This window comes from Armigeres subalbatus, chromosome 2 (genome assembly GCF_024139115.2).
Source record: "Armigeres subalbatus isolate Guangzhou_Male chromosome 2, GZ_Asu_2, whole genome shotgun sequence".
Taxonomy (NCBI): domain Eukaryota; kingdom Metazoa; phylum Arthropoda; class Insecta; order Diptera; family Culicidae; genus Armigeres; species Armigeres subalbatus.
Window position 1 is genome coordinate 218,982,595 of NC_085140.1, and position 110,536 is coordinate 219,093,130.

A 110,536-nucleotide genomic window follows, 5' to 3' on the forward strand; every position below is an offset into this window, starting at 1 on the left:
AATTCCATGCACGCGCGCCTTAATATATGTAATGATAAACGACATCATCCACTCACGGTTTATAGCCGCATAAAAAGCATCCGCAGCATAGCCGTTATTATAACAAACAAGCAAAGCTTATAGTCGTCTCACGAAGAGCAGAAAAGCTCAGAATGGCTTAATAATCGTCATCAGCCTGATCAAATGAAAACTTCATCATAAGTCGTCAGTTTTAACTCTGCGCTCACCAGATATCGTCACGTTTTGTTGTATTCGCGGCGGACTCGTTTTTTTTTCTGTCTTTTAATAAGTACTGTTAGCGGTTTGGTCTGTTCCATTCTAGTGAAGAGCACACAAGCTGAGACAAAATTGACGCTGCAACAACTGTGGAATGATGGCGAACTAGTGTTTGTTTGGTTGGTGTTTTCAATTAGGCCAATTCAATAAAGTGCTTGCGATTTTCCCGTGTCAAGATTATATTTACAAAGTGATTAATGCAATTATAAAATGTTTAAATTGATGCGGTGATTGGGTGCTGAAATGCAGTGACAGGCCAAAACCTGTGAGATCTACAGTAAGCTCACGCGAGAAATAGCGAATATAGTTCTTCAGACATGATATGTGCTTACATCATGCACTGTGCACATAGCTCGGCGACTTACTCCATCAAATTCCAAAGTATTGAGCAAAGATGAGGAAAACATGTATTGCGACGATATTGAGACCTTCAAGCCCAGACGATCAGTCGTGTTAACTCGGCTGCACTCCTTTATCTTTTTCCTTGAACTACTGAGTGCTGACCAGATCGAGTAGTGTAATCATCCCATTTCCAATTCATTAAGCAATTAATAATTTTATGCTACGGACTAACAAGAAGCTCGAACATGAAAACAACCCACTAGCGATTATACAATTCGCAAGGGAGCATTCTTTGCATCCATATTCGTTACTCGAGTACGGTTAAAGTTGTATTAGCCTGTTGGATATTCATAAGCATGCACTCAGCTCTCTGTTGTTAGATAGAGAGCCCCATTCCGGATCAGTTGGAACGTAGAATAACCACCATCACAGATTCGTACCATTTCACTCGTATACGGCAATGATGGGGAAAACACGCTGAGGGACCATGAGATTCAATGCAATGGTGGTAGAGAAAACACTAAAATGTGACTTAAGTACTTCGACGGCACAACTCTGTGTGTAGGTATGTGTTTGCGTGAACCAATAAAGACTATTGGTATAAGTGAAAAATGAATTGAGAAATACTCTAGCTAGCATGTGTTTTTCACTAGCTGTGGCTTTTCTCCACAAAGACAAAGTGGTAATGCGAAAAGTTGTAAATAAAGAGATGACAGCGCAACTCAGCAAAGAATTCAATAAGCGACGAACTCGTTGAACTGAATGCTCCGGAAAGTTTCTGCCCACAACAAAGCGGTTGGAGTACATAATGTACCAAAATAATTTTTATTTACTCTCCGATCGTGTACTATTTGTCAAACTCATTAGTTTCAAATGGTAATTGTTAACATAGAAACACGTGTCATATAACATATTTTATTATTTACACAGTGTTCATCATTCAAACCGTGCTGTTTTCCAGCATCAATTATCAATTAGTGATTGTGACTAATCGATTTTATTTTTCGTTTTTAAAAATTTTCAACCGTAAAGGCTCAAAAGCTCCGAAAGAAGGTTCTGTTATCTCAACATTTGTTATAATGTACCCTACGGATCAACAGAAATTTGATTTTTCTTCAAATGGTGTCTACATGTAGCATTAAACATAATTAATCGTCTTTGTAAATACCTATAAGATCAATTTAAGAAGAAAATTATATTTTGATGCTTTTAACCCTTTATAAGGCAGTGGCAACTATATTGCCACCAACAAATTATATGTTTTTCTATTTATTAACAAGAGCTCTACTTATTCTTTCCCATGTAGTGGCTTTATTTGCTTCCTAGTAACACCCCAGATGAATTTGAGCCATAAAAAAATTGAAATGTCAATTTGAGAACAATTTATTTTCGAACAGATTGCAAGTTTCCAGTGGAAGAAGGATTTTCAGTTATAATTCGTTAAAAAACAACAAAGATATATTTTTTCCCGTTGGTATTAATTATTTTGAATCTCCTGTGTTAGATTATTACGCGGTTAGCGTGAAAAAAGCTTTGCCTTTCTGTATATTTGGTTTTTGGATTTTTGACGAAATTGTGTTTTTTTCCCAAGGGTCCCCCCTTGGGAACAAAAGCGAAAAAAAAATGTTTCCACTTATAATGCGTTTTCCGACTAGGACTCTTCACCAAAAAATGTAACGTGCCTTGATTTGACTGGTTTTACGTAAAACCTAATTTTTAAAAATCTTTTATTTATTTTTGTTGTTGCCTGTTTTCCCGCTTGCGGGCAGTGGCAACTATCTTCTTCTCCTTCTTCTTCTTCATTGGCATTACATCCCCCACTGAGACATTGCCGCCTCGCAGCTTAGTGTTCATTAGGCACTTCCACAGTTATTAACTGTAAGGTTTCTAAGCCAAGCTACCATTTCTGCATTTGTATATTATGAGGCTAACACGATGATACTTTTATGCCCAGGGAAGTCGAGACAATTTCCAATCCGAAAATTGTCTAAACCGGCACCGGGAATCGAACCCAGCCACCCTCAGCATGGCCTTGCTTCGTAGCCGCGCGTCTTACCGCACGGCCAAGGAGGGCCCCAATGTATATTGCCACCAATGTTTTCCCGCTTACCGGGCAGTGGCAACTATATTGCCACCAATGTTGTCCCGCTTAACGGGCAGTGGCAACAATTTATTTATTTATTATCAGGCTAAGGCCGGAGTGGCCTGTGCTGCACATAAAAGTCTTCTCCATTCAGCTCGGTCCAAGGCTGCACGTCGCCAACCACGCAGCCTGCGGAGGGTCCGCAAATCGTCCTCCACCTGATCGATCCACCTTGCCCGCTGTGCACCTCGCCTTCTTGTTCCCGTCGGATCGTTGTCGAGAACCATTTTCTCCGGATTACTGTCCGACATTCTGGCTACGTGCCTGGCCCACCGCAGTCTTCTGATTTTCGCGGTGAGAACGATGGATGGTTCTCCCAACAGCTGATGCAACTCGTGGTTCATTCGCCTCCTCCACGTACCGTCCACCATCTGCACCCCACCATAGATGGTACGCAGCACTTTCCTTTCGAAAACTCTCAGTGCGCGTTGGTCCTCCACCAGCATGGTCCAGGTCTCGTGTCCGTAGAGGACTACCGGTCTAATGAGCGTTTTGTAAATTGTCAGTTTGCTACGGCGGTGAAATCTATTCGATTGGAGCGTTTTTCGGAGTCCAAAGTACGTACGATTTCCTGGCATGATGCGTCTCCGAATTTCTCTGCTGGTATCGTTATCGGAGGTCAACCGTGAACCCAAGTACACGAATTCTTCAACCACCATGATTTCGTCACCACCGATAGAAACTCGTGATGGGTGGATTGCATTGACCTCTCTTGAGCCTCTTCCTATCATGTACTTCATTTTCGACGTGTTGATGACTAGTCCAATCCGTTTAGCTTCGCTTTTCAGTCTGATGTAGGCTTCCTCCATCTTCTCAAAGTTACGTGCCATGATATCAATGTCGTCGGCGAAACCATATAACTGGACGGACTTCGTGAAAATCGTACCACTCGTGTCAATCCCTGTCCTTCGTATTACTCCCTCCTAAGCGATGACACGAAAGACCATCACCTTGCCGTAACCCTCTATGCGTTTCGAAGGGACTCGAGAATGCCCCTGAAACTCGAACTACGCACATCACCCGATCCATCGTCGCCTTGATCAACCGTATCAGTTTATCCGGAAATCCGTTTTCGTGCATTAGCTGCCATAGCTGGTCCCGATGGCTCCACCCCACTACCCCGAATGCCAGTACCCAAATGCCATTACCCCGAAGGCTACTACCCCGAATGTAACAGTACTCCGAAAACCATCACCCCGAATGGAACACTACCCCGAAAACATTTAGAATCTGTAGTATTCTATTATTATGTTTAACACTAACAGATATCGGTGAGTCGCAACAGTTTTTGAACCAACCAGTTTAACCAACAGTTTTGATTTTTCTTCTTAATAACTTTAACTGTCATCCCTGTCATTATGACCTAGTAAAAGACTTTTCTACAAAATGAAGTAAGTCTACCGTCTTGTAGCCGTCCAATGTTAAGCCGCGGCGTTCGACTTCGACGCATGTTGTACACCGTCGAGATTTGAGCGCAGGCATACTGCAACGAGGTAGTGGTCGGATTCAATATTCACACTGCGGTAAGTGCGGACGTTCGTGATGTCGGAGACGAATTTCCCCTTTGATTAGAACGTGGTCGATTTGGTTTTCCGTTTCTTGGTTAGGTGATTTCCATGTAGCCTTGTGGATATTCTTGCGGATAAAAAAGGTGCTTCGGACTACCATTCCGCGGGAGACTGCTAAGTTTATGCATCGTTGGCCGTTATTATTCGATATGGTGTGCAGAATATCCGGTCCGATGACCGGTCTATACATTTCTTCCCTTCCTTCTGCGTTCATGTCGCCGATGACGATTTTGACGTCCCGCAGTGGACATCCGTCGTATGTCTGCTCTAGGGTGATTCAACTATGGCGTCTACTATTTTTTGAGATTTCTAGAACTCCCTTCCCCCTCTGTCACGGTTTTTTGTATACCTAGTATAGATACTGTCACAAAATATTGAACCCCTCCTCCCCTAAAACCTGTGTCGTCATTGTTGAACGACCCCTAGCTGTGCGTAGAACGATTCTTTCTCGTCGTCGGGTCTCCCTTTGTGTGGGCAGTGCACGTTGATGATGCTATAGTTGAAGAAACGGCCTTTCATCCTCAGCTTGCACATCCTAGCGTTGATTGGCTGCCACCCAATCACACGTTGCGTTGGCGAACTATGAAGCCGGTTCCCAGCTCATTGGTGGTGCCACAGCTTTGACAGAAGGTAGCTGCTCGATGCCACACTTTTTGTCCTGTCCAGCAAATCTCCACGACGTCGAAGTTGCGGGAATGTAATTCATCGTAGATCATCCTGTCGGAACCTGCGAAACCTAGGGAAACCTAGCGAAACCAGTTCCATGTTCCAAGCTTCTAATCGTGATCCTTTATTCGCCGCCTAGGCCGATTATATCGAGTCGTGTTATCTCTTATATTGCTCAAATGTCAAATTTAAAGATAAACGATGCGTGCGCCTCTAGGTCTGAAACGAGTAATCGGATTAATTTAAAACGACTTTTTAAAGCATTGATGATGGGAATTCCATCAGTGTTACGTATGTTTGTCTGGGGATCAAGTATCCACATATCGACGGAACAACTTAAATTCCAAAAACACTGGATTCTGTTTTTCCACGATTAACATTTTCTCAATTTTGTACTCATCCTAAATGTTTAACGTACATATATTAAATATTATGTGATTTTTCTTTGATTTATTTAGGATTTTTAAAACATGTTTCAAAGATTTTGATGGTAAATTGAAGTCACACGATTAGAAATAATACGAGTGTAAAAATAGATTCATGTGTATTAGGGTGGCTCAAATTAGTATGGGAAAAACTTTTTCCAATTTTTTCGATGGGCCGCCCTCTTATTCGGTTCTATTTGGTGCCCTGATGTTCTGGACAGAATTTCAGCTAAATCGATCAACGTTTGGGCGGTGCTAAACTCGTTGGAAGTTTATATGGAAAAATGTATGCAGAAACATCCAAAAACAGTAAATTGCAGCTGGACTACTCAACTTTCGATGAAGAACTATGATACTTATTCAGATTTTGGAGAATTTAATACAGAATGTTATACAGAAAACCGCGAGAAGATTAGAGTTTTCCCGGCTAAGTTATTAACATTTCTCTGTAATGGGGTTTGAGCAAATTTCGTTTCTTTTACATCTGAAAAGAAATAAATTCACCCCTACAACGCTCTAATCTTCTAGCGGTTTTCAGCATAACATTCTGTATTTAATTCTCCAAGAACTGAATGAGTATCATGGTTCTTGATAGTAAATTGTGTCGTCCAACTGCAAATCACTGTTTTTGGATGTTTCTGCATACATTTTTTCATATAAACTTCCAACGAGTTTAGCACCGCCCAAACGTTGACCGATTTGGCTGAAATTTTGTCCAGAGCATCAGGGCATCAAATAGAACCGAATAAGAGATAATTTGACCAGTACAGATTATTTAGCATATTTATGGCTTTGTGCTTAGCTTAGCTTGATTGACTGTACCCATCGTAGTTGCTAGTCGTATTTGACCGAGAAACAACAAATAATGCACAGCTCACCAATTGAATAGTTTTCTCGGGACTAGAAAGCTATTCTCACTGTACATGCTTCGAAGTTTCTTTAATTCAAGACCAATAACGATGCCGTCCACGTCCTAACAGTCAATAAGGATAAGGGGAGGAAAATTAGTTCGACACTCATCGCTCTGCATCTCCATGAGCGCACTGGAAAGGAATAATATGCTAGTTGGGAAGGAAATATATTAGAAATCGCCTTGGTAAGCGACTAATTATTTTATTTGAAAGACGCCATATTCATGATGATACAAAAACGGAAAAGCAACGCGTGTCTTACGTATTTTCCCGAAAACTGATTCGATATCTTAACTACTACGCGACGACTAAAACACGCACTGCACAACGCTACTCCGAAAAAACACACACTGAACTGATTAACTTTATTACCGGCCGCGCAATGCAGAACACAATATTTCGGCAGATCACGCGATCGTTCTGCTGTCCGAAACAAGAGAGAACACGCACTCTTTAGCATATTTATGGCTTTGTGCTGTGAAAAAATATAGCATTTGTCATTGTTAGGTGAAATTATTCAAATTGTGCGTGGCCACTATAAAATCTTTGGGATTGTCAAAATAAGCAAACCATCCTGCAGAATCAATACGGTTGTCAATCTAAAATATAAATCACCACATAACGATCATTTCTCTAGAGGATGTATTCTAAAAAATACGCTAGTGCAACTGAACAGAAATGAACTTTGCACAGATCGAGGGTTCACCAAGTCCATTCCACTTTTTTTTATAAAAGGCGAGCCTGGGATTGCATACACGACATCTTGCTATCATAAATTTCGTAAATTTACAATTGCAATACACAATCCAGAAAAAAAATAACAACAACAAATTTTCAGTGAAAGTTGCTGCTACTCTTCTCTAAGTACCCTAAGACGCATATCATGGAAAGGTTAATCACCTTCACGTTCAGGGTCCATGCCTACAAATCTCTACTAACTACCATGTTGCAGTACTCACTCGTGCAGAACAGGAAACATGAAACAAGACTAATCCTACAACTCAATTTCTCCAATGTTTGATAATGAAAAGCTTTATGTACGCAGCATACTATTTGCCTCAAGGTTACGCCTGCGATATGAGATTGTTGGCCTCTATGAACGTGCGCCAATCCACTACGCGTAGAAGATTTTCTGTTCAATAAGTTTTCCTACATTACACATAGTGGTACAATAAAATCACCCCCGGTTTCACCTATTCTGCAGGCCACTGACTGACGCCAATCGGTGACTAGCCCCCGTATGTTCCGAACCCACCACAGTCATTCATTCATAATAAAATTCGATTAATTGCACAATGTAGGTGTAGTTTACCGTCTCTGAAAAGGTGAATGAATAGACGCGACATCACATGGCGACGGTCGATGCGAAGGCGTTAGCGGGAGCGTTTAGCTAACATTCTCGTATGTAGATCTACCGCCATCCAGCATCCCACCTTTACCGGACCAAATTTCCGTGGCGCTGACGCTATGCCGTTACGAATCCAACTCGCTTTCGTTCTATTCAACCCCTAACTGACCCATTGCCGACTCGTCGCTTGATACTCATCAAGCACTTTCGTAGTAATCAACCATGAACTGATCTTGATCTACTCATGTTACCATTTATGCATTCGCCCAGTTATGGGGAAGTAGAAACCAATGTCTCATATGAAAACCAGAAATCGAATCCAAACACCAACAGCGTGGTGTTCTTTGTAGCTGTTTGTTTTACTGTTGAGTTAGGGGAGGTCCCAGATCCGTCCATATCCGATATTAAATAATTCGGATGGAGCGAACTTGTTTACCGACTTGTGAACAGCTAAGGGTGGTGTGCTCATATGAATATGTACAATCCATTTTATTGTAATCTGATTTCTTTTAAATATGTTATTCAATTTGGAAAATAGAATTGCCATTCTTATAGATTGGCACAAAAAGTTGGTAAATGTTGAAGTGATATAATATTTTTTTACCACCCCTACACAGTCGTGATCAGTTTCGGTCAAAAGTGTAAATCCACTCATCGAACTGTTTTTATCCCATCAATAATGCTTTACGATGTAGATTGGTGTTTGGTGGATCAAAACTAAAATAGCGGGAAATGAATAGCGACATTATTTGGCGGCGCTTGTGGAGGCGCGAAACGCGGTAATTTATCCAAAATACATTTATCTACATATCTTTTCAATGCCAAAATTTTTGATTAATTCTTATTCAATCTAATCATGACGTCATTATCCAAAAATATGGATCTTCAACTCAACTTCTTAAATTAGATAATCCAGACCGGTATAGGAGAGCATATTTTTTAATAATTGGTGTCTTAGGAAAGTGAGACTGAAAAGGCTAGATCGAAATAATGCAATCTGAGGCGTGAGAAGCAAAATGTCATCACGATTAATTTTCTTGCCTCAGATTTTTATATTCAGAGTAATGTACTTTTGGACGAAGATATAGGACCACTAAAGCGTTATGGATTCATCACAAAGCATAAAGTAAATTATGTTAGTTAGAAAAGTTTTGAACAAATCACGGATCATCGATATGCTTTTGAGAAGAATAAAAATTACCTTATATCAGTATTCCTGAAACACTCACCTAGTAAAACCCTATGCTTTTTCTCTTCAAGTCATGGTTGAAAGAGAATACTTCATTTTTCGTTTCGCTATTTTTAATATACATTCCATACAAACCTGAAAACCGTGCATGTTGCGCAATTATATACCTAAAATGAAGTAATGTAAGTACCAATTCACATTCAGGAACTTTGCCATCCTAATGGATAACTTATTTTAATGAATGCTATGAACTGTAACAATAGCTTTCTTCAATTTTCCGTCATCATACGGAAAACCAATCAATCCAATTTCCTCAATACAAATCAACGTTCCGTGTCATGTGCAACCATCGATACCACCCTATCATGGTTTATTACCCCCGGGTTTTATATCGTTACGAATATTGAAAGTGAATTTCGAGATGGAAATGAGTTTGCTTATTTTTAATGAAAAAACGATTATTGGATGGACACCGAGGAACAAAAATACACCAGCACCCGAAAAGCCGACATAAAATACCTACGACTCATGTAGCAATGGCTGGCGCGGTGCGGTTATAACATTTTTGCTGTACCAAACAGCAACAGGTGAAAGTAAATTCCTGTTATGATGTTATTTCGCGAATCGAGAAAAATTAAATTGATTTGCCTTTCAACTGTTACGACAACCGGTCCAAATTAGATAAAGTTTGCTGCCGCTGTAAAATTGCTCGTGTAACACAGATGAATGAGCATATGTAATTCCCAACGCAAAATATACTCAGATTGATCGATCAATGACATCAGCAACAGTTGCTTGGGCCCGTGCAGCACAACAGATTGGATTATCTTTCCTCGCTCAACACGAAATCATTCTTCTTGCCAATATTGTGCACAGCTGATGTCAAAACGGTGATGTCACGCTCAACACCACCTACCACACTCTGATGCGAAGTGGAATTTCGACTGACGATCTTTTTGGCAAAACCAAATTTTATTTTCAACTTTGAAACACTCTTTGATTTGAGCGAAAAAGTTCAATTACTTCCAGTGACACAATTAATCCTACCTTTGTGGAGTGTGAATTGTGTCTATGAAGTTTCTCATACGGGCATAACTTCGAGGCATATATCTCCGCATGCGGAAGAAATGATGCATTTATTGATGTCTACCAGCTTTTTAAGGTGCATTCGATGGAACAAGAAAAACCAGCACCGTATTGCAACGCATTTTCCTTCGTTTCGTTTCGACTTCGAAATAGCTTTCCACAGAAAAGATTTGTTATCGAAGCCGTTTTTTGCTGTGGTTTTTGTTGCGGTAGTATTCGCGCTCGCGTGCCGCTCGTAGGCAGTAGTAAATTCGTACCCGTTCTTCCTCTGAAATGTGTCCATATTTATTTTTGTAAGCAAACAAAACAGATTCAATGAGGTTTAGTTTCTACTAAATTATACAGATAATGGAACTTATATAAATGTCTAATGGCTACCGTTTTGCCTCATATGAAAACGGTTTTTGGTTCAATCCCAGGCTCATCTCAAATTAAATGGTTATACATTTTCTCATCGCAATTGTGTCATTCAATGGTTCACTCATGTTTCCTGAGCACCCCTAGGGCCAACGTAAAAGATCTCTATTCTGGTCGGCTACTCGGATTAGCCTTGACATGGACCAGATTCCTATCGACTTTCATTTCTTTGTAGAGGCTTCGTTGTCATGTACCCCTGGTTCTGCTTCTGCTGCGACATCCTGCCGGATTCTAGTCCAGCCCTTGCTCGCAGATTTCGGTTCCGCTCTATTGATATCGGTTTTCAATTGCAATGTTGATGGAGCTTGGAATTTGAGATCCAGTTGTAAGGTTACCGAATTATAGAACATGAACATTGATTTCTTGGTGATCTCTACTGATACATATCAAGTCGCACATGTGTATAACAACACAGATTTCACGTTGGAGTTAAACATTCGAAATTTAATAATCTGATTAGATCTCAATTTATTCCATAAACTCGCAAAAACAGCCCTTTTTTTAGGTTACTTGAGTTACCCTCTCTACTAATACCTCCAACAGCAAACGAGCACCCAAAAAAATCTGCACGTTGTTTCCACCTGAAAAAGTACGTAGATTTTTTTCCACCTGAAATTCACGTAACCTTTACCTGATTTGTCGATAGAATTTTCATTCTACGTGAAAATCAGGTAAGTTCTACCTGAGTTTTGGATAGAATTCACCGGACACGTAAGTTTCACCTGAATTTTCTGAAGCATTTGCAGCTACGTGTGCACGTAAAATGTACCTGAAAATTCAGGTGGAAACAACGTTTAGATTATTTGGAGTGAGGGATGCAGGACTACATCCCCGACCCGCTAAACCATCTCCATTGCCGCCAAGCCCATAGTCCCTTCGGTACAACCAGGGCCCTGTAGCATAATCAGACTAATAATATTAGCTACAAGTTACAAGTTACAAGTCGAAAAATTACAAGTACTTGTAATTTGTGTTGCATAAAAGTAATTCGCCAACTAATAATATTAGTACTTGTATTATTAGTAAGGTTGAAATGACAAGTCTGTCAGGTTCATTTACCTGTCAAAATTCATCCGATAGTTCATTGTCAATGCGGAGATAAATGATTTGTTTATGTTTTTCTGCAAGTTTGTGCATGGAATACTGCGATAGGTTTACACGGAACACGAATTTATTATCCTTCTCTCTTTAATTTAGTGATTTTATTTGTTTTGTGGTTTTGGCATTTTTTACAAAGAAAAAGTAATGCACACTGGAGTGATTTTTTATGTGGTTTTTATATGCGGATTTTGAGATGGACATGGGTTTTAATTATTGCGATTTGTACTTGCGGGTTTCAATTTACGTGTTTTGCGGAACTTTTGCGGTTTTGGCTTGACATCAACTTTAGGTAAACTAAAGTTACTATACTTTTCTTTGGGTAATAAGTTTTAACGTGGATTAATGTAAACTACGTGGTGTTAGAAAAGTTATTTTACACAAAAATGGGTTATTGGGCCAAAGTTATTTAAGCGAAAACAACCCACTTTTAAGTTAGCACCCCACCATTTGAATACTTGATTTTCAGTTTTGTATTGGAACGAGACACTTATTCTTAGTCCATAGTATTTCACTGTATGGTAATTTAAAGCACTTTGAATAATTATTTCTTTCTCTGTTAAGTCATTTAAAATAATATAACGATGTATATTTACTTTGCACAGCTGAAATAATAATATAAAAGCTACTTATAAATTAAATTACAGCACCATTCATGCTTGTAAAAGAAACTACAAGCCGATGCTAATAATTTGTATTTGTAATTTCTTTATGCAACAGTTACTTGTAAATTCTGCTAATATTATTAGTGCGCTTTACTTGTAATATTAGACTTGTAAATTGATACTTGTAGATTCATTATGCAACAGAAAAATACAAGTTACAAGCTACTCTACTAATATTATTAGTAAAATTTCGATTATGGCACAGGCCCCAGAAAGAAATGCTTCAAAGGGGGGCACCTCGAGGTTAGCTGTGTGTCCTTGCAGCATCGAACATCGTGACTCACTTTTTAAGAAGAACACCATGGTATCGTGCCAGGGCATTGCCGGCTTTCCAGGTGGCCTTACCACGCCCTATGTCCTCGGAAGGTGGGCAGGATCGACTTCACGCCTGTTCCCCTCTGCACGGCTGGTATCAAAAATGAAGATGCCGCGTGCACCCCAGCTTGTCGTCTATTACGACCCAAAGGAGCTTCAAACTCCGCTATAATGCGATCGCGACTTCACCCACGTGAATCACTGCATGTTGAACAGACTTGCGGTTGTTGACGATAACCACCTCCGTCTTATGTTGAGCAAGCTACAGGCATCTATCGCTCATCCAATACTCCACCGTGGTGATAGCGTGTGCTGCGGTCAGTGCTACCTCGGGAGTTGACTCCCCGTAGACCTCGAAGGTAACGTCAACGGCGAAGCCGACGATCTCAACACCAGGAGGGAACTTCAGCTTCAGAACCCCGTCATAAATAAGGTTCCATAATACCGGGCCCAGTATTGAACCTTGCAAAACTCCTGCGGTAATACGAACGCTTCTCTGACCGGCATCGGTCTCGTATACCCGGGCAGAAGCCTTGAACAGAATAACAAAACATGATATGGACTTGATTGATATAAGAGATAAAAGAACAAGCAACAATATCAAAAAATTGCACCGAAATATCATTTAAATATCAAGATATGCTATGGATAAGAACAAACTAATGACACTTGATATCGATCACTTATTACAAATAACATATCTTGATATCCTTATGATATTTTAGTGCAAAATATTGATATTGTCGTCTGATCTTTTATCTCTTATATCAATCATGTTCATACCTCATTTTGCTATCTTATCAACATTTGATATTATTTACCTATTTTCGTCTACTCGGGTAATAGTACACGATTCTGGAAATAGCTTTCCAAAATCCGGTACAGGCCCACCGGCAGGCTAAGCCGGTGTAGCGAGAGCGCGATGGCGTCCCAGCTTGCGCTGTTGAATGCGTTCTTCACTTTAAGTGTCACTAACGCACAGTATCGAATTCCTCGCCTTTTTTGTTGGATTTGTTTGGTCTTGGCCATCACTATCCTGCCATCACTATCTCCACGGATTCGCGTTGGCTCCTTCGCATAGGTTGTCGAAACACGCTCTCTTACTGCCTTGTTAAAGGCTAGTTTCGCAGCTCGAGACACTTTACGGTCCGCTCTTTCATCCTCAGTGCGGGCACGTTGCATCCTTCGTCTAGCCTTGGGGCAGGTTGATCGAAGAGCTGCAATCTCGGGACTTCACCAGTATACCGGGCGTCTGCCATTTCTCGGCAGGGCTTTCCTCGGCATAGTGGCGTCACACGCGCGTGATAGGACAACTACCAATGCATCCCTGTTTAGACTTGCCGTGTAGGCTTCCTGTCTCAGGGCCACAGTGAAAGCTTCGCAGTCGAAGTGATTGGTTCTCCGGACCTGACAGGGATCCCCGGACCTCGGATGTTGCACGCCATAGCTGATTTTAAAGCGAATTGCTAGATGATCACTATGGATGTAACCCTCATCCACCCTCCAGTCCAAGTCTGGTGCCAGACCAGGACTGACAAACGTTACGTCCATCCATGACTCGACCCCGTTCCATCTGAACGTGCTAGCGGAACCATCATTGACTAGCACTGTGTCGAGCTTAGCTAGCGCCTCTAGTAACGCTTGACCCCTTCGACTGGTGCAGCGGCTGCCCCACTCCACTGCCCAAGCGGTTAAATCTCCCGCTATGACGACCGGCTTACGACCCACTAGGTCAGATGATAGCATATCGATCATCTGGTTGAACTGTTCTAATTGCCACCTTGGTGGGGCATAGCAGCTACAATAGAACACACCATTGATCTTGGCTATCGCGACACCCTCAGCAGAGGAGTGTACTACCTCTCTGATCGGGTATGTTCCGTCGTGCAAATAGCCGCTATCCTATACCCGTCCGCCACCCAATTGTCGTTATCGACAGGGATGTTGTACGGGTCGGATAGGAGGGCGACATCGGTCCTCCACTCCGAGACCGACTGCCACAGCAGCTGCTGGGCAGTTGCACAGTGGTTAAGATTCAGCTGTGTTACTTGCACGGCTTATTCTATATTATCACCACAACGACGACACAGGTTGCTACGGTCTGGGCCTTTACAGTTGTAGGACTTGTGTTCCAACTCTAAGCACCGATAGCACCTGTCCACTGAAGGTGGCTGGAGTTTGCTTACTGGGCATATTGACCAGCCGATCTGCAACTTCCCTCGCTCCATTACCTTTTTGGCTTCCGCAACCGGTAACCTAAGGTAGGCTACCTGCATGTCAAAGGGACCGCTCCTTATACGTACAGATGTCTTCTCGACCTCTGTACCGCACTGGTCTCTGACGGCAGAGACGACGTCGTCCGCGTTCGTGACCTCGTCCAGTTGCTTGCACTGGAGGGTCACTTCCGCCCCCAACGACCTCACCTCGGCGTCGTCACCCAAGACCTCTTGGGCCAGCTTCCTGTAGTCAGTCCCACTAGCCTGCGCTCCGCGTTTCAGAATCAAGATCATTTCACTGGTCTTGGTGCGTCTGACGCTTCGCACGTCCTGACCCAGCGCCTAAAGCTTTTAGGTCGCCCACATCGATTTAAGGACTTCAGCATACTTTGCCTTATCAGTTTTGTCCTTAGCTTTGTTTGCTGGTCAAGATGCATTCGATTTCCGCTTTGCCATACTGACCAGCTGCCAGAGACTGAGACTTTCGGTCCCTTGTGTTGATGGCACAGGCTGGCTGGTACCCTCTTGCGGCCCAGCGACTCTCGCCCGGTTGGTGCATTTCGCCTTTTTGGGCCGAGAAGTCACCTTCTCGGGTCGACGCCCTTCCGGCTCCTCTGCACCCCGATCTGCTCCGTCCAGACGACGTTTGGCCTTTATGGTCGCACGACGTTTGGCTTTGCTCTGAGCGCCTTCGCCGGATTGCTGCCTGAGCCGTTTCGGGTTAGGCGTAGTCTTTTCTTCCTTGGCCGTCAGGGCGAAATCAAACGCCTCTTGGGCCATGGTTGCTCCTCCAAGGAAGTTGAAGGCGTCGGTTTGAGCACCTTTATCGGCCTTCTCTCTTCCCACCAGCAGCCGCCTGATAAACGCATCTTGTTCTTGTCTTCCGACTCGAACAGCCTGGCGGAGCATCCGAAGGTTCTGTTTCAGTTCCTTACTTATGTTCTGCCTTGCGTTCGTGGACTCGATGATATCATCGAGTTGCTCGGCGACCACCCCCATCCCGGGTAGTGGCCCGCCGAGCTTGTTGATAGGGCTATACCCCGTCACTCCTGGGGAGACTCCGGTGCTGCTAGTTGCAGTCTTCGTCACTCCGCTCTCCGCCTCCCTGGGAGGAGACCTCACCAAACCCCCCTTGGCCACCTCCATGCATAACGCATCGTCAAAAGAATTATGTTTTGCTTCACTCATTGTAATTGGGTCCCCCTTGTGGCTGCCGTCGAATCCTACTGGAGTAGTCGCCTTTAATGATTCCATGTTTATCTTTGCATGCTTTACGGCATGCAGAGAGACCACACTTACGTGTTCAGAGCCAGATCAGCGCAAGTCAGGACAGGGCATCTGAGCCTACTTCCACCCAGCAGGCAAAGCTTGGTAGCAGGATTGGACAGCGTGCTACAAGGTCCGCCACGGTTTTAGGGGACGGAAGACAGCCTAGCTATTAGTCCACTCGCCGTTTCAATTCAGCGTTACCCGGCTCTACCAAGAGAGTAGAATGTCAAACTGCCAGCCCTTGCTTTCACAATATTAAGATATCCAAAACAAGGTCCGTTAACACGCGGCCAGAATGTCATAATCAGGATCTCCCTGGCATTGATCCTGATGTGCCAATAGGCCTTGGACTCCTGTGCGCTTTGAACGGGGCACGGTCGCTTTGATAGGGCTGCTTGCGGACTGCAGCTTTTTGTAGAGGTTTGAAAGAGCCCGCTGCTAAGCCTCACCACGTCGTAGGCAGGCCCCTTAACTCGCAGAGGCCGTGGGGAGGGGTCGTTAAGCCCTTGGACATAGTCCTGGGCTTAACGTTTTTAGCCACACTCATAAGGTTTTATTCGATGGTGCAGTTTTCAGTTCATCATCGTAACAGCTACCGAGAAACGTCCTTCACGGTATTCTACCTATCAAGAGTGTATACAGACATGATAAGTGAGAGATTTTCTCATTCTCCTTGGGATTCAAACCCTGCTCACTGTTTCTTCGAAGCCAGCTCGTTCTCCAACACCTTAAAACTTTCACGGAGTCTAGCCTTTATGATGGCCTGATACTTTTCAAATATACGATGTTCCAAAAACTTCGATGAATTTGAGAACATCCTTCTTGTACAAACAACAGCAGTGTTATCTAACAACTAGTCTAACAAACTTATGCAAAGTCAAAACAGCGTCACACTTCCGTAAAACCACAGGAAAGGCGAAATCAGGAATAGCCAATCATGTGGCAACGTAAAACTCGTACACAGTCGCCTGTAACCTGTGTCCGCTTTAGTCCGTTTTGTCGTCAATCACGATGCACCTCGAGTTCATCAGCCGCCCGTATAGTCGCCCATATAGCTTCCTGGCGTAGGTTTTCGTTTCCGTGATTTGCGAGGCAGGCGCGTTTATTTTCGGAAAGACCAGAGAAAACATAATTTCCTGGTCTTCATCGAGTTTACTGTAAACGGTTTTCTAACAGTCAGTGCTTTTCTTCACTGAGTAGTCTGGGTTTGATTGGATGACATCATTGGGTACTCGGAACATCGTCTAATATTCGGTTCTCTGGTGATTTTCTTGTCCATCTTTGGGGCGCAGTCGAATTTTCCACGACGGTACCTCCAGATATTCCTCTAAGAATTCCTCCGGAAGCTCTTTCTTGGATTCCTCCGGGAGTTCCAGCAGAAATTCCTCCGGAAGTTGCTACAGGAGTTCCACCGCGAGTTTTTCTATTTTTTTCTAATTCATTTGCAATATTATTATTATTTATTCAGACTAAGGCCGAAGTGGCCTGTGCGGTATGTAAGAGTCTTCTCCATTCGGCTCGGTCCATGGCAACACGTCGCCAGCCACGCAGTCTACGGAGGGTCCGCAAGTCATCTTCCACCTGATCGATCCACCTTGCCCGCTGCGCACCTCGCCTTCTTGTGCCCGTCGGATCGTTGTCGAGAACCATTTTCACCGGGTTATTGTCCGGCATTCTGGCTACGTGCCCGGCCCACCGCAGTCGTCCGATTTTCGCGGTGTGAACAATGGATGGTTCTCCCAACAGCTGATGCAACTCGTGGTTCATTCGCCATCTGCACCCCACCATAGATGGTACGCAGCACTCCGAGTGCGCATTGGTCCTCCACGAGCATCGTCCAGGTCTCGTGTCCGTAGAGGACTACCGGTCTAATGAGCGTTTTGTAGATGGTCAGTAGGGTGGCTCAAAAAACACTTTTTCAAAAATGTTGATGGGCCGCTCTCTTATTCGGTTCTATTTGATGCCCTGATGCTCTGGACAAAATTTCAGCCAAATCGGTCAACGTTTGGGCGGTGCTAAACTCGTCGGAAGTTCATATGGAAAAATGTATGCAGAAACATCCAAAAACCGTGATTTGCAGTTGGACGGCACATGTTACGATCAAGAACAATGATACTCATTCGGTTCTTGTAGAATTAAATACAGAATGTAATGCTGAAAACCGCGAGAAGATTAGAGTTTATTAGGCAAAGATATTAGCATATTACTGGAGTGTTGTAGGGGTGAATTTATTTCTTTTCAAAGGTAAAAGAAACGAAATTTGCTCAAACCCCACTACAGAGAAATGCTAATAACTTAGCCGGGCAAACTCTAATCTTCTCGCAGTTTTCTGCATAACATTCTGTATTAAATTCTGCAAGATCTGGATGAGTATCATAGTTCTTCTTGTTAAGTTGTACCGTCCAACTGCAATTCACTGTTTTTGGATGTTTCTGCATACAATTTTGCATATAAACTTCCAACGAGTTTAGCACCCCCCAAACGTTGACCGATTTGGCTGAAATTTTGTCCAGAGCACCTGGGCATCAAATAGAACCGAACAAGAGGGCGGCCCATCAAAAAAATTGAAAAAAGTTTCTCCCATACTAATTTGAGCCACTCTAATGGTCAGTTTGGTACGGCGGCGAACTCTATTCGATCGAAGCGTCTTGCGGAGTCCAAAGTATGCACGATTTCCAGCCACTATACGCCTCCGAATTTCTCTGCTGGTATCATTTTCGGCAGTCACCAGTGAGCCCAAGTACACAAATTCTTCTACCACCTCGATTTCATCACCACCGATGCCAACTCGCGGTGGGTGGCTCACATTGTCTTCTCTTGAATCTCTTCCTATCATGTACTTCGTCTTCGACGTGTTGATGACTAGTCCGATCCGCTTGGCTTCCCTCTTCAGTCTGATGTAGGCTTCCTCCATCTTCTCAAAGTTACGTGCCATAATATCTATGTCGTCACCCAACCAGTTACTGTTAGATTTTCAAGCAATTCTGTATAAGAACCTACCAAAACCTGTATAAAAACTAAGAATATGCTAAATTCTTAGATTCTTATACAAAACCTCTAAGCTCACAAACAAATATTGTAAAAAAGCTAGCAAAATTAAAGAGTCTCATACACTTGTTGTAGAACCTCTGGTAGACATCTGTATTTTTTTACTGTGTGAGTATGGAACCTGACCATTTGCACTCAAATCTTTCATTGGTGTATTGAGCGACTACTAGACGCTATATTTATTGGCTCAAGACTACGGCTAGCAGCGTGAAGTGGCACATCCAGCGGAAGAGCAGCTAGGTACAGGCCACATGGATATCAATCTGACTTGATACATAATTAACGTTATGACAAAGAGTGTACTACTAGCTTTAGAGACAGTACCGCCAAGTGGCAAAGTTAGAACAGATTTCATCTATCTGTTTTATACCAATTTTCGTTGAGTACATTCAGTTAACCCTAAGGTACATAGTGTCACTGCTCTTATAGGACACTAGATAACACCATTTCACAATTTCGTTGCAACGGTGCAATCTGAAAAATACCCAGAGAAATACGCAGAGAGAAAAGCAACATACCGCGAGATAGTTTACGTTAGGCGGCGAGCGAAATGAAAAACTGCTTCAAATCAGCACACCATCTTGCCATTGGACCGGCACTCGACGGTAGTAACAAATCGTCAGTCGAAGCGATGCAAACGTTTGTGTCAGCCATAAGCAGCAAACCGTCCGCGAAAAACAACTCTTTGCTCGGTCTCATGAAAAATGGAATGGAGTGAAACGAGTTTTTCGAAAAAATAAAGCCACATATTGCAGTTGAAGAAGCAATTTGGCCACACAGCAGCAGCGCGGAGGTAAAAGTGAATGAAATAAAATTAATAACCAGAAGTAAAATCGGATATGACCGCCGCGACAACGACAGTTGAAGTGAAATTTTTACCCATTTTCTCCAGGCGAATTTATGGCTTTTGAAACAGGAATTAATAGAATATTCAGACATTCGCACGTGTGTTACGTTAACGAGTCTTGCTTTCGCGAACCTGTTCAAAGCTGGTGTAGATTGACAGCACTCATGATGGTGCCAGTTTGCGGATGAAAATGTGCAAGAAAAAGGCGTGAGGTGCCGAAAAGTTGACTGATTATAACCAAGCGATACAATCACCGCCCTGGATGCAGTTTGACGATGCTGAATAGTTTTCGCCTATCATCAGGTGCTTTCCAATTTGCCGCATTTGAAAGGATTTCAGTATTTTTACTAGCAAACAAGAAAAATAGGGAGCTGCAAGTACTGTCAAGTGAAGCAATGCCTTTATCTGAATATACATTTAAACAAAGTTATTTGAAAATGAGTAAGCCATTAAAAGCTCTCGAGTACTGCACGCATATATTGTGTAAGACCCGATGTTTTACCAGCAGAAGTTTCGAGTACAGCATTCATCTGAAGTGGCCTGCCCTCACCTGTATTAAACGACCCAAGGCAAACAAACATGCCTACTGACCAACTAAAGACTCATCACCACTAGCAACATCGCCACCGTAATCAACGCGGTGGAATGCAGATGGCACATTTCATTAAAAAAGTACATTTTCCCATCTTTCAAATCAAGGTTCATCGCTTAACATTGCCACTCGGCGTTAAAGTCTTTTGATTGTTTCTCGTCTTTCGTCATTACTCATTTCTCTGCGCGTGTTGTCTGCTCATATTTGGATATGCGTATTTCTTGTTTCACTCAAAGCGAAGAGCGTGCATTTTCGTGCTGTGTATGACTTGAGCTCTGACCCAAGATGGGTATTTTTGTTTGCAGTTGAGAAAAAGATTTTATACGCTTGATTTTGATGTTAATAGACTTCTTTTCTTCTGAATAACACAGGGCTTGGAAACGGTTCACGGTTTTATGTACAAAATTTCTATTGTGAAATGAATATTACTTAATACCTGATGCAGGATTGCAATTTCAAAGTCCCTCGTTTCAGTGCATAGCTTTGCAGAAATTTGCTTGACCTGATTTTGTATATAAACGATTGCTGTTCCGTGTTTGATTAGGACTGGCGTTGAAACTACATATGGGTGGAATGGAATGTTCTTCTTCTTTATTGGCATTACATTCCCCACTGGGACATTGCCGCCTCTCAGCTTAGTGTTCATTAGGCTCTTCCACAGTTATCAACCGCGAGGTTTCTAAGCCACCATTTTTTCTTCATAAGGCGAACATGATGATACTTTCATGCCCAGGAAAGTCGAGAAAATGTCCTAGACTGAACCGGGAATCGCGCATCTTACCGCATGGCTAAGGAGGGCTAATGAATGGAACGTTAGTGTGTGGTTATTGTGTTGATACTGGAGTTTGGAAACAGGAATGTTTGTTAGTAAAAATAATAATGTATTAAAGAAAGCTACGTGTGGGCACAAAAAAGGCATATTTAGGGATTTATTTTTCGCTAAACAAAAAGAGCTGAGACCCAGTCTCCGAATAAGAGTAATGAAATGCAAAAAAAAACAATCAAGTTGGACAAATCGAAAACAAAATGCCGGCTCTGCAGCATTTCTCCGCTTTTACGTTTTTTTGCTGACCGGAAACAAATGCTTACCGATCGACTCCAAAACTTCACAGAATAAAAATCGAGCAAAGGGTAGAATGGTGTGAAATTTGCCCATGATACAAAATAAGCAAACACATAAAATCATTCGTAAAATTATATATTTAAAATAAATATGTTCATTATTTCCTATAATTCATAGTGGAAAATCTCATAGTTCCAGTCTCTTGCCGGAACTGATGAGTACGGCTTTTCGAATTTCGCTTATCAGATTTCGTCGAACAGTGTTATTCGTAATTCTTAATTTGCACAATTGAGCACATAATGCATTATCCAATCACCAAGACATCAACAAATATATGTAACTGTAAAACCGGAAAATCGCAAGTGCGCAATGTCCTGCATTCATACCAGGTTTACCATCATATGCATAATGTCCATTATATTTCTTTATGGTGATATATCATCACTTTTGTAGGTAAACACCAATAGAAAGCAAAATTGTGATAATGTTTTAATTTCATTAAAATGAAATAAAGATATTGGAAATATATTGCCTGCGTAATCGACGCAATTTGCCGAGCAACGAATAAAAAAAACGAAAAACTCTGACAACAGATACCGGAATGGAATCATAGAAGAAGAACATGAAACGGAAAATCAATGATTGAGTGAACATGTAAAACGTAACGCCGGTGGGAAATTCAGAACCAATTGATTTGAACACCGTACCGCCGTACCAAAAGTGCAAGTGAGCCGCGAAAGTGAAACTTCAAAAATGATTTTTTGATCACCGTTGGCGGCTGTTGAGTGATGTGATAATACGCCTGCGAGGTGTGGGGTGAAGCAACAAAGTGGAAACTTCAACACGTCATAGCGAAGATAAAAAAAAGTGTCTGGAAAATAGAAGTGTAGGCTAACATTCGGCGAATATTGCAGTTCAAGCGCCATTCACCAAAGTGAATAAACATGTATCGACCAAATTTCTACGAGTCAACGTGTTTACGGTGCAATGAGATCGTCTACCAAGTGGACCGCGTGGGGCCGCTCAAGGATTTTACCTTCTTCCACTCCGGCTGCTTTAAGTGTAAGAAATGCGGAACCAAGCTCACGCTGAAAACCTACTACAACAACCAACACAACCACGATGATAAAGAGGTAGGTGTCAAAAATACTACTGCTGTTCGTTTATATATTCTTGAATCACTCATGTTGATTTACCCATAGGAAAACAAACAATTTGCGATTGGCTTTTTTAATTGCAAAAGCAAATTTCAAAGGTGCTATCATTATATTATCGTCCTATCTAAAGAGAGGTGAATCAGAGTTTTATCTCAAAACTATACCGTTTTGTCTCAAATCCAAAATACTCATACTCAGAATTCTCGCTTTCAAATGGCCATTTCCACTTTATTCACGTATTTTTTTCCATAGGGTCTAGGATTTATTTGTATTCTTAATCCTTCGTTCAGAATCTTAGTAGTGTTCGGGAGACAAAACGGCATGAATGTATTATGAAATCAGTGTTTATGAATTTACACGCATTTTAAATAACAACACAGAAAGAAATTTATTTAAACTTTTGTTAATTTTCTCAGAAATCTGGAAACAACTGAATAGGGTTAACTGTTAAGATATTTAAACGGCAAAGAAAAGCCGGAAACACTGTTTCTGATTTTCAACATTCTCACTAAATAAAACATTAGTTTTACATTGTTTTGTTCTTAAGTAATTATGAGCATATTTCAAGAACGAAGAAAAAGCACAAGCGTTAGAATTGGAAAGTTTTGAAATTATTAAATACTTATTTCAAAAATCTGTAGACGATTCAATCAAATTTGCAACACACATTCTTTATCATAAGGAGACGACGATAGGTGTGGGCTTCGTGGCCGTGCTGTTAGCGACGCACATTGGAACAACTCAGAAAAAAGACGATCAAAACCTCATTGTGGCGTTTAATACAGATTTAGATCCATGATTAGTTCATAGAATGTGTTCAAAAAGCTGCCCTACAAAATCTAGACCGTGAAATCCACTATTATGTTTTAATGCGATACCCGAGCAAAAAAACATTTTGTTTCTACAATTTTTTTTTTGTTCGGGTTTTTGACAATGTTTTAGAATATTGTGTTTTGAGAAACTTTGCTGAAGATATTGTTTTTCGATATTGCAGTCTTAAACTAATATAAAAATCGATTTTCAATATTTCGATACTAAATATACAACGTTTTGACCCGTTTTGTATCACAAAACATTGAATAGCACTGACATACGTTAATCTGAAGATAATATGGCATTTATTATTTAGCCAAATTTACTTCTAAAACCAATCGATTTTGTTTGAAAACAATGTTTTTCAAAAGTTGGCTAAATTAGGCACTGAATTATAAGCAAAGGGTACGCTAACCCTACTTATAGAAATAATAAATAGATCCACAATAAGGCCGATGAAATAAGTATATGATCAGAAAGAGAAATATTTATCGAGAAATACACTATAAAATTTTTAACAAAAATCAGTGAGCCTCATCAGACCCAACTGAGCTTTTGCCACTGGCTTCTTTTATACAAAATCAGCTTTTAGAATAACGGAAATCTAGCTGCCAAAATGGGCCAATAAGGTTGATATTTAATCAAGAAATTAACCTTTTTTTTTTCAATAAAACCGTTCTATTTGACTGAAATTCCAATCAGAAAGACCATATTATCTAAAAACGATCGTATATAAGTGCCATTTTTTTATTTTGTCATATAAAACGTGTTGATATGTTGTATATTTATTTTAAAAATACTGAAAATCGATTTTTATATGAGTTTTGGACAGCAGTATCGAAAAACAACGATTCAACCTTTAAAATTAGGAAGAAAACATACAGTATCTTTAGCAAAATTTCTCAAAACACAATATTCTAAAACATTGTCAAAATCCCGAACAAAAAAAATGTTGCTCGGGTATCGCATTAAAACAAAATAGTGGATTTCACGGTCTAGATTTTGTAGGACAGCTTTTTGAACACATTCTATGAAAAAATCATGGATCTAAATCTGTATTAAACGCCACAATGAGGTTTTGACCGTCTTTTTTCTGAGTTGTTCCAATGTGCGACGTCAATCGTCTAAACAGAGCATTAGTGATTAATCATGATTAATGAATATTAATCGTTAATCATAGAATTTTACATTTAATCATTAATCACTAATCATATTCATAATTGTCTTATCATGAGTTTATTCATTAATCATCAATAGTAATCATTGCATACATCGCTTTTATTCATTAATCTTTAATCATAATCATATACTTTTTATACCTTTTAATAACCCAATTTGGAAGAAAGGTTACTTGATTATTGATCACTATGCAAATCATTCAATTCGATTATTCATAATCATTTATCATTAATCATATCGATCGTTAATCACTAATCATACACATATTGTGTAGACATTTAATCACGACCAGTAATCGTTAATCATACTCCAAACGTTTTATTCATTTGTCATAATCGTTAATCATTGTCAAAAATAAATTTAATCGTTAATCATAATCATTAATCATTGTTAAAAACGAATAAATCATTATTCATAATCTTTAATCATAGAGTTGAATGATTTAATCATAACAAATTTATTCATTCATTGGTAGCTTTATTAATTAATGCTCTGCGTCTAAACGTATGTACTATGAAATGTGGATTCGATTCTCACCACGGTATAGAGAATACTTTTTGTGATTCGAAACATTCCCCACTGGTCTACTGAGTTTGGTGTAAAGGCCCTGTCCGTTGTCTTCTGCTAGATTTTGAGTATTCAGTCTGTAGGACCTCTGGTCGAAGACCGTAATTTTGTCTTCTCTTTATTCAAGAATAAAAATAGTCCTAAACATTTTAGAGATAAAGTTCATATTTAAAGGTATTTCTCATGCAGTATGTCTCCAAAACCGTACATAATCGTTACAGCTTATGAAAAACATTTCACACGATATGCCATATATCTTTATTGGTTTAATGAAGGGACAGGAGGGCAAGGGGTCATGGCCTTACACAAACTGACATGTGCCCCCCTCAAGAAAAACTGAATACAAAATACCTACCTAGTTAATCAGAAGTCTTCTGTGCGTGTCTAACTATCTTCAGGAATCTTCATCTTACTATCACTTGCATCGACACTAAGTAGGCAGCTTCATCAGTGATTCGTGTTTGGTTTGATCAGACGGACTGCAATGCGAACACGAAAACCTACCTACCTATCTCGCAGAATGCTGTCAAACTTCCAAACAAAATTTGCTGCCAGATACTCAACAGCTGATTGATAACAATAAATTTAATAAGAATAATTTATTTAATATTTTACATGCATCAGTTATAGACTGTTCCATAAATTATAAACAAACTTAGTTTTTTTAAATAGAGGAACGGTTTGGCATTTCATCTCATAGCTCCTATTTCCATCCCATCAAAAACAAAGCAATGAAAAGGAATTTGTTTTGTTTTTTATTTTTATGATTTTTTTTCAGCAGTGAGCACTTATGTTAGCAAAAAGAAGCATCAAGATTGGTGCTGTATTTCTTTGTTTTGCGATGAGATGAATATATGTACAGTGAGATAGAAAACGGAACAGCTCCCCTATTTCGAACTTTTTTCAATTTTTACAAGATTTTGGCTGCGTATAGTATAGCGCGTGTTCGAAATATGAATGGGTCTCCAGTTAGCCTTGCGAGCAAAAAGATGTAGGATTGGAGCAATTCTCTGTGAAATCATGATTTTTTTTTCGAGATTTCAATTTTGTATTTATTGATCTGAAATTTTGCATATACATTCTTGGTGATCAAAAAACATAATTTGCATCATTGGTTTTGTTTTTTTTCTACGTAAGGTATTTTTTCCACAACCTTATACCATAGAATCTAAAAAAAATCGAAAATGACCGCAAATTAAAAAAAATCGGTATATTTTATCTTATAACTGCTGTATCTCAGAAACGGTAGCAGTTAGAAAAAAAAATTTCCCTTTTCCGTTGGAAATTCAACGCACTTTCATAAAATCGGGTGGCTAAAAACGTAAAAAAATATGTCCACCATTTTTGAAAAACCAACTAGTAAAACAAAAATATAACTTTTTTGTCCATCATTTCTCCATTATGACTCATAGTGCAAAAAATACATATATTATCTGCTACACCATATAAAAAAAAATATTGAAAAATTCGTTTTTGAGAAAATCGATTTTTATGTTTTATTTGCAATGTTTGAACATTTTTTTTTTTCGCAGTGTATATTTTTTTCACAGTGTATATTTTTTTCGCATAGCCCCATTGATTACCTAAAACTTTGATTACCTAGAGGACATCAAAACGATCGGACAAGCCGTTTTCAAGTTATTTTTTTTAAGTGTTCGGGTTTTATTTTGCTTAGGCCCTTGTCAAAAGTTGGGCTAGAGTCAAAATGGCAAACTAATGATGCAAATTATGTTTTTTCATCACAAAGATTGTATATGCAAAATTTCAGAGAAATCAAAAAATACAAAAATAAATCAACTTTCGATTTCACAGAGAATTGCTCTAATCCGGAAATGGCGAGTTCGATTCTCGGTCCGGTTTAAGATGTTATCACATTTAACCCAACTGAGTGTTCCAGTGCAAGTTTTGCGGACAGTATGCTGGCGTCGCTCCAGAATATTTAGCAAACAAACATTAAAAGTTACATCAAAACTGTAACTTTTTGTATTTTGCTATTATTTTCAGTATATTAGTGATACAAAGATACTTCCACATTCACATAGTATGACAGTTTTAAAAATATTTAAAGGTATCAAATGATTCTTACCCTTAGTTAGTATAGTTTTCTAGAAATCAAAGGGTGGCGTTTTGGCCAGGTGGGGCGCATTATACCGTCGTACCCTAAATGTTAGAATTCAAAATGATCGAAAATCAGTGTTGGGAAATGAGTGAGCATGGTTCGTTCCATCCTCACTCACTCACTCATATGAGTTGAACCAGTTCTACTCACGCGTGAGTACTCACAGGTATGGTGAGCACTCACGCGTGAGTAAACTCACGCCTGAGTGAGTAAAATTACTCATTCGATTTTTTTGGTGAGTAAGTGAGGAAATAGGTGTATTAAAAAATATACTGTAAGGTTAGCAATAATTGAAAATACGAATTTCCTAAGTCAATTGAAGATCATGAAATATACGTGTACAGGTTTGTGTTGAGGTGCGTGTTTGTGTTTAGTTGCGTGTTTGTATTTAGGTGCGTGTTTGTGTTTAGTTGCGTGTTTGTATTTTGGTGCGTGTTTGTGTTTTGGGTGCGTGTTTCTATTTAGGCGCGTGTTTGTATTTAGATGTGTTTAGTTGCGTGTTTGTATTTAGGTGCGTGTTTGTGTTTAGTTTTGTGTTTATTTTTTGGGTGCGTGTTTGTGTTTAGTTGCGTGTTTATGTTTTGGGTGCGCGTTTGTGTTTAGTTGTGTTTTTGTATGTTGGTGCGTCTTTGTGTTTATGTTTTGGGTGTGTGTTTGTGTTGAGTTGTGTGTTTATGTTTTAGGTGCGTGTCAATTGAAGATCATGAAATATACGTGTACAGGTTTGTGTTGAGGTGCGTGTTTGTGTTTAGTTGTGTGTTTATGTTTTGGGTGCGTGTTTGTGCTTAGGTGCGTGTTTGTATTTTGGTGCGTGTTTGTATTTAGGTGCGTGCTTGTCTTTAGTTGCGTGTTTGTGTTTAGTTGTGTGTTTATATTTTGGGTGCGTGTTTGTGTTTAGGTGCGTGCTTGTGTTTAGTTGCGTGTTTATGTTTTGGGTGCGTGTTTGTGTTTAGTTGCGTGGTTGTTTTTTGGTGCGTGTTTGTGTTTATGTCTTGGGTGTGTGTTTGTGTTGAGTTGTGTGTTAATGTTTTGGGTGCGTGTTTGTGTTCAGTTGCGTGTTTATGTTAAGTTGCGTGTTTCTATTCAGGCGCGTGTTTGTATTTAGGTGCGTGTTTGTGTTTAGTTGCGTGTTCATGTTTTTGGTGCGTGTTTGTGTTTAGTTGTGTGTTTGTATTTTGGTGTGTGTTTGTGTTTGGGGTGCGTAGACTACGAATATAAAAATAGCTAGAAGGGACATGCGTTATAGTCAAAGCCTTCAATATTATTTAAATTTTCCAATAAATTTCCGTACCACCAGACGTGGTTCGACCATTTAGTTCAAGCACAGACAAACAGACATAACACTCGACAAATTTCCATCGTTCACTGATTTACTGGTCAATTCAAATAATCATTAGTTGGCCAATCGATCACTCGTGGCGTGTGCATCGAATTTACTCTATTTTGACGTTTGCTCACTACCGCTACCTAGTTCGTGGTTAGCCCAGCTAGCTGAAATCAACAGATGTCGTTAGTGTTTGAACGAAGATGGATTTGATGAATGAATGTTCAATGTAATATGTTTTTTGTCTGTGGTTCAAGTTTTACTCATTTTTCAGAAGCCGAGTTTTAATATGTGATTGTATAGCCAATTGTTTTTATTCTAAAATGTTGTATATCAAGTATTTTATGAAATAAATATTCATTAAAAATGAGTCAAATTCGAACTAAATGATCGTATCATGCCGTAAGTATATTATTATTTTATACCTGTTCGTGCAGTGCAGCATGAGAACTAAAGATGCCGGATTTTACTGATTAGCACTTTTACAAACAAGACCAAAATCATTTTCGAAGCTGGCTAAATTTAACAGTATGGAGCATCCACACATTACGTAACGCTTGAGGGGGAGGGGGTGGTCGAAGTGTGACGATCCATACAACATTTTAAGATGTTTCATACAATAGGTGTGACATAGGGGGAAGGGGGGGGGGTTGAAAATGCCCAATTTTGGCGTTACGTAATTAATGGATCTTCCCTTTAATGTGTTAATTCAAAACATATGAGATCTGTATATTCTCTAGTTTTGTCAATGTATTTTCGTATAAAGATATGTATATGTATTTCAACTCTTAATTAATCATTTCTACAATATTTTTCGAATAGTAGAAAATCGTTAATTTATTATTTTTACGGTATAGGGGCTTAAAAATATGGCTAAAAGTAAATATAATAAATAAAGATAATACTTCAAACCACCTTATTTAATGAATAAAATTGTTGTAAACAACAAATAAATGCCTTTATTTAGTATTCGTTTCATTCTTAATACCATGCTCCTATATCAATAACATTCGCATCAATTTATGAATTCATGTAGCGGACACCTCGCATAATATTTTTTATATATTCATTCAGGATTGTTACGGGGACCTTGAAATATTTTCCACGCCGGCCAAAACCAGATCCGCGTCATTTACGCGGCATGAACTTAAATCCGCACGACCCAGAACTGAATTAGTGTCAAATACACGTGAGATGTCATTTTTTATCACTAAAATTGTGACTATTTTCACTTGAAGTGCGTTATATAAAAAAAGATTTTTAATACCATCAGATATGTATAGTAGATTAACAATATAGTTCACTTCGTGAATCTCTCCACATTACGCAATGGACAGCATCTTGCGTCTCAAAAGGCCCAAAAGCGAAAGTCAAGGGGTGCATTAATCGAAATTACACAAATTTAACAGTTGTCAACTATGTATTTGAATTACATTTTTCAAAACTTTATTTCCAAACTCAGAAATCAAAACACGATTTCTAGCATATTAGGATTACCACTCCTTGAATTCGTTCCTTGCACCCAAATTAGTAACAAAGAATTTTTGAGATTTTTTCAGCAGTGCTTAAAACGACACAAATTAACCTTAAAACGACACAAATTAATTGTTCAATTTGCAAATGTTATTGATATAAGAGCCTACCTACCTACCTACCTACAACTACCTTATTTCGACATGGTCGATTGCATATTACATCTTACGTTGAGACACCTCTCGGAATGTCCCTTTACTACTTTTCTTACCTTTTGTGACACCATAGCGCCATAATGGACTATATTGGTAATTTAGTATTCTTGATACCATTCTAATTTGCCGCTCTATGCACACTTGTACCAAAATGAAGTGGAATGAATCTGAACAAATCGCCATTAGTATGACAACCCTTCGCTTCGAAGATATGGTGACTGTATTGCATGTTTTTTATCTTATTGTTATTAAATTTTTTAGTTAAAATTTAATGCCTAAGCCATCTTTTCCCCTACAACAATAAATTATGTAATTTGTCTAGATTATGAATTGAAAGACAAACTTGCATAGAGTTTAAGCAATATAATAAACATTCAAGCGCACGTGCATAAACACATACGCGCACAAACAAAAATACACGCGGCACACACAAATACACACGAGCGCAAACACAAACACACATGCACGCACACACAAACACACGCACACACAAACACACGCAAACTCAAACCTACGCACACAGGCACAAACAAGCACACCCATATGCACAAAAACACGCGCACACAACCATCATCTATATTCGTCAATTGGTATTAACCATAATGAGTCTCGGGGCTTTCTATTAAAAATCGCCTTTGAAGTGAATATATCGCTGTACGAAAAAGGCAAACATGTATAAACATTGATTTCATACGTAAATTATGTATATCTCAATATTAACTTCAACACATTTATTCTCAATTATTTTAGATCCATAATTTTATTTATTTAATTTTCACCTGAAGCTTAAGCCGCGCCATATGCGCCAAATCCGCGCAGCCGTAACAATCCTGCACTACATTTCGAAATTTATTATTATGCAATTAATTAACACGTGATAGTAATTCCCAATATATTAGCAATTTCTTATTCGTATAATTTGACAAATTCTTTAGCTTTTTTCATAAATTCATGCCACAAATTTTTACGTACTTCTTGACAACTACCAGAATTGGCCAAAACTTGACATCTACATTGTGGAAGAAACAAAACAAATCTTATTGGATTACTCATATGAGCAAAAATTCCTCACTCGTGAGTGAGCAAAACCACGTTTGCTCACTTGTGAGTACTCACAGGTCGTGAGTAACTCACGCGTGAGTACTCACGGAAAAATGAGCAATGAGTGAGGAATTTTTACTCATATGAGTGAGTTTCTCAACACTGGCGAAAAGCTCGTTTCGGCATCTAATCTGAAAATACCACCCTTTCATTACTACTATCACATTGGCAACCCGTTCAGTTAACCAAGGCGAACCTCTGCATAGAACCTTAGCCCCAGATTCCAATAAAATTCCGCAGGAACTCATCGCGAGTGCAGAGGTGTTCTCGGCTTGCAGTGGACATCCAGTGTTGGGAAATGAGTGAGCATGGTTCGTTCCATCCTCACTCACTCACTCATATGAGTTGAACCAGTTCTACTCACGCGTGAGTACTCACAGGTATGGTGAGCACTCACGCGTGAGTAAACTCACGCCTGAGTGAGTAAAATTACTCATTCGATTTTTTTGGTGAGTAAGTGAGGTGTATTAAAAAATATACTGTAAGGTTAGCAATAATTGAAAATACAAATTTCCTAAGTCAATTAAAGATCATGAAATACACGTGTACATGTTTGTGTTGAGGAGCGTGTTTGTGTTTAGTTGCGTGTTTGTATTTAGATGCGTGTTTGTGTTTATTTGCGTGTTCATGTTTTGGGTGCGTGTTTGTGTTTTAGGTGCGTGTTTCTATTTAGGCGCGTGTTTGTATTTAGATGTGTTTAGTTGCGTGTTTGTATTTTGAAGCGTGTTTGTGTTTAGTTTGTGTTTATTTTTTGGGTGCGTGTTTGTGTTTAGTTGCGTGTTTATGTTTTGGGTGCGCGTTTGTGTTTAGTTGCGTGTTTGTATGTTGGTGCGTCTTTGTGTTTATGTTTTGGGTGTGTGTTTGTGTTGAGTTGTGTGTTTATGTTTTAGGTGCGTGTCAATTGAAGATCATGAAATATACGTGTACAGGTTTGTGTTGAGGTGCGTGTTTGTGTTTAGTTGTGTGTTTATGTTTTGGGTGCGTGTTTGTGCTTAGGTGCGTGTTTGTATTTTGGTGCGTGTTTGTATTTAGGTGCGTGCTTGTCTTTAGTTGCGTGTTTGTGTTTAGTTTTGTGTTTATGTTTTGGGTGCGTGTTTGTGTTTAGGTGCGTGCTTGTGTTTAGTTGCGTGTTTATGTTTTGGGTGCGCGTTTGTGTTTAGTTGCGTGTTTGTATTTTGGTGCGTGTATGTGTTTATGTTTTGGGTGTGTGTTTGTGTTGAGTTGTGTGTTTATGTTTTAGGTGCGTGTTTGTGTGTAGTTGCGTGTTAGTGTGTAGTTGCGTGTTTGTATTTAGGCGCGTGTTTGTATTTAGGTGCGTGTTTGTGTTTAGTTGCGTGTTCATGTTTTGGGTGCGTGTTTGTGTTTAGTTGTGTGTTTGTATTTTGGTGCGTGTTTGTGTTTGGGGTGCGTAGACTACGAATATAAAAATAGCTAGAAGGGACATGCGTTATAGTCAAAGCCTTCAATATTATTTAAATTTTCCAATAAATTTCTTTACCACCAGACGTGGTTCGATCATTTAGTTCAAGCACAGACAAACAGACATAACACTCGACAAATTTCCATCGTTCACTGATTTACTGGTCAATTCAAATAATCATTAGTTGGCCAATCGATCACTCGTGGCGTGTGCATCGAATTTACTCTATTTTGACGTTTGCTCACTACCGCTACCTAGTTCGTGGTTAGCCCAGCTAGCTGAAATCAACAGATGTCGTTAGTGTTTGAACGAAGATGGATTTGATGAATGAATGTTCAATGTAATATGTTTTTTTTGTCTGTGGTTCAAGTTTTACTCATTTTTTCAGAAGCCGAGTTTTAATATGTGATTGTATAGCCAATTGTTTTTACTCTAAAATGTTGTATATCAAGTATTTTATTAAATAAATATTCATTATAAATGAGTCAAATTCGAACTACATGATCGTATCATGCCGTAAGTATATTATTATTTTATACCTGTTCGTGCAGTGCAGCATGAGAACTAAAGATGCCGGATTTTACTGATTAGCACTTTTACAAACAAGACCAAAATCATTTTCGAAGCTGGCTAAATTTAACAGTATGGAGCATCCACACATTACGTAACGCTTGAGGGGGAGGGGCTGGTCGAAGTGTGACGATCCATACAACATTTTAAGATGTTTCATACAAAAAGTGTGACATAGGGGGAAGGGGGGGGGGTTGAAAATGCCCAATTTTGGCGTTACGTAATTAATGGATCTTCCCTTTAATGTGTTAATTCAAAACATATGAGATCTGTATATTCTCTAGTTTTGTCAATGTATTTTCGTATAAAGATATGTATATGTATTTCAACTCTTAATTGATCATTTCTACAATATTTTTCGAATAGTAGAAAATCGTTAATTTATTATTTTTACGGTATAAGGGTTTAAAAATATGGCTAAAAGTAAATATAATAAATAAAGATAATACTTCAAACCACCTTATTTAATGAATAAAATTGTTGTAAACAACAAATAAATGCCTTTATTTAGTAATCGTTTCATTCTTAATACCATGCTCCTATATCAATAACATTCGCATCAATTTATGAATTCATGGAGCGGTAACCTCGTATAATATTTTTTATATATTCATTCAGGATTGTTACGGGGACCTTGAAATATTTTCCACGCCGGCCAAAACCAGATCCGCGTCATTTACGCGGCATGAACTTAAATCCGCACGACCCAGAACTGAATTAGTGTCAAATACACGTGAGATGTCATTTTTTATCACTAAAATTGTGACTATTTTCACTTGAAGTGCGTTATATAAAAAGGATTTTTAATCATCAGATATGTACAGTAGATTAACAATATAGTTCACTTCGTGAATCTCTCCACATTACGCAATGGACAGCATCTTGCGTCTCAAAAGGCCCAGAAGCGAAAGTCAAGGGGTGCATTAATTGAAAAATTACACAAATTTAACAGTTGTCAACTATGTATTTGAATTACATTTTCAAAACTTTATTTCCAAACTCAGAAATCAAAACACCATTTCTAGCATATTAGGATTACCACTCCTTGAATTCGTTCCTTGCACCCAAATTAGTAACAAAGAATTTTTGAGATTTTTTCAGCAGTGCTTAAAACGACACAAATTAACCTTAAAACGACACAAATTAATTGTTCAATTTGCAAATGTTATTGATATAAGAGCCTACCTACCTACCTACCTACCTACAACTACCTTATTTCGACATGGTCGATTGCATATTACATCTTACGTTGAGACACCTCTCGGAATATCTCTTTACTACTTTTCTTACCTTTTGTGACACCATTGCGCCATAATGGACTATATTGGTAATTTAGTATTCTTGATACCATTCTAATTTGCCGCTCTATGCACACTTGTACCAAAATGAAGTGGAATGAATCTGAACAAATCGCCATTAGTATGACAACCCTTCGCTTCGAAGATATGGTGACTGTATTGCATGTTTTTTATCTTATTATTATTAAATTTTTTAGTTAAAATTTAATGCCTAAGCCATCTTTTCCCCTACAACAATAAATTATGTAATTTGTCTAGATTATGAATTGAAAGACAAACTTGCATAGAGTTTAAGCAATATAATAAACATTCAAGCGTACGTGCATAAACACATACGCGCACAAACAAACACACACACGGCACACACAAATACACACGCGCGCAAACACAAACACACATGCACGCACACACAAACATACCCAAACACGCGCACACACAAACACACACGCGCGCACACTCAAACACACGCAAACTCAAACCTACGCACACACGCACAAACAAGCACACGCATATGCACAAAAACACGAGCACACAACCATCATCTATATTCGTCAATTGGTATTAACCACAATGAGTCTCGGGGCCTTCTTATTAAAAATCGTCTTTGAAGTGAATATATCGCTGTACGAAAAAGGCAAACATGTATAAACATTGATTTCATACGTAAATTATGTATATCTCAATATTAACTTCAACACATTTATTCTCAATTATTTTAGATCCATAATTTTATTTATTTAATTTTCACCCGAAGCTTAAGCCGCGCCATATGCGCCAAATCCGCGCAGCCGTAACAATCCTGCACTACATTTCGAAATTTATTATTATGCAATTAATTAACACGTGATAGTAATTCCCAATATATTAGCAATTTCTTATTCGTATAATTTGACAAATTCTTTAGCTTTTTTTTCATAAATTCATGCCACAAATTTTTACGTACTTCTTGACAACTACCAGATTTGGCCAAAACTTGACATCTACATTGTGGAAGAAACAAAAACAAATCTTATTGGATTACTCATATGAGCAAAAATTCCTCACTCGTGAGTGAGCAAAACCACGTTTGCTCACTTGTGAGTACTCACAGGTCGTGAGTAACTCACGCGTGAGTACTCACGGAAAAAATGAGCAATGAGTGAGGAATTTTTACTCATATGAGTGAGTTTCTCAACACTGGCGATAAGCTCGTTTCGGCATCTAATCAGAAAATACCACCCTTTCATTACTACTATCACATTGGCAACCCGTTAAGTTAACCAAGGCGAACCTCTGCATAGAACCTTAGCCCCAGATTCCAATAAAATTCCGCAGGAACTCATCGCGAGTGCAGAGGTGTTCTCGGCTTGCAGTGGGCATCATCAATTCCTTCCATTCAAAATACTAGAGCTCTCGGAGTGTGCACATTGAGGATAAAGAGCAAGCCCCATGCTTCCATCCATTGGTTCCCTGTGCAATTGCGATTGTTATGATCAATCACGAAATAGCAACTACGAAATGCACGGTCATCATGCTCATGCAATACGGAATTATCATATAAAAACCAGATTAATACACCTAGCGGTGATGATGCCTTTCTCGTGGATCGTAAAATGTATTGAAAAAATCACATAAGAAAGGTCAAAAAAGCACTTTAGAAGAATATATCGCATTTTTTCATTTATTCATTTATCATTTTGCAGGTTTTTCCATTAATGACTATACATCACTTCTGAAAAAAAAATCCTATTTTGTTTTTTTTTCAAGGAGGTACCCTTGGGAAAAAACAATGATTTTTCAATAATTCCTAAATGCAATGTCCGATCGGGTCAATTTTCAATAGCAAACAATGGGACTGCATTTTCCGTCGAATGTAACTTGTTGCGAGTAAATCGGGTAATGCTATAAGTTCCAAAAAGTATGTCAACAAAATTTGTATAAATACACACACATACATTGAAAATGCCGAAAAACGATGGATGTAATTTTTGAACGATTCCTAGGGTACTAGATCGGAAAATGCTCGTGGCTATGAAAAACGACAACGAAAGGTATGTCAACTTTTGTTTTTAATGGTTTCGTTATTGCCCTGAGATGGTCTAGTAGCCCAGAAATTTGAATATATCGGCATAGGGAGAATCCAGAACAAAAATGACCAGAACACATCGAAAGGACGACAAGATGTAGAAAGTAACAATGAATCGGGAAACTATCGACAAAAGGAGAGACATCGAGATATAGATGTAGACAATCGATTGTAATATACTTAACTTTTGTGCACTCATGCAATCATACACACGGACAAACAGACTAAATTCACCGACGTTTTTAGTAATTTTTAGTTCTAATTTGTATGTAAATCACATTTTATTCTTACAAGAGAGTTAACAAACATCCGAGCCGAATATATTTTGATCTAGGGGGAATGACGGCTTTGGCAGGTTTTGTTCTATTATTGTCAGTGGGGTTTTTTTTATAACTGATTATGCTCAAATTTGGTCTAAACAATTCTTTGCATATCAAAGTATGTTGTGGCCAAATTTCATAAAATTTGGTCGACAAAAACCCCCTTTTAATAATAGAACAAAACCTGCCAAAGCCGTCTTTCCCCCTACTTGTTGCTCTCGGAATGGAAAAATTGGAATTTCAAAAAGTAGTTTTTTGTAAAAGTTTACCCGGCAACAATTCAGTATCGCAGGGTCGGCGCTCTACCTGGCAACCGCAGAGTCTTCGCGGGCACAAATAGCGCTCAAATATTAAAAAAAACTTTAATCTGCAAATTTCACAGTGTTTTTCGGTTGTTGGTGTTTTGGGTCACTGTAATCTGCGGTACCTCGGCGAGTGCTCGCAGACGGGTCACGAATAAATTTGCTAACTAGATAACAGTGCAGCTGGAAGTCGTCCTGATACCAAGGATGGCGGCTTGTAACGGGCTGGATTGTGGGGCTGGTTCTTGATAACAGGTGCTTCCTTCAGACATGACCGACGACGGCAAATCCGCCCTTTGTCAAACCGAGAAGGCACGCAAAAAAACGTTTATTAATTCGTGAACTAACAAGATCACGGTGAATTTCGGATTGGAGAACAGTCACGTTTTGTGAAAAGTTCTGAAAAACATAACTGATGTTCTCGATTCCATGACTCTTGTCACGGTGTGTTTTTGTTCCTTCGCAAATTCGGGAACGCTTTTTTTTCGTGGGAAACCTCTCATTAGTAATTGGGGCACGGCCCCTCTTCTTTGGAAGTTATGGCCCTATAATAAGAGGATCAATGGCAGACTTCGACCGAGAAATTTTCCTAAATCGGTGCGTGCATTGGCGGTTCCCTGACATGGTTCTGATTGGCTATCGTAATAAAAGGGTTCAAACAAGGTCCTTAACGATGGTACAAGTCTCTGAACTGCCACTTACCACTATTATGTCCCATAACATAAGAATCACGACTGATCTACACGCTAGCGTATTAAAAAGCTCACCCTTCCTGTTTACCACCGGTAGGCCAAAATAAAGTTTGAATTTGAAAGTTCCATTGAAACAGCGAATAGCTTTTTAAGTTAAAATAATTTAATGCAGCAAACATGTTGTAAACTATAGTTTGCATATTCAATCAAATAAGTATGAAATTTTAATTTCAATCAAATAGGTTAGAAATTTTAATTTCAAAACAAGGCATCCAAAACATCCTTTATTGACTGCTTTTTATGTGAAACTAGCCGACCCGACAAACTTCGTTTCGCCTAAAATTGATTTATTCTCTGATTAGTTCTCGAGTTATGCAGAAATCTATGCTCCCATACAAATGGGAGCCCTCCTTTCCAAAGGGGGGAAGGGGCTCGAACCATCTTAAGAACCTTCCCCGGCCCCAAAAACCTCTGCATACAAATTTTCACGCCGATCGGTTCAGTAGTTTCCGAGTCTATAAGGGTCAGACAGACAGAAATTCATTTTTATGTATATAGAAGAAGAAGAAGAAGATATGTATATAGATTGATACAAGAGCCCACTCATTTACATTTGATCGCCTGAGATAGAAAAAGGCTTAGTCTGATGACGAGCTGTTGCATGACTAGTTACAATATAATTGTTTCAAAATCATGTTCAGGGGTCATTCATAAACGATGGTTGAATAAAAAATTATATATTTAAAATTATTACCGCATGCGGTTATATGAGGTTACTGTTCCAAGACTTCATCTTATAGTTCCCATGGTCAGTTATTAAAGCAATAAAAAGGAAATTTGTTCTATTTCTAATTTTTGTGATTTTGTTTCACCAATGAGCACGCATACCAGCAAAACGAAGCGGCTTGATTGGTGCTGTATTTATTTCTTTCGAGATGAGATAAATATGTGTAAGTAAGATACAAATATGATCAGTTCCCCTACATACTAACGTCCATAAGCGGAAAAAAGGTTTTATACAAATTCTGGGGATATTGAATCGTTCTAATAATTGCAAGCGGCGCCAAACGGAGAAAACTCCTAAAGTAAAGTCTTTTACAGTAGCCGTTCGATAACTGCAAAATGTTTACTTTTCAGTTAACGAATGCCGTTCGATAACTGCAACGCATTCTAGACGTCAAACGGTTGTCAATCAACGTCAGATGCAATAAAAGTGCATCTAAATGTGCAGCGCAATGCAGCTGTCATTGAGTTTGACATCAGTTTGAAGTTCAGCGGTCCGATAACTGCAAAACTGTTGCAACTATCGAATTGCAGTTAAAAAGCATTGCAGTTAAATGACTTGCAGTTATCGAACGTCTACTGTACATTGTTAGTTTGACTTTCTGATAAACTTCTCATAATACGGAGATGTTACAACAATAAACGAACTCACAAGCACTATTGCACATTTAAAAAAGTGCGTAACAGCCAAAATATAAACATTCCAGTTTTTTTTTTGTCTGTGTGCGAAATGAAAAATCGAAATGATTACATTTATGCTATGTCTGAAACTTGATTATGCATATGTACAACATGTGATAGATTTAGTTCGGAAAAGGTATTGGAGGGTAACCGCCCCTTCGGTGGGGTCCCACGACCCCAGTTCGCATGACAGGTGCTTTCCCTACTAAGCTACGAAGGACCTCCGTCGTCCACCGCAGCTTAGCGGGTACTGATGAAACCAAATTCCCATCACCAGGTACCAGCCAATCTCTCGCAATACATTTTCAGAACTAACTCTCTCAAATGTATTTTTGTACACATCATGTCAACCAAGTAGGATGAGTATTTAGTATTGTCCGGCTCCTACACACTTGCTTCATCAGCAACGGCGCTCAATGAAGTAGGGTTGTGTGAGGTTGTGCCAGTTTGGTCGTCAGATCCCAACACGACCACACAAGCGAAGAGAGATCGCCACTCGAGATCAGTACATTCAAAGTTAATTGCCTATATGCCGGGTATTAAGCCACCCGGAGTGGAAATTAATTACTATGTCTGAAACTTGATTATGCATATGTACAACATGTGATAGATTTAGTTCGGGGTCGTGGGATCAAACCCCACCGAAGGGGCGGTTACCCTCCAATACCTTTTCCGAACTAAATCTATCACATGTTGTACATATGCATAATCAAGTTTCAGACATAGTAATTAATTTCCACTCCGGGTGGCTTAATACCCGGCATATAGGCAATTAACTTTGAATGTACTCGTACATTTATACCGTTATGCCCTTTTCAAATGTTGAGCTAGAAATACTGATTTCAAGTTAAACTCATCGAACCATTTCCGGAAATATCGATATTATAGAGAATTAACTGCGACCTAAATAAATGTATGGAGCAGTAGAATGAGTAAAGAAATGAAAATAAAAAGTAGCACAAAAGAACAATACTAGAGAACGGGTTGAATATGTCTAAAAGCAAGTGGATTGAGCAGATTTTAGATTATCCTTTATGACTTATCTTATCCCATAGAACCAATGTCACGTCATTGAGGTTATTGATATGTATTCATTCTCTGATTTAGTTGTATTTAACGGCGTTTCGTTTCGTTGAATAACATTTCAAGACAAAATTTTCAAAACGACTTATCTGCTTTTGTAAACAAAGACTCAAACGACGATTTGACGAATCTGATAGCTCTCCCACGCAAACTCATACCATCAATAGGTAGGTGAAGGATTCCGCTACCTGTTGATGGTGTTGGTTTGCGTGGGAGAGCTATCAGATTCGTCAAATCGTCGTTTGAATCTTTGTTTACAAAAGCAGATAAGTCGTTTTGAAAATTTTGTCTTGATTTAGTGAATGGGGATTCTTACAAAACAGAGGTATTTCATTATTTAAAGGGCAATGTCGGATTTACCCCAATTTGAATTAAGAACATAAGAATGCTGAGCTCCACGTGGATGTTTACAATCGAATAGTTCTCGGGTACTTATTCAAAAGGACGTATGTGATTTTGTAAACAAAGAATCAAACGTCGATTTGTCCAATCTGATAGCACTCCCACGCAAACCATCACCACAGACAGGTAGGGGAAGCCTTCGGCTACCTGTTGGTGGTGTTGGTTTGCGTGGGAGTGTCATCAGATTGGACAGATCGACGTTTGAATCTTTGTTTACAAAATCACATACGTCCTTTTGAATAAGTACCCGAGAGTTAATATTTTTCCACAACATACACAAAGTGATGTTCAATCATGGATCAGATACGAATTAAATACAGAAAATCATTAACGTATTATCAAACAATCTTATACACCGTGTCAAACATATTTTCATACACCTTTTGATCTCGTCGTAGTGGTTAAGTTATTTAATATTTACAAGTGCGGCAAACTACCATTTGTTTTTATTGATAATGGCGTTAATATTAATGCTTCTGTTATATAATGGAAGTGTTACAGAATGTCGTTTAGCCAACCTTAGAAACAATATACGGAAAAGCCCTAAATGGATTCGTATGTACTGAATTTGATTCAAAACTGCAGAATGACCTCCCAGTTCACCATGCTTAAACCTTTTGGATTATTTTATGTCGTCATAGATACTGTCAAAAAAACGAGCATAAAGTGTTTTATTGACCCAATTCAAAGCCATAGTTCTACGTGTGCGCCTCTAGCGATAGTTTTGAAAAATGTTTGAAGCTGCTTAAAAAGGTTTAGGGCTGTATTGTTTCGAAACACATGCTGTAATTGATCCATATTATATTAAATTTCAATAAAAAGAATAACCATTAACATCCGTATAAACGATGCTTGATTTTGAATGAGAATACACGAGTACACCGACACAACAATTTTAGAAAATTTTAAATTTAGTTTATATGTTTATTTTGACTACTACGCGTTTTCATCAATTACAAAACGAAAAAAAAATACAAAAAACCATTAGTATTCAAAGTGTTTCAAAGTTATGTCAGATAAGCACTTGAAGTAGAGGATTTGAAGTAGTTTCGGTTTTACCCACTAGGAATGGGCGATACTGATACGATATATCGGGATTCGATATTTTCGCTCCGATAAATCGATATTTTGTATCGTTTTTTTTATGTTTTCGATGTTTTTAATTTACGAGAAATTATCCGTAATGCAAAAAAGTGTGGAAAATATAGCAAACATTAGATACAATCCGTTAAAGCAGCGTGTAATTCGATGATACGAAATAGAAAACCTAGTTTTTTTTGTTCGTGCTTTAAATTTTTCGGACGTATCGATATATCGGAATATCGATGTTTCAACGCCGATATTTTTCGGCATCGATATTCTGACAATAAAAACATCGATCCGACAGTATGGATATTTTTCCGAAAAACGGCCATACCTCCACAATTCCCCTACATGCAGCTAATCGTAGCTATTGAGGATTTGGACATGGTTCCAACTAGGCCTGGATGAAAAGTAGGAGAACTGTTCCGTATTCCATCTCACTGAACATATATTCATCTCATCGCAAAACAAAGAAATACTGCACCAACCTCGTCGCTTGTTTTTGCTAACATGCGTGCTCATTGCTGAAAAAAAAATCACACAAATAAGAAAAAATCAAATTCCTTTTCATTGATTTGTTTTTGATAGGATGGAAATGGGAGTTATAAGATGAAGTGCCGAACCATTCCCCTACCATTGACCATTTTGAACGAACACATATTCCAAACACTAGTTTTCCAATACGTTTCCAGTTCATGGTAACTTGTTGAAATTATCCAATTCAATGCGATCTAGGTGTTGTTCGGATTTAAAATCAATTTACTTAGCGTGTTAGATATTTAGGACAAAGTTTGATTGTATAACTGTTCAATTTTGATAGCAGCGAATATAAGAATACAATCAGCAAATTTATGCACTTATCTGTGAATACAAATTTGCTGAAAGTCTATTTCTTGAATTAATTGTATTATTCATCCAGGAATATTTTTCAATTTCAATGAGGTAGTACTTACCTATTATTTTGGTTTACTAAAAATACTGATAGGGAGAAGATCTACTAGGGCAACAACCTTAGTATCACCCCGGTCGTATTTCAACCAAATAACTTTGACCCTCGCACACTACTAGCAAGAAGTACTAGAGGCTGACGATTGTGGAATTTAATTTTACATTCAATTACTATTCTCATCTATATTCCAAAACAGTCGATTTTTTTTTAAATTTTTTTACGAGGCTCCAATAACAATCGTTTTCCGTATTTACAGGTGTACTGCTGTTCACATGTGCCAAAGAGTGGGCCTGGACATTTCGATCAAACATCTGTCGGTATCAGACAGGCACTTAACGTACCTAAGAGCACAAACTACGTCAACGAGCAAATCAGAGGTCATCGAAACGACAGCATCGATGGTAGGTTTATAACCATTCATTGATCACGATAAATGCACGATTATCTGCGCTCAGTCAAGAAATCAATATGAAAATGAAAGCATACTGACTACCGTCTGTTTTTTTCTTGTGATTTTGTCTACTTGCTTATCGCAAAAACTTTATAATGGTGTACCATATCCGTTACCAACCACAAGTTCTCCATGTGCATTCATGTTTGAAATTATGAAAAGAGAAGCTATGCGTTGTAGCTGGTTGTTTTACAAACACACGGTTGTTTACCTTCTCTCATGGATCAATGGGCATGACTGACAAAAGCTTTTTTTCTCCGTAGGCATTTGTTTTCGTTTTGCTACTGTTCATTAATCATCAAACAAAAACAATTTTAAATTATTTAATCTCCTTAATCTTGGAAATAGTGCAATGATGAATTACGTGAAAGACGATATTATGAATCAACCGGAATAATATTTCTAGTTTGCACATCGAACTTAACAAATCTCAATTATTTTGTATAGCTGGGACAGTGGGACAAGCATAGAAAATCAAATTCATAGAGATTAGGGTAAGCAAATACTTTTTTTTAATTTGCTTTAAAATTTGCAAATGTTGTTACAAACATTCATGGACACAAGTCGGAATCTGGGAACTATTTTCCAAGCGCTGGAACAATCAAACCGACAGGGATCGACTTCCAAACCCAACAAATATCTCCTCTGAAGAGTGTGCGTTACTTTCTAAGGAAAGATATATACAACTAGTTAGTTTACGTTTAAGCCTGTGTAATTTCTATAGAAAAGATGCTAACAATTCTAAACACCTACTGAATTATTAAAGTTTTTTGTTTGCTGCAGTTACGATTTGTGCGCTACTTGTGTTTGGTAGTATATCAAATTTGATTTATGTGAACTTTATTATTGTATGTAAACGGGGTCTTTGGTAGCCTTGCGAGAAAAGGCGTAGGATTGCCAATCCGGAGATGGCGAGTTCGATTCTCGGTCAGGTCTAGAATGTTTTCGGATTGGAAACATTCTCGACATCCTGGGCATAGTGTATCCATTGTAGTTGCCACACAAGATTCATGCAATGGCGGGCATAGAAAAACTTTCAATTAATAACTGAGGAAATGCTTATAGAACACTAAGTTGAAAAGCAGGACAAGTTCCAGTTGTAACATAAAGCCATTGAAGAAAAAGAAGAAACTTCATTCACGTGAATTTAAATTCTTTAAGTAGTTCACAACCTTAAGGATTGAAAATAAATGAACAATTAGGAGTAGTGAAAATTTGCAATTTATCGGATATATAGGATATCTGTTCCATTATTAATAACATGCTCCTATATCAATAACATTCGCAAAACAGGAAATTTAGGCTCAATTTGTGTTGTGTTTTGTTGTTATTCGACGTACTCACTGCTGAAAAAAATCACAAAAATGAGAAATAAAACAATTTGCACACCAATTCTTTGTTTTCGGATGGTATTGATTTGGGTACATGATGAATCCAAGGAGCAGTTCCCCTAGAAAGCCCGACATTTATCCTTAAACTATTTGCTCTTTGCTATCTTTCGGGAATGGCAGTCAGATGGTGCGTTTAGGCGAGTAGTTTGTTGAAAAAAATTATCAGAGCATTCGGTCTTTTCCTATCTGAATTACAGCTTCCGTTTCAACTTACCCCGCATTTCAATTTGCCCCGGTGTACAGTATTAAAAACTTCCTTCCGCAAAGAGAGAAAAGAACCGCACAGCACGAAAGCACGATGCGGTCTGATTGAAAGAGGCTTAGAAGCTGCCTTTAAAGAGGCATCGAAGCCCCTTTTCAAGAGACTCTTAAACATCCTTTCAACAGGCTTGGAAGCTCTTTTTATGAGGCTTTGAAGCCCTCTTCAAACCTGCTCCCAAGAAGCTCGGAAACCAGCTTCAAAGAAGCTAGGAAAACTGCTTCCAAGAGGCTCGGAAATCTGCTTCCCAGAGGTTCGGAAGCCCCCTTCCAAGAGGCTTTGAAGCGTTTTTCCAAAAGGTGAAACCTGATCTGATAGCCTATCATGTTTCCCGTTATTCAGTGGAAATGGCTTAAGCGCCACTCCCGGAGGAGACCATTTACCCTTTTGGAGGTTGCCCGATTTTGTGAGACCCTTCAGGGGAGGGTAATGTTTTTCCTAAAGAGATTGAGCGGGAGACGAATAGGCTGATCAGGGAAAATTTAATGTCTTTAGACCGTAAGGTCTAGCAAATAAAATGATTAGGGTGAACAGAGGCGGTTTCCGCAGGCAACGAAGCAATATTTGCGATTGTTTTCACCACGTGAAAACTTGAACCAGAACACCTCAAACGAGCCACATCTGAATAGAGAGAATCCTCGGTTGGAATAAGAGGCAACCTCCCCAGAAAATTCTTGTTATTCTTGTTATACTTAACGTATCCCCGGGCCGTGGCCAATCTACGTTGTATGACACTAGGCAATACGTTTACACTGCTGGCTTAAATTTTTAACGAGACGATTAATATATAGAACTCATGAAATCAATGAGAACTCGACTCGTGAAAAACTTATTCCAGGTTATCCGAGGCTTGTGATAGACTCTTTATCACAACGCACCTTTCCATCCACTGGCTGGTAGGCTCGAGCGACCCGTCCTTTGCTTCAGACCGATAAGGGGTCCGAAACAGTTCAGTTTCAGGGTAGTAAACTTGTGAGAGAATAAAAGAAAGAGGAGGAGAGTGTGGAGTGACTTGATGACCGCTTCCGGCTCTAGCGACTGCTATGGAACTTATTTCTTAGAGAATTGTTTGTAGAGATAGAAACGGTTGTATTTATGTACATGATAGATGTTCAGACAGTTCGGGATCGCTACGATAGAGTTTGTTATAGCTTAGAAACTTTTCAGATGATTTATACTTATGGTAGAAGGGAAATGATTGAAATCCGTTTTCTGATAAAAATGATTTGTTCAAGCAAAGGCGTCATAGATGCGGGAACGACATCGCCATAAACGACACGGGACAACCATGCTCCACACGACAGTGCAGACAGAGTTTAACCCCCTCTTGCATTATGTGATGCTGAAAATAAGCTCCTAATCATTCGATGGCAAAAAATAAAAATAAAAATAAAACAATCAAACAAAATTAATATATTCTAGCTAAATTTTACTATTTTGGTCGAGCATGGGTCAGCCGCCTGACACCCGCGTTGAAAAATATGCGTGCCCCCCACATAAAATAATAACTAGGGTGGGTGTACCAATTGTCGCCATACATAAGAACAACTATTTTTTAAAAAAATAAGTAAAAGTCATGTGGGTGGACTTTATATATCAAGCGAAAGGTTTCACTTCCTGCTCCTTAGAACAGCTGTGAACAGGGTAGAAATATTTCACAGTCAATGCAGTGAAAAACATGGATCTCAGTATAATCTGCAGTCGCCTTCATCGCCGCCGTGGTGAGTGCAACTGGGTGCAGCCGAAAAATCATTTCCAACACCGACCATTCAATTTCGCATTCAGCCACTCACAAGTCGCTCTGACATGCTGCTCAGTTCGCGCCTTACCGTATGACTGTGAGTGACCCATTTAAACGCGTGGTGATTTTTTTTCAATTTGCTGGGTGAATGTGTACATTTTGCTGTGGTAAATTTCATCTTCGCGGCGCTGTGGGTGATGTGAGTTCTGTTGTTTACTTTTCTGCCTCTCCGGGAATGTGAGGTTGATTTCAAAGCAGGAAGAAAATAAAAAAATGATATAAAAAAACATCACTTTCATCCAGTGCTGCCGAAGATTTACAACCCTGGCTGTGAAAACCACAATAAAATTTGTTATTATCCTCAAAATTGATTATTCCATAATCAGTTCAGTGCGTGATTTTTCTCGTTTCGGACAGTAGAACGATCGCGTGGTCGGCCGAAGTATTGTGTTCTGCATTGCGCGGCCGGTAATAAAAATTAATCAGTTCAGTGCGTGATCTCGCTTGTTTCGGACAGCAGAACGATCGCGCGGTCGACCGAAATACACCCAGGTTTTTTTTTTACACGGTTGGAATTAATTAATTTCTCGGTTAACCTGAACTTTCACAGCTTTTTAAATACCGCCTGAATTTTCTTTGATTTTTGAGATTTTTTCGTGGGGTTAACTCATTTGCTTCATTGACGCTGAAGGTCTTAAACGACCAAAACCAAACCGTGTAAACAAAACCTGGGTGTATTGTGTTCTGCATTGCGCGGCCGGTAATGAAAAAATAATCAGTTCAGTGCGTGATTTCTCTTGTTTCGGACAGCAGAACGATCGCGCTGTCGGCCGAAATATTGTGTTCTGCATTGCGCGGCCGGTAATGAAAAAATAATCAGTTCAGTGCGTGATTTCTCTTGTTTCGGACAGCAGAACGATCGCGCTGTCGGCCGAAATATTGTGTTCTGCATTGCGCGGCCGGTAATAAAAATTAATCAGTTCAGTGCGTGATCTCTCTTGTTTCGGACAGCAGAACGATCGCGCGGTCGGCCGAAATATTAGCGTTATTTCCCATCTCATAGATCGCATTGCTTACCGAAGCGAAACCAGATAAATTATCCTTTGTAACTAAAACGATATCCTATCCCAAGATAATCGTGGAGATGCAGAGGTGTACTCGGTCTCTAGTAGCAACGAGAGTCGGACTAACAATCCTTCCATTCCTATATGACCGTAAGGACGTGGCCGGCGCCGTTATTGACTTTAAATATTTGAGCTCCCGAAACGTGTACATTGAGAATGGGTAGCTAATCCCAAGCCCCATTCATTGTGTTCTCTGTACAATTTCGCAAATTCAGTCAATCACGGAGTAGCAACTACGAATTGTGCGGTCATAATGCTCATGCTCATGCTCATCAAAATTGATTATTCCATAATAGGAACGTATGCACCAGTTGTGGCACTATTCTTAATTTTGGTTCCTTATTTGGCAAATCCCATTGTTTTCTTATGGGACTAGCCAAATAGGGACCACTAGTGCGACAACTGGTGCAAAGGACGTCAAAAAATTAAGCAAAATCAATTTTTACAATTGTGCTTTGCTTATTTTGGAGGCAATCAAAGGTGTTATCGTATCATATGAATATGCATGTAGTCGAAAAATGAAACATGCATGTTTTACTCACTCGTTTGATGCATACCAACTTGGAGGCGTCAGCGGCTCTCTGCTGCTGCTGCTTTGAAGCCACGCGTATCACGCGTGGTTTCTTCCACGGACTCCGAAAATGTTACACCTTCCAAGAGGCTCGGAAGCTTCATTCCAAGAGGCTAGGAAGCGGCTCTCTGCTGCTGCTGCTTTGAGGCCACGCGTGGTTTCTTCCACGGACTCCGAAAATGTTACACCTTCCAAGAGGCTCGGAAGCTTCATTCCAAGAGGCTAGGAAGCCTTCTCTCAAAAGACTTGGAATCCAACTTTCAAGAATCTTGGAAGACTCCACAAGTCCTAAAAGTCTCGTAGGAAGCATAATTTGAATTGGAAAGTTTGTCGGAATAACAAAAATTTCGGACAACTTTTTGGCACGAAATCTACTTCGATGAGGCCGTGAAGCCTCCTTCCAAGAGGCTCGGAAGCTAGGGTTCCAATAGGCTCGAAAGCCTCCTTCCAAAAAGCTCGGGAACCTTCTTCCAAAAGGCTTGGATATCTCCTCCCAAGAGGCTCGGGAGCCTCCTTCCAAGATGTCCGGAAGCCTCCTTCCAAGAGACTCGGAAGCCTCCTTCAAAGAGGCTCGTAAGCCTCCTTCAAAAAGGCTCGGAAGCCGCCTTTAATAAGGCTCGAAAGCCTCCTTCCAAGAGGCTCAGATATCTCCTAGGAAGCATAATAATTTAAATAAATTTCAGACAACGAGACAACTTTTTTGCGAGCCTTTCATCCCGCTAGTTTTGACGTAGGACTACATCTGTGTTTTCTATATTGGGGTACACTTTACGATTGCGAAAATCGGGGACCGTCACGAAAATATGACTTTAAACTTTAAAGACTTTAAACTTTAATATCTAAGCCGTTTCTCGATGGATTTTCAATTTTTTTGGACCTATCGATCAAGAATGAGTCAACGCTTCTTTGTATTTATTTGAAAATACTGATTTTTAACTATTTATTATCGATAATTGATAAAAAGTTTAGAAATAGGTAAACTAACCAATCACCTACATGCATCACTAGCACAGACATCAATCAATTATTTGCGGGTTTGGATCTAATTCTCAGTTTGAACAAGATTTTACGCATAGCAGACGCATCAAAGCGATCGTAGCGGAGCGGACACAGCATCACAGAGGCCCTAATAACATTTTCAAAGAAAATCCATCGCATTGGTGGTGGTGCTCGATGTGTTGCTGCAGATCATTCAACCTCAACGAACCAGAATTTCATATGAAGAAAAGGTTGACCATAAAAATAGCACTGTGGCGATCCCGCACCGCCAGTGCCGATGCTGAAAATTTAATCCAAATTGTGGTGTCAGTTAGTTGGAAAGGAACATTGGGAAAAGAAAATTGGTTCTTCTCAGGACCAACATTTTATGAAAAGAAAGAGTTAATTGCGAAAATGGACTGTTTCGGTGGCATCGGGTTTGGCGTGGTTGCTGTTAGTGATCCCGTCCATTAAAATTCACTACATCATCTCCCTCCGACGCGCTATCAAATTCGCTATTTACGATTGAGTTTTGAACTTTGAAGAAAGTTTATTTCGGAAGTCGGATCAACTTTTGGTTCTTCTCAGGACCAACATTTTATGAAAAGAAAGAGTTAATTGCAAAAATGGACTGTTTCGGTGGCATCGGGTTTGGCGTGGTTGCTGTTAGTGATCCCGTCCATTAAAATTCACTACATCATCTCCCTCCGACGCGCTATCAAATTCGCTATTTACGATTGAGTTTTGAACTTTGAAGAAAGTTTATTTCGGAAGTCGGATCAACTTTCTTTTATATAAAATCAATGAAGACGCCACCTTTGTGAAAACTATCTACCTAGAGCAACCACCCATTAGTGAACGTCGCTTGGACAGACAGTTGCCAAGAGATAATGTTTTGTAATATGAAGAAACTTCGTCTTAAGTCAAATTTCTGTTGTCATTCCTTGCAACAATACGCATCTCATAACCAGATTCAGAATCTTTCCGTCCGTTGTCTGTGGAAACCCGATCGAAATGGCTCGCGCGCGCCGAAAAGCAGCTTTCTTATATCTAATGAAGTAATTCCATTAGCCCCGCCCCTTAATTAATCGTTATGATTGCACATTATATTTACACCCTCGGAGACGAGCCAGCCTCGGGCTGCAAGTCTCCTAAATAAAGACACAAAAAAAATATTTACACCCATATCAGCTCACAAAGGGGGGAGAGCTTACGGGTTTAATTTATTAAATACAAGAAAGCTGCTGTTCGGCGCGCGCGCGCCATTTTCATCGGGATTCCACAGAAGGCGGTTCGACATTCGATGCAGCGTAGCGGACACAGCAGCACGAAGTGGGTGGCAGTGTGGCAATGCTGCAAATTTACACAAGCGATTGGATGCAGTTAGTTATTGGAATGGGAATTGGGAAAAGAAAATTGGTTCTTCTCAGGACCAACATCTTACGAAAAGAAAGAGTTAATTGCGAAAATGAACTGTTTCGGTGGCATTGGGTTTGGCGTGGTAGCTTGGTTGCTGTTAGTGATCCCATCCATTAAAATTCAATACATCATTTCCCTCCGACGCGCTATCAAATTCGCTATTTACGATTGATCTCATAACCAAATTCATAATCGAGAAAATTTCATAGGATTCTTAGAATTTGTCATTCTCCGAACGGTCCGTTGTCTGCGGAATCCCGATCAAAATGGCTCGCGCGCGTCGAAAAGCAGCTTTCTTATATCTAATGAAGTAATTTCATTAGCCCCGCCCTTCATTAATCGTTATGATATATATTTACACCGAATCAGCCCACAAAGGGCGGGGCTTACAGGTTTAATTTATTAAATACAAGAAAGCTGCTGTACGGCGCGCGAGCCATTTTGATCGGGATTCCACAGAGAGCGGTTCGACATTCGATGCAGCGGAGCGGACACAGCAGCACGAAGTGGGTGGCAGTGTGGCAATGCTGAAAATTTATTTCAAATTTTGGAGGCTTAGCGAAAAATCATCAAGTGGCGGTCGGACAGTTGCAACGCAAGGTGTCGAAAAGCGATTGGATGCAAATAGTTATTGGAAAGCCGCATTGGGAAAACAAAATTGGTTCTTCTCAGCACCAACATTTTATAGAAAGAAAGAGTAAATTGCAAAAATGGATTGTTTCGGCGGCATCGGGTTTAGCGTGATAGCTTGGTTGCTGTTAGTGATTCAATCCGTTCAAATTAATTGCATCATCTCCCTCCGCCGCGCTATCAAATTTGCTAGTTATGATTGAGTTTTGCACTTTGAAGAAAGTTCATATCGGATTGTCGGATCAACCTTCTTTTGTATAAAGACCTTTTTGGAGGACACCATCCTCAAAAATGGCCACAATAAAGGAGAAATAAGCAGAATCAGAAGTGGCGTGAAACCAAACGCAAATAAATTTATTTGCAACGTTTGGTTTTCGCCCGTGATGTAAGCGTACGTGGCAAAGTAAGGATTGTGATGTCCCCGACTGAAAGCCAGTCGAGTGGCTTCAGCGGCCGATGAGTCATGTTAATTCCATGGTTAGAGACTCAAAGCCCATCCCACTGGGAACAACTATTCGACTGCTTGATTCAGTTGGCCTCCGAGCAGTTTGCTCAATGTAAATAAAACGACACAAATTATTATGGCACATACCAGCAATTTCAAATAGCTACGTAGTCCTACGTCACCTTTGCGTACAACCCGATTGGGCTGCACCTTTGAGTTTTTAGGTTCGTTTTTCAAATTATGCCTTATGAGTTACGGTTATTTTAATTTACAGCGAAAAAAATAGGAGGTACCTCTCAGTGTTGTCCTACACTCTGCGCAAAATATTCTGCTCTTTGATTTTACTCCAGCTAAACGATTTTATAATCTTAACTAAGTGAATGCAACTCAAACTCAACTAAGTAAATGTATGTCAAACTGAAATGAAAATGCACTGGAATGTTTTCACTGGAGTGTATTCTCCGCGAGTGCGTTCCTGAAGCTCTGGCGTGTATTTTTTGACAAAATTCAAATATCCTTCTATTAGTTGCACTTACTTAGTTAAGATTATAAAATCGTTTAGATGGAGTAACATCAAAGAGCAGAATTTTTTGCACCGGGTATGGGACAACACTGAACTCAAGAAAACTCAAGAAAAAGGTCGAGAACCACTGTCGTAGATGATTTTGAAAAAGTGTTCTTCCTCTTCTAAACTCTTGCAAGCCTATTGCTTATGGCAATTAGCTTATAGCCGAATCTCAACTTAGGGTTCTTGATGGACTTCCATACCAAGAAATCATTAGTAGTAGAAATTACCATATCTGGGATAATATTCAGCCTATGTGTCTGATTTCTTTTTTACTTACTTATGGATCCTGTACACCTCCGGTGGTGCAAAGGGCCGACTTGAAAGATCTCCATCCTGAGCGTTGCCCGGCTATCGCTTTAACCTGTTGCCAGGTTAGATTTCAGTCGACTTCTTTTATTTCTTTATTGAGGCTTCGCCGCCATGAGCCTCTGGGTCTGCCTCTGCTGCGATGTCCCGCTGGGTTCCAGTCTAATGCTTGTTTACAGATTTCGTTTCCGCCCCTACGTAGAGTGTGGCCGACCCAGACCCACTTCCGATCCCGAATTTCTGTTGCTATCGGCCTCTGGTGACAACGACGATGGAGCTCGTTGTTTGAGATCCAGTTGTGAGGCCACCAGGCCCGAATTATATACCGCAGGCATCTGTTAATGATCACCTGCAGCCGTTGAGTGTTCTCCACTGATACACACCATGTTTCGCTAGCATATAACAAGTCTGATTTCTGTTATTCTGTTATTCTCACGGTATCTCCGGGATTAATTAAATTAACTAAAATCTGTCTTACAATGAAATTAATAAGTTTGGTTTCATGATTGTTATCAACAAAAAGTCAACAAAAAAACAAATGCGTTTTTTTTTATTTTGCTAGAAAAAAATAGGTCTGTGCAATGAACTGTGTCACAGGAGTATTGATACATAAGATTTGGTACCTCGATTAACATTAAGAATGACAATACCAACAGCTTGACTTGACAGTAACTAGCTTGATAAGTTAGGATTTACTGTGTTGCAGCTTGAATAAAAAATGATTTTAAATGTATCGATCTACTAATGATTGAGATTCGTGTCATCAAAAATGCGAGCACATTGACCATGGAAATAACTCACCTTTTTTTCTGAACCGCAAACTATCGCCCAAAGTACGACTTTTATCTCCTCGCAGATTTATAAATGGTTATTTAATCAACATTTTCAAATATTTAGAACCCATTCTACCCCACTACAAAACAAACTCAACAAAGATCTTCATATTTCTCTAGGCCAGCAACGTCAAACCACACCAAATGGCTTCAATGGAATGCGCGAAGGCAACTCGCCACCGCAGACTGATCCAGACTACAAATATGGCCGGTTCGATGCCAGCGCCTTACACATTGCCCACGCGCTCAAACAAACGGAAATCCAAAAGGCATACGAAAAATCTCGGGAGAAACCGATTGATTATTATTTGGTAAGTTTGTCGACTTGTTATATTTTCACACCAATACAAAAAAAACTCTTGACTAGAACTCGGCTTAACGGCATCACGGCCTACCTCCTATCTACATTGATAGATTCTTCGTTCACTTAAAACTTACCCAGTCTTGGTTACGCATGGCTAACGATTTAATTACTAGAGCATGGATGACTCAATCCCCGGGCACCTATCTCTTCATACATCTTTATAAGCTAGGCAAGCATCAATCTGTTGTTGCAGGGTGATTATATAAAGACGCTTGTTGACCATCCTCTGCAAGTAAAACAGCTAGTAGCTATCGGATCTTGCAATTTAATTAATGCGCATTTTGAAACCTGCACCCCGTGCATTTTATCACAGAGAGAATGCAAAGGCTTTCAATCATTAACGTGTCCTACGCTGTATACCAACATACTTTTACTTTAGTCGAACCTAATGTCCTAATTATATTTTGTGCTATGTTCTGAGCATCGCTGTTTTGACAACTTCGGATACCTGGGTAATAAATTTGTGTGTTCAAAAATGAAACTTTTATCAATTATGGCCTACGTTTTTATGCCGAAAGTGAGCTGACGCTTATTTGGAAAATTGCCAGTTTAATGCAATCTCATAATTTTTTCAGTAGTAAACCAGGGGGAGTAGCTTTTGCTATTATGTCCACATACATTTGGACAATGCGAATCTCAATCGCAGGCACTCATACTATCTTAAATTCAAGAAGTTCAATGGAAACATGAAGATGTACCGTGCAAACTCAAACTTCGGACGCTTAAGCACTTTCTGATATACAGTCATCCTGTTTACTCACATTTTAAATCACACCGTTTAAATCTCCATTGCAATCACTAAGTATAATATTCATTTTTAAATTACGTATTTAATATGCGCAAGATATTGCGAAGAACGTTTGAATTTTATGAAAATGTCCGGCTTCTGTTTAATTCAAACCTCGGATACCGGCTGGTTTGGATTCATATTTCGGACACAAAGATTCAAACTTCGGACACCTGATTACACAGTACCGAGAAGAATAATTGAAAACAATTCTCACTGCACAGCTCAGACTGTCTATTAATCATTTCGTCGTATTGTTTTAACATGTCTTATAAGAATGTAATTTACTAAAACAAGCTAAAACTATTAGTCCTTCCGATCCAGCTTGACGAAACATTTCGATGAAATATTTCAGAAAATTTCCCATACGAATTGAAGCGTCCGAAGTTTGAGTGTGTCCGAAATTTGATTATCCACGGTATGTCGTTCATATTATACCATATCTTTATTGGGAAAACAAGGTCAAGGACGTCCACAAAAGAAAAACAGCATGAAGTTAATCGCCAAAAATGTGTATGGCGTAGTACATCAAACTCGGGTTTTCTCAGAACTAGGGACTGTTTTCTCGATTAAATATTTAATACCAGTTTTGCAGTTTTAGTGGCTTTTCGATAAAGTATGTAATTTCGAGAAATTTGAGCATATGCCATACTGATTCAAAACTACGCATAATAAACCACTGCCACGTTCAAAACAAAAAAAAAATAACACTGAGCTAAATATGGAAATTTCAACATCCGTAGTATTTATCCAACGTTGTAAGCCGCGTTGGATAACTGTTCTTTGACTTTTTGTCCGGAGACTTCCAGACTATTCATGAGAGTGATACTCATCCTTATCGCCTTCAACGACTTCTTGCTTTTATATTTTTATTTGAAGTATCTTCCAATTTCACAAACTATTTCAGAAAAATTACATTTTTTTGAATTGCTGAAATGGTATTATTATTAAGATTTAATTTGATAGTGGAATGCATACATAAACTCCCGTTGGAATAAATCAAATTTCAATAATGTTAAATACCATAAAACATCCTTGCCTGAAAAGCTATTTCGTCATTGGTCACAACAATCGACATTGCAAAACAAACCACAGATGAAACCTGTCTGTTAACCTGTTAACAAAGTATCTTTAAAACAAAATCAGAACGCACCTATAAAATTGCGTCATAAAAAAAAATCTTTTCAATCCTGCTCGCTTTTGTCAATGGGCTGTTTTATATTGATTCAGCTGTGTTCACCTATTAGACAACACCACTACGCATTGTGTGAACACCGCGATCTGCTAACTGCTGAATTATGACATATCCACACTAATCAAGCTCTATCTTAAGCGACGGGGTGTTCTTCAATAGACACAAATTATGCTAATAACGCATTACACAAGTGGAGCAGACTACATGTTTTTCGGGGACCGGTCCCTCACCCATGGAGGCGGTTGATCTGAGTTTCCGAATATGGAGCCTGTTCGTTATTTTATAACCTGGAAGGTGTCAAAAAGCGGTGTATATCTTACGAATCGATAGGCCTCGAATCATTCTGATATTGATGATGATTATGGAAACTAAACAGTGATAATTTTTATAACCTTCGGCATGTAAAAATGATTAGTCTAAGCGCGTTTTAAAGTGTACGTATTGTGTAAGATTTTTTAACTGTTCTACTGGATTTTTGTGTGTGGATTTCACATGAAGAAATTATTTCAGGTCTAAGGATAAATACAAATGAGGGGGTCAAACGCAAAGGAGTGTAAGTGACAAAAACTTAGTTTCGAGAAAAATGGGTGTAAAGTTTTTGTATATTTCTTTGTTTCATACAATTTGTGTGAAAGTTTAAAAAAAATAAAAACTTTCTGTGAATTTTTGCATTTATTACAAACAACGTACAAACTATATCAACATATTGTTGCAAAGCTCTATAACCAAAGCATTTTTGCTGTAGTCAACTCAAATTTAACCAAAATGTCACTTGCACCCCTTTGCTTCTACCCCCTCAAATAAGAGCCATTAATTTTATTATTTCAGTCCTTGTGAACTTGATGTCCATTTTTTTATATTTCGGAAATTTTCTCGAACAACAAAATTGTACTAGAAGGCTACACTACTAAAATCCACACATATTTATTGGCAAAAATAGATAGATTTAGCTTATGATGTATATCAGCGAACACATAACCATTCTCCACGCGAACTACTTATAAAATATATATTCAAATAAACTTTATGTGTGGTCTCGAATTAGCAATTATTTAATTTATGTGTGATTCTATATCGATTATATTAGGGTGGAGCTAATGCAAAAATCTATAACGGCGACACATATATCTCATATAGATATTTTTGGCAGTGTATAATTAGTGTAAGTACCAATAACCCTGATTAATCTACGTAGCGGTGTTGTTTTTTTCGCATGCGTAACGTAAATTGCATATGAGAAAAGCCTAAAACAGCAGTGATGGGTAGAAATGCTTCATTATTCCCTTTTGATTATACACATTTCAAGAATCAGTATCGAACCCAACTTCTTGCGAACAAATCTGATGCTGAGCGTAATTTTTACTATACACGTTTTAAAATTATTATTTCGGGCACAACTTTTGAACCTAATGTTCGATCGGCCAATATTTAATAGGAAGCACACGGACCGACGCCATCTAAAAGTTTTCGAACCTTCTATCAAAACATCAATTGTTATCTGAACTGCTGAAACAGACATACGATGGATGCCCATTTCTAGACGTCACATGAAAGCTCCGGTAATTGGCTGGTGATCAAGCTGGATAGTCTGCATACCGTATCGAATGACAACGGCATACGATGCATAAACTCCCGAGGAACGGTAGTCCGAAGCACTTTTTTTCCACGATAGAATATCCACAACACCAAATGGCGATCGTCTAAACCAAGAACGGAAGGAAAACCAAATCGGCTACGTTTTGATCGACAGTAAGTTCTTCTCCGAAATCACGAACGTCCACCCTTACCGCAGTGCGTCTGCGCTATGATCCCTCGACACATATCCATAGGCATCACATTCGCTGCTTTAGGCACGGTGTCACCGTATCAAAGAAACGACTGATACGACGGCGAACGAGACGCTGTACAAACGGACGCAAAACATACAAAACTCGATTTTCCGTATGAAGAGGCTTCGACAGGAAGATCGAGATCGTGAAAAACGAGGCAACTGTTCCGCGCTAATAACGCACAAAAATTCTATGAGTAGTTAAACCGTAAGAGCCACGTGCCACAGCCCGACATATGTAAGAACATAAACGGGAACCTGCTTACGAATGAGTATGAGGTGATCCAGAGATGGCAGCAGCACTATGAAGAGCACCTGAATTGCGATGTGGCTGATAACGATAGCGGCATAGTGACGAACCTTGGGGGCAGCAGGGACTATGTCCAAGGGCTTGACGATCCCTCCCCAGGCCATCTGCGAGTTGTGGGGCTTGCCTAGGATGTGGTGGGGTTTGACAGTGGGCCCTGTTAAATTCCTATAAAAGCTGCATGTATCCGCAAGTAGGCCCCACCAAAGCGACCGTGTGCCGCTCAAAGCGCACAAGCCCAAGTCCTGGTGTTAGGTGGGACGCTAAACAGCCCTGACACGACGGCCCTCCGACGAGACAGGAGGTTTGCGCAGGCCCAATAAGCCGCCTAGAAAACCAATAATTACGAACAATATAGGAGATAATGCGACTCGATATAATCGGAAAAGACCTAGGCGACGAATAAAGGATCACGATTGGAAGTTTGGAACATGGAACTGCAAGTCGCTAGGTTTCGCAGGTTGCGACAGGATGATCTACGATGAATTACATCCCCGCAACTTAGATGTCGTGGCGCTGCAGGAGATTTGCTGGACAGGACAGAAAGCGTGGAAAAGCGGGCATCGAGCGGCTACTTTCTACCAAAGCTGTGGCACCACCAACGAGCTGGGAACCAGCTTCATAGTGCTGGGTAAGATGCGCCATCGTGTGATTGGGTAGCAGCCAATCAACGCAAGGATGTGTAGGCTGAGGATTAAAGGCCGTTTCTTCAACTATAGCATCATCAACGTGCACTGCCCACACGAAGGGAGACCCGACGACGAGAAAGAAGCGTTCTACGCACAGCTGGAGCAGACATACGATGGTTACACGCACAGGTGAACGCACAGGTAGGAAGGGACGTAGGAAGGTAGGAAGACCGGTCATCGGACCGGATAGTCTGCACACCGTATCGAATGACAACGGCCAACGATGCATAAACTTCGCAGCCTCCCGCGGAATGGTAGTCCGAAGCACCTTCTTTCCCCGCAAAAATATCCACAAGGACACTTGGAGATCACCTAACCAAGAAACGGAAAACCAAATCGACCACGTTCTAATCGATGGAAAATTCTTCTCCGACATCACGAACGTCTGCACTTAGCGCAGTGCGAATATTGAATCCGGCCACTACTTCGTTGCAGTATGCCTGCGCTCAAAACTCTCGACGGTGTACAACACGCGTCGAAGTCGGACGCCGCGGCTTAATATTGGGCGGCTACAAGACGGTAGACTAGCCAAAGAATCTGGAAGTGGCACTCCCAACGGAAGAGCAGCTAGGCGCAGCGTCTCTTGAAGATGGCTGGAGAGATATTCGATCCGCCATTGGTAGCACCGCAACCGCTGCACTTGGCACGGTACCTCCGAATCAGATAAATGACTGGTATGACGGCGTATGTGAGCAGCTAGTAGAAGAGAAGAATGCAGCATGGGCGAGATTGCTGCAACACCGCACAAGGGCGAATAAGGCACGATATAAACGGGCGCGGAACAGACAAAACTCGATTTTCCGGAGGAAAAACCGACAGCAGGCAGATCGAGACCGTGAAGAGACGGAGCAACTGTACCGCACTAATAACTCACGAAAGTTCTATGAGAAGTTAAACCGTTCACGAAGGGCCACGTGCCACAGCCTGATATGTGTAAGGACATAAACGGGAACCTTCTTACGAACAAACGTGAGGTGATCCAAAGTTGGCGGCAGCACTACGAAGAACACCTGAATGGCGATGTGGCAGACGAAGATGGCGGTATGATGATGAACCTGGGAGATCGCGCGCAGGACATAATTTTACCGGCCCTGGATCTCCAGGAAATCTAGGAGGAGATTGGCCGGCTGAAGAACAACAAAGCCCCTGGGGTTGACCAACTACCAGGAGAGCTATTTAAACACGGTGGTGAGGCACTGGCTAGAGCGCTGCACTGGGTCATTACCAAGATTTGGGAGGAGGAAGTTTTGCCGCAGGAGTGGATGGAAGGTGTCGTGTGCCCCATCTACAAAAAGGGCGATAAGCTGGATTGTAGCAACTATCGCGCAATCACATTGCTGAACGCCGCCTGCAAGATACTCTCCCGAATTGTATGCCGTCGACTAGCACCAATTGCAAGGGAGTCCATGAGGCAGTACCAGGCGGGTTGTATGGGCGAACGCTCCACCACAGACCAGGTGTTCGCCATTCGCCAAGTACTGCAGAAATGTCGCGAATACAACGTGCCCACATTATATGATACAATCGATCGAGACCAGCTATGGCAGCTAATGCACGAACACGGATTTCCGGATAAACTGACACGGTTGATCAAAGCGACGATGGATCGGGTGATGTGCGTAGATCGAGTTTCAGGGGCATTCTCGAATCCCTTCGAAACCCGCAGAGGGTTACGGCAAGGTGATGGTCTTTCGTGTCTGCTATTCAACATCGCTTTAGAAGGGGTAATACGAAGAGCAGGTATTAACACGAGTGGTACAATTTTCAATAAGTCCGTCCAGCTATTTGGCTTCGCCGACGACATAGATATTATGGCACGTAACTTTGAGAAGATGGAGGAAGCCTACATCAGAATGAAGAGCGAAGCCAAATGGATCGGACTAGTCATTAACACGTCGAAAAGGAAGTACATGATAGGAAGAGGTTCAAGAGAAGACAATGTGAGCTACCCACCGCGAGTTTGTATCGGTGGTGACGAAATCGAGGTGGTAGAAGAATTTGTGTACTTGGACTCACTGGTGACTTCCGAAAATTATACCAGCAGAGAAATTCGGAGACGCATAGTGGCTGGAAATCGTAAGTACTTTAGTACTCGTAAGTACTCCGCAAGACGCTCCGATCGAATAGAGTTCGCCGCTGTACGAAACTGACAATCTACAAAAAGCTCATTAGACCGGTAGTCCGCTACGGACACGAGACCTGGACGATGCTCGTTGAGGACCAACGCGCACTTGGAGTTTTCGAAAGGAAAGTGCTGCGTACCATCTATGGAGGGGTGCAGATGGCGGACGGCAAGTGGAGGAGGCGAATGAACCACGAGTTGCATGAGCTGCTGGGAGAACCATCCATCGTTCACACCGCGAAAAGCGGACGACTGCGGTGGGCCGGGCGAGTAGCCAGAATGTCGGACAGTAACCCGGTGAAAATGGTTCTCGACAACGATCCGACGGGCACAAGAAGGCGAGGTGCGCAGCGGGCAAGGTGGATCGATCAGGTGGAAGATGACTTGCGGACCCTCCGTAGACTGCGTGATTGGCGACGTGTAGCCATGGATCGAGCCGAATGGAGAAGACTCTTATATATCGCCACTTCAGCCTTAGTCTGAATAAATAATAAATAAATAGTGACGAACCTGAGAGCACGCACGCAGGACAACTCCGGATCTCAATGAATTCCAAAAGGAGGTTGACCGACTGAAAAACAACAAAGTCCCTCAGGTTGATCAACTTCCAGGCAGAGATGCATCCTGAACAGAACATAAGCCAAGAGCGTGCCTTAGTGTTCTTAGTTTTGAACACTGAACACAGTTCGGTTCGGTTAAGGATAAGTGCCTGAAAAATGAGTGAGATTATTTTGCGCACACACATACACACACATAACACTATGGGTCTCCGGGACTCCTATAAAAAGTTCGTATACTTTGTATACGAGAAAGGCAAAAAACCAACTTAATTTACCGAGTAGTGATACTACCATCCTCGCATTTTTTTTGTTTTTGTTCTTATGTTTTTCTTAGATTTTGTGCACACACATACACACGGACAGACAGATATTTGCTCAGCTTGTCGAGCTGAGTGTATTTTTATGGACACTATGGGTCTCCGAGACTTATATAAAAAGTTCGTTTTAGGAGTGAAATGATAGCCTTTCGGTACAACTTTGTTGTACGAGAAAGGCAAAAAAAAACAACCCGAACAACATCGGGCAGGTCCACTTTTTTTTACTTTTTTACTCTACTCATTAGTAGTTGACACAAACTAAATGGAATACTCTTTTTAAATCCTGCTCATGCATGTATTTGTCATGGAATAGTCCTGACTAGAATTACACGAGTCAGTTCTGTTTCTGGTTGTGGTGCGATGAATACGGAAGAAAAAAAACTCCAATCACTCCCTTACATGATATTGATTACAACAGTATCCAGCATCCAAAAATTGGGGTAACTCCCAAACATCATTTTTCTCCCCAATTTTCTAATCAACAAATTGTTGAGTAATAATGCACTTCGTGCTCCAATCAACCCATTTGGTTACCTCATCATACCAAACCAATACGCAGCTAGACCCCATCGAAAGGAAAAGTATACCAATCGAAACGAAAATGAAAATTCGGCGCTTCTATTTTTCTCTACGATTCGTTGGCTGCTTGGTGTCTGGCTGTGAATCTCTTTGACTTTTTGCACTTTTGTTTTTCCTCACCACATGCGTAGCAAACACACATAAATTGAGTTTTAATTGATCACTTTCTGTCATCAGTTCCGGTTTTAGTATGCTCAGCGATATGGATGTGAAATTGACATTTTAAAGATTATATTTATTGATTTATTTGAAAAAGCAAATTTACTTCTTCGAATAATTTTGGAGCAACGATTCTTCGCTGTAATTATACCTTTTTGATTTTTAGATGTAGCCACTAGATATGATGGCGTGTAAAAATTATCTGCAAGTCAGGTAACCTAAATAATTTCTAAGTACAAAGCGCTTAATCGTTGATCCAAAACTCAAGGTCAAAATCCATATTATCCTCTTGACTTGCACAGCTATTCATGTAATAGTTACATAGATATTCATGACATACTTAAATATACAATTAGGGCGATTACATTCAATCGCAGTGCATCCCGATGCAAACCTTTAGTCACACATAGAAAACGAACTTTGAATTTTAGAAAATGAATACTTTCCAAAGAAGTTCAACAAGCAAATTATAAATTAGTTGCAGATGAAACAAACACTATTAAGTCACCTAGCAGATAACTTTCAATATGGCGAAAAAATCGAAAAATAAAACAGGTCAGCTTCAAAAACAGAAATAACGATTTGAAATGTTAGGATCATTACAATCTCGGTCTGCAATACTGTTGGGTCTATTTTCATACATCAAAACGATCGTTTTCAAGATTTAACAACTTGTTCACGAGTTTTCAATATTTTAATTTGCTTAAAAATGAAGGGAGACATTTGTATAAAACGTTGCAACATTGCACCTATGTGAGAAGATAAACATGCACACACTTCAATAAACGAATTACATACATTTATCGTATTAACTAAGGTGCATCTCGATCGGAAACGAACATAATTTTCCAAACTCATGTCTATAACGTGCTACAACTGTTACATCTGACCGTACATATCTTGGACTCTTTTGGGTTCCACGTCCTATTATGAAATATTATTTTAAAATTTTATCGTAGCATTTTGCGATTGAAATTTTGACCATTGCTAAATTTTAGGATTTTCGCGGTTTCCGCAAAATCGCAAATTTCCATTGTCCCTACATATTATCCATCACTTCCTAATGTGCAATGCAATACCTAATCGTAACATAGCCCTGTATGCAAATGACTTGAATGCTTGAGAAGCCATGACTGAACACTCGCCTAATGGAACTTGAAAACGTAGCATAACGTTCCAATAAAGTACTGAAGCTTCCGCGTACTACCCTCAGGCCTGTAGGGGAGAATGGTGCTAAATGCACCAATGTGGCAAAATGGCCCAATTTATGAATCAATCGTTTCTGATTGATTATTATCGATATAATTTAATATTTATTATTCGTTATGCGGCGCAAAATTGAAAAATTTTCACCGAAATTCAATGATTTGTGGATACCACAGATTTACAAACAACCATGCGTTCAGCGATTATGTATCTTACGACTGGGTCACTTTTCGTTTCGCCCCAGGCAAGTAAAATAACTAGTCATTTTGAGAAGGATTGTGATTATTGTTATATGTGCGTTGGAATGACTCGGTATGTCAGTTTATATTGGTTAAAAACACCGATAAAGCTTAAAGGGGACATTTTTGGACCATCCTCCTCTACATTGGTATGTCGCTGGCCAAGAAAAGGTGCTAAACCTTCCAAGCGGTGCGACATGGTAGCATACTCTCACTTTCGCTGAAACGCTTTGGCAGCGATACTATCGGAAGGTGTGGAACTATTGTACAAGTTCCAAACAAGAAAATGTTTACAGCACCTATTAGAAAACAAAGCGAAATAAAAAAAAAACGACCGATAACACATACCAAGCGTAACCGTTCGCCAGGCGATGAGGAATGGACATAATTAGAAATCACTTATTTTCACGTACTCGAATGAGCAGACTGTTCCAAAACAAACCTAAAAGCATTGTATTGGGTATCGGTACTGTTTCTTATGCAATATGTTTCAATTTATTATTCCTTAGAATATTATACTTCCAAATAGTTATCAACTAGAACGTTGTTTTCATATGGATCTGTGACACTCAGTATCATTTTGATGATTTTTCCTTGATGTAGTTATTGATGCCTTTTCTTTGATGTACTTATTGATGTCGACGAGTCAATTGGCGAACCGAACTCATAATCCTGGACATTTGCATCGATATTTCGAAATAGCATTGAGGATCAGGGTTAGATTACAGAAATCGCTCTCAAAGGATAACAAACAACGAGAAAAAGATGCAAAAACTTTTTCGAATCATTACAAGCCATGAAACAAATCAGATATTTCCCCGGAAAATTCTCTGGAATTTCGTATGGAATCGAAAACCTCTGCAGTAATTACATTGAAAGTTCCCCTATTTAAACCATACGCCATTTCGTAAGGAATTCTTCCTATAATTACTACAGAAGTTCTCCAGAAAATTTATGAATTTGAAGAATAAAATAGTTTGCTGTTTGTTTAGAGTAAAATGTCGTAGAAATTTCTTAAGGTATTACGGAGAATCTCATGAAAACATTTCCAATGGAATTCCTGAAGGAATTTCCGAAATAATTCATGAATGAATTTTTGAAGGAACTCCTAATAAAGCTTCCAAAGCATTATAGAAATAATTATACAATAATTTGCAAAGGAATTTCGAATTCCCGAAAGAGTTTCAAAAAGAGAATCCGAATGAAGTTCTTATTGGAATCCCGAAGGAATTCCGAAAAAAAATTTCTATCAAAGTCGCAAAGAAATACCCGGAGGAATCTCTTTTAGGATATCTCAAAATAATTTCCAATTTCTGGAGGAATATCTTGAAAAATAATTCAAAGGAATTTTCGAAGGAGTTCTAAAAAAATCCCAAATGATTTTCCAAACAAATTTCCGAACTTATAGCTAAACATCTTTTCGAAGGAGTACTTACAAAAATGTGGAAAGGGCTCCTAAACAAATTTTTGAAGGAATTTCCAAAGAAATTTCCAAAGAAATTTCCGAAGTAGTCCCTGAATGAATTTGCAAAGGAATTTCCGAAGCAATTACTGCAGAAATATTTTAGTAAACAAAGGGTTTCCAAAGGAATTTCTGAAGGATTTTTGGGAGAATGTCCAAAAGAAATCGGGGGTAAATTTAAAAAAAAAATCGAAGATTTCTTCAGGAGTTTCATAGCAAATTAATTCATGAATTAATTCCTAGAATTATTATAATATTTTGTTCAGAAATTTCTAAGAAAGATTTGTTAAAGGAATTTCCGGCAAAAGTGTGTAAATGTAAACCAGCCATTTTCGCGACAGCATTTTAAGAAACCGCAAATTTTCGCGAAAAACACGAGTATCGCGATATTCGCGACTGTTGTAACAGTCCTGTCAATGTTAGATAGACGTCGGCAAATCCATGAGTCACTCAAAATAATTGTCACTTTAATTCCACTATAAAAAGTCATGTAGACTTTAAAAATCGAAACTTTCATCGGCCTTACTGGAATCAGATAAAACTTACTCAAATCACAAGTGCATCTTAATAAGAAATGTAGTGGAATTCATTAGAAAACATAGAAAATAATATCTATATAGTCTTCTAGTGAATTCTACTCAAAATGAATTTATGAAAAATATATGAGTGGGGTTCTCAGAGCGAAATGTATGTTGATTAACCATCGCTAATGAAACATTTTGCAGAAGCATTATGAGAACGATTTGCACAAATTATGCTTGAGTGTGAATTAATTTTCTACTCCTTTTTTGCCCTCGTCCGCTTCTAGTGGACGGGATATCTACTACAGGGATACTATATAAAAAAAATCTCGAATTTTCACTTAAAGTTTAAGTACATGGCCAAACGAAAATTCACTTAAATTTTATTTTATTTTCTAGTGAATTGTGCCATCACTAATGAATCATTTAACTTTTACACCCGAAATAACATGGAAAATATCTGCATATGTTTTCAAGTAGCTTCTAAGTGAAAATTATTTTGAGTACAGTAGGAAAACTGCATACTCAAAGTTTTTTTTCGAAACCATGTTTGATATGCTCCACTTAACGCTTGCGTACCCGAGCAAAGTCTGAAAACATAATGAGAGCATATAGAAAACATATTTTGATTTTAAGATCAAATTGAAATCCTTATTTGTTTTCTAATATGAATCATCATGATTGATTACATATTTTGATTTCATTTTGCTGTAGATTTATAAATTGCATGATATGACATCAAACTGTGTACTTATTTTTTGCTATCAGAAACCAATATCAAAATTAGTTTTCGATTTGCTCTCATCGATAGCAGGAAAGGTTTTCGATTTGCTATACGTTTTGTTATTTTAACCTTTAAAACGACCAAAAAGATATCAAATTAACCCTTTTGTTACCGACAGGGTAGGGTACCCGGGTACCTTTTTCGTTTTCAAGTGAAAATTTTTCAGGGTTCTAAACATCGTAGGAAATTGAAACTCCGTGACTCAGGTTTGGGTGGTATGAAAATGAAAATCCAGTAAGGGGGGGCTTGGGGAGGGGCTTCTGAATATTTTAACCCCGTAACATATCGACAGGGTACCCGGACCCACCTTTTTGGTATGACCATAGCTTCGTCAGTTTTCAACCGATTTGGTCGATTCCGTTTGCTATGGATTAAGAAATTCATCCTATATCCGATCCATGTCACATAGGGCCAATCCGGATTACCTAGTTACCGGAGTTCCGGATTTGCTACACTGGAGATTTGCTGGAGAAGTTGATCTTATAGAATCCAAATGATGATTTCTTGTATACTGAGTTACCAGTTTCGTAGAAAACTCGAGGATTATGACTTCCCAACGTATTAGGACCATCTGTCATATGGACTCGAAACGGACATCCCGGAATAGGTTCCCGTGGGCCCTATAGTGGGCGCAAATTCATTCTGAAGAAACCCTGGCAATATGGGTATCCAAATTCTTGGAATTGTTCCGGAAACATGTTTTTAATCTAGTTGAGACCATAGGATCAATCAGGGCGATCATTCTGGAATAGGTTCCCGTGGACCCTATAGTGGCCACAAATTCATTTAGAAGAAACCCTGACAAAAAGGGTATCATTCTTGAAATTGTTTCAGAAACATGTTATTCATATTGTTGAGACCATAGGATGGTTATGAACCGGGACGGTCATCCTGGAACAGATTTCCGGAGGACCCGTAGGGGCCAAAAACTCATTTAGAATAAACCCTGGCAATATGGGTATCAAAATTCTTGAAATTGTTCCGAAAAACATGTTTTCCATGTAGTTGAGACCATAGGATGAATACCAACCGGAATGGTCATTCTGAAACAGGTTCCCGGAGGGCCTTAAGTGACCATAAATTCATTTGAAAGAAACCCTAGCAATATGAGTATTAAAATTCTTGGAATTAACCCGAAAACATGTTTTCCATGTAGTTGAGACCATAGGATGGATATCAACCGGAAGGGTCATTCTGGAACATTTTCCCGGAGGGCCTAAAGTGACCATAAATTCATTTAGAATAAACCCTGGAAATATGGGTATCAAAGTTCTTGGAATTGTTCCGGAAACATATTATTCATGTAGTTGAGACCATAGGATGTCTAAGACGAGTTAAGTAACTCCATTTAATTCCACCAATTATTTCGATATCTTTGCAGATACTTATTTCGACCACAACTGTGTGGTTGTGTTCAGTGTCTCATACTTGACTTAATAATTGGTGGAATTAAATGGAGTTACTTAGCTCGTCTTAGACGATTGAATACATTCCACTAAAAAGAGCTTAAAATATTTTTTCTGGCCATAGGATGGATATGAACCGGAACAGTCATTCTGGAACAGGTTCCCGGAAGGCCCGTAGGGACCAAAAACTCATTTAGAATAAACCCTGGCAATATGGGTATCAAAATTCTTGGAATTGTTCCGGAAACATGTTTTCTAGATAGTTGAGACCATAGGATGAATATCAACCGGAACGGTCATCTTGGAACAGGTTCCCGGAGGGCCTAAAGTGGCCTCAAACTCATTTTGAAAAAACCTTGGCAATATGGGTATCAAAATTCTTGGAATTGTTTCGGAAAAATATTATCCATAAAGTTGAAACCATAGAATTGATATCAACCGGAACAGTCATCCTGGAACAAGTTCCCGAAAGGCCTTTAGTGGCCACAAACTCATTTAGAAGACACCCTGACATCAACATTCTTGGAATATTTTCGAAAACATGTTTTTCCAAGAAGATGGGACTGATGCTGTGTCATTAGGTCGAATGACAAGTGAGGAGTGAATAGTGAGAAGTGAGCATTGAGAAGTGGAAAGTAAAAAGTGGAAAGAGAAAAGTGGAAAGAGAAAAGTGAGAAGTGAAGCAAACAACAATGATCTTCATGCAATAACTTACAGCGCCTGTGGTTTATTATAAATCATTTCTGAGTACCTGTCAAGATTTTTTAAGTCTTTTTGACAAGAAATAATAGAAAAAGAAGATAGCCATAGTTTCTTCTAAATTAGGGGCCCCACGGAAACCTGTTTGAGAATTACCGGTCCGTTGTCAAACCATCTTATGGCCTAATAACCCAAAAGATCATACTTCCGAGACAATTTCATGAATGTTGATACCCATCCATTGTCAAGCCACCCTATGGTCCAATTACTTATCAGATCATGCTTTCGAAACAGTTTCATGAACTTTTATACCTATATTGCCAGGGTTTCTTCAGAATAAGTTTGTGGCCACTTTAGGTTCCACGAGAACTTGTTCCAGGATGACCAGTCCATTGTCAAACCATCCTATTGTCCAATTACTTATCGGATCATGCTTCCGAAACAATTTCATGAATTTTGATACCCTTATTGCCAGGGTTTCTTCAAAATGAGTTTGTGGCCATTTTAGGCCCCAAGGGAACCTGTTCCAGCATGACCGATTCGTTGTCAAACCATCCTATGGTCCAATTACTTATCATATCATGCTTCCTAAACAATTTCAAATTGCCAGGGTTTCTTTTTCTTCAAAATGAGTTTGTGGCCACTGTAGGCCCCACGGGAACCTGTTCCAGGATGACTGTTTCGTTGTCAAACCATCATATGGCCCAAACACTTATCAGATCATGCTTACGAAACAATTTTATGAATTTTGATACTCATATTGCCAGGGTTCCTCCTAAATGAGATTATGGCCACTTTAGGCCCCACGGGAACCTGTTCCAGGATGACCGATTCGTTGTCAAACCATCCTATGGCCCAAATACTTATCAGATCATGCGTCCGAAACGATTTCATGAATTTTGATACCCATATTGCCAGGGTTTCTTCAGAATGAGTTTGTGGCCACTTAGGCCCCACGGGAATCTGTTCCAGGATGACCGATTCGTTGTCAAACCATCCTATGGCCCAAATACTTATCAGATCATGCTTCAGAAACAATTTCATAAATTTTGATAAATTTTTTACTAATCAAATTCATCGTCGTACAAACACTAACGACATCTATTGATTTCAGTTAGTTGGGCAAATCACGAACCAGATGGCGGTAGTGAGTAAACGTCAAACTTGAGCAAATCCGATGCGCGCGCCACAAGTGATCAATTGGCCAACTAATAATTATTTGAATTGACCAATAATTCAGTGAACGATGGAAATTTGACGAGTGTTATGTCTGTTTGTCTGTGGAATAAGTGTGAATGAGTGAGTGAGCTCAATTTTCATTGCTCACTTTTCAATTCTCTCTTCTTACTTCTCATTTCTCACTTTACTTTTCTTACTTCTAATTCTCAATTCCCACTGCTCACTTCTCACTATTCATTTCTTCACTTCTTACAACTCATTTCTCACTTCTTATTTTGCATTTCTCACTTCTCATTAGTCACTTTTCATTTTTCTTTTCTCACTCCTCATAAATCACTTCACACTTTTCACTTCTCATTCTACACTTATCGTGTCTCATTCTCACTACTCACTACACTACTCATTTCTAACTTCTCACTTCTAATTTTACACTTCTTACTTTTTATTCTCACTGCTCACTTCTCACTACTCATTGCTCACTGCTCACTTCTATTTTTTCATTTCTTGCTTCTCATTACTCAGTTTTCTCTTCACACTTCTCACATTTCTCACTTCTCACTACCCACTTCACTAAGTTCTTTCCATAACAAATTTCCGTCGCATTCCAAGTAGGGTAAGGGGCTATCCATATACCATGTGAACAGTTTAGAAGAAGGGGGTGTGTGGCGGATGTCCACGGCTCATATAAATTTTTAAAAAGGTATATGGGTAATTGTCCACTCTGGGGGAGGGGGGTATCTACAACTGACCAAAACATGTCTACGTGATATAAGGACATCCCCTAACTGTACCATGTTCTTTATTTTGACCATGTTCCTAATTTGGTCAATATCTCGACAACTTCTCAAATAAAACAATTTTCGAGTATTTTATTAGCTCTTTGCAGTTCAAACCGATTGATTGATTTTGGAAAATATGCATTTTCAGGGTTGGCCAAATTAGGCACTAAGGTCGCTGATTTCAATTCGCAGATTCATTTGCTCGGATTGGAATTCAAACTCAGCTGTCATTTTTGTACTGAGAACTATTGGGATTATAATAGGTGCCTCACGATTACGATTAGATGCAATATGCAAAAGTAGTGAAACATAAATTTAACGAAGGGTTGTAGTTAAAAAAGTTCTTTACACATAATTTGCTGAACAAAACATATCATCTTAGAGAGCGAATAATAAACCCAGGTTTTTTTTCTATTTTTATAGGCTCGTGAAGAACAAGCTAAGCTAGAAATGAAACACCGAAAAGAGGAAGATGACTTATACAGAAAATTCGCAAGGAAACGGGAAGAGGAAGACAAGCGAATGCAGAGCGAAATACAGGTAGGTTATCATTAATGAAGTAGTTTCTAAAATACTGAAATATGCTATGCAATGTTTACAGGATGAATGGGAACGTGAGCTTCAAAGATTGGCACACAAGTTCGAGAAAGAGATGACCACATCCAGACGAACTCGAGAGGATCAGAATATACTCACATTGAAGCATGAACAGCAGAAAGAAGATTTGGAAAAGAACATGACAATACGCAAAACAAAGAAAAAAGAAAGTCTCACGAGAAAACTTTTGGAACATGAACGATCAGAAACTGCAGCCTTGGTAGATCGGCAGTCAAGCGAAATGCTGGAGCTCATCAGTGCACGGCGTAGCGAATATATGCAAACCGAAAGCATATTCCTCGACGACGAATTTACCGAGGGTACGGTCACATTGGAGTATCCTTTGGTCGCGCCGAATCCTGCCCCACCAGCGCTCAGCAAGTTCCAGATATACAACGACCCGATCGAGTTTCAAGATGTTGATCAAATCGCCATTACCGTTGCCCAAGAAGACCAGAAAACCTTCACCGATCTGGTGCGAATGCTGGTCGGACGATGCACCTCAGACATCGAGAAAGCGAGGACCATATTCCGATGGATTACGGTGAAAAATCTGAACACGATGACCTTCGATGATGATCTGCGGGGCGACACTCCGATGGGGCTTCTGCGCGGCATAAAATTTGGAACCGAGAGTTATCATGTTCTCTTCAAAAGATTGTGCAGGTAATTTTTATCGAAAAGGATTTCTACAGGATTTCTACCCTCACGCTATCCTTGGTCTTGTTTTATTTCTTTGCTTTGAACAAATGGTATTATTTTGTTCGAAATGAATATTACAGCACTGAACCTCAGTGAACGAATGCCAAAGATCGACCGGATTTTTTTTACTAGCAGCCTAGCGATTTGCTAGAATTCGTACGTTAAAATGCAGTTTCGCGCAACCAAGATCGGTGAATGAAACTAAGAATGTAAAGTTAGCAATACAGCAATCTACCTATTCAAAACAAAATATTGAATAATATGTTAAGAACATGCTTCTGAACTAAAATCTAGATCCATTTAAAAGGCATGAAGGCTTTTTTTTCGAAAAGCTCAGTTGCTTCGTTGCAAGAGAATTGGAAGCATCCTTTTACGCTTCTCGGAAGCCTCCTTCCAAGCAGCTCGAAGCCTCCTTTAAAGAGGTTTGGAAGCCTCCCATCAATAGGTTCGGAATTCTTCTTTCAAGATTCTCATAGGCGTCCTTCCAAGATGCTCAGAAGCCTCCTTTTAAGTAACTCTTAAGCCGCCTTTCAAGAGGCTCGGACGCTTCCCTTCAAGAGGCTCGGAAAGCTGCTTTAAAACCATCTTTCAAAATGCTCAGAAGCTTCCCTTCAAAAGGTGCGGAATTCTTCTTTCAAGGGGCTTGGAAGCGTACTTTCAAGAGGCTCTGGACCCACATTTCAAGATGCTCAGAAACCTCCCTTAAAGAGGCTTGAAAGCCTCCCTTCAAGAGGTTCGGAAACTTCTCTACTAGTGGCTCGAAAGCCTCGTCAACCTCATATCGAGTCTCGAAGCTTCCCTTCGAGAGGCTCGAAATTATTTTTTCAAGCGGCTGGGAAGCTTCCCTTCAAGAGGCTCGGATTTTTTTTATTCAAGGGGCTTGGAAGCGTGCTTTCAAAAGGCTCAGCAGCCTCCTTTCAAGTAGCTCAAAAGCTGCCTTTCAAGAGGCTCTGAATCCTCCTTTCAATATGATCGGAAGCCTGCCTTCGAGTTCAAGAGGCTTGGAAGCCTCTCTTCAAGAGGCTTCTTTTCAAAAGGCGCGATAGCCTACTTTCAAAAAGCTCGGAAGGCTTCTTTCAAGGGGATCGGAAGGCTGCTTTCAAGCGGCTCGGAAGCCTTCTTTCCAGAGGCTTGGAAGCCTCCCTTCAAGAGGTTCGGAATACTTCTTTCAAGAGGCTTGGAAGCATACTTTCAAGAGGCTCAGCAGCCTTATTTTAAGTGGCTCGAAAGCTGCCTTTCAAGAGGTTCGAAGCCTTCTTTCAAAGACTTACAAGCCTCCTTTCAAGAGGCTCGAAGCCTTCTTTTAAGAGGCTCGGTACCAAATGTCCTGTAGATGCATTAAGGCTCGGTACCAAATGTCCTGTAGATGCATTAAACTTCGATATTTGATGCGCCGTTGTGGAATAATTGGATGTCCAAAGTGATATGGGGAATTTTTGAAAAATTGAGATTTTGAGTATATTTGTGTTCTGGGGGTTCCCAGACGGAAGCTTTCCTTGAATACGCTTGGAATTCTTCTTTCTAGAGGCAAAAAGGCGCTTGGTGCGGTTTCGCTGAACCCTGACCATATCTCCCGTATCTTTAGGGCAATTTTGTATATATCTTAGCTACGCTGGTTTTTATTTACAGTAAAAAAAGGTGGTGCCCCAATTCATGCAAAAGTTCAAATGGGTACCTCTCAAGAAAAATGTTGAGAACCGCTATTCTATCTGATCGCAGATAAGGCCATTTCCAAATGTAATCTTGTATCTGATTTTGGCATTCAAAATTCTCTCTCTCTCCAATACTCTTGCGGTCAGATCTCCTGCAGTATCGCTATTTTCTTATAATTTGAGATAGCTCTTCTCTTGTTTTGACATAAACTACGTCTAAGGGGAAGACTCGGTGTAAAATGAAAATTTCAAAATTGAGGACCGTCACGAAATCATGTAAGATTTGTAACATTAATAGGTCCTTTATCTTTCAATGGATTTAAAAGATTTGTATATCAATCGAATCGCAAACTCTCCACCAATTTACCAGTAGTATTGATTATCAACGCTAAACTATTGAAAATTTTAGTTCTTTCATGCATCATGCATCCTCTATACAGCGCAGTGGGTTCCAATCCTTGGTAATTGCCTACTTTTAGTGTATTATCAATTATCGAACGAGGATGAATGAAAGGGGTGGTGGGAGGTGCTGCTAAAGCTGGGAAGTAGTGTCAGTGGGATGGATCCTTCTCTTCTATATAGAGAGGAATGATTGGTTCAGTGTATGTACTATATTTGGTTTTACGTGGTTTACGTCTTGTATACATCCCCAAGATTTTTATTGTTTGTTGCTCTACCTACAACTCTTTCACTTTCATCTTCCGGATTTCCAATATATCTCCTTCCCAATCATCAATCGTTTGTTTTTTGTTATTGGTCGAAAATCTATTGATTCTGATAGCAACGCGTTTTCAGCCGCAATTTTCAGAGTTCTCCAACCCATTGTCGGCATAACACGATTTTGCTTTCTTCTAATTAATTGTTAATTATTTAATTATTTCTTTTAACTGTCTAAGACGAGTTTAGTACTTTCCATTTAGTTCCACTACGTTTTGTTATCTATACAGATACGTATTTCGGCCTCAACTGTGAGACCGTCTTCAATGTTTCGTACTTGTATCTGTATAGATAACAAAACTTAATGGAATTAAATGGACAGTACTAAACTCGTCTTAGACAGTTGAAGACATTCCACTAAAAGAGCTTAAATATTTTTTCTATTTCTTTTAGTTATGCTGGTCTTCATTGTGTAGTTATAAAAGGGTACTCCAAAAGCGCTGGTTATCAACCGGGAGTTAAATTCCAAGATTCAAGGTAATATCTATCCTTCAATTTAGTACGACAAATAATAATCTCTCTTACTTAGTCATCCGAAAAATTCGAGATTCCGAAATTCGTGGAACGCCGTATACGTTGCAGGTGCATGGCGGTTCGTCCAGTGTAACTGGGGTGCTCGCCATTTGGTAAACGCAAAGGAAGCACCGAAGAGTGGGAAGGGTAAAAACGATAGTCTACGGTACGAATACGACGACCATTACTTCCTAACAGACCCCCGAGAGTTCATCTACGAGTTCTTCCCACTGCAAGAGGAATGGCAGCTGCTGAAGCGGCCAATCACGTTGAATGATTTCGAGAATCTTCCTTTCGTGCGATCACTCTTCTTCCGATACGGACTTCACTTCGCTGATGAAGGATACGGTGCTGTAGTGTTTACGGATGACACGGGTAATATTTTCCGTCAGCTTAAGTTACGACGAATAAAAACTAATGTTTTTTTTTATTCCTAGGCGCAGCAACAGTCAGAATAGCTATGCCATCAGACATGCAAGGGTGTTTGATATTCCATTATAACCTTAAGTTCTACGACAGCGAAGATGATTCTTACGACGGAGTCTCGCTGAAACGCTTTGTCATGCAATCTGTAATAAGTAACATAGTGGCATTCCGAGTGCATGCGCCCTGCTCCGGTGCATTTTTGTTGGACATCTTTGCAAATGCAGTCACACCTCAAGAGTACCTGACTGGTGAACCAATGAAGTTCAAGAGTGTGTGCAAGTTCAAGGTTATGTGTCTATTGACTAACGGTTCCTTCGAACAATAGTGCCAACTACTTTCCTATTATTTCAGATTTGCTGCGAGGAGCTACAGACTGTAATGGTTCCACTTCCCGACTGTGCCAGCGGAGAATGGGGACCAACTAAGGCAACTAGATTATTCGGACTCATACCAATTACGCATCAGGTAATCAACTCAACTAATTTTTATATGAACATTCTAACATTTTCTTGCTTCAAGGAACCATTAATTTTCGCTGGCCGAGGGATTGAACTGCAGTTTCGGATGTCTCGTCCGCTAACGGACTTTATGGCAACCCTACATAAAAACGGTATTGAAGAGAAGAAACTTTCGAAATACGTTCAACACAACGTTGTAGGTGACACCATCACTTTTAATATTAGGTGAGTTTGGAGAGAATCAGCATAAAAAAAAACTATTAATATGTATACCTAATCTTGCATTTAAATGAGTACATAATTAAGAGAAAATCCGTAAATTTTCCACAGTTGAAAGGGAGATATATTTTGTTGGAAAGCTGTAGACATGAGAATTCCAGCGATTATCGAAGACAATTTTAGTTTGAGAAGTTATGTGTAATAATTTTTGGAAGAATCCCAGATGAATTCACAAAGGATGTCCCAGTAGTATTACCAGAGGATTTGTTTAAAAAGTTTCCAAACTTCCTGGTGAATTTCCGAAGGAATTCTTTCAATGAAGATTGCGACTTGTTCCAAAGTTTTAATTCTAGAAATTTTGGATTGAAGGTCTTAACATCTAAGGATGAATCTAGAAGGACAAGAAAATATGTATAGGTTTCAAAATTGGCTTAGATATAACGATTTGGAATTAGAAGAATATGGCTGCTAATTTGAAGCACACGTTTCCTTTCAAAGGCGTAGATGAACCAATACACTTTCTTACTTTAGATCTGCTTTGATCTATAGATGCTTCTTAAGAACGAGTAGTCTAACGATACTTTTATTTTCCAGCTTTCCACAAGAGGGTCAGTATGGCTTAGACATCTACACGCGAGAAGTCGGTTCGCTGAATAACAACAATAACAACAACTCTACAAACGAGAAGCACCTGCTCACACATTGCTGCAAATATCTTATAAATTCATCGAAGAGAAACTAACAGCTGCTTATGGAAAAATGGATTCTATCCATCCCTTCCTCTTGTCCAGATATACCTACCGTTATGTGCGTTGTATCACTTTGTTATTTTTTGTAAATATAGTTGATAGATGTTCGCTTTGAGATGAATCTATTTTAATATAAAGTTTAGTGAAAACTATATTTATTTTTACGATGAATTGCTAGATAACAAATAAAACAAATGTACATAAATTACAAGACAAATGGAACTTTCTCTACAAGAAAAAACTTTACATCGATTGACTCACCGTTGCAAATCATCTATTAGGGTCTCATCTAGAGCTGTTATTTGGCATTCTATGTTTTTAAAATCTTGAAGCTCACCTGTGAGAGCAACTTTCAATGATTCTTTCCTTTCTACAAATTCGGACCATTTTTTTCGGCCTGCCTCTACTTGTGATACCGCTCGCTAAAAAAAATAATCCGGTAAATAATTCGCAAAAAGCGCTTACTCAATGTTAAAACTTTACCTCTAGTTGTTGCTTATGGAATTGAATCTGCTTTTCATACATTTTTATCTGCCATTTCAATTTATTGATAACAAGAGGTCGCACTTGTTCCTCCGCACTCTTTCCGGTCGGACGCCTGAAATGGAACAAGATTTCACATAGTAAAGACATACAGCTGGAGGCCCTAAACTACAACAACATCAAAAAATTCTAAATAACTATTGATAGAACAGAAAAAGCAGAAAAATTATTTCTTTTTTAAATGACTTAGGCTCTAATTTACCTCTCAATTCCTCAACACAGGATTAACCTCAAATAACCATCTAAAAAATACTCTAGAATCTTTAACACTTTTAGGACCAAATTTTTGTTTTCACTGCCAAAAACACTTTCTTAAATCAAATTTAGAATTTTTAGAATTTTGTTTTTCAATAGGTATTAGAAAAATATTTTAAGCTCTAAAGAATGTATTCAGTTGTCAACCTTTTTTCGCAATCATCGGTCCTGTTTACTTCAATTCTCTTGCATCTATTCGTAGCCTGTGGAAAATGTGCGGTGCAAGAAAGAATACCCTAATAGTGGATTTCAGTGTTCTTCCTACTCGCCCTGATGCTAGGAAAGTTCAAGATCTTTTGAATAATGAACTAAAAATCCAATATTCGGAAGTCAAAAGCATACAGTTGCACAACTCCCGCAACTGTGTGTTTATTGAAATGGAGAACAAAGATGTCGCATCTCGCTACCAGTTGGAACACAACTGGAAGAGGATGATGGTATGTGCAGAAAAAGAATTCCGCATACCTGTTTATGTGGACTGTGAGGCAGTTACCGTTCGGGTACATGACCTCCCTCCATCAATGAGTGATTCCTCCATAGCAGATTATATGCTTAAATTTGGAGAGGTGATTTCTATAAGAAACGAAACGTGGAAGCACTATTTTCCCGGTATCGCGAACGGTGTACGAGTTCTAAGGTGCCCGTCAGAGTAAACGCGACGTGCGATGCGACGCGACGCGACAGTGCAATTTGACAGCCTGTTGATAATGATTGTTATTCTTTTACATGAGTCGCGTCGCGTCGCGTCGCTCGTCGCGTTTACTCTGGCTTCGCCCTAAGGATGAACTTGTTGCGTCATATACCGTCTTTCATCACTAAACACAACGAAACATCGATGGTAACCCTAGCAGCACACATGTTCCATATAGGTTACTGCAGCTCATATGTGACCAGATTTAGTCACTATCAAGTTTCTGCAACCATTTTTGTCTGACTTGTGCTGCTCGGGAACATACCCTACACAGCCCAAATTTTGCCGTCAATGCGCAAAACCAGCCCATCCAGGGGAAAAATGTCACCAAACAACCATACCATCATGCCAAGATGAAACAGTAACACCAACAGCTCCGCTTCCAACCGACGAGTTATTTAGTCAAGCTGACTTTCCGCCAATTGACAAGGAAAAAATGACGTCTTCTGTACCCATACGATCCACTGCTGAAGAACGTAAACAACACAACGATAGCGACTGGACAGACATTGAGGACAATGCATCAAACACATCATTCGATTTCAATGAAGTGACAAATAAACGACGGCGATCAAGGCAAAAAGACAGTGAAATAAAAGAGAATGTTCTGACCAGTGTTCCCAGAATGCAGGCCCGGAAAAAATTATCGGCACTTCGTCGAAAAAACGTTACCGTAGAAAAATTATTGTTTAAAAAGTTATTATTGTAAAAATAATATCCAAGATAGTGGCTCTGTAAAGCTGAATTCGACGAGTGAGCCTTTAAATAAATGAATTACACAACAAAAAGAATGTATTCAACCGTCTAAGATGAGTTAAGTACTCTCCATTTAATTCCACCAATTATTTTCGATATCTTTGCAGATACGTATTTCGACCACAACTGTGTGGTCGTCTTCAGTGTCTCGTACTTGATTCGACTCGAAGACATACAGTCGATGTAGTGGTATGGCTATAGTGATCGCATCCCAATGCCATTTTTGTTAATGTTATAGGTTCGAATCCCGTTGGGGTTATATTTTTTTTGTAATTGCTTACCGAAGTGAGTGAGGCAAAAAGTGATGAAACGAAAATAGAAATTCACCAAGTAGGCACGGTTTTCGCTTATTTTCTGGGTTCGCTGTAGAGAGAAGAGGAGTGAGAGAAAGATGTTTTTTCACTACAAACTCCGAAAATAGATTCTCCTCCAACCCGAAAATCGCATAATTTCGTCTCATCGAAACGAAAAGTACGAACCCTAGAATTGAGTGTTCAAACATTGACGACAAACAGCTCAGAGAAAATAAAATAGATGTTAGAGCAATATAATCCACCTAATCAAATCATAAAACATCGACATGATTTACAAATAATACTTAGGAAACGATCAAAACTTAAATTTCGGTAGTTTTGAAAAAAAAAGTTGATAATTATTTCAGACATTACAAGAAAAAAAATAGTTCATAAATTTGGTAATAAATATTATTTTTTTTTTATGGCCCACCACTTCCCCCACACCAAAAAACTCGCACAGAGAGCTTCCTGGAAATGGACGCATCTAATATTTTAAACAAACAAAAAAGACTAACAAATAATACAAATTAATTAAAATGCTAAGGTATGTGTGATGAGCAATTACAGCAATAAGTTTATCAGGGTGTACCCAGTGGAATTAAATTCCTTTTAAGGGATCCCTATTAGAGTAGCAAAAAATAATAAAAATAAGCCGATATAGTGTAAAACAAATTTAAATAAAAGAGTGTATTTTCATATTTATGACTGGCAAGTTATAATAAGAAATCATTTATTTTTGATTTGAAATATAATTTTAATTTGGTTTTGAATAAGAGACGACTATTTATGTTTTTCAAAAATTCTGGTAGTAAATTATATGAAGATGGACCGTAGAAAGAGATACGCATTTGACCCAGACAAGTTGATGCTCTCGAACGTAATAAATTATTTGCGGATCGAGTATTATGCCCGTGATTCATAGTAGTAAGCGTGATATTGTAGTGCATATTTTGATCTTTTAGCATGTCATACACAAATAAACAAGTATGTAACTTGCATAATCCGCGAAGTGGAAGGATACTATGATAACCGTTTGTATATAGTTGACTGGTGGGATATAATTGCGGCAGTTGAATTATAATTTTTAGGCATCTATTCTGTAGGACTTGTAGTTTTCTTATATTGGACTTGCTAGCAGGTGCCGTGACCAGGATACGAACCTGGGTTACTACGGTTATTGATTTGATCGATAGTTCAATTTCCCGATTGGTATCATTATTTCCCGCATTTTTTCCGTTTATTCCCGGTCGAGTCCAATTTCCGACTTTTCCCGCTTTTCTCGGTTTTTCCGACTGTATGGACACCCTGCACCATAGTTTCAACCATATTGACTCAAAGGGTTATAAAGAGTTCTAAAATATTCCTTCACACAGTATATGTTACGTTACATAGAAACAGTTTTTATTGAAAACATATTTTTGTCCATCCATTTGTATGAGAATTCTACATGGATAGTAGTAGAATGAAGGTTTAAATGATTTTGAAAATCTAGACAATTTAGGTAAGTATTACAAGTATTAATTTGAGCACTCTGAAGGATCATCAAAAGCAGCATGGACAATGCAGATATCTTAAGAATCTAAAGCAATTAAATAACCTAGAGGGTTTTGAAAATGTGGGAACATCAAGGATTTATTTAATTTAGGGAATCAAAAATATCAAAAATGAGATTTTCCACGACTGGAGGTGAAATTGGGGTTAGGGACAAAAGGTCGAAAGACAAAAGGTCGAAAGGACAAAAGGTCGAAAGGACAAAAGGTCGAAAGACAAAACGTCGAAAGACAAAAGGTCGAAGGGACAAATGGTCGAAAAGGACAAAAGGTCGAATGGGACAAAAGGTCGAAAGGGACAAAATGTCGAATGGGACAAAAGGCCGAAAGAAATAAAAGATCAATAAGATCAAAAGGCACAAAAGTTCGAAAAAGACAAGAAACTGAAACGAGGAGATTCAATCCCACACCAGAGTTGCCTTACACAATTTGCAAAACACTGCTTTTTTATTTTTTAACAATTTTTAATAATTAAATAAAACTCATTCAATGAGTACAGATGGATGTTTGAGTTTTCAAAATGTAACTTCGTTCTCTCACAATGGCGCACGCCGCACATTAAATACACCGGCATGTATTAAGGTTCCCCCAAACACTCGCAACGAGACAATCTTGACGCGATTCTATTGCCTGGCGACTGCGATTCTGTAGCCGTTGGTGCGTGGCTGCGGCGTGCACTATTTAGACAGATTGAAGTGACATTTATAAAATCTAGATCTCCATCTATTATTTGCACTCATTCAATTATTTTATGTGTTATTGTTAAAAATAGTGGAAAATAAAAAAGCAATTTTTTTTTGCCAACTGTATAGAACAATTATGTCTCGCGCAATACAAGTTTTATTCATTTCTTAAATTAGCTATCTTTTTTATCTCTAACAGAACTATCTAGATATTCATAATATTGGTTTATAGTAATTACTCCTTCTTTGAAAATTGCTCATTCTTCAGCTTTGATTGATGAGATGAGTGTGTTACAGTTCCTAGTACCGACCCCTTTTTCGTAGTACCGGTATTACGGTACTGTGAGAGATCGAGTACCGGTAGTACCAGGAAAGTACCGGTACTGGAGTATTTTTATCGATGTTGGAATTTGAACTATACTTTACTACTGTGCATCAATGAAACATACAAAATCTATTTCAGAACAAAAGCTTCTTCCTGACATCAGTTTGTGTCCAACAATTTATCAATTAGGTAATTTTCAGTATTTCCTTCACCGTTCTTGAATATCTTCATTTTTATTGGAGTTAAGTTATACGTCTATCAAAGATCAGTACAGTAAACTCTCCCTTACTCGATATTTATTTATTTATTTATTTATTATTATACATCAACAGGCTTGTTGCTGTCCCAATGATGTTATGGATGAAATACAATATAATACAATATTCATAAAAAAACAAACAGATAGTCAAGTCATGGCAACACACATTAATGTAGCTAATAAGCTTGGTCATTAAAAAAAAACAATAAAATTTACGCCGGAGAACCTCTCGGGACAAATGGAAATCAAACACTTGGGAAACTTAATTGAATATCCGCTATATTGATTGAAGCTCCTTCCTGACCGTAATTTGTTCGATGGTGTCTTGGCCTCAACATTACATAGTTACGAAGAGCTCTCGGACGGGCGTTCAGGTTGATAAGCTCAAGAAGAACCTTTGAATCAACCCTGCCTTGTACGACGTCAGCAATGGTCAATGCTCTGGTGACGTTCCTTCTAACTTGCAAAGTGTCAAGGTTGATCAGGCGACAGCGGCTCTCGTAGCTTGGTAACTGGAAAGGGTCACTCCAGGGCAGCCTTCGAAGTGCGAACCGAAGAAAACGACGCTGAACGGATTCCAATCGTTCCACACCATTGTTGTAGTATGGGCTCCAAACGGCTGAACAATACTCTAGAGTGGGGCGCACTAAAGAGCAATATAGCGATTTCAAGCAATATGTGCCAGAGAAAGTTTTAGCGATTCGAAACACAACTGCGAGAGCTCTTGAAGCCTTATCGACGACGTATGCGATGTGCTGCTTGTAAGTCAGTTGTGAATCCAGGATTACCCCGAGATCCTTCACGTGATTCACGCGCTCGATTGTCGTTCTTCTCAATTCATAGTTATACATGATCGGCTCTTTCTTTCGAGAAAAAGTAATAACGGAGCACTTTGCCGGGTTGATCACCATTCGATTCAATGAACACCAATTTGCGACGGTGTCGAGTTGGCGTTGCAGGTCTACGCAATCTACATATGAGCGGATCTTCAGATAAATTTTGAGGTCGTCTGCATAGGACAACCGTGGGCCTTCGATAACAGAATTCACATCGTTGAAATAGAGCAGAAAGATCAATGGTCCCAGGTGACTGCCCTGCGGAATGCCAGAGGTGGCACTAAACATAGGTGAATAACAGTCTTCTAAAGTAACCGTTAGTTTCCGATCCGTAAGATAGGAACGGAACCAGCTAAGAAGATTGCCGTTGATTCCAATTCTCTCGAGCTTAGCGATTGCAATCTCATGGTTCACCTTATCGAAAGCAGCAGATAGATCCGTGTAAATAACATCCGTTTGAGCTCGTTCTAGTAAGCTGTCGGTAACATACGAAGTTAGGGCAGCGTAGATTTGTCGTGGTGGATCGACCGACAATGAACCCATGTTGATCATCGCCCAGGTACTGCTTACAATGGAATAGCATTGGATCCATGACAACCAACTCAAATAATTTTGAAACATCGCTCAATGAAGTAACGCCCCGGTAGTTATTGACGTCACGCTTGCTGCCTTTTTTGTAGAGTGGAAACATTTGCGCCTTTTTCCAGCATGACAGGAACAAACCGGTTGACAGAGAAAGCTGGAAAATACATCGAAGTGGAGAAAGCAGGGAAACGATGTGTTTCTTGAGTAATGAGGACGGAATCCCATCGGGGCCTGGATGGAATGAGGATTTCAGTCTGGTTGCGGCATTGGGAATCGTCGTGTCTGAAACATCCACGCTGCTTAGCGTCTGATTTGTGACCGGAACATTCTCTGCGGCAAGTGAGATGTGATCGGCAGGGAGCTCTTCATTTGAGAAAACGCTGGCAAACTTAGCAGAGAATAGGCTACAGATATCTTGTTGCGTCGAGGCCGATACGTCGTCCAATACCATAGATGAAGGCAATCCTTTCTCCTTTCGTTGCTTATTAACGTAATTCCAAAAGGATTTTGGATGTGATCGGAGCCTAGATTGAATTCCCTGCTCGTATCGGTGATAAGAGGTCTCACTCAAGCGTTTGTATTCGTAGTTCAGCCTTCGTTCACTGAAGGGACTATCGAGTTAGGGAGGTATCGAGATAGAGAACACATTTATATTTATCTTTGAAAATATCAAGCACTTTTCATAAAATGTAGAAATATGGGTAAGAGTCAATTGATAGAATGCCATTTTTTCCCAGTTCGGTTTGGTTTATTGGGCTATAGGCTGTAAGCCCGTTACCCTGCTTAAATATTATACACAAAATTAATGTTACACATACAGTTGTCCTCTTAAATATAATCTTATACTTATACTATACTACTTATACTTATACTTATTACGAATCACTTCTGTTGTCATAGTTGTGGAAATAACATCCTGTAGTCTGTTGAAATCATTCATGAACCTACTAGTTGGCTCATGCTGCGTGTAGTTTCTCGATCTGAATGGAGGATCAAAGACTCTCCGACGACGAACAGTAACCGGACTAGTGTTGAAGTGAAGCCGAATGCCGTTTGGCCGATAAGTTAAAATTGATTTCCTTATTAAGTGAAGTGAGGAGTGAGCTGTTCGAAATTAATAGTAAAAAGTGAGAATTGAGAAGTGAGAAATGAAATGTTCGGAATCAGCACGTCTCACTTCTCCCTTTTTACCTATCACTTCTTATTTTCACTTCTCATTTTGCAGCTCTTTCTTCACAATTTTTTCACTTCTATTTTCTCAAAGAAAACAGGAAGGAAGGAGAAGGAATGATGAGAAGCAATAAAGATTAAGTTAAAAAAACAATTTTCACCTCACTTTTCACTTCTCACTGCTTAATCCTCTTACTTCTCAGTTCTTACTTTTCATTTCTCACTACACACTTTGTACATCTCATTTCTCACCATTCACTTCGCACTTCTTGCTCCTCACTTTTAACTTCTCATTTCACATTTCTCACTTCTCAATTTTATATTCTCACTTTTCACCTCTCACTTCTCGAACTTTTCACTTCTAACTTCTGACCTCTTATTTTTCACTTCTTAATTCTTACTTCTCACTTCACACTTCTTTCTTCTCACTTCTCACTTTTTACAATTTTCTTTTCACTTTTACTTTTTATCTCTTTTATCTCTTTTATCTCTTTATCTCACTTATTTCTCACTTCTCACTGCGAATTCGTGAATTTTCACTTCTTACTTCTCGCTTTTTATTTTTCACTTCTCATTTTTCACTTTCCACTTCTCACTTAACAGATCTCACTTCTAACTTCTCATTTTTCACTTCTCTATTCTAACTTCTCACTTCTCACTTCTCCCTTTTCACTTCTCGCTTTTCACTTTGCACTTATCACTTTTCACTATTCACTTCCTATTTCCTTTTATGAGATGTGCGAAATGTCTCATTTTTCATTTCTCGCTGCAGATTGCATACAATTCCTACTACTCATTACTCACAATATAAGTTTTTAAAATTTTCGACTAAATGGCATTCAGCCAAATGGCCGATATCGTATATATTGTGCATGTGAACTGATTCTGACAACATCGAGTTAGCGAGGTGAAAATGCTTTGGGAAATTACTTCGAGTTAGAGAATATCGAGTAAGGGAGGTATCGACTTACGGAGGTAACGCAGTATGCAAAATTCAAGGGACTTTGAATTTCATCGAGTAAGAGAAAATATCGAGTTACAGAACATCGATCGAGTTAGAGAGAGTTCACTGTATATTCCCAGTTCAGAAAGCTTGAGTAAAAATTTACATTATCAAATTGTGCTTATCATATTAATCAGTGTGAAACAAATCTAAAACTCTGCTATTAACTAAGTTGTGTTCGCCTTCGTTCGTATAATGAACCCTTCTTGCTTCTTAGTACCGGTTCTCATTGGTATTCAGCACCGATATTTCCGGTACTGTAAATTGACGGTATTATCAGAATTTTCAGTACCGTTACTATCCGTACCACAACCCTATACATAATACACTCGGACAAAGGCGCCACCAACAGCATTTCCACGTGGTCAGATTGTGAAATATTTCTCATTTCAAAAATATAAAATTTCATACTGGATATTGTAAGAAGGTAGGAGCAAAATCTCTTTTGAAACGATTTGATATGCTTTGAAATTGGGGTATCCCGGATTGGCCCAAGAAATATCTGGTAACTTTAGGCTACACACATACACACTTTTGGAGTGAAATTATAGCCTTCTGGTAAAACTTTGTTGTACGAGAAAGGCAAAAGGAAGATAATCTATTTTGTCATTAAGGCTCAAGACAAATTGGGCAACGAGAAGAGCTTTCTGAATGATTAAACACCAGCGGTGTGTCGTCTCTTTGCGTCCTTCGAAGAATTGTGATTGTGATACGTCAACACCGAGAAATACCACCACAAACACTCATTCAAAAAATACGGATTTATGTTTCCCCTTTAATTTCCGAGGGTCTTTGTAAAAAGATCTCCGAAAATCTAGAAAAAAAAACCTAGATTAATCCACCTAGCGGCGATGGAGCCTCTCTCGTGTGTTATAAAAATAGTATTAAAGTATTTTGATCATAACTTTTGAGCCCACAGTCCAATCCGGCCAATTTTCAATAGGAAACAATAGGACAGGATTATGCGTCGAATGCAACTTGTTGTAGGAACCTTATGTATGACGGGGTTCTGAAGCTAAAGTTCCCTGCTGGTGTTAAGATAGTCGGCTTCGCTGATCACGTTACCTTGGATGTCTACGGGGAGTCAATTTCCGAGGTAGAAATTACCGCAGCACACGGTGGAGGATTGGATGAGCGCTAGAGGCCTGGAGCTCGCCCAGAATAAGACGGATGTGGTTATCGTCAGTTCAACATGCAGTGATTCATGGGTTTAGGGCCGTTTGGCCGAATGCCGTTTGGCCGAATAGTTGAAATACATTGTCTTATTAAGTGTGTGAAGGGAGAAGTGAGTAGTGAGAAGCAAGAAGTTAGAAAAAAGAAATGAGTAGTGCGAAGTTGTTGGTAAGAATTGAGATGTGATGGTGCAATACGATAGCAAGATCATCTCTGAATGAAAAATAAACAAAACAAGGAGGAAGAAGCAAGAATCAAGGGAGTCGAAGGAAAAGGAAGAAGAAGGAAAAGGAAGAAGAAAGAAAAGGAAGAAGAAGGAAAAGGAAGAAGGAAAATGTAGAAGAAGGAAAGTGACGAAGAAGGAAAATGAAAAAAAAGAAAAGGAAGGAAAAGGAAACGAAGAAGAAAGAAAAGAAAGAAGAAGGAAAAGGATGAAGAAGGAAATGGAAGAAGAAGGGAAAGGAAGAGTGAGGATAAGGAAGAAGAAAGAAAATGAAGAAGGGATAAGGAAGAAGGAAGAAAAAAGAAGGAAGAAGGACGAAGGAAGCAGGAAGAATTAAGAATGAAGAAAAAAGGAAGAAGGATGATGAAAAAAAGGAAAAAGTAAGAAGAAAGAAGGAAGAAGAAAGAAGGAAGAAAGAAGCGGGAAGTAGGAAGATGGAAAGAGGAAGAAGGAAGAAGAAAGAAAGAAGAAGGAAGAAGGGAGAAGGAAGAGGAAGAAGGACGAAGTAAAAAGGAAGATGAAAAAAGAAATAAGGACAAAAGAAAGAAGTTCTCTCTTCTCAGTTCACTTTTCTCTTACCACTTTTTACTTCTCACTTCCTACTTCTCATTAGGCTGAAGGCCATTTGGCCGAATGGCCTTTCAGCCGAATGAGAAGTGGAGAGTGAGTAGTGCGAAGAGAGGAAGAAGTAGAACGGGAGAAGGAAGAAGGAAGGAGAAAGAAGAAAAAAAGAAGGATGAAGAGGGAATGAGGAAGAAAGAAGTAGAAGAAGGAATATAGAAGCAAGAAGAAGCATGAAGAAAGAAAGAAGCAAGAATAAAGAAAGAAGTAGAAACAAGGATAAAGAGAGAAGGAAGAAGAGATGAAGAAAAAAGAAGGTAGGGAAAAGGAAGAATAAAGAACGAAGAGGAAGAAGGAAGGAGGAAGAAAGAAAAAAGAAGAATGAAGGAAGAAAGAAGAATTAAGAGGAAGAAAAAAGAAGGAATAAGGGAAAAAGAAAGGAAGAAATAAGAAAGAAAAAATAAGGAAGAAGGGACAAGGCAGAAATAACACAGAAGAAGGTAGAGCGAAGAAAAAAAGAAGAAAGGAAAAATGAAGATAGAATCAACGAGAAGGCAAGAGCAAGAAGAGAAAAGGAAGAAAAGGTAAGGTCAAGGAAAAACTTATTATTTTTCACTTTTTGCTTCTTTCTACTCATTCGGCCTTATAACCCTTCGGCCTAATGACTATTCTTCTACTTGGGTGGCTTAGTGGGTCAGCCTACACGAAAGAAATAAACTACCCAATAGTGAGTTTAATTCACCCAACCTCGAACATCCGTACGGGAAGCCAAAATTGAGTAAGTATGGTCGAAGTAGTTTGCCTTATTACTCCCATGTTAAAAAAGTACCCAACGGAAAATTTATTTACCCAAATGTAAGTTTAATTCACTCAATCTCGACCTCAGGTAATAAAACTCAAAATTGGCTTCCCGTATTGAACTGGCGTCGTTGGATTGTTTGGCTCTTTTGTTTTTGACAACAAAAGAAAGAGTGGATGAAAGAGAAGAGAAAAAATAACTCAAAAGTAAGTTTAAAAATACTCAAACTTGGGTACTTTTTTTCTTCCGTGTACTGTCCACCCCACTCCCTGAGTGATAATTTCAGGTGTATGTTTGCAGATTTGCCCTCAGCCCTCTATAAAAATAAATTTAAAAACCCTGATTAAAACCCTGATAAAAAACTGGAATTGAGCCGGGACTACTCAAATGGCTTGAATCCTACTTAACTGATCGCCAATTGATTATAAAATTTAACAACAATAGATCAAAACCCATTCAAGCCACTTTCGGTGTCCCCCAGGGCTCTCATTTGGGGCCTCTATTATTCATAATATATGTAAACGACATTTCCTTCATTCTTGACAAACTTGACTAACACTTTATAATCTATGCAGATGACATGAAGCTCTTTTTGGAAATAGGGAATAAAAATGACCTCAACATAGTCCAGAACGAAATATGCACATTCTACGAATGGTGCAATAAAGGCCTATTGCAACTGAATGTAAAAAAATGTAACCTTATATCATTCAGCAGAAAAAGAACAGCATCAAATCTCTCAATTACATTAGGAAACCAGGTTGTAGAGAAATGCGATAGAGTTAGGGATTTAGGAATTATCTTGGACTCCAAACTAACGTTCATCGACCATTACAACACCATTATTCATAAAGAAAATAATATGATGGTTTTTATAAAACGTTTCTGCTATAACTTTCATGACCCACACACAATCAAAACATTATATATTGCTTATGTAGGGCCGGTACTGGAATATTGCAGCATTGTATGGTCTTCATTTTCAACAACACACAAAGAAAGATTAGAATCAGTACAATTCCTAATATTTACTCTTCGTAAATTAGGTTGGGCAATATTTCAACTTCCATCATATGAGGCACGCTGCAAGCTTATAAACACTCAAACTTTGAATAAGCGTCGTGAAATTGCAATGGTTTTTTTTGTTAACGATATAGTTTCACAGCGTATTGATTCAACAAATATTTATTGAACATAAATTTCTGCATACCATCGCGACAACTGCGCCATCGACATATATTTTCAACTAATCACTGTCGCACAAACTATATGCCAAATTCGCTCAATCAGATGATGGTCATCTATAATCAAAACTGCGAAACTATTGACTTTACAATGTCTCGGCAGAACCTAAAAAATATTTCATCACAATTCGAAACCTACACATCTAAAATTACATTAAATCGCAAAATTGAAAACTACTTAACCAAACTATTTTTTTATACACTATAATACCGTATTTATAGCATTAAGAAAATAAAGAAAAACATGTATATTGTATATGTACTAGTCTACGCCGGTTGACGAAATAAATAAATAAATAAATAATTCACCTAGCGGTGATGATGCCTTTCTCGTGCATTATAAAAATAGTATTTTGGCCATTTCTAAATAGGAAACAATGGGAGAGTTTCAGTTCTCCGTCGAATGCGACTTGTTGCGAGTAAATCGGTTAAGGATAAGTGCCTGAAAAATGAGTCACACTTTTTTTGGGTGGGTGCGCACAGACATACATACACATAAACAAAGACATCACCTCAATTCGTCGAGCTGTCGATCGGTATATAACACTATGGGTCTCCGGGCCTTCTAAAAAAGGATTTATGCGGTACTAGTCGACCCGGCAGACGTTGTCCTGCATAGTAGGCGTAAATGCGCGTTGTGAACTGCCCATATGAAATTTCCATACGAATCTTAATTTTGGTTTTTCACGATTTACTCAACCTAACTCGTGATTTTCTTATTAGGAAATATCATATAAACCCGTCGGAAACGATAACGAACATATTTGCCGAAGGAATGAAGAAAATCCATCCAGCCGTTTTCGAGTTATGCGGATACGAACACAGACCATTTCATTTTTATATATAAGATAAAAGAAAGTTAATTTTGCACAAACTGTATGGTGATTCATACCATTTTGGTCGCTTGGAATTTATGGAAATAAATTTGGAAACTAGGATTTGTTTTTCCACTTACCCCAGTGAAATGGAAAGCTCAAGTTACTTTGGCCTTCAATTGTGATAAATAGTTACATATAATCAAAATCACAACGGTTATTGCTCTGAGCATCCTTGTTGAATAATTTCATTGGCTTAACGGAATAGGTCTCCAACGAATTCTTGTAGTAGCTAGTAGAGGGCTGGTTTTGCCTCAGTTGTCAAGTGAGTCGATTGGTATAATATAAAAATATGGGTCTCTGGGCCTCATAACATTAGTGTATGAGAAATGCAAAAAAGTAGTGTGATATACTGGACTTACCACTTCCTCTCCGAATTGTTCCTTGGATCAGCCTTCAATAAATCCAAGATGGACAAATGCTCTTCGGTGCCGGTAGAATCCCAGATGCTATTGAAATAGAACAATATATTCTCCAGCAATCCTGCTTTGAAAACTTCGAAGGAACGATGCTTTGGGGCGATCTTACGATACTCTTCAAAATGCGTGGAACTACAAAGTAGAGAAAGAAATACCTAATAATCTTCTGACACACTGTTGAATTCAATAAAGTTTATAAACTACCTAAGGATAAACACGTTAGAAAATGCTGGAAAGCCTCACAACGAATTATTTTTATATACGATTAAACAGCCGAAAATAGTTATCATTCCCCATTATTTATCAAACAACAAGTATAATATAAAGTATTTGTTACGACAGGACTTTTACTTAATGTACCTAATTGAACTTACTTTACACTTTCCACCAATTCATTATACTTCTGCAAAAACTGTTGTTTGTACTTGCTGGATTCGGATTCTTTAGCCACGGCCATTTCTGCCCAATGCAATTTTTGTTTAGAATGTTTGCAATATCTTCTAAAAAATCTAAAAAATATACGAAATCGTTGAATATTATTCAAAAATACGTACTGATGCAAAGGACGCACCGGTGAATAATGATGATTGATGACTATTTTCATCAACAAAACATGGGGTCTGTTCACCAAAAGCGCCACTTTCGAGACATATCTCGCGTAACATTTGAAAAGGGCCTACAGCCAAAACATAAACAATGGGAAAATGCCGTTCGAAAAAATGCATCACAATTTCTATTTCTATTTCCCAGGTTTATGATATTATAAGCAGCAAAACCTCCTAAAAGCACATAATCAACACTATCTATCCATCCATAACCTTAATTGCATCGAAAACATGCAAAAATGTGTAGAAATCGTTAAAATACAATTTTAAGTCTATTTTCATTTTATTCTCCGGAATAGGCCTTCTTGATAATACTAATGACACACTGGTGGTACAAGTACCATGGTACAAGAATCTTGAAATGGGTACCATACCAATTATTGTCTTTATTAAAGATAGTCTTGGAATAATTTTCTTGTTCTCTTGTACCATGGTATACCACAGGTGTGTCCTTAAGGCTCCGTCAGACGTTGCAAGCAAATCACTCGTGCGAGTGAATGATTTCTGAGAGCACTCGCAATAGTCTGCTGGCAAAGCTATGTTTTGCAATAGATGGCGCCACTCAAAAAGAAGTAAAGAAAAAAATCCTCCTTACAATCTGATATCATTCTTCAGTAATATTTCATTTACATCCATGGCATAATGGTAAAAAAAAAATAATCCAAATAGGATGCGAAATGCATTGTTTTCATTCCATACAACTCCACCTAAAAATTTAAATTAATCTTGATTCTTACAAATGTTCCTGAGTATACTTTCAAATTTCCATGAGCCACCGTCAGAAAAAAATTTTGTCAATCCAGGAGTAGTGGGAAAAAAAATTGACAGTTACATGTTTTGTTTTTGTTTGTGATTATTATCATTCCTGCAAAATTTTCCAGTCCGAGAGAATGAACCGGCTCTCGAAAAAAACAGTGCTTCGTTCTAACCAGAAATTGCTTCCTGCATGTGAAGCCAAGCCATCAAAAACCAATTCCAGTGCCAGAAAATACACAGGTGAGTTTTGCTTCAAAATACAACAATGCTTTAGTTTCATGGAGATGGCTTTCAAGGAAAGGAAAACCGAGATGGCACACAGCATTTTGTACAGAATGTGGAAAGCGGCAAACGAAAATCTAATAAAAACTCGAAAGTTTCGACTAAAGTAAAAAGGAGGCCCAGCCCAAATGCCAAATACCAAAAGAAACTACTTCAAGTGGAACCATACAAGCACTCCGACAGCTTGCAGGAGAAAAGGGCGTTCCATTGTCGGGGAATAAGGAGCAGTTGAAGCAAAGGTAAGTGTCTGCATTCTAAATGTTAGGCCATAGCCAAGACGAATCTTATTTCATTTCAGATTGCAGTGGTATGACACGTATAACTTGAATTCATCGATTATTGAACCCGTAGAAGCAGTGAAGCCGCTAGACGACTCTGGATTTATCGAAGACTTGGCGTTTTTCGCGTGCGATGAAGTTCTCCAGCAATCGTTGGGATGGCTTAGTGTCGTGGAAATTTTTTCATATTTTCAACAACGATCTGCCCGTCAAGGATATCGCAATGGGAAGCTGCTGCAACAAGCCGGATTCTTAAGGAATGTTTGCTACGCGAAGGTGTGCATTTGTGCAAAAAAGGCTTTCTTATTTTTAACTTTTCATAGGTTTAGTTTAATTGATAACTGATGAAAAATTATACTGCTGTTATAAGCATAACTGTCTCATGTACATGGGAACCCCAGTAAACATGGGACAAATATTCGTATACTAGCAGTATAAGAAGACGATTTATTTGGGCAGCACTTATTCCCGTTTTCATGTTTTAATTTGTCTCTTTTCAATTGAACTATTTAATCTCTAGTATATGGTTAGTATCTTTACCTAGTAGCAATGCAATTATGTAATACCAGTAATACCACCTAAAGAAATACTACTGGTATTTATGTCAAGGTACAAACAGTACTATTAGTATGTCATCTGGAATGCCATGGCACAATTATGTACTAGGGTTTATAGGCATGGTACAACAAGTGTGTTTTTAGTATTAAAAAAACTGGATATAGGGAATGCTGTCCAAGCATATCTTATTCATACAAAGAGCTAATCATGAGTTGTGGCTTACAGCAATGAACTGAGTGGTGGTGACAGGTTGCTCATAATTATAAGGGCGTATTGAATTTTAATATTAATGTTCATGTTTCAGTGAAGCATTTATAGAGGTAGTCATAAGAATCATAAAGAAAACAGTTATTTTCAAATATTTTCAACCCATTTGTTTTTCTCGTATTTTGGCTTCATACAAATATGAACACTTTTTAAAATTATATATGAACACTTTTGAATGTATTCCAAAATGCCATCCAATTTTTTGGTTCGTTCTGCTAGATAAGGTGGAAGGAAATGCACCCAAATACGAACACAGATGCTCTCGTGCCTTTTTATATTGGCTATTATTTCAAAACATTTCAGGTCAACGATGAAATATATCAAATAAGATGTTATTGCTCTGCTGCCATGCATAAAAACCGATTATATCAAGTAAAATTAGAACATAATGGATTCAATATAACGAAAGCTACTTGTGAATGCCCTGCTGGAAAGGGAAATTCAGCTGCATGCAAACATATCGGTGCACTTCTTAATGCTTTACAAGACTTTTCAAAGAATGGTAAGCAAAACAGTATACTGTACAAGGAATTAACCGATTCAATGCGATTTGACTAAAACCATACTATGAGCTAAACTTTCTTAAGTAAAGTTAATTTTTATTTCAACACGCGTCGCAGCTTTTGTGACACAAGTACGCGTACATTGTAAAGTTGTTTAGGACATCGATGCATTCCAGATAAGAATTAGAATAGTTTTATTGTCTTTATTTGAGAGGTGTTCAGTCCTAGGCAGGAAAAATTAGAATGGTTAGGCATATATCCATTTTACGGTATTAGCGTATATGCGATAACTGAAAAGGCTAAAATTATTTCGAGATCTATAGGATTTAGAAAGATGTCTCTTTCTCCTCACTTATGTGTGTAGTCAAAACAGTTAAAATTGCCAATTTAGTTTGAAATTCAATCGTTTGTGGAGCTAGCGTATATGATATTATCAGGTATGAACCTCAAAAAATCCATACATGAAAAGTGTTTGTATTCAACAGAGTTGATGGGATAATCTATACATTTATGATGGGAGCTAATTAAATTTGAAATTCTTTAAAAAGTTAAGTCAGATATCTCCGAAGTGGCAATATGTAGGATTTAGAAAATTGTCGTCTTCGGGGGGTAAGACATTGGGGCTGTCCATATACCACGTGGACTGTTTAGGGGGAAGGGGTGTGGCGAATGTCCACGGTTTATACAAATCTTTGAAAATTTGTATGAGAAATTGTCTACGCTGGGGGAGGGGGGTATCTAAAACAGATCAAAAACTGTCCACGTGGTATATGGACAGCCCCTTATGATAACGGCTAGATCAGTTTAGAAAATATCAGCTTGGTGACACTAGTACATAAGGAATGACTGTTCAGGTTCAGATTTCTAAGAATCTGTGAGATTAAGGAGTTTCTTTCACAAAGTTATTCAGGTAATAATGATTATAAAGGCCCGTTTGGTTTGTAATTCAACAGATTGGCGGTGCTAGAGCGTAATGCATCACACTGGGCTGGGCTGGACATTTCAAAATTTGTATGATATTTAGAGCTATTACAACTCAAAAGCATGGTGGTTACCTCATAGTTATTCATGTAGAACCTTTAAATTTAAACTTAAGGAAGACATTTTAGGGAAATTATTAGGACATTTCAATTTTTATTTTTCCTGCTCAATATGGTCATAAAGTTATTATTCGGTAATCCGAGTCGAATCGATTGAATAGGTGACCCATGTAATTCGGCTTTCTTCATTACATTTGACAAAGATATAATTTGAACACGTAAATTACTCCAAAACTCTTTTGAGAGAATCAAATATTGTATATATTAATTATTATTTTTCTTAGGAACGATTTTACAAAGTGTTACTTGCACAGATGTTTTGCAAAAATGGCATCGTCCACCGAAAAATGCGGATAAATCATCTTCTTATAAACCAATCAAAGAGTTATATCCAGATCGATACAAAAACAAATTCAAATTGAACGATGTTTCGTCTAAAGATATTACCGATTATTTTTTAAAATCAACGTTGAACGCTGGATTGCACATGGCTGTCCATCGCCGTCGGAATGTGGTATGCATGGACAACTACTATGAAGAACATTCCTACGCTTTTCATCAAAATAGAGGACAACCAGCTGCACAAAGTGATCCTGGATCAGAGCACGAATCCGAAGATGAGATTTTATGTTAGATAAGACGTAAAAGTAGATGTATAATTGAAACTAGCAGGCTGTAAATGAAATGAGATTGGTTTTTATTGTACTTGTTTATATTGTATTTGTTTATTCGCACAAAAGTAATGTAATGTAATTTTACCGAAAAATTGTTTTTTAAACTGTCAAATGTTCTTCCAAACACGATTTATCTTTGTCATTATTTATTTTACAAATCGGACGTCTTATATTGGTCAGCTTGAATAGAATTTTAATTATCATATCCATGACGGGAAAAAGGGAATTTTTCACTTTTTGTTTAAGAATTCTATATGTTTTGGCATACCCAATCACTCTTTCAACATCTATGCGACGTGAGGCAATGACACGAGTTTTAGCAACATCTTGCTCTGTCAGTTGAGATCCTTGCTTTCGGGGTGGCTTGTTCAAAATTATTCCTTTTGCTGAGAGCGCATCAGTTTGTTCAAACCCTCTGTCTGCCAGAATATAGTCCCCTGCCGACAGTAGATCTAGTATTCCAGAGGTTTCAACAATTCGGTTATCCGAAACACAGCCACCGTAGATATCGCTTACAAAAAGTACGACTCCTTGTTCGTCAATCGCAACAAGTGCTTTGAAAGTATTTGTATTTTTATATTTGGAAAAAGTTGCTTGTTGGAGATCTGGTGCTGTTGGTTTTTCAATTCCTATTTCTGTACAGTCCAAAATTGCAACATATTCTCCATCCTTACGTGACCCAAGATTCCAAAAATCAATAGATTCTAGGCGATTGTGTAGCAGCTTGGTCCAGGAAATGAATATATCTTTCGCGGTTCCTTCCCTTATTTTGAAGAATATGGCAATCATTGTGTATTCCCAATTGTGCCGGTATTTTATTAGGGTCAATAGCAATTGTTCCTTTAGCGGGATGCTATAGTATGGCCAGTCCGTTTGGCGAAAATACACAAATTGTAAATCACATCGAACTGCCTTTTACTCAGTCCACATAAGTATGTCAATTTTTTCTCAGTGAGGCCATCAACTGCCAAAATTCCTCCTAGGCGCAATAGATTCTCGTTGATTTCCGGCGATTCGTCGATCATTGTGTCAATCCTATAAAAAGTGTGTTTTATATTAAAAATAACATATAATATAAATTGTAAAAAATCTGCAATGCTTAAAACCTATGTCTCTGATCACCTGCTTAAAAAATAAACACCTTCATGGTTGTTAGAGGTCTTACATACATAATTGCTTCCATGTGTCCAAAAATATTCATGATGGAGTACTGGGGTAACCTGCAGTAAACGGATAAATGTCCGCTTTTGATCGGTTCTGAACCTCGGCTGAACCTCTATGGTATCTCTGTATGAGAGCACTTTCCCGTTCATAAAACAAAACGTGTTTTGCAAAAGTTTTCTTTTCATGATTTCTCAAGAATAAACTTCTGGTGAGTCTGCGAAGCCCAAGAGAACTTATTTGCAATTCCCGGATCCTCACGTTCCTCCGGAAGTTCCTCTAGTCATTTCGCTGAAAGTTCATCCAGAGATTCCGTCAAAACATTCTCCAGGAAGTTCCTCCAGAAATTCTTTCGGACGTTCCTCCAGGAATTATTCTGGAAGTTCCTCCAGGAATTCCTCCAGAAGTTCCACCAGAAGTTCCTCCAGGAATTCCTCCGGAAATTCCTCCAGGAATTCCTCCGGAAGTTCCTCCAGGAATTCCTCCGGAAGTTCCTCCAGGAATTCCTCCGGAAGTTCCTCCAGGAATTCCTCCAGAAGTTCTACCAGAAGTTTCTCCCGGAATTCCTCCGGAAGATCCTCTAGAAATTCTTCCGGAAGTTCCTCCAGGAATTCCTCCGGAAGTTCCTCTAGGAATTCCTCTGAAAGTTCCTTCAGGAATTCCTCCAGAAGTTCCACCAGAAGTTCCTCCAGGAATTCCTCCGGAAGTTCCTCCAGGAATTCCTCCGGAAGTTCCTCCAGGAATTCCTCCAGAAGTTCCACCAGAAGTTCCTCCAGAAATCCTTCCGGAAGTTCCTCCAGGAATTCCTCTGGAAGTTCCACCAGAAGTTCCTCCAGGAATTCCTCCGGAAGTTCCTCCAGGAATTCCTGCGGAAGTTCCTCCAGGAATTCCTTCGGAAGTTCCTCCAGGAATTCCTCCGGAAGTTCCTCCAGGAATTCCTCCGGAAGTTCCTCCAGGAATTCCTTCGAAGTTCCTCCAGGAATTCCTTCGGAAGTTCCTCCAGGAATTCCTCCGAAGTTCCTCCAGGAATTCCTCCGGAAGTTCCTCCAGGAATTCCTCCGAAGTTCCTCCAGGAATTCCTGCGGAAGTTCCTCCAGGAATTCCTGCGGAAGTTCCTCCAGGAATTCCTCCGAAGTTCCTCCAGGAATTCCTCCGGAAGTTCCTCCAGGAATTCCTCCGGAAGTTCCTCCAGGAATTCCTCCGAAGTTCCTCCAGGAATTCCTCCGGAAGTTCCTCCAGGAATTCCTCCGGAAGTTCCTCCAGGAATTCCTCCGGAAGTTCCTCCAGGAATTCCTCCGGAAGTTCCTCCAGGAATTCCTCCGGAAGTTCCTCCAGGAATTCCTCCGGAAGTTCCTCCAGGAATTCCTCCGGAAGTTCCTCCAGGAATTCCTCCGGAAGTTCCTCCAGGAATTCCTCCGGAAGTTCCTCCAGGAATTCCTCCGGAAGTTCCTCCAGGAATTCCTCCGGAAGTTCCTCCAGGAATTCCTCCGGAAGTTCCTCCGGAAGTTCCTCCAGGAATTCCTCCGGAAGTTCTCCAGGAATTCCTCCGGAAGTTCCTCCGGAAGTTCCTCCAGGAATTCCTCCGGAAGTTCCTCCGGGAAATTCCTCCGGAATTTTCTCCAGGAATTCCTCCGGAAGTTCCTCTAGAAATTCCTCCGGAAGTTCCTCCAGGAATTCCTCCGGAAGTTCCTCCAGGAATTCCTCCGGAAGTTCCTCCAGGAATTCCTCTGGAAGTTCCTCCAGGAATTCCTCTGGAAGTTCCTCCAGGAATTCCTCTGGAAGTTCCACCAGAAGCTCCTCCAGGAATTCCTCCGAAAGTTCCTCCAGGAATTCCTCAGGAAGTTCCTCCAGGAATTCCTCCGGAAGTTCCTCCAGGAATTCCTCCGGAAGTTCCTCCAGGAATTCCTCCGGAAGTTCCTCCAGGAATTCCTCCGGAAGTTCCTCCAGGAATTCCTCCGGAAGTTCCTCCAGGAATTCCTCCGAAGTTCCTCCAGGAATTCCTCCGGAAGTTCCTCCAGGAATTCCTCCGGAAGTTCCTCCAGGAATTCCTCCGGAAGTTCCTCCAGGAATTCCTCCGGATGTTCCTCCAGGAATTCCTCCGGAAGTTCCTCCAGGAATTCTTCGGAAGTTCCTCCAGGAATTCCTCCGGAAGTTCCTCCAGGCATTCCTCCGGAAGTTCCTCCAGGAATTCCTCCGGAAGTTCCTCCAGGAATTCCTCCGGAAGTTCCTCCAGGAATTCCTCCGGAAGTTCCTCCAGGAATTCCTCCGGAAGTTCCTCCAGGAATTCCTCCGGAAGTTCCTCCAGGAATTCCTCCGGAAGTTCCTCCAGGAATTCCTCCGGAAGTTCCTCCAGGAATTCCTCCGGAAGTTCCTCCAGAAGTTCCTCCGGAAGTTCCTCCAGGAATTCCTCCGGAAGTTCCTCCAAGAATTCCTCCGGAAGTTCCTCCAAGAATTCCTCCGGAAGTTCCTCCAAGAATTCCTCCTGAGGTTCCTCCAGGAATTCCTCCGGAGATTCCTCCAGAAATTCCTTCGGAGGTTCCTCCAGGAATTCCTCCGGAGGTTCTTCCAGGAGTTCCTCCGGAGGTTCCTCCAGGAATTCCTCCGGAAGTTCCTCCAGGAATTCCTCTGGAGGTTCCTCCAGGAATTCCTCTGGAGGTTCCTCCAGGAATTCCTCTGGAGGTTCCTCCAAGAGTTCCTTCAGGAACTTCCGGAGGGTATTCTGGAACAATGGAATTCTTGGAATAACTTTCAGCGGAATTTTTGAAGGAACTTCCGGAGGAATTCCTGGAAAGACTTTTGGAGGAATAATTGGTGGAACTTCCGGAGGAATTCCTGGAGGAACTTGGAGGATTTCCTGGAGGAACTTCCGGAGGATTTACTGGAAGAACTTCCGGAGGGTATTCTGGAACAATGGAATTCTTGGAAGAACTTTCAGCGAGATTTTTGGAGGAACTTCCGGAGGAACTTCCGGAGGAATTCTTGAGGAACTTCCGGAGGGTATTCTAGAACAATGGAATTCTTGGAAGAACTTTCAGCGGGATTTTTGGAGGAACTTCCGGAGAAATTCCTGGAAAGGCTTCCGCAGGAATAATTGGTGGAACTTCCAGAGGAATTCCGGGAGGTACTTCAGGAGGAATTTCTGGAGGAACTTGGAGGATTTCCCGGATGAACTTCCGGAGGAATTCCTGGAGGAACTTCCGAAGGGTATTCTGGAAAAACAGAATTCTTGTAGGAACTATCAGTGGAAGTTTTAGAGGAACACAGCACATGTAGCAGTCACATGTAGCAGCTTTTACTTTAAGCTAATGTCAGATTTACTTTCATGCAAATATAAACAAAAACGAAAAACTTTCTTTTGGGCCACAAAATCTAACTTGATTCCTATTTTTGCAGTGCAACACTGCCACCTAAAAACGTTTTCACTTTTGCGAGCGAAAAATTTGCTAGTGCTGCACTAGCAAGCGCATTTCGTTTCTGCGAGTTGAACATTTTAACGCTTAGCAGTCACACATTGCAAGCGAGCGTTTGCTTACGAGTTGTCATTTGTTTGCATGCAATCACTTTCAGTGTAGTCAGACAGGCTAGTTTTTGACAGTTGTTACTTTCTGCGAGCAAAACCCTCGTTGCGAGTGATTTGCTTGCAACGTCTGAGGGCACCTTTAGTATATAAGTCATTCTGCATTTCTCGCTCAACTTTTCAAAAGGACCTAAGTAACATTTTTGACGTAAACTACGTCTAAGGGGAAGACTCGGATACAGGGTGCAAAATGAAAATTTCAAATTTTGGGACCGTCACGAAATCATGTAAGATTTGTAACAATAATAGGTCCTTTATCTTTCAATGGATTTTAATGATTTATATATCAATCGATTCGCAAACTCTCTACCAATTTGGCAGTAGTATTGAAATTTTTGAGTATCAAAGTTAAACTATTGAAAATTTTAGTTCTTTCAGGCATCATGCATCCCTTATACAGCGCGTTCTAATCCTTGGTAATTGCCTACTTTTAGGGTATTATCAATTGTTGAACTGAGTGTGTGGTACTTAATAGAAAGTGTAAAGTAGGCTGAATATATACATGACAGCCCTGCAGACAAGCACTCATTGTGAGTACCTACGCTACGACACATCATTGCAGCATGCGTTGACTTCTCCTCTTTCGCCTTTCATCCATCGTGCAGGTAAGATGTGCTAGAGCGCACAAACCTGAGCGGTCCCTTTTCCGATAATTATTAGATACTCACAATGGCGATCCTGCCAGGAGTTGCAGCATTTGTTCTTCTTTATTGCTGTAACATAAATATAGAACTACAGTCAATTTTTTTTCAACTTTTTTTTTTTACAAATTATACTATTATACTACGGAAAAGGGATCACTCAGAGTTGAGAAATCAAAATAAAAGAAAAAGTGCATCAAAACGGAGGTTATGTCTGCAGCGTGGACCGAAAAAAAATGGCACCGATGAAAGCGGATCTCGTATCGCGCTGAGCGAGCAAAACAAATTGTCGCACTGAGACGGTGATATTGAGTGTTATGTCAAGCGGGTTGGAAAAATCGCGCTAAGGTTGGACTGCAGCAACAAAATAACATTAGCGAGTCGAAAGACCGCGCTGGCGAGCGGGTCGACATACTGCGCTGTTGTGCGTGTCAGAGGACCGAGTTGGAAGACCACGCTGCTGAGCGGGTTGTAAGACCGCGCTGTTATGCGGGTCGTAAGACCATGCTGCTATGCGAGTCGTAAAACCGCGCTGCTAAGCGGGTCAGAAGACTGCGCTGCTGTGCGTGTCAGAGAACCGAGTTGGAAGACCGCGCTGCTGAGCGGGTCGTAATACCGCGCTAATATGCGGGTCGTAAGACCGCGTTGCTAAGCGGGTCAGAAAACTGCGCTGCTGAGAAGGAAGATTGCATAGCTGAGCGAGTTGGAAGACCGCGCTGAACAAAGTTTAACTTGTTTCAATAAAATAGGACACAAGATCCTAAGAGATACAAAAACAAATGAGCGAATTGCATCGAAGCGAATTAATCAAATCGCGCAAAATAGAAATGAATTAGTCGTACTAGGCTTCGTTTCAGATAAAATTTTTGAGGAATCATACTTTGATCGTTTTTATCGATTTGTCAACCGTTGCAACAACACAGCGATACATATTTTACACGGTTAAAAATAATATTACGAACTAGTTGAACCGGCACATGTTGTCCTGAATAATAGGTGGAAATGTACATTGTGATCTGCAAAATATCCTATATAAATCCATCGGAGATTGAAACATACAGATGTGCTGAAACTTTACATATTTTTATATTTGCTTTCGCTTATTCAAAGTTGCTTTTTCGTGATTGTCCAAGACTAGTAAAGTGGAGAGGTAAACATGTGGAACTTAGAATTTGCTACTTTTTGTGCATGTACAATGTACATGTTTCGAGATTCACAAGTTTTATAACATGAATTAAGTGCTTAACACTCGAGCACGCGCGCTGTTGTATTTTGTACAACACTAACGAAAAACATCGCTCGAAATACACAGCACGAGCGAGCCTGCGTGAGCGTCCCAGAACCATGCGCATGCTGAACGGTTAAAGTCGACAGGAAGTACAGTTTGCGTTTAAATGACTCGATTATTGATACCGTATATACATCTACATTCTTATGATTGCTGACGCCTGATTTGTTTACAATTCTGTATAAGATCCTGTATGGAAATTTTCGATAGAGTTCCTGGAAATTCCCAAAAATAAACTGTCGTGCTGACGAGCTGTCTTGAAACATTTAAGAAGATTGTTCCGTATAGCAGTTGAGCATAAGCATGAGTATGATGACCGCGAGGATGACTGTACATTTCGTAGTTGCACTAAGTAATATATCAGAGCAATCGAATTTGCACAAGGAACCAATAGATGGTGCCATGGGATTATGCTTTCTAACCTAAATGTGCACAGTCCGAAAGACCTAGCATTTAAAATTGTCAATAACGGCACTGGCCATGTCCTTACGATCTATCGAGGATGAGAAGGAATTGAAGATGCAGTCACTCGCCCACTGCATGCCGAGAACACTTCCCAAGTAACACCAAGCATTAAAATATTGCACATATATCAATCACAAATCGGCATGCTAAATGCTAATTTCATTAGATCTGTTTTGACGATGTGTTGTTGCATTCATTTATCAACTGTCAGACAACGATACCATAGATATAATAATCAAGATGTTGGAGTCAGAGCAAATTAGTACACATTTTATGGTTCCATGTTCTAAGATTTCGGTACCCAGTAAAATAAAGCAACGCTTCAACATAAATTAGAGTTGTTCTATTTTTCTACTGTTGTCAAGGTTATCATTCTTGCTGTTTATTTATTACTTTCATACAGAAGAATGAACTTTAAAATAATTTCATTTGAAAATTTTGAAAAATTTCACTTGGAAATTTATGAGAATTTCGCTGGAAAAATTTTTTAGAAACTACCAAGGAAATAACAATTCTGAATTAAAAAAGGACTGTATTTTTTCAGATTTGCTTTAAATAACCATCGTATCTGTGGCCTGCACCAATTTGGAGTTGGATACCGTCTAGAATCCCACATTTGCTGAAGAAACATAGCCCAAGCGACACGGGGTGGCCACAAAATATGAAAATCCTGCAAAGTTCTTTTAAACTACAGCGGCGGAAGTTTGACATAGACCAACGAGATACCCAACCCGACAATACCCAAAACACGGTTCTGCTGCAGTCCGTTGCATCCCATCCGAAGACTGGGTCCGTTTTCCTGGTGACCCAGCACGTCCACAACGAACGCGTTGATAATCTTAGATTGACTTTGCTAGAAATGATCGGATCGTTAGTTTTGGCCGTTAGTAGAAAACCTAAGAAAAGTTAACTGCCACCTTTTTGGTTAAAGTAAAACCAATAGAACCGATTTACTTATTACCGACTGGTTAATAAGTCATCTTGGGTAGGTTACAAAATCTAGATCAGCGGATGATTTGCTTACCGATTGCTTATATATCACAGAAGAATCCTTACCGAAAAAACCATTTGGAATCCTTTGATTACGAATAAAGTCCTTCTAGATTCCCCACTTTTTTCAAATTAAAATTCTTCAGGAATTCCGATGGGAATTGTTTTCAGATTATTCGAAGCGACTTTCTTTTGGGATTATGAAAGGGACCGTTTTATGATTCCGTAAAGAATCTCTTTTGGATTCTGAAGAGAATCTCCTTGGAATTCCAAGGGGAATCTTTTTGGGACGTCGAATCCTCTTTAGATTCTTAAAGAAATCGTTTTATCACAGACAAACAGACGTAACACTGAGAAAATTCCCATCGACCATGAGCTCAACGGTCGTTTTAAATTCAACTGCTTGCGAGTTTCACATCCAGGGGCGCGCGCATCGTATACCTTTGTATTTGACATCTCACACTAGCGCCTTCTGTTGACATTGTCGTACTAAACTGTGTTTCGTACAACATGCACGTCAGGTGGTGGTAAAATAACTGAGCGATGGATTTTGAAACAAATTGTTCTAGCTGTTACGTCTGTTTGTCTGTGCTTTTATTATTCAGTAGGAAATCCTTTTAAGATTGAAAGGGACTCTTTTGAGATTTACGGCAGGTATACTTTTAGATGAACATGAATTAAAATTAGTTTGATTCGTGTTCAAGGGTTTTATGGCTGTTCGGCTGACATATACGACACTAAAGAATTCATTTTACGATTCCTGAATTAATCCTTCTACAAAAGAAATCCTTTTGGGCATTCCAAAGGTAATCCAAACCGAAGATAATCGTTTTGGGATTTCAAATGAAGCCTTTCAAGAATCCAAAAGAAACTTTCAGGATTTTAAAAGAAATCTTTTGGATTTCAAAAGAATTTCATTGGGAATCTTTTTAATAATCATTTGGTATTCTGAAATAAATCCTCTTCGATTTCCGAAGGAGATGTTTTTGTGATTCCAATTCGTATTGAGATATCAAAGAGAATACTTTTCAGAATCCGATGGGTTTGTTTTTAGGGGATCTAAATGTTTTTTTTTATTTTGGTAAGATTCCTCCTGAGTTTTCGAAGAGAATAGAATATTCTGATTGAACGATGCAGTAGGTTTTGTTATACTAGGTGTGGATGACGACACCCAGCAGTGATTTAGTAGTCTTCCATGCAATCTATGATCGAAGAAACCTCTCAAAGACTAGCGAAGGAGTCTTCCCAGGGTTCCCGAAGAAATGATCACATCAATCCCGAAAGAATAAGACTATTGTTATTTTGGTATTGTAGATATTTTTCTATTTATTTCTATTTATCGAATATCTTAAACTGGATCCATACGAAGGTAGTAAAGATATACGGACAGGAGATTGGATATAACTCGAGGAGAACCAGTGCTGATTACACTGAGCCAAAAATCCATATCAAGTTTATGTGTGAGCGATATAGATTTTTGCAATAGCTTCATTCTAATGCATTTTATGTGTGGGCCTTATAGAAAATGTATAAGTGACAACACATATAATTTATTTTTGACAACCGATTAGCTTTATTATGTTTTAATAATAGAATCAATAGGGGTTTGAAAATAAAATTCATTTCTTGATCCAATTAAAATTGTCAATACGAATATACTGATATTCAGAACAGAAAAAAAATAAACAACTCAGAATCAATGATTTGATTATATTTCCTTTTTTATTAATTGATTTAAACCTCACTTACAGCTTTCGGAGCCACGATTATCTGTACGATTGTACGATTATCTGTGCTTCTCGCGTCATTGTATTTATGGGCCACGTCAGCAGCCTTTTTGGTCACCGCGTTAATGCCAGTGCAGCGATCCGTTCATATTCCCAACTTTTATTCAGCACCGGGTTTTTTGTTGGCGTCATGTGTGTCCATTATCTAATGAACATCCGCATCACTTTACTGAAGAATCAACAGCAAAATCGTACTTCGTCGCAAGATCCGCAACAGCAGCTGCATGAACAGCCATCTTCACCCGAAATGTCGACATTATCTGAGGAAGTGGAAAGCATCCCTCCGAGAGCGAGAACAAAGTCTTAGACCTAGGCGCCGAGTCTCATGGTCGTCATGGTACGAGTTCGAGCTGAAAGTTATCACACAGTTGTTAACCGGCTTGTTTTCACTCGATCTGGATCTGGATTAGTAAAGAAATGCAGAAATAGAATGTATTGAGTAGTATATTATAACAAACAATAACTCCTACCTGCAAGAAAATCCAAATTTTCAATGCTGGACAAACGGCAGCACGCGTTCACTCGCCATTTTTTCGTTTCTTTTGACGTCTCTCGTGGTTTCTCGCATGATTCGTATTGTCATCAATAACATGTTCCAACATTTTAAGATTTATGTGTGAGATGTTATGGTTTTTAACCATTAGTCTCCACATATATTTTTGAAAAGGGATGCAATTATTCCCGATAACTCATGTATATACAAGATATCTGTATACGTTTGTAATTCATAAAGTCCATATAAAATGTATAGCGGATGCGTTCTGATCGTTTTATGTGTCGTTGCACATGTAGAAAATTATTGATTTTTTTGTAGTGTAGGGGTTTTTGAAAAATATATATTATAGATATGTCTCGGATCGTGGACAGAAGACGGTACCTAGAGGAGCTTAGCTTACTTTGAAAAGCGTCAGCTATTGGAGGAACTATCTATAGTTCGAATCACGAAAATAGAATAATCGCGTAGCGCACAATAACCTGATGAAATTTGTACCGACGGATTCTCCAAATTTTCCGTAGTATGTGGTCAATGACGTGTTTACGTGTTTAGTGTTCACTGTGAGCAGACAAACAGCTTCTATGCACTGTTCAGGTTACTTCGGCCTTATCCTGGAAATAAATAAATCAATGTTACTCAATGCGTATAATAAAAGCTATAATAATACATAGTAAACCATTTCCCTGCGTCCATCGGTCTTTTTTCGCCAGTCACCACCACACCACATCCTCCACTCGCTTCCATTTTTATAGTTTGTTTATGTTTGATGGAAAAACAACCATTTTGTTGCTATGGCAGCAGTGCTAAAAAATTGTTCTAATGGGGCATCAATAGATTACGTACTGAAGCGACGCTTTCATGTCTGGGTACCGAAGATCATTCACGGCGTACGAAACTGGAACCACGAAAAAATCTCCAGTTTCATATTGATTGTTGACGATACTCTAAATCCGCAGTACGAATGCAGCGATGCATTACTGGTGCTTTATTTCAACATGCCAAAGTAATGAACCATTAATTCGGTCTTATAATTGCCCTTTTCCACTTTAAGTCAACTTTAAGGGCTGTGTTTTTTTACAAGCATATATAGCTTCATGGTTACTTGGGTTCTGCACTCGCAATGAGTTGAGGCAGAATTTTATTGGGATATGGAAGTTAGGGTCGACGGCAGAGGTTCGTTTTGATCAACAGGTTACCTATAATGTAATATGAAGGAAAGAATGGTGTATTGTAATTAATTGCTGAAACGAACTTTTGTTCATTTCGAGTTCTAACAGTTAGTGCTAGAATTAGTCAGTTAATTTTAGGTATAAAGGATATAATATGATGTCCATTTGCAGCTTTAGCGATTGCTATAACTCCAGAAGTATATAGAAAAGATACACTAAAGTAGGATAATGGAATGGGCCTGGGATTGAGCCTATGACCTCCTTCTTATGAAGCATGCATAAGTAGTAGTATCATTTCTAAAGATTATAACATACAGCAACTTCAATAAAAATCTAAAATAATTCCTAAAATAAAGAAAAAGAACGACTGGTAAAACACATTAACAGGGGTCAAAAAAAAAAGAACTACACAGGATTTTGTTTTTACACGGTTTTTTTTCGCTCGTATTTTTGATCGTGTGACTTCAATTTGCCACCAATCACTTCGGAACACGTTTCAAAAAATCCAGAATAAATCAAAGAAAAATCACATGATACCTAATATACGTTAAACATATAGGATGAGTGGAAAATTGAGAAAATGTAAATCGTGTAAAAACAGAATCCAGTGTACTACAACAAAAAAAAAAGGTTTCCAATTAATTTTGCAAGCATCGCAGGATTAAGTGTGACACTTAAAATTGAAGAGATCTCTGAGAAAATATGAGAGATTTTTCGTGTGAAAGAACTTGAACAGTTTTTTTAAAGAAATAAAACTAGAGTAGCGGCAGAATTCCTGATGCATGTATTGAATATGACTCGTAGATTTAAAGTTTATATAGGAATTATTATAGCAAATTTAGGAAGAAATGTACTTATTGGGTGCCAGTTAAAACCCGCCAACCCGTCACATTCCTCGGTTAAATAGGTGGCTTAAGCGATCTCCTTCACGGAGTGGCCACCAGTTTAAGGTTTGCCCGGCCTGAAACTATCCAGAGGAATGTTTCCCGAAATCGGAGAGGGAAGTGACTGGCTGTCTCAAAACCGTCGTAGTTAGCGTGAGCGTATCGACGCCGCAAGACTCTAAATCACGTGCATACGTGCAACCACCAGAACCGCTTCAAAGACATATAACCTTTCACATTAGGTTTTCATCACTGGCACAACTCCTCTTAACCAAACGAATTAATCATGCTCCGGAATAAAAAGTTATCACGATTACAAGATTGGTATTGACGACCCGTCCGCGAAATGACATGGGATCCCCTCTCGGATGATTAACTGTTTGACTACATTTACGGGATGTAATGCCAATGAAAAGAATAAGTAAACTTGTTGAGAATTTGCTTGGAAGAAATGGTAATTTCGGCATTGTAGAAAGTCTTGAAAAATATTGTTTAAAATATTTAAAACTATTAAAAGTTTGTAAAATTCCAGGTGGATTCTAATGAGTACTGCTGCAGATAAAACTGCGCGGTAATTGAACCGGATTTTTTTTTTTTTATTGAAGTCACATCGTGCAGGTAAGATGTGCCAGAGCGTACAAACCTGAGCGGTCCCTTTTCCGATAATTATTAGATACTCACACTGAGGTGTATGAATGGGGTGGCCCAGCTGCTAGACAATGGGATCCCTACTCCCTCACAGGGCGGGAGATGCTGCTAAAGTTGTTTAGTAGTGTCGGTTGGATGGTTCCTTCTCTTCTATCTAGAGCGTATTTGGTTTTACGTGGTTTACGTCAAGCGGAGGTGTCTTGTATACAACCCCAAACTTTTTTTTCATGAATTTGAATAGCGCAATCAACAGAAAAACATGAAAGCTTTCCATTGCAGTACTCAAATTAATTCATGAAACAAATGATACTTAGGTCCTTTTGAAAAGTTAAGCGAGATTTGCTTGAGGGATCCTACACTCAGAAATAAATTTATACTAAATAGATTAAAAGTCATTCTAAATGGCTATTCGCCTGGTTGACCCCAAACTCGTATTTGATCCAACAATACCAGGATAGTATAACTTTGAGAAAATCGTTCCCTAGTATAAGTATGCTTTATAACTGTTTAGTTTATTTTGGTTTCGATAATGTTTTCTAGGTTAGATTCATTTGTTTTTAAAATTTCACTTGACGAATAATAGAAGTAAAAATAAAAAAATATATTTTTTATTAAAAGTATTTTTGATTGGTTACATTTATGTTACAATAAATCAGTTTAGTCGTGAGTATTAGGAAAAACAAGAACCTTTAAAGTAATTTGGTAGCAGTGTAAACACCACATGCGTCGCAATAAAAGTTTCAAACTCGACCAGGGCCTCAATTTTGTGGTACATTTTCTGCCTGCTGATGTTTTCTAGGGTGGTGGGGATCGTTGATGTTTGCGATGTTCCGGCTGGTCTTGATTCAGTGCTTGTATGTGTTCCACCGAGGATATGTTCCACCGAGGATGTCGACTTATTGTGGATATAGACTCTGTCATGGTGACCTAGAAAATATGAGAAAACATCGTTGGATTAACCAACCTACAAAAATCGATGCTGTCTTACCAACCGAAATTCGCATTCCGAAACAATTTAATTAAACCTGATGGGGTCGATTTTGTTTTCACACGGATGATTCTTCGTTTTAGCTGACAGGTCCTGAAGCATAATCTTTTACCATTTCGTGGTCCAGGTATGTAGTGAAATTGTGCGTGGACCACTTTATTTAAATTATTATGCGGTGCTATAAAACAAACGCCTCGGGATCTCTCGCCCACAACCGTCAGG

General features: G+C 39.2%; 2 protein-coding genes, 1 long non-coding RNA gene and 1 pseudogene across 7 annotated transcripts; 1 reads left to right on the forward strand and 3 right to left on the reverse strand.

The window, feature by feature from the left end:
* The first annotated feature begins 225 nt into the window (after positions 1-225).
* LOC134211680 (hillarin) lies at positions 226-77,228 on the forward strand. Of its 5 annotated transcripts, none has more exons than XM_062688801.1 (12): positions 226-395; positions 21,938-22,617; positions 43,337-43,481; positions 53,917-54,107; positions 71,402-71,518; positions 71,580-72,241; positions 75,040-75,123; positions 75,176-75,534; positions 75,597-75,871; positions 75,937-76,050; positions 76,105-76,268; positions 76,857-77,228. In XM_062688801.1, the coding sequence occupies exons 2-12, from the start codon at positions 22,429-22,431 to the stop codon at positions 77,002-77,004; spliced, it is 2,448 nt and encodes an 815-aa protein (XP_062544785.1). In that variant the 5' UTR covers positions 226-395; positions 21,938-22,428; the 3' UTR covers positions 77,005-77,228. The 5 variants fall into 5 exon arrangements, with proteins under 5 accessions (XP_062544785.1, XP_062544788.1, XP_062544790.1 ...); XM_062688804.1 differs by having other exon boundaries at positions 21,999-22,617; XM_062688806.1 differs by having other exon boundaries at positions 22,271-22,617.
* Positions 77,229-77,259: 31 nt separating this feature from the next.
* Positions 77,260-91,832, reverse strand: LOC134211685 (uncharacterized). The gene is made up of 4 exons (XM_062688813.1): positions 91,632-91,832; positions 91,201-91,389; positions 77,495-77,609; positions 77,260-77,433 (listed from the first exon to the last, which is right to left on the reverse strand). Exons 1-4 carry the CDS (start codon positions 91,712-91,714, stop codon positions 77,269-77,271), a joined length of 552 nt encoding a protein of 183 aa, XP_062544797.1. The 5' UTR covers positions 91,715-91,832; the 3' UTR covers positions 77,260-77,268.
* A 4,487-nt stretch (positions 91,833-96,319) lies between these two features.
* LOC134209553 (uncharacterized) lies at positions 96,320-97,245 on the reverse strand (annotated as a pseudogene).
* Positions 97,246-106,126: 8,881 nt separating this feature from the next.
* On the reverse strand, positions 106,127-107,367 carry LOC134215906 (uncharacterized). The gene is made up of 3 exons (XR_009980355.1): positions 107,293-107,367; positions 106,600-107,236; positions 106,127-106,530 (listed from the first exon to the last, which is right to left on the reverse strand). It is a non-coding gene; the product is annotated as an uncharacterized LOC134215906 (long non-coding RNA).
* Positions 107,368-110,536: the final 3,169 nt, after the last annotated feature.

Coding starts and splice junctions, on each gene's coding strand:
- LOC134211680 (XM_062688801.1), top strand. CDS start 22,429: ATGTATCGACCAAATTTCTACGAGTCAACGTGTTTACGGTGCAATGAG. Junction 75,535..75,596: donor AGTGTTTACGGATGACACGG/GTAATATTTTCC, acceptor TTTTATTCCTAG/GCGCAGCAACAGTCAGAATA. Junction 76,269..76,856: donor ACCATCACTTTTAATATTAG/GTGAGTTTGGAG, acceptor TTTATTTTCCAG/CTTTCCACAAGAGGGTCAGT.
- LOC134211685 (XM_062688813.1), bottom strand. CDS start 91,714: ATGGCCGTGGCTAAAGAATCCGAATCCAGCAAGTACAAACAACAGTTT. Junction 91,390..91,631: donor GAATTGGTGGAAAGTGTAAA/GTAAGTTCAATT, acceptor TCTACTTTGTAG/TTCCACGCATTTTGAAGAGT. Junction 77,610..91,200: donor AACAATTCGGAGAGGAAGTG/GTAAGTCCAGTA, acceptor GTTCCATTTCAG/GCGTCCGACCGGAAAGAGTG.